Below are 144,179 nucleotides of genomic sequence, written 5' to 3' on the forward strand. Positions count from 1 at the left end.
TCACTCTCGAATCCGTGCAAGACCACTTTGTCTCATTAATCTTTCCTGGTGACTCCTTCCTTCATCCTCCATGAACTCTGGATGGTCTCCGTTGGAGCCCTGGCAACCTTTCACTGAACAGTTATTACCACGCCCATCTCCCGCCTCCACACTGAGAGCTCCTTACTGGCAACGACCAAGAATCATTCACCTTGTGTCCCAGGTCCTAGCCCAGTGCCTGGCATACAGCATTTCATAAGTATTTACTAGACGGATGACTGAAATGTATGGCCCACAAACTATTATTTCACGTAAGCCTGTAAAATGCCCTTTTGTTTTTAAAACCTTGGGACTCAAGTTGTTAACTGTGTTGTGTGATGACCATGTCACTGGTGTGTTGGCACAAATGACATGTCCCACGGTACACATACAGCAGGGAGAGGAGTCCTCCAAACCATGCAGGATGTGGCTGAACGTGGCCACAGGTGTGATTAACACTGTGCTTTTCAAGTGTTTCCAGGCCAAGAAGCAGTTGGACTACATCAAACTCTAAACCAAAGGTTTGACAGAGTCCATTCAACTAACACAGCTGGAACGTGCACTTTACGAGTTTATATGGTTAGCCAGTCAGCTGCCAATGTTCTGCTTCGGAGAATCTTACCAGTTCTGCAGCTGATCAAGGCAAGCATTGGGGGGTCCCCCGATACAGGCACTCTGCTGTCTCCGCTTCCATTCCACAAGTTCATCATTAATCAGGGCTTTCTGGGTAAGTTCGGTGGCATTCAACAACTCTATTATTTTGTGAACTACTTCCTAAAGGGAGAGAAAGAGACAAAGCAAAATAAACTCATCTTTAATCACTGAATTTTATTCTTTCATCTCAACTGGGTTGCTCTAAGTGAAATGGTTATAAAAATAATTTTGCCTCTATTCCAAACTTCAAGTCCATTATTTACAGTCTGTGACAAAAGCGACACATTATTCTGGAAAGTGAATCACTACCTTTCTCTTATTGTCAAGCATTAAATACATCTTCTGGAGTAACATCTGTTCCTGTTTCTGATCATTCTTTGCCACACCATTGGTTTCATGTTCTGTGAATTGGGAGAGACAGCAGATAAATATAAATATAAAAGAAGACAAAACCAACTGAAGCCAAGATTTACATCCATTTAGGAAAAATACGATCCAAACGCTATCTAGCGATACGTCAAAGCTTGGTTTTTCTTCAATCATTGTTGAACAAAACGGTAAAAATGGCCTAAGTACAAAAACCGGATACACTGAAACAAAGTCCTTGTTTACAGTGACTCACATAAACGGGAAACAGTACTGTCTGGTTCTTAAGGCACTGTCAGAATATTACCTAAATGAATATAAGTGACAAAATTCACAACCTCAGTTAAAAAATAATTGATACAAAGCATCTCTGTGGCTTTAAAGAGAAGCAGACAATTAGGAAATTGTGACTGAGGTTTCTTTCTCTCATACTTTTATTCAAATTCTTACTAATAATCTCTCCATTCTACCATGGTATCCTCCAAATGATTGCTAGGGTTCCAGCAGCACCCTGCTTGTTCTACACAATGCACACTTCTGGATTATTTTCAGTGGACGTCCTGTCATCATTAAAAACGAGCAACAACAAAATCCGAGCGAAACTGCTTTAAAACATGTGAAAAATGCTGAACTTCCCCTGTGGAGTATACACATGGAGCTGGAATATTTGGAGGAACTTCAGTTATTAGGGCAGGGGAACTCCACACACATATCCGTCTATGTCCATCAGTGGGCTAGGCACCGTAAGTAGAGTGAATAGCACGTAACCAGTATGTATTAACTGGGGGCGATTTTGCCCCCCAGGGATCACTTGGCAATGTTTTGGTTGTCACCACCCTGGACCACCACTGGGGATAGTTCTACTGCCACCTGGTGGGCAGAAGCCAGGGATGCTGCTAAACATCCTACAATGCACAGGACAACCCCCCAAACAGTTATCGGCCCCAAAATGTCAATAGTACTGAGGCTGAAAAACCCTGGCCTGGGTCACCAAGAAGACAAGACTAGCAATTCAGAGTCTTAAAATGTTTGGTAAATATGAAGGAGTATCTGCCTTTGTTATCTAGTGTAGGTAGAAAAAATTACAGGCAATGGACACTGCTTTAAATGTTAACTCTTACCTCTGTTCTGCAAGGTTTTACATTTAAAGTCATATTCATCCTGTAAATCTTCTAGGGTCTTGATTTCATGCTCTATACACTACAAGTAAAAACAGAAACAAGTTTTCCACCATACTTAGGACAAAGACTTTAGGAGACAGATTACTGGTACTATAGGACCCAGAAAACCATGGATGCAATCCTACTCCCTCAAAGATGGATTAGACTTGCAAAATTCTAATCACACGTATGAAATAATTTATATCTCCTTAGCTAGTATATAATAACCTTTTTATGAAAGAAAATATATAGCTATTTCTGGACTGGGCCACTTGATGTCTACTTTAATGAAGTAGACCTGGAGTCTGGCAACATGCCGTCTGAAGCACAAAGTCAAGGCCGCGCTGGTGTGACCCAGAGGCCCACAGGAGAGCCGGCCCCTCAGCAGAAAGGCCGTTTCCACAGATACGGGCCCAGGGCAAGGCTGGACTCCTCACCCTTTCCCCCAAACAGCACCCACAGTGGAAGGGAGTGAACACATACCACCAAGGGCACCACCTCCAGAAATGTCTGGGAAGTTTTATCTTAAAGTTATTGTGGATATTTTATTCTAATCAGAAATACATCAGAATTTCCTTGTTCGAGATGTTTTTGTTCCCCTTCCAAGTCTTAGAATAAAACAGGTGCTTGAGGAAGACCATGTTTATCCTAGGACTCTATGTAACCCCAGACACACCCCCATTTGAAAGGTACAGACATAAAGGGCTATTTAGAGCAGCAACAACTAGTTTACTGGGTGATAGGGCAAAGTCAACAGTTACTGCACAATCTTGCAAGGAAGGAAAAGATAAGCTCAATGTTTGCAAGTTGTAACAGGGGCCAAAAATGTCTATCTGCTCATTGGTTTCACCAATTTGTTTACTTAGGGTTTCGAACTTGAGCGAAACTTTTCTTCTCAACTACTTAAAAGCCTGAAATCAGTCACAATGCTTACACTAGAGCAATTGAAACCTTTTTTCCTCTACAAAAAGTTACACAGAAGATGTATACATTTACTAAATACTCACCATAACTTTGTCCTTCACATTTCTGACTCTGCTGTCAAGCTCCTGCTGTTTGTCTAACATTACAGTGGTCTGAATATTCCCTGCCTGAGCCTGTAATGGAAGGTACACAGTTAACAGCCATTAGTTCCTCTGTCCTATTTACCTGCTGGTTATGCTCCAAAGTCAAGTCTACCCCGTGCCCCGCCTAACTCCCGGACCTTCCAAAACCTCCTGCAGGCCTCCCACATGAGCGTGCACAAGAAAAGCTCAGTTCCCAAGGCCCCGGAAAATACTGGCGAACTGTTAACAAGCCTACAGAAAGACCAGGCTCAGTTCATGCCTAAAATAAATAGTATTTCTGGAATTTTCCATTAGTTCATACAGTTGCATGGGACCACACAGGAAGTTATTTTAGTTTCTCAAATTCCGTAGACAACATTATTCTTATTAGCCCTGTACTCATTTGTCTCAAAGCCATGCAATTCACAGTGTGGTCCCCAGACAAGCAGCATCTTACCACCCGGGAGCTTGTTGGAAATGCAGAATTTCAGGTCCTAATCTGATTACTGAATCAGAAACCCCATTTTGACAAGATTCCAGATAATGCAGAGTTATATCAAAATTGAACAGTACAGAGAAAGACAAATATCATATGATATCGCTTGTATGTAGAATCTAAAACAATGATGCAAATGAGCTTATTTACAAAACAGAAATAGACTCACAGACATAGAAAGCAAATTTATGGTTACCAGAGGGGAAAGGTCGGGGGAGGGGTAAATTAGGAGTATGGGATTAACATATATAACTATATTTAAAACAGATAACAAACAAGTACCTAAATGTATAACACAGGGAATTATACTCAATACCTTGTAATAACCTATAATGGAGAAGAATCTAAAAAAGTATGTGTATGTGTGTGTGTGTGTGTGTGTGTGTACATAACTGAATCACTTTGCTGTACACTTGAACACTTGAAACTAACACATTGTAAATCAACTATATTTAAATAAAAATTAATTTTTAAAAAACATTAAAAAATTGAACAGTACTGCCATTAAGGACTTCAATGAATATCTGCTCCTATAAAATAATAATGAATACCATCCCAGATGCAGTGGGTACAGTTAGTCTTCATCCTTGACAGCCAGAAAACAATTTGTTATTTTTATCGGGATCACATTAAAATTATGAATTAACTGAGGGAAAGCCGATATATTTATGATGTCGTTTTTAATTCTTATGCTTCTAATGGCTTCCTCTTGTCAACTGCAATACCACTAATACAATGCTAAGCAGCAGTGGAAACAGTGGACATCCTTGCCGTGGTTCTGACTTACTGATGTTTTGTCCGTGAAGTAAGATACTGCTTTAGAAGCAGGAGATGTATATTTTAATAGGTTAAGGAGGTATCCATCAACTCCTAGTTTATTGAATTTTTAAAAATCAGGGATGAGTGTTCGATTTTGTCATCCTTTTCAGCATCTTTTCGATACCCCCAGACATCCAGGACCTTCCCTCAAATCCCAGGAAGGTCTTCTTTCTCTTGCTCGCAGCTGGGCAGTCCACTAACCTCGTTCCAGGGGTTCACCGATAAGTCAGGTGTCCTCTGAGAGGCTTAAAGTGAACCTCTCCCCAGGAACTTCACATTTTTAAAAGGAGGTCAAAAGCTGACATGCCTTTGAGACCAAAGCACCCGCAGGAGATGGGGCTGATATGGGAGAGCAGAAATCACCTCCTGTGCCTCCCAGTGCTGACTCTGGGCCAAATGAGGAGAGAAATGCTTAGGTAGCAAGGTGGACAGTTCACTCTTCTGCCCATCTCTGCTCTTGACTGTCCTCCCAAGCCTATCTGAGATACAGGAGCAGCCCCTTGCATAATGCTGGTAAGATGAAAATCCCACAGGATAGTCAAAATTTCCTGCTGAAAGTCTCCCAGGGGCATGCCATACTGAAGAAGGCACACCCCTCTCAGAGGAGACAATGCAGCCGGCTTTTCCTCCTGACAGACACTTTGCTCACTAGGCTGGGTCCAGGATGAACTAGCCAGTCTGAGTTTAGAACAAATAATATGTATCTTTAAGTGCTCAGTGCAGCAAGGTGCTTTCAGCGTGACAGGGAGACAGGAACTAAATGCCCAGGGAAGCAGCAGATTCACAAGGACTGGGGCAAATGCTCAGAAAGTGCACGAAAAATGGCATTCAGTGCCACTACTTAAATTCTCTCTCCACCTCCCACCTTCCAATCTCACAGCACACTTTGTTAGCTATTCGTTAGAGAAATGCACATAGGACGCATTCCACTGAGTACTCTGGCCTTTTCCCTGTCATACTGGAATGGTCTCAGCCAGAGTAACTCATACCGTAGCGGTTTCACAACCGTCTGCCTGCTGGGTAGCTCCCACCACCCCATCAATGAAAGGCATGAATCAATGCCATGGCAACTTCAAAAAACTGCTGAACCCTAATCACCAGGACGGTCTGTATTAGGATTAGTAAAGTCATGATAAAAAAGCCTTGGTACTAGTATAACTCTGACTCATTCACTGTTTGGTTGTCTCAGATATCTAATAGGTATCTCGGTCCTATTGAAAACAAAGCTGCTGATTTTCCCATCAACCCATTCTTCTCCAAAACCTATTGTGCCCTGCAAAAGCCCTACTCCTGTCCCTTCCCTGTCTTCCCCAGCTCAGTAAACAGTATCTCTAAGAAACGCAAGTCACAAATCAGACTCACCCTCTACTCTTGGCTCTTTCTCACTCTCACATCTGATCCTTCAGTATAAGCCCCACTGGTACCACATCCAGAACATAACGGAATCTGTCCACTTCTTCCCACCTCCACTGACTACACCTCTACCTCAGGCACTTCCCCTCCGCTCCTTCAGTCTGCTGCAAGAGCCCACTGTCTTCTGCTTCCTTTCCTGCCCCAGCACCCCAGAGGTGTCCCTGACCCTGATCTAAAGAAACAACCTGACACTCCACTACTGTCCACACAGTATCCTGCTTTACTATCTTCATAGCAACAATCACTATCTGAAAAGATTTTGTTTTTGTGTTTGTCTCCCTCCCTCACTAGGATGACTTCCATTAGATTGGGGTCCTTTCAAAATCTCTACATCTGTTTTCCCCCACTTCTTGGGGCTAAAAAATCAGAGGGCTAGTCACCATTGCCCTGAAACAGGGCCTCAGTAGTACTTGTTGGATGAATGAATGCGTTTTTATTTCTTTATTATCCTTTGTGTTCAATTAGGAAAAAAGTACCTGATTGAATCTCTGGGCATTTTCCAAGATCTTTCTTTCCTCCTTCAGACAGTTACAGATGATCATAGACATCTGTATTGGGTCTTCCTGAAAACTATCCTAGAAAATGGGTTGTTAGAATAAAAATAAATTAAATTTCAGAATGTTTAAACCATTGTGTATTATACATTGAAATGAGTTTGTTCATATCCATTAAGAAACCTCACCCTAGTCAGCTCTGCCCACCACCAGTCCCTCCCATCAGGAAACTTACACAAGCCTCTTAGATAGCCTCATCCACCAGAGGGCAGACAGCAGAAGCAAGAAGAACTACAATTCTGCAGCCTGTGGAACAAAAACCACATTCACAGAAAGACAGACAAGATGAAAAGGCAGAGAGCTATGTACCAGATGAAGGAACAAGATAAAACCCCAGAAAAACAACTAAATGAAGTGGAGATAGGCAACCTTCCAGAAAAAGAATTCAGAATAATGATAGTGAAGATGATCCAGGACCTCAGAAAAAGAATGGAGGCAAAGATTGAGAAGATGCAAGAAATGTTTACCAAAGATCTAGAAGAATTAAAGAACAAACAAACAGAAAGGAACAATACAATAACTGAAATGAAAACTACACCAGAAGGAATCAATAGCAGAATAACTGAGGCAGAAGAACGCATAAGTGACCTGGAAGACAGAACGGTGGAATTCACTGCTGCAGAACAGAATAAAGAAAAAAGAATGAAAAGAAATGAAGACAGCCTAAGAGACCTCTGGGACAACATTAAATGCAACAATATTTGCATTATAGGGGTCCCAGAAGGAGAAGAGAGAGAGAAAGGACCAGAGAAAACATTTGAAGAGATTATAGCCAAAAACTTCCCTAACATGGGAAAGGAAATAGCCATCCAAGTCCAGGAAGCACAGAGAGTCCCATACAGGACAAACCCAAGGAGAAACATGCTGAGACACATAGTAATCAAGTTGGCAAAAATTAAAGACAAAGAAAAATTATTGAAAGCAGCAAGGGAAAAACAACAAATAACATACAAGGGAACTCCGATAAGGTTAACAGCTGATTTCTCAGCAGAAACTCTACAAGCCAGAAGGGAGTGGCATGATATACGTAAAGTGATGAAAGGGAAGAACCTACAACCAAGATTACTCTACCCAGCAGGGATCTCATTCAGATTCGATGGAGAAATCAAAAGCTTTACAGAGAAACAAAAGCTAAGAGAATTCAGCACCACCAAACCAGCTCTACAACAAATGCTAAAGGAACTTCTCTAAGTGGGATACAACAGAAGAAAAGGACCTACCAAAACAAACTCAAAACAATTCATAAAATGGTCATAGGAACATACATATCGATAATTACCTTAAATGTGAATGGATTAAATGCTCCAACCAAAAGACACAGGCTCGCTGGATGGATACAAAAACAAGACCCATATATATGCTGTCTACAAGAGACCCACTTCAGACCTAAGGACACATACAGACTGAAAGTGAGGGGATGGAAAAAGATATTCCATGCAAATGGAAATCAAAAGAAAGCTGGAGTAGCAATACTCATATCAGATAAAATAGACATTAAAATAAAGAATGTTACAAGAGACAAGGAAGGACACTACAAAATGATCAAAGGATCAATCCAAGAAGAAGATATAACAATTATAAATATATATGCACCCAACATAGGAGCACCTCAATACATAAGGCAACTGCTAACAGCTATAAAAGAGGAAATCAACAGTAACACAATAATAGTGGGGGATTTTAACATGTCACTTACACCAATGGACAGATCATCCAAAATGAAAATAAATAAGGAAACAGAAACTTTAAATAACACAACACACCAGATAGATTTAATTGATATTTATAGGACATTCCATCCCAAAACCGCAGATTACAGTTTGTTCTCAAGTGTGCATGGAACATTCTCCAGGATAGATTACATCTTGGGTCACAAATCAAGCCTCACTAAATTTAAGAAAACTGAAATCATATCAAGCATCTTTTCTGACCACAACGTTATGAGATTAGAAATGAATTACAGTGAAAAAAATGTAAAAAATACAAACACATGGAGGCTAAACAGTATGTTACTATATAACCAAGAGATCACTGAAGAAATCTAAGAGGAAATCAAAAAATACTTAGAGACAAATGACAATGAAAACATGACAATCCAAAACCTATGGGATGCAGCAAAAGCAGTTCTAAGAGGTAAGTTTATAGCTATACAAGCCTACCTCAGGAACAACAAACATCTCAAATAAACAATCTAACCTTACACCTAAAGGAACTAGAGAAAGAAGAAAAAACAAAACCCAAAGTTAGCAGAAGGAAAGAAATCATTAAGATCAGAGCAAAAATAAATGAAATAGAAACAAAGAAAACAATAGCAAAGATCAATAAAACTAAAAGCTGGTTCTTTGAGAAGATAAACAAAACTGATAAACCATTAGCCAGACTCATCAAGAAACAGAGGGAGAGGACTCAAATCAATAAAATTAGAAATGAAAAATGAGAACTTACAACAGACACCTCAGAAATACAAACCATCCTAAGAGACTACTACAAGCAACTCTATGCCAGTAAAATGGATAACCTGCAAGAAATGGACAAATTCTTAGAAAGGTATAACCTTCCAAGACTGAACCAAGAAGAAATAGAAAATATGAACAGACCAATCACAAGTAATGAAGTTGAAACTGTGATTAAAGATCTTCCAACAAACAAAAGTCCAGGACCAGATGGCTTCACAGATGAATTCCATCAAACATTTAGACAAGAGCTAAACCCATCCTTCTCAAACTCTTCCAAAAAACTGCAGAGGAAGGAACACTCCCAAACTCATTCTATGAGGCCACCATCACCCTGATACCAAAACCAGACAAAGATACTACAAAAAGAAAATTACAGACCAATATCACTGATGAATACAGATGCAAAAATCCTCAACAAAATACTAGCAAACAGAATCCAACAGCACAGTAAAAGGATCATACACCATGATCAAGTGGGATTTATCCCAGGGATGTAAGGATTTTTAAATATATGCAAATCAATCAGTGTGATACACCATATTAACAAACTGAAGAATAAAAAACATATGATCATCTCAATAGATGCAGAAAAAGCTTTTGACAAAATTCAACACCGATTTATGATAAAAAACTCTCCAGGGCTTCCCTGGTGGCGCAGTGGTTGAGAGTCCGCCTGCCGATGCAGGGGACACGGGTTCGTGCCCCAGTCCGGGAAGATCCCACATGCCATGGAGCGGCTGGGCCCGTGAGACATGGCCGCTGAGCCTGCACATCCGGGGCATGTGCTCCGCAACGGGAGAGGCCACAGCAGTGAGAGGCCCACGTACTGCAAAAAAACAAAAAACAAAAAAAAAAACTCTCCAGAAAGTAGGCATAGAGGGAACCGACCTCAACATAATAAAGGCCATATATGACAAACACACAGCAAACATCATTCTCAATGGTGAAAAACTGAAAGCATTTCCTCTAAGATCAGGAACAAGACAAGGAGGTCCACTCTCACCACTATTATTCAACATAGTTTTGGAAGCCCTAGCCACAGCAATCAGAGAAGAAAAAGAAATAAAAGGAATAGAAATTGGAAAAGAAGAAGTAACATTGTCACTGTTTGCAGATGACATGATACTATACATAAAGAATCGTAAAGATGCCACCAGAAAACTACTAGAGTTAATTCAATTAATTTGGTAAAGTTGCAGGATACAAAATTAATGCACAGAAATCTCTTGCATTCCTATACACTAATGATGAAAAATCTGAAGGAGAAATTAAGGAAACACTCCCATTTACCACTGCAGCAAAATGAATAAAATACCTAGGAATATACCTACCTAAGGAGACAAAAGACCTGTATGCAGAAAACTATAAGATACTGATGAAAGAAATTAAAGATGATACAAACAGATGGAAAGATATTCCATGTTCTTGGATTGGAAGAATATTGTGAAAATGACTCTACTACCCAAAGCAATCTACAGATACAATGCAATCCCTATCAAATTACCAATGGCATATTTTACAGAACTAGAACAAAAAATCTTAAAATTTGTATGGAGACACAAAAGACCCCGAATAGCTAAAGCAGTCTTGAGGGAAAAAAGCGGAGCTGGAGGAATCAGACTCCCTGACTTCAGACTATACTACAAAGCTACAGTAATGAAGATAATATGGTACTGGCACAAAAACAGAAATATAGATCAATAGAACAGGACAGAAAGCCCAGAGATAAACCCACACACCTATGGTCAACTAATCTATGACAAAGGAGGCAAGGATATACAATGGAGAAAAGACAGTCTCTTCAATAAGTGGTGTTGGGAAAACTGGACAGTTACATGTAAAAGAATGAAATTAGAACCCTCCCTAACACAATACACAAAAATAAACTCAAAATGGATTCGAGACCTAAATGTAAGACTGGACACTATAAAACTCTTAGGAAAACATAGGAAGAACACTCTTTGACATAAATCACAGCAAGATCTTTTTTGATTCACCTCCTAGAGTAATGGAAATAAAAACAAAAATAAACAAATGGGACCTAATGAAACTTAAAAGCTATTGCACAGCAAAGGAAACCATAAATAAGACGAAAAGACAACCCTCAGAATGGGAGAAAATACTTGCAAACGAATCAATGGACAAAGGATTAATCTCCAAAATATATAAACAGCTCACGCAGCTCAATATTAAAGAAATAAACAAGCCAATCCAGAAATGGGCAGAAGACCTAAATAGACATTTCTCCAAAGAAGACATACAGATGGCCAAGAAACACATGAAAAGCTGCTCAACATCACTAATTATTAGAGAAATGCAAATCAAAACTACAATGAGGTATTACCTCATACCAGTTAGAATGGGCATCATCAGAAAATCTACAAACAACAGAGGGTGTAGAGAAAAGGGAACCCTCTTGCACTGTTGATGGGAATATAAATTGATACAGTCACTATGGAGAACAGTATGTGGGTTCCTTAAAAAACTAAAAATAGAATTACCATATGATCCAGCAATCCCACTACTGGGCATATACCCAGAGAAAACCATATTACAAAAAGACACATGCACCCCAATGTTCATTGCAGCACTATTTACAATAGCCAGGTCATGGAAGCAACCTAAATGCCCATCGACAGACGAATGGATAAAGAAGATGTGGTACACATATACAATGGAACACTCAGCCAGAAAAAGAAACGAAATTGGGTCATTTGTAGAGACGTGGATGAATCTAGAGACTGTCATACAGAGTGAAGTAAGTCAGAAAGAGAAAAACAAATATCGTATATTAACGCATGCATGTGGAACCCAGAAAAATGGTACAGATGAACCGGTTTGCAGGGCAGAAGTTGAGACACAGATGTAGAGAACAAACGTATGGACACCAAGGGGGGGAAAGCTGCGGGGGGGTGGGGATGGTGGTGTGATGGATGAACTGGGTGATTGGGATTGACATGCTATTTTTGATAAAATCAAAATATTCTTTTTAAGAACTATGACAAAAGCTGCTTTAACTGTCCAATTAAGCGCAGGTACCTAAATTATTTCTTGATTAAAAAAACAAGTGGGGCTTCCCTGGTGGCGCAGTGGTTGAGAGTCCACCTGCCGATGCAGGGGACACGGGTTCGTGCCCCGGTCCGGGAAGATCCCACATGCCGTGGAGTGGCTGGGCCCGTGAGCAATGGCCGCTGAGCCTGTGGGTCTGGAGACTGTGCTCCGCAACGGGAGAGGCCACAACAGTGAGAGGCCCGCGTACAGAAAAAAAAAAAACACAAGTATTTCATAATACTTTAATTTTATTGTTCTTGGGCCCAATTATCTTGTTAGCATCCTGAGATAATGCAAATGATACAAAAATTATCCATGATATTCCTCAATTAATTTATCTGTTGGTCTCTGGTTTGAATTAGACCAAAGATATTCTTCTCAGTTTTTGTTTTCTTGTCAAGGCTAGTTTGCAAAATACCGGCAATCATGCCTCTTTATAACAGGTATTATCAAGCAAAATCTGTAGGAGAGCAAATTTCTGTAAAGTTAATCTGGCTTTCCCACTCACTGGTATTATAAAACCATATACACATTCACAGAGGGGGAAAAAAAGCTTCTAATTACCTAAGTTGAACAGTTTGGTTGTGAGGAATAAAACAAGAAAATGACAGCACTTACCTCCATTAAAACAGAAAAGTTCCATTAATACCGAAATAAAAATGGTAGCCAGGCTTAAGGGATGCTGGGAGTACTTATGAAGAACTCCCAAAACTCTGCAGCATACTCTCTCCTGCGTGCAACTCTCTTTGACTTTTTCTTTCAAGGGAGGGCAACTTCAGCAGAAGCATGGCAAGGTGGAGTCAGCTCCAATTCACCATCTCACTACAGAGCCTTAGAGACGTCAAAACTTTCAACACTTTCTGGACTTACTCTTCATCTGTATACCAAGCACTTAGACTGGACTCACCACTAAAGCTCCTTTGAGCTTTAACATGTTACTACAGCTCACTGCTCTTAAAACACTTTTTCTTCAATTTAAATATCAACGGGGCTTCCCTGGTGGCGCAGTGGTTGAGAGTCCGCCTGCCGATGCAGGGGACACAGGTTCGTGCCCCGGTCCGGGAAGACCCCACATGCCGCGGAGCGGCTGGGCCCATGAGCCATGGCCGCTGAGCCTGCGCGTCCGGAGCCTGTGCTCCGCAACGGGAGAGGCCACAACAGTAAGAGGCCCGCATACCGCAAAAAAAAAAAAAAAAAAAAAAAATCAACAGCTTTTAATAAGACAAGATCATAGCATTGAATTTCTCTCAGAATTACTTACGTCTAAGTGATACCCTTCAGCCTGAATACTCCTTATGTGTTTACAAAATGAATTGATATTTTACTTCTGCTATAAAATATTAGCTACATAACGGTAGTTTATTTATAGTGTCTGTACTTTTCTAAATACCAATGAGTGTGTGCTCAATAGTATTTGCTGAATGAAAAAAATTCTTACATAAACATGGAAACATTTCAACTTAAACGCAAAAACCATGTCATACCTGAAGATTACGCTTGCTTTTCCTTATGTTATGCTGCAACAAAAAATTATTCTCCAAAGAAAAGCGACTGTATTGATCATCCAGCTGCGACAGGAGGTCGTGAAAACGGATGGTAGCAAATGAAACATCATTGGCGGCATGCTCCCTAGGAGATACAAAATTTCGTTTAGATACTACTTTAAAACGACAAAATAAACACTGCTTTCCATGTTGAAATGACTAAAAATAATTTAAAGTGTTTTCTTGGGTTTTATTTCCTTCTTTTGAAACTGCCATTGCTATTAGCAGCAGTTTGTACAATATTTTTATTATATACAATTAGCATGAAAAATTCGGGCTTCCCTGGTGGCGCAGTGGTTGAGAGTCCGCCTGCCAATGCAGGGGATGCGGGTTCGTGCCCCGGTCCGGGAGAATCCCACATGCCGCGGAGCAGCTGGGCCCGTGAGCCATGGCCGCTGAGCCTGCGCGTCCGGAGCCTGTGCTCCGCAACGGGAGAGGCCACAACAGTGAGAGGCCCGCGTACGGCAAAAAAAAAAAAAAAAAAAAAAAAAAATTCTAGCATTCCAAGACTGTGCACCGAACTGTTAATGGCGATTATCTCTGGAGGCAAAAAATCAACAGGGGCCTTCACTTTCTACGTCAAATACTTTCAAAACATTTGAAATATTTGCAATGAGCAAACAATAAATTGTAAAATAGAACATATACCAGTTTTAAGAGATATTTCCTTAATTTTTTTTTTACTTTCTTCATACTTCTAATCAGTGTTCTACCAAAACTTGGCTTTAATTATTACTTTTAACTTACTTCTTTCTATAACCTGGATCCTAACTTGGAAATAATTGGTGTCAGCATTATCTAACTTGTGCAAAGCATTTAGAAGGATGTATAATTAAATCGACAAATACATAAAATTAATGACTAATGCATTTAGCTTTCTAGAGACACATGCCATTTTTCAAGGCAACACTCTTTTCTGAAACAGGTAATCCCAATGGCTACTGATGAGATTCATCTTCCAGTCAACGTAGTTCCAAGCCACTTAATCAACAAGTTATTTTAAAAGTGTAGAAAAACTCCTTCTTCTGTCAAGTGAGTTTTCCTTACCAGTCTTGCTTTTCTAGCCACTGTGCCAGATACTGTCTGATTTCCATGGGAAAACTGTCGTCATAGAGCTGGTGAACCTGCTCCAGGAATTTGGAGTCAAGCTGCTGAAGCTCATACCACTGGGACATCCTACAGGGAAACAGAATACAGATCACAAATGGAAGCCCACAGCGCCAAAGAAAGCCTGTCTAGCATTGTGCTTCTTCTAAATATCTTGCTTAATTAAAAACATAATTTGTCTTTGAAATATACTTTTAAAATGGTGCCTATGTTTCAAAGCCTGTTTTTTAATTGAGTTTTGGGTCAAAGTTTTTTTCTTCTCCAAAAAACACATCTTCAGGTCTTTGCTCAAATGCCAGCATCTCAAAGAAGCCTCTTCTGGCCACCTTATTTAAATTGACACCACCTCTCACCTTGGAAAACACTCTCTCTCCTCCCTGATGTATTCTTCTCTATCGCACTTACCACCATCTGACCTACCACATATTTTTTTAATTTTGATTAGTGTCTGTTTTCCCCGCATGAAGGGAAGGATTTGGGAGTGGGGGGGGGGGGTTGTTCACCGCTGTATCTTCAGAACAGTGCTGGGCATACAGTAGGTGTTCATACGCCTTTAAAATGAATCTGCACTTTTATCAAATAAATCAATGGAAAACACTACTTAGATTTGCTTTAGGACAAATCGTAAGAACTCTCCCTGAAATTGCTCTTATAAATTATAGAACATTTGTAATTTAACCCAAAGAATTTTAAATTGGTGTTTTATATTTTATGATTCACGTGATTAAAATGAATTATTTTTGATATATATCTTCTTTTTTTTTTTTGGCCACACTGCACGGCATCCAGGATCTTAGTTCCCCAACCTGGGATCAAAACCGTGAACCCTGCAGTGGAATCGAAGAGTCCTAGCTACTGGACCGCCAGGGAATTCCCAGGTTATATATCTTTTAAAAGAGATATATTTTCCTCTTTGCCTACTGCAAACAATAAGTCTGCACAAAAATTCTTAAACCTAAGTAATAATTTTTAAAGACTGAAACAACATTGTTAAATGTAATCTGAAAGGATAAAATAATACTATTTGTTTGGATAACAGCAAGTCAACTTTTACATAGCAGTTCTGAAGATTAAAAATTAAAATACCTGATTTAAGTCCGAACATCCATTAGGAAAATGAAAAGCCTCTCTTCACCATAGCGTAAATTAGGATTTACATCAGCGCACAGCTGACAACGTTCAGAGTAGATATATGTGAATCTTGTCCTACCAGCCCTGAGGAAGAGGTCTGGATTTTCAAGCAGAGCGTGGAAAAGCGTATGCATGCTTGTTGGCAAGCATATCTGTGCAGGCATGAAGTCATGTCTACTCCACAAATCTCCTTCCAAAGGAAGGTAAGGATGTGGTGAGGCTACAAAGCTAGTCACCATCACAAATACCAGTACGAATGGACCCAAGTCCACACCTTTACTACACTTGCTGTAGCAATTTGATTTTTCACTTTGAATTTATTTCACCTGAGTGGAAGACTAAATCTTTGGCGCTCTCCCTCCCTACTAGGTGTCTAATAAGGATATGCCTAAAGCAAATATGCTGGCCAGAGTGTCAACCAGCGGGGACTGCAACACCTCTTTTTAGGTGAGTGACCTCAAGTGACTCACTTCCCTCTCAACAGGGTGACTGTTTAAGACTGAACGACCTAATACAGATACAGCACCTGGCACAAAGCAGGCGATCAATAAATCCATGCCAACAAATCCAGAATCCATTCCCTCTTCTCACAAAACTTGTTACCAGCACAGGGAGTGGCAAGACCAACCCCCAGTCACCTGACTTCTTCCTCTCCAGTCCCAAGACCTCCAACCACCTTGCCTCTAACACTCTTTCCCAATCTGGCCTTCTGCTGCACATGGGTTTTGAGCACATCATTCTCTAGTTCAAAATTGCTACAGTTTGCCCATTACCAGGCTGATTTCCACTCTGACCCTATTTTCATCCATTAACAAAGCAACCCAGTCACCAAATTACCTACTTTTTTTTCTGCACTGCTCCAGCTGTCACTCACCCTTGAAAACAGCTTTTCCACATTCTGCCTCTCTAAATTCTACCAGCATTCAAAGGTAGGTACGAATAGCCCTTCTTCCATAAGCTCTCTGAGACTCACCCAGAAACAATTAAGCTTTCATTAACGTGCGCCTCATTGCATTTTGTATCTCTATTAGAGCATCAGTCCCTGTCTTCCTTAAAAAGCTCTATGATGTCTCCCCTGCAGCATGTAAGCTTCAGAGTTGCTGGGACTGTCTTTTCTTTAAACATCGTCTGCACTGTGGACAGTGTCCTGCACATATTATGTACTCAATAGTAGTCTGTTGAATTGAAATCTAGTAGATTTCAGATTAAATTAGAAAGTAAACGGCAAACCATATTATGGTCCAACAAGTTTGAGTCCTGCGTTAAACTGCAAACTGGATTGTGCTGGAGGCTCAAGTCTTATTTCTATCCCATAAAAACAAACTATCCAGCTTATACAAACAACATTTAAAGCGTAATCACACACCTGTTTTTCTTCCCCCAAACTCTTTGGTACTAGTCAGAATTTGTTTTAAAGACTAATTATATTATTTAGGGGTCTGCAGGAACTAATTATCACTTTTACATTCCAGGAGCACATTAAGCTCTTTTATCCTTAAATACAGACATATAATTAAGTTCCAAAGTCACATATTCATTCGTTTCCGTGAACATTTTACTAACCTGTCACCTTGTGCCCCAGCGAAGGGCTGGGGATTCAACACAAGCAGCAGCTACACACAGCACGTCAGATGCCAAGACTGCTGGGTTTGCATGCACAGGGTGCGAGCGTATAACGGCTCTCTGGGGGTGGCACACGGCAAATGAAAACTTTCTGCGGAGAGAAGAAAACATGACTCTGGTGAGAGAAAAATGAGGGTAAATGCAGTATTTTCGGCGGGGGAGGGGCGCAGGATTCTATTTCACAAGACATTTTTCTTTTTTACTACCAGAGCACAACTGGCTGGGGCAACCATGCCATCACCGAAAACACCACCTGGGATACGCGTTCTTTCCCGGATAACGGATATACCTGTCAGCACTTTAAAGCCCGCCCTCGCCGGGTATCCGGCAACTGGGGCCCGACGACTGCGGTCCAGGAACGTCCCACCCCGGCACCCGGAACCTCACGCCCACTCACTCTGCGCTCCGGATGCGGCAGAGGTGGGCGAGGGCGCGGCCGTGCTGCCTCTCCCGGGCGCGCCGGGTCTCCTCTGCTCTTTCTGGGGTCTGACCGGCGTCGACCCGGGTGCGACTATGTCTCTCAACAAACTCAGCGCAGCAAAGCGAAAGTACCACCGAGAGAAATGGTAGTGCCAGACGCCCCGCCTCCTTCCACTCCCGCCAATCACCGGGTTGCTGCCGCTCTCGGCCAATCGGACGCGGCTGTTCCGAGCTCGCGCCGCCTCCCCCCCAGGGCTACTGCTCTGCCAGCCCGCTGGGTCTTTCCTTAGAATTTGGGGAGGGCCTCCAACGGGAAGAGGTGAAGCTCAGCTCTGTGTTGCAAGTTGCGGGTTATGTTTACACATGTTTTAGAGAACAACTAAAAGGAAGTTATGTGTTTGCAGAGGCCCAAACTTGGAGATCCTTATATCAGCCCCAAACCTGAGAATTCGAGGCAGAGGACACAGGTGGAGACGTTGTCATTCTAGATGCTCGGCTTAGCAGCTGACCTCCATGTTGCTAAACCCAGGGGACGCTTTTCTGTCCTCACCTTACTTGACCACTCAGAAACCTGCGCAGTTGACACCACCCTTTAACACTTCTTCCTGGGCCATGATGCCGACACACTTTGCTTGCTTCTTCCTACCTCCCTGCTATCCTTTCTCCATCCTCTGCTCCTCCTCTGCCACCAAACCGTTCAATGTTAAGTGTGGTCAGTGTCCGGATCTTGGTCTACTTTACCTACAGTTCTCAGGCTGTCCTGTGATGACCTCATCCACAGCTTCAATGTCCTTCTAGATATGTAGAACTTCTACACGCGTACCCTGTCCACACGTCTCCTCTGAGCTCCACACCCACGTGTACAGCCCACACTTGACGCTCCACTTGGATGTCTGGTAAGCTCTAAAAACTAGTTGTGTTCAGAACCAACTCATCATCTTTCTCCTGAAAGCTGCCCTTTTTCTAGAACTGGTGCATGCCAGAAAACTAGGAGCCACCTTTGACATTGCCTTCTCACCCCCACCAGTCCTCAAGCCTTGTTGATGCTTCCACCTAAATATTTCTCAAGTCTCATTGCTTCTTGCCATCTCCCACACCATCCCTCCTTTTCTCTCATTTGGATCCTCGCAGTAGATTCCCCAAATGGCTGCCTCACTTCAGTTCTTAACTCCCGTTTAATCCATATTCCCTACAGCAGTTTGAGTGGTTTGTCTTTTAATTGCAAAGCAGATCATGTGTTTGCCAACCTGAAAATCCTCTGATGGCTTTTCTTATAAAATCCAAATTTCTTAATGTAACTATAAAGCCCTGGTTTCCCATCACTTTCTTTAACCCCATCTTGTGCCACTCTTTCCTTACTTCAGCATTTTTGTTCTTCCAATAAGACAAGCTCTTTCCACACACTCAGGGCCTTCTCACTGGTAGTTCTCCATCTGGAAAGCCCCTTGAGCCAATGTCCCCCTCCCCCAAGTTCTTTGCGGGCTAACTCACCTTTTATATCTTAGCTAAAATCTAAGCTTAAATGTCACTTCCCCAGGTAGGCATCCCTGAGGCCAGCCTTGACTAGATCTTCTTGGAATGCGTGCACAGAAAATCAATTGGTTCCTCTAAGTAGGTGGGACTTTAATCAAGCCTAGAATAATAAGGCAATTTTGGGTAGGAAAAGGCTCTAAATAATTTCCCAGAGGTATGCTTATATGTGTATCTATTATGGTTTTTTCCCTTCTCACATCTATATGCTCCTTCCTCTTGTCACATATTCACCCTCACAAAGCCGGTACTGATAGCAATGACCCTTGGTACCAGAGTAGCAGCCTTCTGTGAAAAAAGATGCCAGGACACCAAAAAAAGTCCTTCCCCTTCTACTAACTCCCTGTACTAAGGGCCCAGACAATGTCTGAGAAAAGCTCTACGAAAGGTAGATAATATGTTAAACATATTTTTTTCTGGTACTGTAAAATTTGCACAGAGACTAGCTTCAGTATTGACAGGGAAATTAAATTATCTTAACAGCTGCAAATAGGATGTTTTTCTTTGGCTCTCCACATTCTGATTGTCATCAAGTTCTGTGGATGCTTCCTTCCCTAATGCCTTTATCTGCCTTAGTTTTCCCATCATTGATAATACCCCACTGTAGGCCTTCATCAGTTCAGAACTGGAATGCTACAGTAGATGCCAGTTACACTACCTTTTTCTGTCCCTTCCCCCTCGACTGTATTTGCCACATTAAATTCTCTAAAACACCTTATTTATATAGTCATTCCCTGCTCAAAAGTCTTGACAACTCTCATTGCATTTATGATAAACACAAACTTTGCCTGCTAGTCTGGACCCTCTACAGAATGTCCCTAACATGTTCCAGGGTGGTGAGTTACTTCTTATAATTTTCTTTACTTTTCTTCTTCTTTTTTTTTTTTTAAATGTCTATTACGAGCAGTATTACATTCGTAGACCAAACACCATTACGAGCACCTTTTTTAGTCCTATACTTTCAGAAGAGCAGCCCAGGCCCGCCCAGGATGAGGTACACTCGGGGAGGTGCAGTCTGTCAGGCTGTTTGATAAGTTTCCAAAATAGCTGGCCCCGCGCGTGGCGGGAGGGACGCGGCTGCTCAGAAGAGCCGCCCCACGTGCTTTCGGGGAAATAGTCTGGGAGCGAGAAGAAGCAGGATTGACAAGAAACCGAAAAGCGAAAGTAGAGATGGAGGGAGCAGTACGCAGGCGCGGGCCCGGGGCTTTCCAGCTGACCGCCCGCCCAGCCGCCGGTTCCCTCCCGCAGCCTCTGCGAGGGCGGGATCCGCACGCTCGCCCGAGCCCGGCGTAGCTGGCCGGCGCCCTCCCTACGCAAGTCCGAGAATAGTGGCCCGGAACACGATGAAAGGCAGCGGCGGGGACCTGGGTGCCTCTTAACTTTGGAGGGAGGACTGGGGACGTTTTTAATTGCTTAATGTGCTGGAAACCTTTCTCATTCTCTTCCATCTTTTCTTTCTTCCCGTGGCCTGGAGACGTCCCTTTTCCCCCCTCACTTCTGTATCTACACAATCTGCACGCATGCTAACTCAGATCTCATTAGTTTTTCTAGTTCTAACCCTCACCCAGCTGGCCTGACTGCCCTTAATCCAGAGATAAGAGTGGAAGGTTGGCTGTTTCTTCAGCTGTCTTTTTCTAGATCTGCAGATGGGACTTTTCTCCTTTCTGCCGTCTTTTCGTCGCTCCCACTTCCCACCCCCAATCCCCACCTTCTCGCTCATGGTGATTATACTAGAGGGAGTGGGGAAGAAGTATAATGGAGACGAATGATTTAGTCACCGGACCATGATTTTGAAAGTTTGGCAGGACCAGAGAAAATCATTTTGGCCCCACTTGCTATGTGTGTTATTTACTGAATGGTTCTAGGAGGCATGGACAGCGTTTCTTTGGGCTCTGCTCAACCGTTCTGTAAAAGGCTCTATCTACTTAAGGTGACCTGGGGACCAACCTAAGACCTCCAGTGTGTGATGGGCCCCACCTTACTGGACCACAGCTTCTGGCCTCATGACAGTGAGCACCAGTCCCCAGGGCTGCAAGGGCACTTTACATAATTCCCAGAATGCAAAGGGGCATCTACTTTCCCGTTAGGAGAGGACAGGACGCGCTATATAATTTGCAGGCCCGGTGCAAAATGAAAACAGGAGGCCCCTTATTCAAACTTATTAAGAATTTCAAGAAGGCAAAGGCAGAGCACTAAACCAAGTGTGGAGCCTCTGACTGTTCTGCCCTTTACAGATGCACACATTGCATACCCATGAGGTCCCTAGTAGGGGAATTGGAGGGAGGGGAGAGTTCTTCTATAGAAACCTTGTTACATGTTTACTTAAAACAAATGAAAACTTAGATATAATGAAGAAATGAAGTATAACACCACTCTTTCCTAAAGCATTTGCAATAAAATCCAGAGCCTTCCACTCTCCCAGCAGAGCCCTACACCATCTGATCTTGTCTCCCTCTCCTACACATCTTGTCCCACTCTCTCCATGCTCTTCTACACTCCCCACCCTGTGGACTCTTTCTGTTCCTCAAGTACCCCCAGCTTTTACCTGCCTGGGTTCTATGCATGTGTATGTTCTTCCTTTAGGATGCTGTGTTCCCAGCTGTGGCATGGACTTGCTTCTTCTCATTCTTTAGGTCTCAGCTCAAATGTCATCTCCTCAGAGAGACCTTCAATGACCATTTCTTCCAGTTCTCTATGTCACATTTATATTCTTCATAGCACTTACTAAATCTGTCCTTTATTATGTGCTTGTCTGTTTTCATCTCTCCTCACAACAGGAGGAACTTTGTGCTGTGTTACAGCCTGTCTCATCTCAGGTTCCATGAGAGAATTAAGCCTAATGCCCGGGGCATCTGTGTATTAATTACCTTCTCTCCTGTTTATCTAGAATGGCACTATGTACCATCCTTGAGAGAACTGAGAAAATAGTCAAGCAAATCACTTTCTGTGTTTTGCGGTTCAGATAGGAAACCCCGGTTGAAAAAGGCAATGCCTGATACATAGTCTCAAAAATATTTTTGAATGAATAACCCTGGGATAAGGTATCAGAGGTCAAATCAACCATTCAGACCTCAGCACAGGCTCTAGCCTATTGAGCTAGAATTGAGGGGGAGGACGAATAAGAACAGGTGTATTCCAAAAAACTTCAGTGAGAGCACCATTCCTCCACACGCCTCCAAACTTTCCCCCATCTCCACCCTGTCTGGAGGGCCTCTAGGGTTCTTTCTATCTGCAGCAGTCAGTGAGACACCTCAGTGGATGACTGTCCAGCCTAAGTAAGAGGGAGTTGTGTGGGACTTTTACCAGGGGCGGGAGTAATAAAGGCAATGAGTTTAATCACGGGGAATTAAGGGGAAATTTCAGGAACACTTGATTCATCTGTGGGTGGACAGATGCCTGGGATGCTACGCACACATGAGAAAGCTAAATTAAAGGGAAGTTAGAGCTAACGGACAGTCTAATTCCAGAGCATTTCTATAGTGTTTGGATGTCATGAGTGAGGTGAAGTAGAGGAAACGTCTTATGGTTTTTGAGCAATAGCAAGTGTGTTTTGGTTAATCAGTTTGAAGTAAAATATCGGGGACTGTTCCACAATTTTAGAGTTTGGAGGGTTATAAAGGGAATTCTAGCCTTGTCTTGCAGGCAGATCAAGGAGCAAAGGAAAGAAAGGAACTAACTACTGTCCTGTATGTCCTTTAGTTCAAACACTAGATCATTAACTAGTATTTATTAAGAGGCAGACTGTGCTAGATTTTAGGGATATAACTGTGAACAAGGGCTTCTTTGTCCCTGTACATACAGAGGTTGCTTAGAGTCTAATGAAGACGGATGCTACGCATTTATAACCAAGGTGATAAGAGTGGTGCTGGGTAATGTAGAGGATATGGAGGAGGCATGATGTGACCTGAGCCCCACACATGTGCGTGTGTGTGTGTGTGTGTGTGTGTGTGTTGGGCAGGAAGGTTTTCCAGAGCCTGAAGGATGTGTGAATGTTATTGAGGTGAGAGGGTAGGTGGGCTGGGGTTGGAGACCTGAGAGGATACAGCAGAGGGAGGCGAGAGTGAGCATGGGCCGTGAAAGAAACTGAAAGTAGTTCAGTCTTGTGTATATTCTGGAGGAAGAGAAGCTATTGTTGGGGAGAAGTGTTGAGAAATGAGTTGAAGACTAAATAATATATGACTTTGGAAAGATCTGTTGAGAATTAGAGTCTTCATCCAGAGGTGGGATTCTTAACTATTTTTTGTGCCATGGACCCCTTTGGCAGTCTGATGAACCTATGCGCTCTTTCAAAGATTAATTTTTTTGTTGAATAAAATAAAATGCATAAGATTAAATAGGAAACCAATTACATTGAAATACAGAGATCAAAACAGTAAAACCAACTTTGTGATCGAGTAATATAAGTGCTTCTTCATTAATGGCATTAAGTAAGATCTAGCCGTGGGTCGGATGAATGCAATTTCAAAGTCATGCTTAGCATAAGCAATATTTTGAGATAAGTGTACCAACTGTAATGTGACAAAAACGTGGTGTGGTTTACGGTTTGTTACCTTTATTCCTGATTGAAGGAAACTCTAAGTTTCAGTTAGAAGTTTGTGAAAATAAAGCTTTAACTTCTGCCATTCAAACTCATGACTCTCCAGAATTCTGTCCACATACCCCAGCTGAGAAGGGCCAATCCACAGCACCACGAGCCCTTTGCAGGGAGTAAAATGATCCCATTTATTTTAAATAGAGCCTTCTGTCTACATAAGAGGCCACATGGAATAGTTTGCTGTATTTACTCTAAGGATATTGTGGAGAATGTCCTTCATCATGTTTTCCTAGTGTCCTCTTTGTGAGGACTCTGGTGGAAATGTTCTATGTCTTACAGTGGTGGTTACACAACTGTATGGGTTTGTTGGAAAAGGATGAATTTTATTATGTGTAAATTATGCTTCAATAAGCCAGACTTTTAGAAGTGCAGTCAAATCAATGTTCACGGTCAACTTGAAAAAAAGGAAAACTTGTCTGTCAGAAATTGGAATGTGTGCACAGCGAGACCAGTTTGCCCAGTTCGGACTATAATTTCCTGCTGTTGGAACACAGCACTAGGATGCTTTGACCCCTGATTCTCTTCCTGCTACTGCAGGGAGTACATGGGCCTCCTGAACCATTTGAGGTACAGAAAACTCCCTCAGCTTTGCCACAAGTATCCTCCCCGTTCCTGGTCCTTTGGGGAGCCTTCCTTGTTACCTTACGACTTTGAGGAAATCCACTGGCAGCTGCCTTCTTTCACCACTTATTCCAGATAAAGACATTGGTATTCAGTACAATTGGTCAAAGTGAGTCTTTACATTAAAAAGAATTTGAAAAGGAATTAGCAAAATGGGCATCTGTGATTGGTCTTGGATGGTTGGAGGGAGAAGTGAAAAGGTGATTAATACTTTGAAAATAAATTTCCATTTTGCTTCATTAAATGCTGCTTATTTGCTATTAGTTGGCAGAAAAAAAAATATTCTGGGGTAGGATTTGGTGGAAATGTGGTCTAAATTCCCTTCCCATCGTATTTCCATCTCAGGCAGCACACCTTATCCTGATCTACACAGGTATCCCCAAGAATCTCCTGACAAAATCCCATTACCCCCACAAAGATGGTTTCTGGAATGCAAGACTCACACCGCTGGAAATAACTCTTTACCCTGGGATCAAGAACTTGATTTTGATTTTCTGAATCTAAATAAAAAATAGCCGCTTACTGAACTCTTACTCTTACTGAGGCCTCTGCCTCTATTATAGGGAGTAAACTACAAATGTCCTTGTACTGTCTACCTCCAAATAACAAAGATGGCTGTGATCACATATAGGAAACCTTGACATTCTTCTGCCAGGCTCTATATTTACAAGCTTTTCAAAATTCTTCTGAAATAAGTGAGAGTCCATCATACTTTTAAAATTTTCCAGGGAATAAAAAGCTTTGCAGGATTTCCCTGGTGGCACAGTGGTTAAGAATCCACCTGCCAATGCAGGGGACATGGGTTCGAGCCCTGGTCCAGGAAGAACCCACATGCTGTGGAGCAACTAAGCCCGTGCACCACAACTACTGAGCCTGTACTCTAGAGCTCTCAGGCCACAACTACTGAGCCCACGTGCCTAGAGCCCGTGCTCCGCAACAAGAGAAGCCACCGCAGTGAGAAGCCCGCACACCCGGACAAAGAGCAGCCCCCGCTTGACGCAACTAGAGAAAACCCATGCGCAACGAAGACCCAACATAGCCAAAAATAAAAAAATCAAAAAAAAAAAAAAGCTTCTGCAACATTTTTTGGTATCTAAATCCAATTGTTTATGAGTATTTGCTGGGAGGAAATTACCTCCTTAAACCAAGTTTAAAATTATTGCTTCTGCTGCCAATTCATATATTTGAATTTCAAGACAATTGGGCTGATGAAGAGAAGTGGAGACTGGGAAAATGCACCTTGAGTTAGCCTGTGGTCCTACATTGAACAGACACCTTCACCCAAAGAATACTGTCAAGAGCTTGCAAAGGAGTAAGGGAATTGGCCTTGGGACAGGTGCAGAGTTTGTCCCATAGGAACAATCTAGGATCATGTGAGTGGGTATAAAAGATGAGATGGATAGGATGGAATCTCTCTAAGGGAGAAGGCAGGTTACATTAAAAGCTTTTTTTTTTTTTTCTTTGAAATCTTTTCCATCAAACATTAGCTTCTCCTTGTTTGACCTACCTGGAAGATGGGAAATGGATTAAGGAAGTTAGTGAGGAACACCTCACAGGGGACTGCCATCTCTGACTCTGCAGTCAGGGCTTACCTTGGACACCAGCCTCAGGACATTTTGTGGCTGGTCATGGCAGATGCCTCAGCATCATGACTTCCTCACCTGGCTCAGCAGCTTCTCTAGGGCCTGGAGACATGGAGAGCTCCCCAGGGCTGGGGCACTGGGAGATCCCACACTATTACTAAGGGCAGCAGCTGTTCAATGGCACCACTAAGCATTCAGTCCGGGCAAGGGAAGGATCAAAGTAGACCTGCAGCCCGTATACATGCATTGCCATTCGGTAAACCACCTCCCCTCCTGCATCACCAGGGATGGAACTTCTCATCCTAAATTCCTTTCCCCTGGCTCAGGTTGGATTCATGGGACCAGAGACTCTTAGAGCTGGAAAGGACCATAGCCCACCTAGCCTAGCCTCTTCTAGAGAGGAAGAACACACAAGCCAGGGATCAAATCACTCACCCAAGGCCAGTGTTGTTATCTTCCTCCAGGTCCTCATTTCATGAGATTTTTACCCATGTGTCTGCTTTTAGCGTGGTTTGCCTGAGGTACCACCAGGAATGACTCTGGATCTCTCTCCCTAATAGGAGAGGTGTCCCCGGCCGTGGTACCAGCAGCTGTGAATTCTGAAGTTAGGACAATGTTGACATAGCAACCAAGAGGCTTCCTAATTCACCCCTGGACACACACCGTGTGAATTGCTGCTGTTAATGCCCTGTCATTACTTCCATCTTATATCTAGTGTGATGACTCTTACTTGCTAGAACTCAGGACATTAGCTTATTAGGCTTTTCCATCAGGCCATCCTGATGGTTTCTGAGTAATGTACATGTGACTTTGTTATTTTTGACCTGTTGTGAAATCTTAACACTTAAACCTGCTAGAGCCAAAATCATAAGTAACACAAGAGAAACAGAATCAGAAATGAAACAAATACATACAAATGAGTCTTTTGTTAATATTATATTAACATTGGTTTCTTAAAGTGTTTTATCTGAAGCTTTGGTTTTTAGCATTTCAATCATGACATTCCCATTTGGGGGTGTCATACCAGTGAGAGGAAAGCTTCGAACTTAACCATTTCCTGGAAATCGGTATATACAAAGCTGAAGAAACAAGATGTGATTGTTGGCAAAGATCAGTCTTTAAACTTTTTCATTTGCTTCCTTCTTTTGAGTGTCAAGAGCTTATCGTGTCATTCAGCAGAATAGGGAGACTTCATCTAAAATTGGAAAATGAAAATGACCTTTGAGCAAACTATTGTTTTGCAAGTAAGTCACCATTTCTTAGGTAAACATTCTCTTGTCTACTAAATATATACTTTACTTCATAATCTTTCTACCAATTAACTACTAAGTACAGTACTTACAAAAGTAACTAAGGTTGATCAATCTAAAATAAAATGCAACTTTAAAATAAATAAAAACGATTTTAAGGAGGCCTATTCATCCCATAAAAACGTAATGAAGAAATGGGTATAAAATGTAGCAAAAGTCCTCTTACAACTAAATGATTTAAGGACAATTAACATTGGAATAAGTTTTTCTATCCCTGGAAATCTTCAAGAGAAGGACTAAAAACCACTTGATTTACAGCCAGACACTAATCTCTTGGAGCTCAGGGTCCCTCCAAGAATCTATTATTCTGATGTACATGCATCCTAATGTAATTGGGGTTTTGAACTGTTTGACAATATTGGGGAATAATACTAGATAGAATGCATCCTAAAGCACATAGTAGCATATAAGATTATGACTCAGTTCTCAAAAGAGTATTATTATACTGCTATTGATTGTTGTTCATATACTACTTGAAGAAGCTCCCAGGATAGGACCAATAATCAAGAAAAATTGGAATTTGTGGTGCTTGAATTGCTAAAATAAAATATTAAACTAGACTTGCATATAATGACATATAAGTATTGTCTGCTACAGTGGGGAGAGTGGTGGAGATTGGTGGGGCTGATGGTGGAAGTAGGGATGAAGTGTACTTGAGTAGGAAGATACAGAGATATTTTGCCCTTGGATGGCTTTTGATGGAAAGACCTCAAAGCAGTTCAAGTCAGTGTAGGTATCTGCTTCCAATGCCCCTAACATCAGCAACACGCAGGACCATACAGACGTACACCCCTTGTGTTATGCTCATGGATTTGTTCCAACAAATGTGTTTTCTCACTGCAGATCTTCACCCCTCGTTGATTCACACACCACCTTCGCTTCCTCAGAAATGCCCTTGACAGCAATGGAAAGAAAGGGGACATACCGCAGTTTCAATTGTTGTGGGACTCAGGTTTTCTCTCAGCACTGCGTACACACTTGGTGACATGGGAAGAAGGTCTGTTGGAGAATGTGTCTCCGTTGAATCACTTCGGCTTAAAGAGATGACAGGGTAAATATGGAAAGGGATTAAAAATAATAGCTTGTAGTGACTTACTGTGTTAGGAACTGTTAGGGCTCAGGGCAGGCCACTCCTAAATGTGCCTCAGTGGCATATCGATTATTTTGAATTAAATGACTTAAGTTACTTAAGAAAGAACCAACGCAGGAGGGACACTCTGACCCTCCTCTTTGCCTCCCTGAAAGCAGGAAATAAATCTCTTCCGTGAGAGGCGCCCTCCTTGCATCTGGAGGTGGAAGAACATCCTTCTTGCCAGAGACAGGGGATTCATTCGGGGCTGAGAAGCCTGTACAAATGAACCTTGTTACTTCTTTAATTTAATACCTCAGGCCCAAACTCTGTTTAGAGTCTTCACGACTTAAGCACCCAAAGCCTAAGTATCTTTTTCCTGTCGATTCCGCACAAATTTATTGACCTTTTGCCCAAAAAAGAATAAAAGCTGCCTGTTTTGGCCATTTCTTCAGTCATTTCTATGAGACTTCTATGCACATGACTTAAAATTTGTTCCTTTTATCCTGTTAATCTACCTTGTGTCAATTTTATTATTAGTCCAGCCATAAGAACTGGAAGGGGTAGAGGGGGAAATTTCCATCTCCCCAACAGAACTCATTTCTAGGACTTCATCTATTTGTGACACTGAGATGCCTAATTCATCATTTGAAATCAGAGCTTTCAGCCTGCTATGGAATATAAGGCATATAAAAGGGCAACTTTAGAATTCCTTCGTGATGGGCTTCGTGGTGCATCCTGAAGACTAGCTTTATGTGTTAAAGGTAATGGGACATTGAGCATTAAAATGCTTTATTCTCCGTTATATGTACCCTGCTCTACTCTTAAATTTGCAGCTTTTTTTGGATAAGTTCAGTAAGAACTATTTTACATGTGACTAAGATTACTTACATTGTTGAGATGGGGATAAATACAGAAGGGACATAACCTTTGTCTCCCCTTTCTGTTGGTCTTGAAACTGGAAAAGAAAGGTATGTTGGGGAAGAATGTTATTATTATTGATAAAATTAGAAAAAAAAGTCTAAAAAAGTATAAGTGATACTAAAAAGAAGAGATAATACAATTGTCTAGTGATTCACAAATTTTTTTAGTTGAATAGATGAAACAGCATTTTAGATGAGCATAAAATGTGCAAGAAGAGAGAAACAAACCTCTTGGCAGGCCTAACCTGACTTTGCATATTAATGCTCTAAACTGTGTGAGAAAAATTGGGAATCAACTATATTACCTGTCTTCCATGTTACATTTAAGTTTAATTATAAGGACAGATTTATTCATGGATTGGGGATTTATAGTAACGCAATTCTTTTCATTAAAACTGACACCAATCATAATCTTATAATTACACAGAGTTTTGAGGCATAGACATCAGTGTTACTAAAAGCACTGCTGCGCTGTAGTAACAGTCATGTGCAAACCTCACCTTGGAACCCCCCCCCCAGATTTCTCTGGTATACTACGTTGAACTTGTGTGTGATCCAATAGTAAGGACCAACTGTAATTCTTCAGCTGTAATTTGTTGCATTGATGTTTGTTATTTCATTCAGTCAGATGCAGAAACACTTAAAAGCCACAGGTTTTTGTGGTGGTTGTTGTCTTTTGTTTGCTTCAGAGGGGGATGAAGGAGGGTGGCAGAAAGTCACCACCTGTGAGTGACAGCTGTACGATATTCCACATGATGATGCTCATGTATTTAGTTGCTACAGATGAAATATTGTAATGGATTGTATATACTTCGATTTAAAGAAACAGAATAGTGAACTTATATTACAATTATATAGCTATTTCATGAATGTTCTTTTCATGTATTCAACAAATATTTACCAAATACCTGTTTTGGCCAGGTATCATTTTAGGCCCTTAGGGTACAACCAGAAAAGGCAGGTACGTCAAGACTTGTTATTGATAGGCTGTGAGGAAGGGTATGAAGCACAGACCCCCTTGTCCCCTCCCTGGTAAATGAACAATACTTTCTGAGTTGTGAGACTACAGTAAGTAAAAAATATAAAGCTTATCAACCCTGAGCTTCTTTTGTAAAAAACAGCCTTGCCTAAGTTTTAACAGCTTTCTAATCATTACCTCCTCTTTCTTTTCCTCTCCCCAGGCATAGAGGTGAAGTTGGTGCCACTCCTATTAGAAAGGAGAAAACCGAAACTCTACCAGTGGCTGAGAGGCTCCCATGGCCATGGTGAAGTCCGTCTACAGCTACTGATTACTAAGTGCTCTGCTAGCTGGACAGCCCCAGCTGTTCCTTTTCAGGAACTGCTGACACACCACTTCATTTCTAAGGCTTTGACCTCCACATACCTCTTAGATCTTATAACGATAAAAGTAAACATAAAGGGAAGAACTTCATTTACTTTACTCCAATCTGAGATGATTTTCCAAAATCTTAAGAAGCAAAGCAAACGGAAAGAACCTAACCTTCACATGGCTGGCAGCTGTAGTGTTTACCGAAGGCTTTGTCTTTGGGAATATCGGGATAGAGGTACTTCAGAGGGTTTTCAGGAATGTTTTCAGCCATAATAACCTTGTAGTCGCGAAGGATGTCAGCAAATGGCAGAGCAGACAACCGGCCTTTGTTGTAGGGCTCTACAGAGTGGAATCTCACTTCTCCTGGAAAAAGAGAAGACAGAGAGAATATTCAGGTTCCTGCAGGCATTCTTTGTGGCCATTCTTCCTACCCACATTATCTTCATGTCACTTGTTGTAAAACAATGCCAGCCCTTCTCTGCATGTGGACAGTACAGATCGCCACGTGATACAGGACACCCACATAGGCTGTGAGAAATTCATGCTACCCTCCTCTGAAACAACTGTAACAACTAATATTCAAGCCCACTGAACACATAAAAGACAGAACAGCAAGCCACACACTTCTGAAGATGGGAAGACCAGTAACCAAACACAATACTAATTTCACATGAATAAATAATAGTGAGCATGTACCATTTTCAGAATGGTCCACCCAGGTGAAAGTTATTCCTCCAAGGTGGCTTTCACTGAATCTTAACAAAAAGGTTCCCGGCATTTTATCCTTTAGCAAGAGTCGTTCCTTCTCTTTGCTAACAAAGCCCATGACATACCTAAAAATAGAACATGCATAGTTTTATCTGATCAAAGATTATAATTTATTGCATTTGCATTTATGGCTTTCACAAAGAACAGACCTGCATTTGTTGTGATATAATCAAAAGTCAGTAGTGCCTGAAATACTCTTATACAGATTAAAGTAAATATTAATACTCTATAAAGTGTAAGAAACTGCAACTACTTTCCACACTATGACACTAGATATGCTTAAAAAGGAAAGAAAAGAAAAAGGGACTACTATAAATAATGCAGTTATGAACACTGGGGTGATGTGTCTTTTCAAATTAGAGTTTTTATCTTTTCTGGATATATGCCCAGGAGTGGGATTGCTGGATCATATGGTAACTCTTTTTTTTTTAAAGAACCTCTGTACTGTTCTCCATAGTGGCTGCACCAATTTACATTCCTACCAGTAGTGTACAAGGGTTCCCGTTTCTCCACACCCTCTCCAGCATTTATTATTAATGTTCATAGCAGCCCTATTTACAACAGGCAAGGTATGGAAGCAACCTAAGTGTCCATCAACTGATAACTGGCTTAAGAAGATGTAGTATATATACACAATGGAAGCTGAGCCATAAAAAAGAATGAAATATTGCCATTTGCAGCAACATAGATGGACCTAGAGGATATCATACTAAGTGAAGTCAGACAGAGAAAGACAAATATTATATGATATCACTAATATGTGGAATCTAAAAAATAATACGAATGAATTTATTTACAAAACAGAAACAGACTCTCAGACATAGAAAACAAACTAATGGTTACCAAAGGGGAATGGGGGTTGCAGGGAAGGATAAATTAGGATTTATGTTGGGATTAACATATACACACTACTGTATATAAAATAGATAACCAACAAGAACCTACTGTATAGCACAGGAAACTATACACAATGCTTTTTAATAACCTATAAGGTAAAAGGATCTAAAAAGGAATATATATATATACACATATATATGTATATGTATGTATAACTGAATCACTGTGCTGTACACCTGAAACTAACACAATATTGTAAATCAACTATACTTCAATGTTTTTAAAAAGGGAAAAAAATTGACAGCATAAAAATAAGAACCTAATGAGTTCATATAGAAAATATAGGCTGTAACTCACCCATCAATCCAAAGGGGAAGAATGTGTTTCTTAATTAGGTCTAATATTGCTTCAAGCCATGTCCAAAAGGTAAATGATTTACCAGGTAAGTGCTCCTATTGGAATAAACAAACATGTTAGGACAATGATTATTTCAATAGTAATGTTAGTATGGTAATTCAAGTTCCTTTTTTCAATGAAATGTTTCCTTTAAATGAAAAAACAGTTTCGAGTTTCTTCTTAAAATAACCTTATCCAGGAAATCCTCGAAATCCCAAATTATAATATGGAGGCTTAAAAAGGAATACTAAAAAAAAATCTAAATGATGCTACCCCTCCCCCTGTTTGTACCTTGCAGAACTTGGCCCACGTGAGATGACCATCACTGTAGCTAGACTGGACTAAAATGAAAGAAAAGAATGAGATTTTTATTAAACAATTAGACTCCTCAATTTGGTGCTCAATTTAGATCTCCCCCCCACCACTGCTAAGCATTTCCTAAGCACGTGTTATGGGTTTACAGTGTATTTAATGCTAGAAACAGTAAAAATAAAAGATATCATGAAATTTTTTTATCTAGGAAAGAATTCTTTTCAATGGAGGAGCTAAAGATAGCCTTAGGAAGTGGGTGGGTGTCTAGAACAAGACCTCCATGAATGGATAGGATATAAAGTGTCAGAGGAGAAGGAAGAGGCCACTCCAGTAGCAAGAATAATGTAGGATGAGGTGTAGTGGATATGAACACAGCTTATATAGGAGAAAGTAAGTGCAGCCTAATGTTGGTAAATAAACATTATAAAATAAATTTGTGAAAGCCAGAATGCCAGAAGTCTTGAATACTGTCATGAAAAGAATGAACTAGAGATCCACTTGGCAATAAGGAACCACTGACTGTTTTTTTTGTTTTTTTTTTTTCCACTGACTGTTTTGATCCAGGACAATGAAAAAAGAGGTTCTATCTAAAATTTAAGGAAATTATGAGAAAAATTTGATGAAGACCCAAAAGGATATGGCTGCTATTTATACTGTATATATTTAAAAGATTTATTCACTCAGTAACAAATACTTATTGAATGCCTACTCTTGTGGTTTATGAATTAAATAAGGATCAAAAAGGATATTTACATTAAGTAAATTTTGTAATATTTCCAATTTATTTAAACACTAATTGATCGGATAGTAAGTACAAGGGTGACCCAGCATCACTCGTAAGTCAAATTTAACCAAATCACACACGATTCTACTACTGCTGCTCAAATTCATCTTTGGCTCTACTTTAACTAGAAATGTAGACAAATTCCATTTTAACTCTTTTCTTGGTGCCAAATGTGTTCACCCCGTACTTGTCAAAATATACACGTCTTTTAAAATTCTTTTATAAAAAGCTTACACTGTAGTCACTACATGGAGCACCAGTGGCTATTTTGCAAACTTTAGAAATATCAGTCAAAACTGAAATTTTCTCGATATGAAGAATTAAGTATTACCTGGATAGTTTTTAAATTTATAATAAATTTCCTGATCCTGGGATCAGCTGTTTTCCAGTTGGTTAATGACCATTGCAATATTAATATGAAGATCAAGGCACCATTAAGGCTTCACAGTACATTCAGTGGAAATGGCATAAGAACACCCTGGAGGCTGGAGTGTGGAGTGGAAAGGAAGGGGCTTTAGAACTGGACAGCCCTGGCCTGCATCTTGGCTCTAGTATGTACTAGCTGTGGCAAGTCACTTAACCTCTGAACTTAAGTATCCCCATGTATAAAATGGATAGAATGAAGAATTATCCTCAATATTCTGCCTTAAGGAAATTTTGTGAGAAAGATACTATAGCATTTAGCCCTATGCCCAGCGATGTAGTAGGCACTCAATAAATTGTGATGATCATTATTATTATTAATAGTAATCTCACCCTCATTCTTTAAAACGGTTGAGTACCAAAAACAGGGGCAAGTCCTCCACATCTACCAGATCTTACCTGTAAGTTTTTCAACCAGCATATTGAGTTGATCTGAGTTCAGGCCACGGCCAACATATGATGAAAACTGCCAGCTCATCACTTCCAGGAGTTGACTCAAAGTGGCAGACGGAGGGTTATTAAAGAAAACCAAGTTCTGAAACAGAGTTGTAGTGATGATTATATGTATTAATCACATTGAACCCACTGTAGTTCAACTAATAGGATTCCTGATTTAAACTCCTTAGGCCAGCCTCAGTTAATAATACAGAACTATTGTCTCATCTCTGTTGTGCTTTTATAGTAAGACTGATTTTGCCTTTTCCTAAAGAGTCCCTTGTTCTTTGAGTCTAATATAATATATGGCTCTATCTTATCCTTGAAAGAATCACTGTGTAGCTCTTTAACTTTCCCTAGACTATAGTCTATCAACCAACTCATACAAGTACTGAACACTGTTCAACAAGTTAGACAAATACTCTCTTCTGAAATAATATTAATCTTAAACAAAACCTATATCATGTTATTTAATTGGTTTATCATGGATTGGTACAAGTTACACCTTGACCAGACAAAGCATCCCAAAGCACAAAGACAGTTAAGTCCCAGGCTAAGGAAGGGGACCCTACAATATGAATCATAATTAACCTGGGACTCCTGTTTTATGGATAGGACTGTAGTCTTTTCTTATTTTGCTCTAGACAAGAGGATCTTTGGTATGATCAACTGCAAGTAAGATTGTTTGTACCAGAAAATGGGTCAACAGTGGTGGAACAGAAGACTTCACCTCAGATTACTGGAAAGCAGAAGGTGTGAAAGCCGAGAAAGATGTTTTAAGAAAGGAAGGGTGGGGGGAGGAATTAAGAAATCCATTGCAGTATGGGGAGAAGGCCTTTGGCGAACCTGAACTAAGCTGGGCAGCAAGAAAAGGAACCAATTCAAGAGACTTCAGAAGGTGGCAATAAAAGAGGACACAGCATCCAAGAAGGAGTGAGAAATAGGTAGGAGAGGAATGGAGAGAAAGAATTTCTAGAGGGGCAGTTTTCCTTGAACCTAAGGATTATGTCTGGACAAATGACCAAAAAGCATAGAACATAATCAAGGTCTAGGAGCTTAGGTTTTGAAGCAGAATAGAGTTAGGAAGAGAAACCAGAGTTACTTGTTCTGCTGAACTCTGTATGTAGGCTGTGCATTTATGTGTTAGGAGGTGTATATGAAATACATCTCCAGATTCCTCATCCAAGACTAGAGCAGAATCTGAGACAGTTAGTGTGACAACTTTGGTGGCTTTCTTATAGAAGAAGGATGCTGAAGAAAGCTAAGTGTAGCAGCACAGCACTCTGAGGCTGGAGGACAGAGGAGTATCCTATCTTCCTTCCTACATCCTGGAATTGGATGAAAAGCTCCAAATGTGTAGCTCCTAATGGGTAATGACATTAAATCTCAGAAGTGTTAGCTGTTCTTGGCTTTACAGACCAGGTAACTTTTCTAGTGAGTTCTGTTCTCACTGCAGGCTGAGAGGAAGTAAGGCACAGGGCACTCTGTACAGCGTTCCTTTCTGCAGTTAATCTCCCTCAGATGCCAGGGCACCAGAGGATGAGAAGGATCAGGGCTGAGTCATTTTCCATGCTGTTTCCTTATTAGGCACATTAAAACAAAAGCGAAGGAACTTGGAGCTGACTCATCATGACTATTCCTATTGCTAGGACCTGAGGTAAAAGAATTCTTCCCTTTGGAAGAAACACTTACTTTGAATCAAGAAGAAATATTTACATCTGACCTATTTTCTCTAGACCTTGGTGGTTTCCAGGACAACACACTGGGGTTTTGTAAGAGGGAGCAAGGGGAAATGCTGACTCATCTTTTTTGCCACACCCTTCCTTGGCCTTCTGTTAAGAAGAGCTTCTATTCTGTGCTTGCTTTGAAACTTGAGGCCAATTTTTCTTCCATATCTTAAATAACCACCAGATGGCATTAAAACCAAATTTGAGCCTAGAATGGATTAAATCTATAATCAACTTGAAAATTTGTATAGTGTCGTTAGGCGAGATTGATGAATATTCTAGTCACTTATTTGAAACCAATTCTCTACCTTTGTGGAAGAGCCTGTGTGGATAAGGTGTGGCCAGAAGTAGTTGAGGAGGTAAACACAACAGTCAGACATCAAATTCTGGAGAGAGGAATCTCCCCAGAGCCTAGTTAACAGAGCCACAGGATGGCCCTAGAACTCTCTGTGATGTACAGAGTTGGGAGCTGACCAGACTGTCAGAAATAAAGAATACCTGTCTGTCACTTCTGCTAGCCAGAACTCTCTCAGGGTCCAAGTACATCAGAACATATTACTTTAAATATGACATGAGGGAGGAATCATACAACTGAATATATTGGAATTTTGGAATAAACAACCCACAAAGACATGCCAAAATTTACACACACACACACACACACACACACACACATCTTTTGGGGCAGATGGGTTTTGTTAACAATAAAACAAATCAAATAGAATTAAAGGAGGAGAAACAGGAATAGAGAGAGACTATACCTGGGAATCATTGGTTGACACATTGTACCAAATGATGGATGCCCAAGCGTTAGGTAACTGACTGACATTGGAAATCATCACCACAGGTAATGAGCAGGTCTGGTTAAAAAGAAAAATAGCACAGTTATTACAGGTAGTAGTACCTTACACTGATTTTACACTTGGCCCTCTTCCCTAAAGGGTCATCTCAAGCCAACCCCACTCCTCCAAGGCAGTGGTGTCTATACTGCCTTGGTCACTAAAATGATTCATGAAGGCACTGGAACCTTCTGAGCATATATGAGTCAAGGTACAAGGAGGAAAGGATATATACAAATAGGAATCCTTTCAGAGTGCTTGGTCAGTCAGCTCCAATATCTTCCTTGACATTGTGGAGGTATTTTTACTTTCTTATGTCATGTACTGCCTAAAATGTAACTAATTAGAGCTTGTATTGACTTAGCAAATTTCCTCTTAATAAATTACATTAAGAATCTAATTTAAAACTTATCTCTGGAATGGATTAATATATTCAAATTATGATCTAACATCTAATTAATGCCAGTATCAGATATGGGAGTTTTAATTGTAGAAGATGGAGAGGCAAGCGATCTTGGAAAACAAAGCATTATGGGAGATAGAGCTGCCTCATCTGTTGTCATGGCACCCAACTTAGTACTTTCGTGCTGAAGTTTTCAACCTTATGGAATAAACAGGCTTCACAGACTAGTCTGGGACTCTAACCAACTTACATTAGCCCCTTCCCATTAACGGAGGTTAGGTTGCTTGTAGACAGTGAAATACCCACCTGAGGAACTTAATAGCTCATGGAAACAGACATTTAAGGAAAAGAGATGAGGAAAGAATCCATGGAAAATTTTATAAACATGTTTACATTCGTTAAGATAAAAGAGCAAAGGCAGAACTCTAAAAAAAACATATCCTACAAATAGGACCATATTCAATCATGTGAAATTGTGTTTGTTCATTCATGCACTCATTCATTTATTCAACAAATGTTGAGCATCTATTATGTGCTAGGCATTGTGCTAGGCACAGGTAATGGAGGGATAAAGGTGTAATGTCCTGCCTTCAAGAGCTCATTGTCAATCATGTTCAACTTAATCCCCAGTTTCCTTATTCCTTCTTTGAGTTCAATAGTAACAGTTATAAGAGGATCAAAACAATGTACCGTTAATGTTCCTATCATTGGTCTTTGCTCATTATACTATAAAAACCTTTCTTCTGAGGGATTTTTACGTACGCATTAAAATTTTGAAAATATATCATACATGACATGGTTCAAGTATACTTATTTCTCTTTAGGCTTTCCTCTGAGTATCCATGACTCAGGGAATCCCAGAAAACAAACAAACAGACAAAAAAACAGTCTGGGCAACAAATTATTCAATAAGTCTTGAATTATAATGACTGTGAGATTTTATCATTTATATTTAACCAGAAAAATATACGTTGACGAATCAGTGAATATTTGACATACTGATTTCCTAAATTAAAACAAAAATGATGAATAAGGAATGTACTAAAACCTAGAAAATACTGAGCTTTCATCTTCAAATGATGACCAATTCCTGAAAATGTTATTAGTAGATAGTAGATATTCCTTGAAATACCTACCTCCAAATCTATGGTGAGGCCGTAGAGGCAGATCTGTGTCTCAAATGTTATGGAATGAAGCTCCTCAGTCACCATGTGACAGCCCTAAGGGCAGAAAGAAATTGCTGTCTTACAAATACATAGTTGTTATCTATTATTAGGCATGCTTTTATAAACATTAGTAAATTCTTAAAGTAAATACCCTCAAACACCTCCTATTATGGAACATTCCTTCTTATTATTTAAAAGGTTATTTAAAGTATATACAGAGTTTGAGAAATCTTCATTTCCACAAACAGAATGATTTTAAGTCTCCAAAACAATATAATTTCTAGTTTTTACAATTCCAGTATATTTTCATCAGTTGAATTCAGATAAGTTTTTCCTTATTTTTAATTTTGGAAGTTAGTCCTTTTGACTTACCAACCATTAATAAAAGCAAGCCATATGTGTATAGCTATAAAAGAAACAAGTCAATGTCATAATGGATTTGTTTTTTTTAAAAAGCAAGATTTCCTTCTGGTTAAACATGGCAGGTGTAAAACGAGTTCTTTCCCCAGCTCCTTCCAGAAACTCCAGTAAAGTAATAGCTAGGGTTTTACTTACTTTCCAGGAAAATAAAGCTGTAATCTAGGTCTCAAAATGAGAGGTGGGGGAGTGTGGAGCGAGGGTGGCAGTAGGGGTAGTGTGTCTCAGAACCTGGGGTTGGAAACACTGGGCCCCCTGAGTCCGGAGTGAGGGCTGAACAGGAGGAGCAGTTACTAGCCCCAGCCCTTGCAACGAGGTTCCCAACATTCCCCGACACTGGTGGGAGACAGGAAGTTTACTCTCTGGAGCGGATGTATCAGAGGAACTAGAGAGGCTCTCTGCATTTTGGATACAAGGCCAAGATGAGGGCAGGGTGAGGTACTGTGCGGGAGGATCCTGTCAAATCTAGGGGAAGCCCATGCCCCTGTCTCTGCTTGACACCTCCAGGAGAGATATCCGGGAGGTAACCAGACCAAGGGAGAAACAACTTACAGATACTGCCTTTAGGGACCCCCCAGTGAGACAGCCAGGTCCTAATAATCACTCTTACGTCTAAATCCCTACCATGCACACAGAACTTCCGGTTTTTTAGTGCTCTTAAACAGTAAACCAATGGTCATCCAGCATTTGACAAAGCCTCTCACATGAAATGCAGATACAAAAATCAACAACCAAGAACTCAGAAAAAAAGAGAGAATGCAAAAAGCAAACGAAAAGTTTAAAAAAACTATACTAAAAAATATTATAATAAAAAAAGTATATCAGGCTCAGTTTTATACATTAGCTCAACAAATAAATGGCATAGGAAAGGGGCAAATCAACCACTGTAATGGGTGAACATTGCTTGGATACTGATTTGCACAAACCAGCTGTAAGAAGATCTTTTCAAGATAGTGGAGAAATTTGAACAAATAATGGAGTTTTATTAAGGAAAGATTTTAAGTAAATGCTATTTTCGTTTTTTTGGTGATAAGTGTATTGTGGTTAGGTTTTTTTAAAAATGTTATCTTCTAGATAAGAGATACCTACCAAAATATCAATGAGTAAGATGCTATACTATCTGGAATTTAAGTACTCCAGGAAAAATATGTGTGTTTATGGGGAAAATAGATTAACTAAGAGAAAATGTTAATTATTGTTGAAGCTGGGTGATGTAAAAATGAAGGTTCATTGTATTTCTCTATATACTTTAGTATATAGTTGTATATACATATATGTTTTATTCATTAAAAAGTTCTTAAAGATGTTTAAAAGACTTCAGATGTTACATCCTTACAGATGTAAGGATGTAACATCCATGAAAGGAGGATAGTATACTACCAAAAGGAACATTCAGAAAAGAATGATGAACAATTAAAAATATAATAAGACAAATAGACAAAACAACAGAAGAGCTGAAAGTAGGGCTGAGGAAATGTCCCAGAAAGTAAAACCAAAAAAACAAAAAAAAAACCCAAAGAAATAAAAAATAGGATAGAAAAGATAACAAATAAAGAATCAACAAACTCAAAACAACAAACAGAAGTTCCAGAAAGAGAACAGAGGAAATGGAGTAGAGGAACTATCAAAGGCATAACCCAATGGTAACTCTTACACATTCTGATGGGAGTTGGTACAGTCACTTTTTGAGAATAATGTCTCAATACCTAGTAAAGTAGGAGATGCACTCACTCCCCAGGATGATGGTGAGAGTAAGTTTATAAAAACCAGAAAACAAAAAAACAAAACACGATTGTGCAACAGGATCAGAGGGCAATCAGCCCAGATTGGAGCAAGAGATGGAGGGTTCCCAGAGGGATGTTGCCAAAAAGAAAGAAAAAGACAGAAATTCAGATGGACCTGTATGACTATATTTTAAGGACCTTTCAAGTTCTGAAGGAAAGTTTGGGGCTACATTAGTAACAGGTACATAAAATAAATTGATTAAATAAAAAATCTGAGGCAACTAATAAATCCAGGGAAAACTAAAATAATACAAGAATGGAAATATAATCATACTATGTTATACGGTTCAGCTGTTAACAATTTTTATATAATCATAGTAATGTAAACATTGAATATATTAACTAACCAAAACACATTATATGATAATATTGTGAAGATGGGTGAAATTAATATGCATGAAGAGCTGGTATAAGAGAGCCATAGCTTAATTTAAAATGGGTAACCATCAAGGTACTACTGTATAGCGCAGCAAACTCTGCTCAATATTATGTAACAACCTAAATGGGAAAAGAATTTGAGAAGGAATAGATACATTTATATGTATAACTGAATCACTTTGCTGTACACCTGAAACTAACACAACATTGTTAATCAACTATTCTCCAATGTAAAATAAAAAGCTTAAAAAGAGAGAGAGAGCCACAGCTTAATCTTTTATAGAAATAATTCAGGAGTTAAGTGTATAAAATAAAAAAATCAGGAAGTATCAGTATGATATTAGCATGATATTTATAGCTCAAAAAATGGTCATCTCTGTGGAGTGGGTTTGGAGCGGGAAGGAGTGGGACAGAAATTGCTGTTTTTCTATGATGAAATCTGATAGCAACTTGCTATGTGCCCAGGACAAGCAGTACTGTCATCATCTAAAAGCTTGTTAGAAAAACAGGATTTCTGGCCTCATCCCAGGCCTACTGAACCAGATTCTGCATTTTAACAAAAACCCCGGGTGGAATTTATGAGGCAGTTATTCTCAATGCGATGTATCCACATTGTGTTTCATCTCAAAAGGGATGTGGAAAATTTACAGATGATACAGAAAGCCAAAACGATTTTAAAAACAAGCCCTGGGGGAACATATGAACAGAAGTGGAATTATCTAGGTTAGGAAAGTCAGGGTGGGGTTGGGGGTGGCTGAGTCAGCCCTGAGGGAAAGGGACATCTACCGCTGAATATATGTTGATAATAAGCTGGAATCCATCGGTATTAAATTTCAAAAAATAAAAATAGTTCTAATATGATGATATGAATAACAACTACATGGGGGAAGACTTTGGTGACAATGAGGCACATTAAAATAGAATTTGTTCCTGAGAAGGAAATAGAAAATTAAAAACTCCTCTCTCCCTTGGGTTAGATCATTGTGGTACCTTATACTGCCTGGAGTAACCTAGACTGACCTGGTGAGATTGCTTCTTACTGGATTAGTAGAAAGTTATGATCCTGAAAATTCCTCTTGAAAATTCCCTTAGACCACCCCTAAAATTACTCCAAACACACCAAACAGCCAGCCCCCTCCCCTGACATCCCCTTACATGTTGAAATAAGTAAATTGCTCTTCCTTTGATTGAGCATGACGTGAAGTAGTTGGCTATGTTCAGGCACCAAGGTGAACAAAAACCACATTTTTTTAAACAACAGAAAATCCCACTGCCCTATGGGGAGGAAGTGTTTACGCTATGCAAAGCACTGAGACAAATGAAGAATCCACAAGTCCACGTTCACTAACGGGGTGGGGGGTGGGGGGTGCTCACATTCTCACTGAGTTCAGTGGCGGACAGGACACAAGCCTGGGCAGCACATTTAGAAGCCTGAGGCAAGCACGCAGATGCAGACCACATACCGTGTGTCTAACTATTTAGCTGTTACAAAGCAAGTGATCAAACTGTTAAAATATGGTCTCGTCTCCTGCCTTGACAGCTAAGCTTTCACCTGACCTAACTGGCCAGGTTTTAACTCCTCAAAGTGCCACAAACATGCTGGCCTGGGGAGAGTGTGGCCATCCTGGACCGTGGCCCATCCCCCTCCCTTCTACCTCTGTGAGGGGCTTACTTTGACTAGTGTGGCCCCTAGGTCTCTCCTTGTGCCTAGAAATGTTTGCATTGATGGTGTCATCTGTGCTTGAAAGAGCATACCTGGGGAAGAGGTCTGTACAAGCCCTGGAAGTGGGCTTGAGGTCTTTTGGGCTGGGAATTCTGCAGCCCTAGGCTCTGGGTGAGCACATTGCCTCGACCGCTCAGACATCTTTCTCTGTAGGGAAGGGCCACCGCTGGAGGGCAGCCAAAGGGAGCCTTCTGAGTGCTTATCCCTCTCCCATTCTAGCCTCTATAGTTTAATTTATATGATTAAATGTGTACATATATATATGATAAGATAATTCATTATGGATAATTCCCTCAGATATTTGGGTTATGGCAGTTGTGTGCTCACTGTCCAAATGGCAGGACTCCACAGACAGAGCAATGACACACGGGGTTGTCCATTAACTTTGGAAGAAGACTTTGTACGTTAAATATTACTTTATTAAACTGTAATGTGGGTGGTGAGAGGTTTTCTCAGTGATTCAAACTAATTTCTAATGTTTACTTAAAACCCCTGATGCAACTGTGAGGCACATTTAGAATGAAATCCAACAAGGAAGCTGATGGACAATACACATGACTGGAGACGAGCAGTTCTGACAGAAGAGAGTGTCATTAATTTTCAAAGCTTGAATGCCATCAATCACAGTCTTTATTATTTTGTTTTTTTATTTTTATTTTTTTTTGCGGTACGCAGGCCTCTCACTGTTGTGGCCTCTCCTGTTGCGGAGCACAGGCTCCGGATGCACAGGCTGAGTGGCCATGGCTCACGGGCCCAGCCGCTCCGCGGCATGTGGGATCTTCCCGGACCGGGACACGAACCCATGTCCCCCGCATCGGCAGGCGGACTCTCAACCACTGTGCCACCAGGGAAGCCCAGTCTTTATTATTTTATCAGTGCAGTCTAAGCCAGAGACACTATTCAATCTCGCGTTTCCAGAGTCCATTCCTTACACACTGACTGGCAAAATGTCATAGATAAGATGTACTATTAATGTCTGTATTAAAAGCCATTTTAACCATCTGAGATGGTTAGAGATTTAAAATATCCATATTTATGATATTTATATTATATGACATTGATATTATAACTGGATTGACTGTATTGTACCCACTGGATAATCTGCTAAGAAACTAGAAAACTGGCTGAACAACCTGACCAGGGCTCCACCTGGTAAAAAATACACAAACTGATGAAAGGTAGGTATAGATGTCACCATATTCTTTTGTTACCTCTGCTCAGTGTCTAACAGCACACCCTGAAAACCTAGAATATGCTAACAAGTGGCTATGGCTTTTGGATTTTGACTTGAAAGACAACCTCTGTTAAGAAAATGTGACTGGGATAAGGATGATTTTCATCTAAATTTCTTGCTCGTCTTTTTTTATTTTTTGGTATTTTTTAAATTGAAGTATAGTTAATTTACAATGTTGTGTTAGTTTCTGGTGTATAGCAAAGTGATCCAGTAATACATATATATACATATTCTCTTTCATATTCTTTTCCATTATGGTTTATTACAAGATATTGAATACAGTTTCCTATGCTATACAGTAGGACCTTATTGTTTATCTTGCTCGTCTCTTAACAAGCCATACTCTATGATAATGCCGCACATGGAAGACTATGTGGAATAGAAAACAACTGCAATAATCCATTTGCTTAATGAGTATTTGTTGAGTCCCTATCATGTGGAGACCACTGGCCTAGATGCTGGGAAACAGTAAGAGGGGAAATAATGGTACAGTCACATGAGAGACAGCCCTTAATCACAGAATCATAGGAAACGAATGTAAAGTGACAACAAATTCTCAGCCCATAATGTAAGGGGATTGTATGGAGGGTGTTGCAGAAAAAGTCTACGTTTTTAGTGTTATTCTGGTACCAACGTTTGTCTTAAGAAAGCATTGCAACTACTTAAACTAGTTCAGAAGGAAATCAACTTCCTGTGAAAATGCTCAAGATAGTTGGAGTGTGAGTGGTGGCTCTGTGTTTGAGAACACTGAACCTTGAAAGAACATTTGTCTGGCTATTTTGTTAAACAAAACTCAAGTCACCCAGGCTTTACTAATAGCTTCTTTGTGTTTCATGACTTTCCACCACATAAACAAAATTACTTAACACCTCAGTCTGTGACTAAAACTGTCATTTATCAGTTAAAGCCTACTGACAGAGCAAACTCGAGACACTGCAATTCCAGCCTCCCTATTCAAACAATTTCTGCACTTCAACAATCACTCTCTAGCTGGCTCTAAGGACCTCTGGGAAAGGTTGCTTCCTGGGAATCTGTAGATAGCATGTCTACAGATTCCTCATTTCAAAGCAGATTCTCAAAATCAAGTTCATTTTGAAAAAAATGACCCTACCCTCTGTTGTACTTCTGAGGATTACAGAATCTCATTCAAAGGAACTTAGAGGTTGACTAGTCCAACAGTTTTCAAATCTTTTTTAACCCTGGAGCATGTTCTTAAAAGTAAATTTCCCACCTGGGTCCCAATCTGTAAAATATTTAAAATAGAGCTGACTGATTGAAACAGGGGTGAGGGACCCAGAGCTCCACCCTTCACCAGCCCCCAACCAAGGAGGTGGCACCATTGTTCTCCCTGGCCTTCTGGGGACAGCATGAGTCTAGGGCAACGTCAACATCCTCCCTTCACCCAATGCTACAGCCAGGCGCCCATGCACATCCTGACAGGTCACCTCTTCCTAGCTAATCTCAGAGTCAAACAGACATGGGGTGCTGCAATTCTAAGGAGGTTTGGATTGGCAATCCTGGGCAAACTGTCATGGTGTGTCCGTGATCATTTAATGAGTATTCAGTCTAAGCTCTCACAACCACAAACATAGAACTGAGGGACCCTAAGCTGTGGGGTGTGGTGATGTGGTGGGCAGCAGGTAGACGTGCAGTCCTATAAAAGGGGCCTATATATGGGGTGGTCTGAGGTTGCATGGACCTGGAGCCAGAAAGCCATGCTCACTGGCCCTTGAAAGGGAATGTTTCCAGCAGAGCACCTAGCAGGTGGGCAGAAGAGGAAGGATAAGGATTTGTGGTTTATCCTAGGCCAGGTACCACCTTTAGAGCCATTTCCCCACCTGCTCTTTATAGAGGGGGCAGCCTGGAGGGCTGATCAGGAAGCCCATGGCAGACATCCGCACAGCACACGGCAATTGACTCTCACACACGCCATCTCGTGTGGTCCTCACAACAGCCCTATGACATGCAGGTTAACATGCAACTTTATAGTTAAGGAGTTAGTGAGGTAAAACAGCTAGCACAAGGTCAGCTGCCTGTAAGAGGCAGAGCTGTGGGCAGTGCTGTTTCCACCACCGCATCGATGCACGCAGGAGATAAGGGAGAAGTCAACGTTTTCTCAGGAAGCATTAGTTTAAATTCCTTCTACCCTTCGTAAGGATTCCGGTGCGAGGTAGCTATGTGATTTCTGAGCAGGTGGGTAAAGTGAGGACAACGACAGCAGCAGCTGGAACAGAGAGGAAAGGATGAGATGCTGTTCACAAACCTGCAAAGATCTCCCTTATCGGTGCTTTGTGACCACCTAGAGGGGTGGGAATGGGAGGGCGGGAGGGAGGGAGACGCAAGAGGGAAGAGATATTGGGACATATGTATATATATATAGAACTGATTCACTTTGTTATACAGCAGAAACTAACACACCATTGTAAAGCAATTATACTCCAATAAAGATGTAAAAAACATTCAAGCAGATTGAGCTGCCAGACCATAACAAATTTCTCCCACAAGTTATTTGCCTCATGTATTTCATTTAAAGAAAAATTAGGTAATACTAGGCAACAATAAAAGTACAGAAGCATAAAATTATATATCGTTTAAATTTTCTTTTCAAAGAATCAGAAAAATAAATTTCATACCATAAACCTAAAAAAAAAAAAAAAAAAGGAAAAAAAAGATCTCCCTTATAGGGATCTCAGCAAATGGCGGGCTGGGATGAGATAAAGGGGCAGCAGGGGTCAAAGAGGAGGGCCAACTAGGGCAGCCTCTCCAAGGGAAAGTTTCATGACTACAGAGGGAGCACAGCACAGCGGCCAAGAGCATGGACATGGGAGCCAGACTGCTATGGTTTGAATCATCTTAGCTGCACCACTCTGTGCCTCAGTTTCCCTAGCCAAAATAAGTATGACACTAACGGTATCTACTTCATAGGCTTCTGCAAGAGCTACGTAAATCAATGCCAGTGAAGCTCTTAGACAGTGCCCGATATATAGTAAATGCCGCACGAGGATTTGTCAAATAAGTTCTTATCAGGCTGTGAACTCCTGCTTCAGGTGCCCACAGATAAGCGATAAGCGACAGCTACTGTCTGAAATTCAAAAATGAGGTTATAACATCCTAGCTTCCTGTTCTCCCTAAAGTTTGGTTACTTCAATCCCTGGCCCCATTAATTTATGAAGCCCATTTTATCATCAGATCTTCCCCCACTCTTTCCTGACTTTCCTTTCGTCACCCCTAATGCCTAGCCAAGCCCCTGATACCCCAGGCTCATCGTTCTGAGTCCACATCATATATTGTGTGACTTTTCAATTGTTCCTGTAGCCCGTAAAATAGCATTCAAGTCTATGGTTTGTTTTAAATGTACGTAGGAGTCATATTAAAATTTTGTCAACAGGGGGAGCTCAAAGAATAGCTTAAAATAAAATTATCCAGCTCCAGCAAACATGGAAAAAAAAGAAAAGGAAGAAATAAAATCATTCTGATATAACCATATGATTTTGTTATTAATCAGAAAATGAGAGGAAATAAATTCAAAGAGAGATAAGTAGGCCGTTGTTTCTCTATAGTAGAAGATGATTTACTTAGATTTCTGTCTCTAGAGAAATCCAAGTAAAGATTTCGATTTTACATTCACAAAGATGACAAGGTACTAAAGAGTTCAGGGATTTAGATTTATTCCCATTTGATTTGTTTTCCTTAAGAAGAGTTTAGAAGCATTGTGCTCAGTCTATTCAGACTTAGTAAATACTATTCAGGGAGGTCACTGCATGAAATATTGTTTGCAACTCTGGCCAAAATTCCAGGGATAATCATGAAATGGGCTTTTCTTTATAACGAGCTAATGTTTCAACTAGGAAGTTTGGAAAACCTTTATGGATTTCTATCAGGTGAGAAGAATAACTCCTACTTGTTTGGTTTATTAGAATATCCTTAAACTCAAAAGCTTTGCTCCTCTGATATCTGGGCTGAGAAACCTGTCTGATGCTCTGCCCTAAGCCAAGGTTCTACCCTGGGAGGAAAGCTTAGCTCATCCTCGGTGAGGCTGTGATATTTGGCAAATCATATCTTTAAGATACGATTAAGGGAATGAAGAATTCTTGGAAGGGAAAATGTAGAGCATAAAACCTGTTGTGATGGACCTTTGTGGTTTTGTGGAGTGCGCTAGATTGACTGCAGTTGAAGGCTGGATTTATAAAGTGCCTTTTTTCTTCCAAGTAATTCAAAGGGATTTTTCATAGGAGCTGTGACTATAAAGCCAGGAGATTGGATCCATGCCAACCGTACTAGAAACAAGCCTCACTGCTTTATAACTGCATTATGTAGGTGGTCTTACATATGCAGTTTCTCTGAGCAGGGAGCACTGGGAATTACTACCCTGATCTCTTAGAGGGAAAAAATGCAATATTTTTCCATCAGATCATTTGCCAAGGATCACATTTTTGGTCACTGTCAGAATGGACTCAAACCCAGGTTTTCTAATTCCAAATATGTAGGGCATAAACATATGCCCTAGTATCTAGGTCAACTAAATAGCTGATTCCCAAAGCCACTTCCAATCCAGGATTTGACCACTCTATTATTTATCGACTCAAACTTGAACACTTGGGCTGCACCAGTTTGTTCTTTTAATCAATTCATCTAGTGAAATGCCAACTTTAATACAAGAACAAAGTCATTGATACCATAAAGTAATAGAACTGTTTTTCACTTGTGATTTTCACATACTGGGTCATGATGTTCAAGACTTACCTCTTATCTGTGGAAAATGAGTGATTTTAAGATATTTTATAATAAAGGACTGACTAAAGAAATTATAGCAATATAATGCAACCACTTTAAATCATGTTCTCCAAGAGTATTTAAGTTTATGGAAAGCTGTTCACCTCACATTGCTATGTGATAAAAAAAAAAAGCAGGTTATGAAACAATGTGTATATATACTTTCAAAGTATAAAAGTCTAGATAAAAGATAAAAGTCTAGAATGATGTGAACCAAAATATTAATAGTCATTTTCTTAGGAGGGTGTTACATGCATTTTCTATTTTAATAACAAAATTTCTTATACTGTCTGCAATTTATTGAGCTTTACATGTATAACTAGAGAAACATGAATTTGACTTTATATAAAAATATAAAGGGCAGTTTAAGAGCTTTGTAAAAATAAGACATTATAGGATTATAACCTAGAAAGATTCTTTTGGAGAAAATATTTCCTACCTCATTTCCTTTGTTTCCAGTACTAGACTTCAATTCCTTTGGTTGCTTTGTAAAAGAAAACAGCAGTATTTAGATGGAGAAGCATTATCAGCTAAATATCAAGTTGGGGTTTTCTTGGCCCATAATTCTGACTTCTAGAACAGTAACCGAGATGTTTTCTAACTCACTGAAACCTGATGTGACATAGCTGCCCGGATTCAACAGAAAGGAGCTTCCTGTTTCATCTCAAGGTATGCCACTTTAGGAACTGTCGCTGAGATAAGGGAGCAAGCTGGCATAAGACTGTATTTTTCAGTCACATTTTGGAAAGAGGAAATCATGCTGGGATGTTTTAGAATCTATTCAGCACTCCTTTGTACCTGACAAGTATCATCTGAGCTCAGCCGTGATGATTCTCAAAACCTACGAAATCAAGTCTAACACACAGGCCTGGGGAAATAGACAATGGGGCAGCGTGCCACATGGCACAGTGGGCTACTAAATGCCATGAGAGCAGGAGATACAAAAATGTTCATGACATAGATTACTTAATGGGAAAAAAAGGACAGAAAACAAGTTAGTGTGTACAATCTGATCCCACTTAACAAAAAGAATATATATATATATATGAATGAAAATGTAAAAATAAGTATGTTATGTCAAGGTGTTGGGATCATAGGTGGTTTTTAATTTTTTCTCTGATTTTCTATATTTACTTTTGTATTAAAAAGTGATTAAAGTATTATGTAAAAGATAATATACGTGAAAATGCTTAGCAACTAGAAAAGCACCATGAAAACTAACGTTTTGTTATTTTATATATTATCTCTGCTGGAATAGAGACCCATCACTTTTTGGTTTGTTCCTTGTCCTTCCTTTTCCAAGTGACTCTTTTGGGAGACAGAAGGGCCTCTTACAGCTTCACTTATTAGCAAACATTGGCCATTATTGAAAGTTCCTTGAAAATAGGAATTGAACTTAAGCAAAAAGAGTTCTAGTTATAAGGATGTATATGTCATCACTCCTCATTACATTTTATTGATTTAGCAGTGTCATATAGAGAGATTCAGTTACAAAGAAATGTACTCTTCAATACTGAAGACTAAACAAAAACAAAATAAAAAATGAAAACCAGCATAAATTTATGTATGCAGATATCTTTCTGTTACCAGAAATTTTATCTTTAAGGAAGCAGACTTTTAGAGACTGCTTCAGTGGTGCCCCAACATTCAGGTGAGGTGCCTCCCAAATGCTGATAAACCAGAGGAGCAACATGTTCTGGCAAGACAAGCGGGGTCTTTGGGAATCTAAGAACTATGCAAAGAATTAGAAAGAAAGCAGGAAGAGAACTCTAGGTTAGGAGGAAGTGGTAAGAGCAAGAAGTAACAGGATGAGGCTGGGTCAGAAGCTTTCTAGAGATGCCAAGGCAAATTGCAACTCACACCCAGAAACATCATATTTCCCCAAGCTAATCCTCCTAAAATGAAAGAGCCTTTAGCCAGACATGTCATTATTGGTATCATTTGGGAGATTTAAAAAATGAAACCAGGGATGCCTATCGACTGTAAGACAGATTGTCTCTGTCAGTATTACCAAAATATTTTAACTAATTAAGACATATATTTAGGTACAACATCACCGTTGTTGAGAACTCACACCTTCAGAGTTAAGGTTCAGAGTTCTTTTTACCATTTAAAATTCTTCAATGATGGCATTTTTATTTCTCAATATGGCCCTTAATTCGCATAAGAAACACTAAAGAACAAAACACATTAAATTATAAAGCCTATTAGTTTAAATGTGTCTGATTTGGAGAAGAAAAAATGCTTGCGTAATTTTACTGCCAAACTCACCAAATGCCGAAATTCTACAGAGAGACTCCCACTGGAAGATTCTTCAATGGACATGGCTTTGACGTGAGTTCCACAAAGCACAAATCTTCGATTGCTAGAGAGAAAATCTTGGCTATTTACATGGTCTCAGGTAAAATATATTTATGAGAACAGCCGAAAATTCTAAAGTAAATGTCTTACCTTAGAGTTGAAACATTCCTGTAAAACCAAGAAGATTCTTTAAAATGAGTTATTTAATAGATCTAATAACAATTTTTCTATGACACTTTAGGGGATAGTATATAAAATTTCATTTCAAGTCTTTACAGTAAAATTTTTAAAATAAGTCTTCCTTGGCGTTCTGTTAAATGTTTGAACTTCAAAGTCAAATATTTGAAGTACATTGATATGTAACGTTAGAGAAGTAAATTTAAAAGTTTAAAATTATTCTATAAAATAAGGACAGTTGTTTTTAAAAAGTCTTACATTTTCATGTTTCAAAATGAAATTAGAAACTTACTTGTCAATCGATGCTTTCACCTTTACCTGATAGTTTAGTTCTGGTAATTTTATCAGTAGTCTGGAAAGACACATAAATAAAGAATTAAAGATAAAAATTTTAATGGCTAAAAGCCTTTTTATATTTAAAGATTTAAATATATTTACAGTAAGTACATATAAATCAAACTCACATTATTTCCAGTCATATGTTAGTGTGTTTTTAAAATGTCCAATTCCTCTTTACTTAGCCATGTTACTAATATTGACATCAGCCACTTAATATAACACATACTTGGAAAGTGTTTCCGTATTATTTCAGTTGATGTGTGTTGGATAACACATTGGCTAGGTCAGAAAAATAGCTATTTGGGTTAAATGTATAAAAAAAAATTTTGCAAGTCTATTAATGTGGCTCCATTTTATTCTCATATTATAAAAAAATTGTAAGCTTAGTAAGACTAAATGTTTTGATAAGTGTTTTATGGTAAAATACTGATAAAGACTAGGACTCTGGTAGAATAAGGAAAATTCCACTTCAAATGCATTTGCAGTCTTTAAAGACACTATATTTAAGTAACAGCAAAAATGTTCATAACTAAAAAAGACCTAACTTCAAACAAACAAATGATCAAAGGTCAGAATAACAATTCCTTTAATTCCTTCTTGTGTCAGCCTTCCTTCACTCCTTAGCTTTTCCCAACTCTTCCGAGCTATACCCTCTGACATACCATCTCTGCAGGTTCAGTTCAGTTTCAGAGACATTCATTCAGTCACTCACTCACTCATTCATTTATGCACTCATCCCAAACCTTGTTCATTCACTCAGCATGTATTGAACTCCTCATATAGACCCTGTACAGCCCCAGGCACTGGGAAACTGGCATAGTGAAGATTAGGGAAGGAGGAGAGTAGACATGGCTATACATCAAAGGAAGAAGTCTAGCCAAAGAGCTGGAATATAGAGAATTGTAATAAGCAACTGAATGGCATTAGAGAAATACAGTCATAGATAACAGACAGCCCAAACAAAACAAAAATAATGTAGCAAAGGTTCCTTAAAAATCCTGCCAGGATTGGTTTCAGAGCTTGGGATATAATAAGTGTACAGCTGTTGGTAGTGAGGGGTGAAGAGGTCATATGAAGTAAGACAAGATGTTTTTCCCCTCTGCATTCCTCTCTATCCTATTTCAGGAAGGATCTCATTCACTGTAGGATGCTGACGACAAAAGGGAGTCCCATGTCACCCCCTTCCTTTGAAACAGGAGGATGGAATGCTATGGTAGAGAGGGGTTTTAGGGAAAATCTTGAATACTAAGGATCATCTATCAAGACAGTGGAGGACAGTGTACAGAGAAGAAGGATGGGGTCCGAACAGTTAGATGGAAGAGGAAGGCAGAACACCTAAGCCAGGGACTAATGGTCTGTGCCTCTGGCAATCAGTTCAAACACCACGCCATTCAGGGACCTCTTCCACTCAGAACTCTTTGCTGAGCAGTCCCTAATCATCTTCCCCTTCGTCCCACAGAGCATCTTAGACTGAACATAACATCTATGGGGGTGTCTCAAGGAAAAGCAGCATATATACCACCCTTCTATTTCCTTTTAGTGTTACAATTTTCTGGGCTACATAGAGATGTGGGGATGAGGAAGGAACACCTGAAAATCATAAAATTTTAAAAAGGAACCTGGTCTCTGCCTTTTTTTGTTGTTTCTTAAAGTCTTGGTGCAAATTCACACAAAGGAAATGATTAAGAATTTCAAGATGGGTTTCTGAAATGCAAACGAAAGACAAATGCCTTCTTTTTAAAAATGAAGTTCCTAGGTGATAGATGTCAACTAAACTTATTGTAGTAATCATCTTGCAGCTTATGTATGTCAAGTCATTATGCTTAAACTTATACAGTGTTGTATGTCAATTATATCTCAATAAAATGAAACTAAACTAAACTTAAAATGGGGTTCAATAGTGATCTGTGATCAGGGATGCTATCTTGGGATCCTAAATCACCATCTATCATGGCATCACCACCTCTAGTACTAGTCTGGAATTTCAGCTTTCCAGAGGTGACCTAGTGATTAGAAATGTAAAGCTTTGGGACTCAAGAGATTGAGGCATGATGAAAATCTTTGAAAGTTTGAAGTCAAACTCATTATTTTAAGAGTGTCATTAGGGAAAACTGTATGCTTTAGTTTGCTCATGCAAATGAAAAGGATCAGATACATAGATAAAGTGGCAACAACATAATCATTTCTCTTTAAATCAGGTACATAATAAGGATGTACTGAAAATCGTGGTGTTGAGATTTTTCATGGACCATCCAATAAGCTAGTTGCTGGGTGATCACAGGTGAAGAACGTTCCACTATATTTCCTGGATAGGATATTCAAACCCTTCCATAATCTGTCTCCAATCTATCTACTCAATTCTCTCTCTCCCTGCTCCCCACGCTTACAAAACAGACCCAGGAAGTCATTATTTCTATAGTCTCACTCTCCCACGCCCCTGCTCTTCCCTCAAGGTCCTTCCTCAGTGACCACAAGGCATTCTCCAGGCTCCCCAGTTTTCTCTCAAGTCAGCCTTTTGAGCAATTAATCCCATGTTGTCCGATATTGTGATTTCATGCTAATAACTCTCATGTCCTCATCTTCGTTGTTCTAATCTTTACAAGCAGGGCTCTCACCTTAACATTTCTGTGGGTACTTACCATAGCTGAGTGCTGGGTATGCAGGAGGTGCTCAGTAAAGAATAATTGAATGAAAGACACAATGAGAGCAACTAGCCTTAATCACACAGTGGCTATGGCATCATAAATATGAAATGATAGAATACATTCTGCCTACCTTAGCTTCACAGTAAACTGAATGAGAGTTTTAAGTACCATCGGCCTCTGAGGGTGGGTTGGCATGCATGGCTGTCGTTCAACCACAAATGAGCTGGGTTCAAAGGAAATAAAGCGCGTCATTTGAAAACACTGGAAACATTGACAGGCTGAAAACCACAGAGTAACAGGATGCTGTCCTCTTATAAAATCCAAACTTTCTACACTTAGAAGGCATTCAAACCCTTGTTAAGCTCAAATCTTTCTAAGACTTCTCATAAATAAATACCAGGAGATGGGAAATACCTAAAGACTGTCCCTAAGTAACAACAGTAAATAACTCTTGATTGTTATAATTGGGTCAAGAATAAAAGCCCCAGTCTATTTTTATCATACTAAACATCAAGTAGAAAGTTAATTTCATGCCATTTTTGAGCTAGACATTAGGATTTCTGGTACATACTAGTATTTTTTTTTTCCCTTTAGATGAGCTTATAAACATAAACATGTTCTCCACCCTTCATTTCTTGGATACGTACTTGAGAAGAAATCCTTGACATCTTCTTTTCTAAAAGATGAAAAATGAACTTTGGGTGGGTGATGTGGTGGCTCATGAAAAACCGAGTTAGGTGGCGGGAGAAGTGTTGATGAATAAACAGTGAAGAGTAGAAATGTTTCTGGAACTGTCTGGAGCTTTATTCACTGCACCCTGAGGCTCACTGTTTAACACTTCCCTCCCACTCCTTCACCTGAACACCAAAACCCAGCCAGGGTGTCCTCCCAACTCCACAGGACTGAGGCTCCCAAGAGGCCTTTAAATGGATAACATTTGACTTACTCCTTTTTTTTTTTTTTTAATTGAAGTATAGTTGATGTACAATGTTGTTTTAGTTTCAGGTGTATAGCAAAGTGTTGACTTACTTCTTAAAAAGGGTGCAGATCAAGAAGGTGACTCTTTCTAGCAGATGTGTTCTTTGCAGTGGGATGGGATCCCCTTCATATGTCATTTTGGTAGACTGCTCCTCTAATTTCTCCAACTGCCTTCTGAGTTGGAACAGACTTTCTGCCAACAGTGTAAAGCTATCGAACAGCAAATGAAAAACACAGATAGTTTTCCACTTAACAATCCACCATTTTAACTATTAACCATATTTAGCAAATATTACTAAATAATTATTAAATTAATTAAATTAGTCACTTAATTCCATTAAAGGTTAGTGACAGTTTTTATTTTAATGTTTATTTTCCTAACCCAGCTTTTTGCTAAAATGCATGATAGATGTTAACTGTTTTCAATGTTTTAAAATTTTTACCTTCAGTTATAGATAAGAAATCATTTAGGAAATTTTGTCAATGTCTGGAACGAAATCCCTTTTAATTATCCTTTTTAAAAAGTCTGTTAAACACATATATTTAAAAAATATTGCACTCACTAAAGACAGCAAATTTAAAACTTTAAAAATACATGATATGAAGAATGTTATGTGTAAGAATACTGAAGAAAAGAACAGTATGACCCCCCCATATATATTTTTTACAGGTCCTAAGTATTAGCCAAAAAATTATCAGTGGATCTTCCTGGAGAAAGGTATCTGCTTAGAGTTTTACCTTGGATCTTACCTTAGAAACAGAGGTGGCAGCTTGGGCTGGAAGTCTGGGAAGGAGGGAGATTGAAAGGCACACAGAAGAGGCCTCCAACTAAGAGGAGGCAGAAGTCTCATGAGACTTGCTAAGTCCATGTGCCCTGACAGCATCTCTTTCTACTGAAAGTTTATTCCCCACATAACATTGTAGAAAGAACTGCAAACTCCCTACTGAATTTGGTATGAGCACCATTATCTGCTATGCTCCCTTTGTTGTTTATCTTGTTTTCACAACAACAGAGTACAGTGAGGTTAGAGAATCAAAGTATCTCCCCAAGGAAAATCAATAAATTTAAAAAAGAGCCCAGTTACTTTTCCTGAGAAGTAGGCCTGGCAGTGCAGACCTTTTAGTGCAAGTGTGCCCAGTTACTGTGCTTTTTCATTGTATTGGATTGTACCCTTGGAAAGCAATTTTAGATTTCAACTGAAAATTTTCCTTCTTTTTCATTATATTTTCTAATTGTTCTTTCACTCACATAGTTTTCTTTTACATTGATGAAGGGGAAAACCAAAAAACATTTTTTTAATACAAAGGATAATATCTGTACATAATTGCATGTATGCATGTGTACACAGGCAGGGGATGCCATGTTGTATTAGCCATTTGAGATTTTTTCATTTAAATACAAAAATAAATCACTTTGTTGAAAACACAAAACTAATATTTAACTCTGACACCTTAAGATACACATTTTAAAAATGAGATACAGTGTTTGAAGCCAGGGCTTCTCATGCCCTTCAAGAAAGTGTATTTATTGCTGATTTGAAAAAGTTCATTTGAGTCTTTTAAGATTGATATATTAGATAAGAAAATAAGCAATTCTTATGCATTCTATAGATTTCTATAGATGCTTTATTTTTCTCCCCAAAGGGATGGAAATTAAGAACACTCAGACAATTACATCCATTTGTTTTCAACGGTAGAGTTCCAGCTGCTAATAAGCCATCAATAAGCTGAATGAATTGACATTTGCGTCTAAGCCTGTATCCTCTGGCTAAGCGACACTGTTGTGTACTTCCTGTGGTTTTCACTAGAAACTAAATTCAGTTCATATTACCAGTTTTGGAGCTGGTCGAGCCCATTGTGGAGTGGACCTCCGATGCAGGCGACTTGTTGCCGCCTCTTCCAGTCTTGCAGCTCCTCCACCAGGGTGCTGTTCATTAACAAGTCTGTCTCATTCACTATTTGTGTCATCTTACTGAGGGCTTCCTGAAGACAAAAGTGACTAATGAGAAGATTCTTATGACACACAACCAAAGTTACTCATAATTTAACCTATAAAATAATTTGTCTGACCTGGGAGATAAAGCCTTGGTTAAAATTTTGACCAAATATTTTACCAAATACTACCTTCCATCTGCCATAGCACTGCCTTTTCAAATAATTAAATTATTGCAATTCAATAATGTCATGAAGAAAGAAGCATGACCATAGTTAACACTCTCATAATAGCACATAATACTCTCATACTATCATTTACTATAAGTAGGTTGAATTTGTAACTCCTGTGACAATACTGAATCCTGTAGTCATAAAAGCCATATATCTGCTTCTTAAAAAGCCATTTATAAATTGAACTTATATTCTTATAATTATGTTTATGCATTTATTTTTAAATGTACTGACTAGAATTTAAGCCTTTCTGTGTTAGTTTTTAGTACCACTTTATCTGGGTTTGGGGAAGCATAGTGGGAAAATATAACTTTCAAAGGCCTAGGGATTAGAAGATGTGAATTTCTACCCTGGCTTTGCCACAGCTATGTGAATTTGGACAAGCCATTTATCTTTGTTGGGACTTGATCTTCTTCTCTATACAGTCAGGTGAATGGACTGAATTATTTCTAAGATTCCCCCTTTCCTTAAAATCTTATTCAAAGTAGAATAAGATGGCATGCATAAAATGTATAGCATAGATTTATTATGCATAAAAGCATTAAGTTAATCTTGGGTTAAATATTTACATATTTAAAATCTGATACATAACTGTTTAAGTTTATAATTAATTTAGGGTGAAAATAAATTTTACATGTATTTGTGCTTACACAAATTCCTGCACAAAAAGATGAAGCCAAACTTTTAGAAATAAACTATTGATTTCAGTGACTGGTTAAATTTCAATGTGTCTATTTTCAAGGAGAGGTAGAATTGAGAGATATTTCTCCTCTTTCAAAATATTTTATTGAGCCAGAAAATATTCTTCCTCTCCTTGGGAAGAGGTTAGATTGAACATGTTCAGGTCTCAATGGACTCTCCTGAAACCTACAGAATTATTTAGCACAATGTCATTTTTCAGAATAGAAACTGGGACACTTATTTCTGTAACAAAGTTTTAGTAGTCGTCAAGTAATAGTTTAATTATACATGTGCAGTAGAACCCATCCCAGCATATTAAGTATAGCAACTAAAACAGTCATGTCTGAAATAGTGGCAAAAAAAAACTGGGTAAAATGTTCACCTTGAAATTAATGGTAGCTACAGTACATGTACCACATAAGCAGGATAAATAGACTCTAGAAGGGTTCTGCTTTGTAAACTTAGGTGAAGAAGCATGGCAAACAGTATGATACTCTTCCTAGAAACACTGCCTTTTATTCATTCAGCATAAATGGAACTGATAAAATCAAAGAGCTTAATTTCAGAGCTTAATCTAGTAGGACTAGATGTAGAAAAAGGAGAAAAATAGGCAAAAGGCCCAATTAAAGTTCTTCACTAGCCTTTCTTTTGAAGTCCAGGCTGTTCAGCATTTCCTGCAGAGTCAAAACTTCCTGATTCATTAGGGCGCTGTTCTTGTCACCCTGATCTGTGAAGGAAAAGAGATCAGACTTAGAGTCCTCTCCAAGGTGAATCTCTTTGTCCTGAAAGCCAAAGCCAGCTGTAACCTGCCATCCTAAGAGAGGAGAATATAAATGTTTTTATAACGGATTCTTTATTAGATCATCTCTACATTTATAATGACCTTGGTTGGTTGGGATGTGTAAGAAAGAAAAGGGGCCCTTCTTTGTGCCTATGATTAAATCATATTTGACCCCTCCTGATGCCTTTACTCAATCTCCTGGAAGAGTTGCCGTTTTATAGTACATAGTCTCATTAACTAATAAAGACTAAATCCATTGCTTTCTCTTTTTCTTTGCAAAACAGGCTAGCCTCACAGTAAAACCAGAAGAAGTGGGAAAGAGTTGCAAATTAAGAAAAATCTCTGACTGAACAAAACCCAAAATGATTTATCCTCTTAAATGACAGATGTACAATAAACATCGTATTATTTAATTTGAACTAAAACTTTATTGGTATATAGTAAGTGACTGCTTATACCAACTGCTCATCTCTATAATAAATGAAGTTTTGGAATGCTGATCTGAATTGTGTTATTGTGAAAAGAAGCCCCCAAACAATGCTGTGGCAAAGTCCTCAACAAAATAGCACTGATTTCCAAGAAGTCATTTCTGGTTGTATTAATTCACAAATTCACGAATTCCTAGATCCCATATGTAGCAAAATCCTGCTGATATGGCATTTTATCATTTCAAAACTTCACTAGCTAATACTTTCCAGTCTTCACCAGCAAAGATATAACTTGTTTCCCATGTATCTTTCATTTCCCTTAAAACATTTCCTTTCACTTATAATCAACAAAATATTTGTTGATTAATAATCATTTTTATTCTTCATAATGCTTATGAAGCACTGTAAGATACTAAAGTAACTCTAATTGTAATATACTAAGTTCAAAATAATTTTACTGTTTTAATGTAAAACAGTATATTTTAATGTATATTCTATTTCATAAAATTCATGGTTCACATATGAAATTTAGGCTGAGGCTGCTTTCAATGAATTGTAATGCTTGATTAAATGTGCAGTTGTTCTAAACCTTTTAAGAATCATGGACCCCTTTGATAAGCTGATGAAACCTGTGCTTGTGTCATTTCTTCCAAAGGAAAAAACATTGTACATACAATTATTAACATATTCAATAACATTTCATGGGAGTCAAGACATCCTGAAGGTGCCAGAAGGACATGTCACATCTCACTTATGCCAGGAAAAACGAATATCCTCTCTTTTAAATCTTATATGGAAAGTTAACAAAGAATTTGATCACAATCACCCATACTACTTCCTTCCAGATAAATTTTTTTTTTTTTTTTTTTTTTTGCGGTCCGCGGGCCTCTCACCGCTGTGGCCTCTCCCATTGCAGAGCACAGGCTCCGCAGGCACAGGCTCAGCGGCCATGGCCCACGGGCCCAGCCGCTCCGCGGCATGTGGGATCCTCCCGGACCGGGGCACAAACCTGCGTCCCCTGCATCGGCAGGCGGACAACCGCTGCGCCACCAGGGAAGCCCCCAGATAAATTTTAAGCTAACATTTCAGTAGTTAAGGATGATTCTGTAAATCATTTGTACAAAGAATTTATATCTAATGTGTTTTTCAAAATTATTTTAGAATTACAAAAGAGTTACAAAAATAGTACAGAGTTCCCATATATCCTTCATCCAGCTTCTTCTAGTGTCTTAGATAAGCATAGTACAATGTTCAAAGCCAGAAGATTAACACTGGCACAATCCTATTAACTAATTTAGAACTAATGAGAATTTCTCCAATTGTCCCACTAATTGCAACACACTCTAAATGTTATTACTTGTAAATCTTAGATTTTATAAATTTTATCATTCTTTCCTTATATTTCTTAAAAAACATCAAATTGTAAACAACCTCAATATTTAACCACAATGAAATAGTCAAATAAATTTCAGTGTCCTTACATTTTGGTATTTACACAATTATTGATATTATATTTTGAAGATTTTTTTATATGAGGAAATACATAAAATAAAACTTTAGCTTAAAATGCTATACAAAAAACTATGTACAAGATGATTTCAATTTTTTCGTAAATAAATAGATATGTATGTATTTGAACGTGCAGGAAAAAGGCTGGAAGAAAATATACTAACATTTTGACAGTGTTTATATCTAGATAGCAGAATTTTGTGTGGTTTTTAATTTTGTAATACTTTTTTCTACTTTCTAAATTTCCTACAGAGTCACATTTCTACTTTTAATTTTTAAAAATTATATTAAAAGACTCACCTAGAGATAATATTAGTAATTTCCTGATCATATTAGACAATTATTATTACTTTTCTTAGTTGTGATAATGATATTTTGATTCTATAGGAGAATGTTCTTACTTTTTGGAGATGCATCCTGAAATAGGGGTGATTTCTCATGAGCTTTATAATTTACTTTGAATCATGGGTAAAAAGATATATTTATATGGAGAGAAAAGGAGGAAGCAAAATAAATTAACTTCTCCTGCACACTCTCTTCAAAAAAAGGGATCAATTTATCAACTCTGCAGCAAAGACGAAACCCTAGTCACATTGCCTTTATGTCCCTATGTGGAATTATAGACAAAACAAAAACTTACCCATTGTCTGAATTGTTTTATACCTGTAGTCAAATTCATCTTGCAGATCTTCTAAATATTTGGTGTCTTGTTCTGTCATCTTTTTACAAAGAAAACATACTCTGTTGTTACAATTAAGCACATCAATGCAACAACATCATCCATCATCAGTATTTCAAAATACACAGTTTGGTGCTTGCAATCCCCAGTAATAGCCCAGACTAACTATACAGAATCTACATTTCTAAAGAGTTAATGCCCATGAACGTTGAATAGCACTAGAAGAACCAGACTGAAGTTGCTCTTCCATTTTCTCTTCCTGAGTGTTTGCAAATTTCAGCATCTTGCCTCTCATTTCTCAGTTAATTCCAAATGATGCAACTACTATCTTTTTTATCGGAGAGTATGGATACTTTTTTCATTTTAGCTCCATACAACTCTGTATTAATGTACCAACTATCTTTTTGCTTAAAATCTCCATTCTCAAATGATATAGTTTATGACAATTGAGTCTAAATTTTTTTCCTCTCTACCTCTTAGAAAAAAAATATCTGTGGCTCCTCTGTGTCTCCTGTTCATTTCTGTCTTTGAGATTTTTACTTTTACTCTTCTCCAAACCTGGTGACGTTTTTCTGCTCAGATATAACGGTGTCAAGATCTGAGCTAAAGGCTTTTCATATAGTATTATCTCACGTAGTCCTCACAACAATCCTGTTACAGTGGTTATCCTCACTTTTACAGATGAAGAAGCAGAGGTTTAGAGGTGTGAAGCAGCTTACTCGCCTAAGGTCACATGGCTTCTCACTGATGGAGTCTGGTGTGGAAACCCTAATTTCCGGTAAATTGAAGTTAAAAGCTTCCCACAAATAAATTTTTTCTAATATGAACGTAGTGTGTGAGAGATATTTATCTTATAACAAATTACCCTATGATTTCTGTACGCACTAACTTTGGGCACACAAGAGAAAGATGCATAGTATGGTGACAACAGCTAGACTTTCCTGGTGTCTGTAAGAGATCACTCACCTGCACACTATTTCTAATGGCAGCCACTTTGTGCTCCACATTCCTCTGTCTTTCTGAAACTGAAGAACTTTGTAAGGATTTCTCCAGAGGTCCCTGGAAAAACAATGTCTTGAAATTTCGATGATGTTGATAAAACAGGTTTATGAAGAATGTAGTATATGTAATATACTTTGAACTGAGGTATGGATGAGTATGATATGAAATACTCTACAGCCATTAAAAAACATGCTGTAGAAAAATATTTAATGACATACAAGTAGTGTTAAATTGTTAAGAAATAGAGCAAATTATAAGACACCATATGTTTGTGATCTCTGTTGCTTGTATATGTATATATATTTATACTTATTTATTTACAAAAATCTGGATATATGTATAGACATGTAAACTCAAGTACATGTGACTTGAAGCACACACATCCCAAAATATTATCATGTGCTATCTTTGAGCAGTAAAATTACAGATGATTTTATGGTTAAATTTTTTTCCCCTAATTTTCTATAACAGACCCATATTGCTTTTGAAATTCTATAAAATGAATACATGTAATTTAAAAATTAGTATAGTGAAACTACATTAAGTTGGACTTAAATTCAGAATTAGGGATGTTGAATCTGTCAGGATGAGATTTATTTTTACATTGGAACAAAGGGAGTTTGCTAAAGAATATGTAAAAATGTTAGGATGGTTAAATAGAAAGGCTAACCAGCTACTCCAAGCCCCATTTCTTTTTTTTTTCATATTAAGTATGATTTTATAACTTTATTTTTCATTCTGTAACACATTGTAAACAGCTTTCTGTGTGATTAAATATATATGAAAATCATGATTTTTAACAGCTTTATTCATTATGTTTGAAGCTGTAAGGTCAGTGGAATGTTGTGAAATGTTTCTGTTGGCTGCACAGAAGGACAATATTGTTTCCTTCTTTTCAAAGAACTTTTTAACAGTAATGTGTTCATCTGAGGATCCTAAATTCCTTTTCTAAATTCTAAGAGTAGCTTTCTCTTTGATTTACTCTCATGTGTGACATTCTGCACATCCTTCCCACCACCTGAGTTCAGGTTTCCTGGTGTCCAGCCCCATCCTTCTCCTTTGCCCTTTACCAAACTTCAAAGGCAAGTCTGGAGATGTCAAGGCTCTCCCATTTTGCTCACCACCAACTACAGTAAAGTCCAAACTCTGGTGCTAACCACTTTGGGCTCCAAATGTGATCTAGCTTCATTTATGCTTTACTTTCCCTAGTGGGGGAGAAGCCTCTATGTCCCAGGCAGGTAAATGAAGAAGCAACCCTTTCTCTTCCCCCTTATTCTCCCCACTTCACCCCAAAGGAGAGGATGGTTTATAGCAGGGGTCCCCAACGCCAGGGCCGCGGACCACTACCAGTCTGCGCCGTTAGGAACTGCAAGCCCCATTTCTTGGCCACTCTAATAATCTGGCATTAAGTTCCATAGATATAACGTTTACGTAGATATCTAGAGTTGAGTTAGAATGTCAGTAAACCCTTCACCTTACAGTTGGATGGGGACGTATGGTTAGAAAGGATGATGACTTGACTAAGATCTATAGCAAATCAGTGGCAGAATCTCAAGTGGAACCCAGGTCCTTGACTGTCAATCAAGTGTTTTTTCAACTACATCACATTCTTCAGATGGGTAAAGCCTTTGTAAAATTCACTCTCATTTTGGCCCCCATTATTTGTATTTGTGTGTGTGTATGTGTGTATCTCCCTATATTTGTCTACTGGTTCAAAATTTACAAACTAGTGTTTCTTTTGTGGTAGTATGTAGCACTAGCAGATTATTTGTGGAATGATTTTGATGAGCATCTATTCAAATAAATGTTTCTAATTTGCCTGATACCTGACATATGAAGAGAACAACAACAACACACACACACAGACAAAATGACTAGAGATAAGAGGGCTACGAAAAAGGACAGCTCAGAATATATATGAGAATATCATATATTAGTAACAGCATCTCAATGTTCACCCAAAAAGCACTGAATCAAACTATATTTACTTTAGAAACTCACTAACTTTAGATTTTAAATTAAATAAAGGTGATACCATTCTTCTTTATCATCTAAAAAATAAGAGTAAGTTGTTAAAGCTTCATACTTCTCTAAAAACAACCATAACCTGACAGCAACTAAATCTGAGAATTTTTAATAGTTGAAAAAAGATACCTTTCTTGGATCTTCAAAAATAAATACACTAGTGTGATTTACTAACTTATAGAGTGTGACATGTAGAAAGTTGATTATTCAACTTTCTTTTTCCTTTTCAAAAGGATTAACTGAAAAAGTATTCCCAGGGACTTCATATTCCTCTACTTATCTTTGATGGGGGCTCTGAGTTCATTCAGCATAGTGGGATAAAATATAATCTAAAATATTATTGGCAAGGCAAAGCACACTGAAACAATAAACAAGCAAATATTTATGGAGTTTCTGTAAGACAAAATTCCTGCTCGTGGAGTAGTTTGGACTTGTCGGGTAGGAAATTGGGAACTACTGAAGGGTTTGCACAAGATCAATCCCTGAGGATAAACATGCTGAGAGAAACAGAGCCTAAATGGTAGTTAGAAATTCAGCCCGGAGGTGGTTACTCTATTCCTCAACTGATATAGTAAGACCACGGACCAGAGTGTGAGCAGTGGAAACAGAAAAGGATGTATAGATAGGATTCCAGAAACAAACTCTGGAAAGACTTGGTAGTTATCTCAATAAGGAGGCAGAGAAAAGGAACTATTCAAAGATAATCCCAAGACCTTGATTCCAAGTGACTGGAAGGATGACGGGACCATCAACATAGGTAGAAGAAGATGGCTGGAAAGAAGACTAGAATTTCTGTTTCAGAAAAATTGAGTTCCAGGTGATAAGATTACAATGGAAGAAAATGTTACCTGAACAGGCATGTTGGCTGCAGCCAATATTCTCCTCTCTTCCCTTAAACAATTTGAAATAACCACAGACACATGCATCGGATTTCCATGAAATTTTCCCTGAAAATAAGTGAAAAACAACACAAAATCTTCAATATATACATCACTATTTGCAAATCAAAAATAATCTCCAAATAAATATGTGAAATTATTTGGGATTTGTTTCAACAACCTATTCTATTATAAAGCCACAGAAACTAATATTGTGAACGTAGATGCCTATGCAGCATATTGCTCTGTCTCTAAAAGTTATTTTTAATAATTAAAAATAGTTCTTGAGCACCTCTGTAGGAAAGACCCTGAACACACACTCAGGAGGATCAATTTACTTTGGGCTTAGGATAAGTTTTACAAGAGTTACTTCTTTGTAAATTATTATGAACTAGGGTGGTCCCAGCTGTTCATTTGTTAACTCTGTACTACATGGTGTGCCTAACGCATTTCTTTTGGTCCCTGTTTGGTGCTCTTCATGTCAATTAGCTCATAACTATATTGGCATGCTAGAGAGAAACTCTATCACACACATTTTAGCAACAATATTTTTATGACATCTAAGTATATACATTTTTTTATTACCGATGCTAATGGTTCAGATATTGTAAACTGGCAACCTGTGGGTCTAATTCAGCCATAAGGTATGTTGTGTAAGTTGAAATATTGTAATCCCTTCAGGGGAACATGTACTACCCATAGTTTCCATAGTATCCAGCACTGAGTGACCTAGGCACTCATTTATTTTACCTGCCAGGCACCTATAGGTTTTCTTGGTTTGCAGGATTAATTTGAAAAACACCATCATTTTAGTCAGTAGTGTTAAACTTCTTTGTTACTAGACCCTTCCATGGCAGGATTAACAGGAAACACAATAAATGTAGACAAATGCCTTTATTTAGTTTCCCTCTGCCCTCCTGTCTGAAGGAGGTGCTACTTATCCATGAAATGGCCAAAGGGCAATAGCAGAAAAGATAAAAGTGGAAAATTAATAATCAAAAGTAGATTATACAGACTGGTAAACCAAAGGGTCTTTCTTGGAAAGAAATGAGGTTATTGGTTGTAAACATTTTTAAGGCCTTGACCATGGCCACAATTTTATTAGATGATGCATTCTAATTAGCATTTCTATTTGTAAAACCAGGGTGAACACCAAGTATCTGGTTTCCTGCTTTTCCATATTCTATAGCTTTTAAAACATTTTTCCCCTTTAAATGAGAACACTCCAAAAGAAAAAAACAAAAATGAATTGACAGAAACTCTTAAAGAAATTAAAATTATCCTATTCATTAAGCAGGGATACCAAATTTCTGATTCCTGCATGCTGACAATTTCAGATTCTCCCTAGTTTGAATTTGTTCTTGTTTTTAAAATTTCCCATTGATTTGTTTTCCCATATACCTTCCATTTAACTCACCAAGAAAAGCTATGTTTGCTCATTTTGCCTTTATTTTTAAAATATTCCACTGATGAAAATAAAGGGTTTCTCCCAGGGCTAATTTGGAGACTATTTATGTAACGTTGAAAGCTTTTCCTATCCAAGATCAGGAGTTCCTCTAAGATCCCAAGAATCACCATTATTTGTCTTTGTTTTTCTCACTGTTACAGGAGTTCTTCATTGTTGATTATCCAGATCCTATCTTTCAGCATTTCTCAGCTCCTTTGTCTATACTTTTTCATTTTTCTTTCCTGCTTGAATTTCTTCTACCTTCCCTTTCAGATTTGGTTTCCCCCTATGTCTTGTGAGGTTAAATTATTCATTTTTTCTCCTTTGTTAAGAGTAAAGAATCACTATTGTTTTTATCCAGGCTATTTTTTCACTTACTTTTTGCATTTTTCCTAACTTAGCTCTCACTTAAATGTATGAGATGAAAACATCTTATGGAAAATTGACCGCTATAGATTCAAAAACCAAAGTAGCACTTTTTTTAATGATGAGGCTTTTTAAATTTATTTCTTATTGAAGTATAGTTGATTTACAATGTTGTGTTAGTTTCAGGTGTACAGCAAAGTGATTCAGCCATATATGTATAATTCTTTTCCATTATAGGTTATTACAAAATATTGAATATAGTTCCCTGTACTATACAGTAGGTCCTTGTTGTTTATCTATTTTATAGATAGTAGTGTGTATCTGTTAATCCCAGACTTCTAGTTTATCAACCCCCCTCCACTTTCCCTTTTGGTAACCATAAGTTTGTTTTCTATGTCTGTGAGTCTCAAATTAGCATTTAAAATTTTCGTTATCAAAGATGTAGTTATGTTCACCTTTCAGTAGTTACCATGTATATGGACCAGGGACACCCCCCCCCCAAAAAAAGCACAAACAGAAAAACAGAAATAACAAAAGAAAACCCACCCCTAAGTGTGTGTTGGTGGGAGGAAGGACGGAAGAGAAATTGCCCTTTTTCTAGCGTGAGTCTGTCTCTCTTATGTGTAGGTACTGCAAATATCTTCTACTCTGTGGCTCTCTTTTCACTATCTCTTAGTGTCAATAAATAGAAGTTTTTAATTTTAGTGAAGTCAAATTTAGTAACTCTTCTGTTTATGGTTAGTGCTTTTTATGACTTAAGAAATCTTTCCCTAATCTACAGCCATGGAGGTTTATTCCTACATATATATATATATATATATATATATATATATATATATATAAAGCCGTTAGAATTTTGCCCTTAATTGTAGTTCACTTGGAGCTTCTTAATAATGAGAGGTCCCTTTCACTTTTTTCTATATGAATATCAGTTCCAACAATATTTATTGAACATTCTGTTCTTTTACCACTGCTCTGCTGGGCCAACTGTCATAACTCAAGTGCCCATATATGGATGGTTTGCTTCTGACTCCATCCCGTCTTATGGTTCTATCTGCTTTATCAACAGACCATCTTAATTACTAGAGTTGTATAATAAGTTTTTTGACGTCAAGTAGAATAGCTTTTCTTTGCATTTTTCACATAAATTTTGGAATCACCTTGTCAAGCTACAAACACACACACACACACACACAAGTTGAGAATTTGAATGGCACTAAATCTTTAGATACTTGGCATCTTTGTGTTCTAATCTATTTATTTAAGTCTTCTTTAATGTCTCTCTATTAAGCAATATAATTTTCCACAGAGATCTTATACATTTTTTGCTAGGTTTATTTCTATGTAGCTGGTATTTTTCATAATGGATAGTATCTTTCTTTCCTAATTGTTTTCACTGGTATGTAGAAATATATTTGGCTTTTATATATTGACTTTAAATCCATCAACTTTCCTAAACTCTTAATAATTCTAATAATGTACTTGTAATATCTATTACCAAGTCTAAAAATTCATCTGTAGATTGTTTTGGATTTTCTGCAAATACAAATCACATCTTGTATGAGTATTGATAATATTTTTTCCCCTTTTCATTTATCTAATATCAGTCAGAACTTCACCCTCATACTATGATTTATTTAGAAATGTATTGGTTAATTTCCAAAGATAGGGATTTTCTATTATCCTTTTTATTGATTGTTATGATTTTAAAATTCTGATCAGAATAGATGTTCTGAATGACTTCAGTCACTTAAAATTTATTGAAACTTGCTTTGTGGCCCAGCATATGGACTTTTTGTAAATATTCCATGTGAGCTTGTAAAAAATGTGAATTCTGCAGTTGTTGGGTGCAAATGTCTTATACAAGTTATACAAGTTTATTAACCCAACTTTGTTAATTGTTTTGTTCAAAATATCCTTGCTGATTTTTTTGCCTCATTAATTTTATCAAATATTGAGAGGCATGTTAAAATCTAGTTTGTGAATTTTTCTTCTTGTGGTTCTTTCATACACATTCAGACTTGTTATGTATTACTAGTGACTCAATCTTTCAATACTATGAACCGACCTTTATTGTTAAGAATGCTTTTTGCCTTGAAACAAAAATATAAACTATGACATAATACTTATTATCACTAGAATTTTTATTTCATCCTACTGAAAGAATTCTTGATTTACTTAAACATATAGATATTTAATATCACATATTCACATCATACCTATATAAAAGAGTAAATATACATGAAATAAATTGGTTATGTATTCATAAAACTTCTTTGCATATTTACAATTCAACTTTTCTGAATCTCTTTTCAAATTAGATTCATTGGCGTTCATGTTTTTTCCCATAAAATAATGTCCTCTGGGCCACCAGGAAAGTCAGTGATGCAGCATCTCTTTAAATGTGCACCACTATTACCTACATTCTGTGAGTTTCGATGCTGGCACCTCCTTGATCTTACCAGAAGTTTTCAACAGAAAGTTTTCAGACAAGAACCAGGACTCACTCACATTCCTTCTGCAAATGGTCTTGAAATGATTTGATGACTGAAGCATTGAGGGTTGTAGTGGCCTAGTCATGCCATCATGATTCACAACCATTATACTTTTACATGAAATGATTAGGCAACTGTTCAGATACATGTCCATGAAGTCACTGAGAACTAGACTATATAGCAGGTTCCTAGATGTCTGTTCCAGAAGATGTCTAACCAATACTCTATCAGCTCAACCACCACCTGTACTCTTTTGGTTCACTCCTAATAACATCTTTGAAGAAGTTCTTATTCGTAGACATTGTTTACAGTTTAAATTAAATATGGTGGTACCTTCAGCAGTTGTCAGTTAGGCATAAGATTACAGTGATACACTGCTTTTCACAATCCAAACTCGTACTCTTGATCCTTTTAAAGATCCTTTTGGGGAACCCTCTTACACTTTTGGTGGGAATATAAATTGGTATAGCCACTATGGATAACAGTATGGAGGTTACGGTTAGGGTTAGGGTTAGGGTTAAAAAACCCTAAAAAACCTTAAAAAACTAAAAATAGAGCTATCATATGACCCAGCAATCTCACTCCTAGGCATATATCTGGAGAAAACCATAATTTGAAAGGGTGCATGCACCCTAATGTTCACCGCAGCGCTATTTACAATAGCCAGGACATGGAAGCAACCTAAATGTCCATCAGTACAGGAACAGATAAAGAAGATGTGGTGCATATATACAATGGAATATTACTCAGCCATAAAAAGGAATGAAACAGTGGCATTGGCAGAGATGTGGATAGACCTAGAGACTGTCATACAGAGTGAGATAAGTGAGAAAGAGAAAAATAAGTATTGTATAATATTGTTTATATGTACAATCTAGAAAAATGGTACAAATGACCTTATTTGCAAAGCAGAAATAGAGTCACAGATGTAGAGAACAAACTTATGATTACCAAGGGGGGAAGGGGAGGGTGGGATGAAGTAGAAGATTGGGATTGACATATATACACTACTATGTATAAAATAGATAACTAATGAGAACCTATTATAGCACCGGGAACTCTACTCAATGATCGGCGGTGACCTAAATGGGAAGGAAATCTGAAAAAGAGTGGATATATGTATACGTATAACTGATCTGCTTTGCTGTACAGCAGAAACTAACACAACACTGTAAAGCAACTATATTCCAATTTAAAAAAATAATAAAATTTAAAAAATATCCTTTTGCATTGACAGTGCAATTTTGTCTTGTCAAAGAAAACCACCCCCAATTCCCAGCATTACCTATTTGATTAAACACATATTTTAATTTTTCCTCAATGGCATCATGCTGGAAGTTAAGTGAATTCTGTTCAAAATCAGCAGGAAGTTTCTGATAAATGGATATTGTACATCTTAATGATAATCCTGTGCAATGCATGATTCATTTACTCCAGCCTGCTATTGTGCTGAGATTTTATTCATCTATTGTGAGGAATTTGCTGATTTCTCTTGTCACTGTTGCTGTGGGTATGATAGGCAATCCTTTTGCATGAGTCTCAATAATAAAATATAATACAGCTTCTACTAGTGGACATCTTCCTTCCTTTCTTACATCCTGCTGTTTTCTAAGAAAATATGGAATTTAGGACCATCCATCCAGTGACTATTAACTTGCTTAACAAATATCAAATTATGCCCTGCTGATTTGTTCCTGTCCCATTCTGCATACATGAAAACTATTTGTTTCAGTCCTAAATCACAGTATTATACTGACGACACTTAAACAGCAATTAAATTCAATGTGTTGTACCAACTGTGCACATAATTCAACTGAAGTGACAACAACATGAATAGCTATGACCCAATTTTACATCACAGGAAAAGGCAATGCCATTGTGATTGCTACCTGACAATAGCAATTAAGAGATGCTATCAAATATAAGATGCGTTTTGATTTCAGAGATGATAAAATGCAGAAAAAAGGTGTCTTAGAATCAACAAATGTGCTATTTTATGATTTTTTCTGCTTTATGCTAAATTCCTTGGCTTTCCTTCAAATTCTACTACCTTCCATCTAATTTCTAAATTTGACTTGGCACTAAAGAATGACTAGTTCATCTACTTTTTTCCCCCCAGGTGGTCCAAGGAGTACCAGAGTCAGAGGTAAAGGAAGTGATAAGGCTGCTCAAAATAACCTCCTCCGTTCAGGTGGCACAAAATTTGAGATTTCACAACTAGACTTTCACTCTTTTGAGTTTCTTCCCCCAGGATCCCCTTTAGAATGCAAAGATGTGAGGGAGAGTTAACACTACATTTAATTAATTTCCTCTGCATTGTTAAGGATTTATCAGATGTGCTCTCTGGCTGCAGGGACCTGGCACCTGCAGGTTGAGAGTAATGGGTCCCAGGGCAAATAAAAGTTTCAGGAGAGCCTTGAAAGAGGAAGGCAACAGTAACCAAAGGGGAAGTAGGATTCTGAAGAAATATGTAGCCAAAAACTGTCTGAGCCTAGATTTCTCTAGAAGTTAACCCTGAGACAAAGATTCCAGTGCAAGAAATATAAATGGGAGTTCATCCCAAAACACACAGTTATGGGAGTGGGTAAGTGAGAGGAGGGAGAGAAGGCATCCAGTAAAGGGTGTGTTATCCAGCCATTGGCTAAGATTGGCTGGGAATCCTGGGAATAGGGTAGAACATGTGCCTTAGGGTTATCTACCCAAGGCCTTTGGGAACTGGAGTATTTTTACATCAGCTCTTGTCGTTATTAGCTCTAAAGCAAAAAGACACAGATGCTGGCATTTTTAAGTCCACCTGATTGAACTAAAATGATAAGGTCCAAGGGATATGGGCAGGGCAGTCTGCTATTCCAGCTCTCCTCCTAACCTCAATTTGAGAATTTTTTTTTTTTTTTTTTTTTTTGCGGTACATGGGCCTCTCACTGTTGTGGCCTCTCCCGTTGCGGAGCACAGGCTCCGGACGTGCAGGCTCAGCGGCCATGGCTCACAGGCCTAGCAGCTCCGTGGCATGTGGGATCTTCCCGGACCGGGGCACGAACCCGTGTCCCCTACATCGGCAGGTGGACTCTCAACCACTGCGCCACCAGCGAAGCCCGAGAAATTTTTGACTTCTCATTTTTTAAACTACCTACAACCATACTACACTCAAATGTTGATATTTCTTCTTTTATGGTACCTCTGAGATATGAAGCAGTTGTCTCCAATTACAGAGTAAAATGTTTCCATTCACGTTTTTATTGGCAATCTGCAATCCACTGCACACTTCTGGTTGCCAGCTCACTCTCTCCCCTTTTATCATCCCAAGTACTGCTGTTAAATCATGTTTAGCCTTGCTCCTTACCAGTGTCAAACACACTGGCCATGACAACACGCTCTCAGCTTCAGCCTCTTATTGTTTCCTTCCCTTTGTTCTGAGCACACGATTTTTCTTAATGGCTTCTTCCTAAGATTTCCTCACTAGAATCATAAGGATATGTCTACGGTGAAAAAAAAAACTACTAAATTGAAGAAGAGCTAATCCAGTTGTCTTAAGACTGATTTATTTGTAGAATGGTCAGTCTAATAGATTTAAAAAGCAATTTTCTTTCATGATAATTAAAATAATAATAAGGTACCACTCCACATCTATTAGGTTAAAATTCAAAATGCTGACCTCACCAAATGCTGGTGAGGATATGGTGCAACAGGAACTATTAAATGGTACAGCCACTTTGGAAGACAGTTTGGCATTTTCTCACAAAGCTAAAAATACTCTTATCATACAAACCAGCAAACATGCTCCTAGGTATTTACCCAAATGAATTAAAAGCTTATGTTCACATTAAAATCAGCATACAAATATTTATAGCAACCTTATTCATAATCATCAAAACTTGGAAGCAACCAAGATGTCCTTGAATGGGTGAATGGATAAGCAAACTGTGTAGATTTCTATGACGCAGTATTATTCAGTGATAAAAAAGAAATGAGCTGTCAAGCTACACAAAGACATGGAGGAAACTTGAAAACATATTGCTACGGGAATACTGTAAGGCAAAACTATGGAGACAGTAAAAAGATCAGTGGCTGCCAGAGGTTTGAGGGGAAGGATGGAGGGCTGAGTGGAGCACAGGGGATTTTCAGGGCAGTGAAACTATTCTGTATGCTACTGTGATGGTGGATACATGACATTAGGCATTTGTTAGAACTCAAAGAACTGTGTAACACAAAGAATGAACCCTAATGTAAACTATGAACTTTAACAATAATGTATTATTGGTTCATCAATTATAACAAATGTACAACACTAATAATTCAAGATGTTAATAATAGGGGAAAGTCTCTGCCAGGGGTTGGGGGGAGAGGCTAAGGGAGTATATGGGAACTCTCCGTACTTTCCACTCAATTATTCTGTAAACTGAGACAGCTCTAAAAAAAAAAAAAAAAAATTAAGCCTATTTTTAAAAATTGTCATTCTGAAGTCACAGTTCTCACATATCTTTGTGCTATTCCTTTTGCCAGGAATGAACAAATTCAAATAACTAGAGTTGCCTGCCTCTCTCGTTCAGTTAGTTTTAAATTCTCTCATTACCACAAAGATTTTCTTGATAAAAGAGAAGTGAGGTATAGATTCTCCATGGATACAAATAATTAATGCCCCATTTCTATTTATGCTAATAATAATACATCCATCTTAAAACAAACTAACTAAAAATTAACTGCAGGTATAGTTTGTCTTGGTCTATTTTTTAAATTAAAAGAAAATACTTCTTAGGGGCTTCCCTGGTGGCGCAGTTGTTGAGAGTCCGCCTGCCGATGCAGGGGACACGGGTTCGTGCCCCGGTCCGGGAAGATCCCACATGCTGCGGAATGGCTGGGCCCGTGAGCCATGGCCGCTGAGCCTGCGCGTCCGGAGCCTGTGCTCCGCAACGGGAGAGGCCACAACAGCGAGAGGCCCGCGTACCGCAAAAAAAAAAAAAAAAAAAAAAAAAAAAAAAAAAAAAAAGGAGAGTCGGAACTTAGTTAGATCATTATGATGACTAAAATTCAATGCTTTTGGGGAACTCAGAGTCTTGTAATTTAGAAAAATGAATTGCTTAATTCGAAATGACAGGAAGAGAACAAGGTAGATGCTAACAAACTCTACCTATCATTTATATGTTTGAACATAACAATAACAGAACCTGTCATTTACTGACTACCTATTATATGCTTTATATATATTTTATATATAAAAGCTGACAATAGCCTGCAAGGTACATATTAGGAAGCCCAGAGGTCATGTCATTTGTGAAAAGTCACAGAATTCAGAAGCTAAGGTGAAGGAGCTCTTCAAAAACAAGATTTATCTCATTCCACAAACTATGACCTTCCCAAATCACTACTGCTTTATAAAAAATGCATTCCTTGTTTATTTAGCTGGACCCCTACAGCCACAGGTGCATTTAACTTTATTTTCCCTGGAAATTATCTTTATAGTATTTCCTATGATAAATCTGTTCAAGGATTAACCTTTCTTTATGGAACCTCAAGATAGTTGCAGTGGTTAAACAAACCAACAGAAAATTACCTTGTGTTTGATTGTAAAATTATTAAATCACTTTTCCTGAGATGACTTAGGTCCTAATAACCTCTGGCAGTTATACTTGCTATTTGTAGGGGCAATCTGACATGGCCCCTGAGTGTCCCTGTGTGATCTTGCTGGTATGCCAAGAATACAAAGCCCTGACCACTCATCACTCGTCTCATTTTTCGGGGTTGTATTTGCAGCAAGCAACCTTAAGTGATGAGCTAATGTCTCCCCCCAGCTAAAGAGCAGGCTTGCTTCCCCTAGCTATAAAAGCAGTGAATTCCTCAAGCTAATTGTTCCTCTCCTGTTACACAACCCACTGAGTGTGCTGGATCTGTGTCACCCCTGTAGGACCTGGGGGACATGGGAAACCAATGCAAATGGGCATGAAGCTCTGACTACTACTTTTGCTGTGAATAATAAAGTCTTTGCCACTGATCCGGAAGTCTCATGTTTTATCTGGCACCCATGGAACAATAACAAGCTCATTTGCTAGTTTGAGAGGAAGGTAAAATTCTAGATCTTGCACATGTCTCGATACCAATTTGTATCATAAAACTTATCACATAGCATTTCCATTATTTATTTCTATGTCTTATTCCCCATCTATACTCAGCATCTTTCAAAATCAGGAACTGGTCTTCTTCAAGATGGAACTTGAAGTAGCTGTCACCTTATAGGAACCTCATAAATGCTTGTTGAATAATCAAATGAGAAGATAAATAAATTACAATAATTCCTTCCTAACTGAGAAAAAATAGAAAAAGCATATTATTCAATCGCAGTGTTGGTAAAGATGCTGTCTTTAAATCCTTCTCGAGTTTTTATTAGTCACCTAACCCTAGTAGCCAGGAAGATATAAAAGAGTCTTGAGATTAGTTGGAAGAGGACAGCAAGGTATGAAATATTCCTGGAGATGGCAACTTTGCTTCTCAAAGACCTGATGGTGTCCTCACCCTGGTTGACCACTGTCACTGGTAGTGAGGCTGCCTTTGGGAGATGTGAACAGCGGGGATGATGCTCTGAGTCTCCTGCTCTCTGTATGGTAAGACACATCCTTTACTGATAGTAAAAGAATCAATGTCCTTTGCTTATGTCTAGTAGGATCCTTCAGTCACCCTTTCACCCTTGCTCTCATGATAACAAGGATACATCACCATTATAATCGAAGAATATTTAGACGAGAGTATAAAGACAAGAAAATGGAATCCTAAATGTAAATATTGATAAAGAAGGTATACACACATCTCTCTTGTTGAGGATGTAAGTGTATATCTAGAAAAAACAAGAGACTAATAAAAAATTCTAGAATGAATAAAAAAGATGACACTTTTTTTCTAGACTGGCAATAATCATCTCAGACTGACAATGGGGATAATGTTGCATTCAAAATAGTAAGGAAAGTATTTTTAAAACTTAGGAATAAATTTAACAAGAAAGGTACACATTTTACATCAATTAAACTAGGGTCATACTAAAGACTTTAAACAAGATCTGAGATGGCATAAATTAAAAACACAACATAGAATAAGCATAACAGAATTTTAGGATGTGGGACTTTATCCTAAAAATGTTAATTATCCCAAAATGAATACATATATTTAATGCAATTGAAGTTAGACTTCCAAGAGTTGCTTTTGGAGGACTTGGATTGAAAGAAAGAGGCAATAAAGTTCATATGAAAGAAATGTTGCACAACAGTTAAGAAAATTACAAAAGCTAATTAATTTTTCAGTGCTTAAAATACATCAGGGAATTTTCCAAGTGTTCTATGTTTTATTTCATTTAATCTTCACAGCAACTGTTTGTGATCAGTACTATCATCTGATTTTACAGATAGGTATGCTGAGATAGAAAGATGTGAAGCAACTTGAAGCCAAGATTCAATTTGACTACAGAGTGTGTGCTTTCAACCAATTAGCCACAAGGTCATTGTCTCCAAGTTAAGGGGAGGAGGACTTGCCATACAAGATCCTGAAATATACTGCAAAGTGTAGTATATTTATTTATAAGGTATAAATATATTATATAACTTACATTATAATCAATAGTTTTGACATATAACTAGACTAGCGGAGCATAACAGAGGGTGGTGGAGAATTATTACATGAGAAAATTAACATGCAAAAAGATGGCATTTCAGTTCAGTTGGGAAAAAATGATTATTTAAAGAATCTTGCTAGTATAATTGTCTATCAATCCAGAAGAAAAAGTTGGATCTCTATAGAAAGAATTCTATGTAGATGAAAGACAATTTTTAAAGAAAAGTTAGAATAAAATTCAGGAAAACATGTATAATTTAAGAGTTGGGAGACGTTTAACCAAGGCTAGATTCCTCGAAACTATACAAAAATGTGGATTTTTCACCACATTTAAAGACTTTTTTGTATGGAAAAGGTGTCATAAAGCCAAAAGACTTATGATAGATTGAGGTAAATATTAGTAACTCATATGAAAGAGTTATTTACCATAAAAAATATTTTTAAAGTAACATTTTAATATATAAAGAACCCTTCGAAATTGTTGAGAGAGCTCAATAGAAGAAAGTGAATGGGGAATTGACAAAGTGCACATCCGAGTAACCAATAAATGTGAAAAAGAATGCCCAGCCTTACATGTAGTCAGAGAAAAGCAAAGTAAAAAGAGATACTATTTCCTAACAATCAGGTAGGCAAAAATGAAAAGGAATGAAAATACCTGCTATTAATGGAGTTATGGGAAAGAGGGTCTTCATACACTTTGCTGATGGAAATGTGAATTTTACAACCTATTTGGAAAGCAATCTTGACAATACCTATTAAAATTTAAAATACTTATATCAATACCTTTGACTAGTAAATACATTTCTAGGAATCTATCCCATAAAAATAAGAGCGCTAGCCCATATGAACACACCCACAAGGTTGTTTGTTACAACAGTATGGTAGAGAAAACTGGAATTAAAGTGCTTTCTCCACTAATGGGAATGGCTCAATAAATTATGGTACATCCACTCCATGGACCATTTGCTACCATTAACATCCAGAGATTTCTGTGATATAAAGTTTGGAAAGCAGAGAAATTAACAAAACTTCTCATTTACAAAATTCCGTAAAAACACACACAATAGGGACTTCCTGGTGGCGCAGTGGTTAAGAATCCACCTCCGATGCAGGGGACATGGGTTCGAGCCCTGGTCTGGGAAGATCCCACATGCCGCGGAGCAACTAAGCCTGTGAGCCACAACAACTGAGCCTGCGCTCAAGAGCCCGTGAGCTACAACTACTGAGCCCACACACCACAACTACTGAAGCCTGCATGCCTAGAGCCTGTGCTCCGTGACAAGCCACCGCAATGAGAAGCCTGCACACCGCAACGAACAGTAGCCCCCTCTCCCCACAACTAGAGAAAGCCCGCGCACAGCAACGAAGACTCAACGCAGCCAAAAATAACATAAATAAAAAACAAACACACACAATATGCATGGGGATAAATTATACATGTTCCCATTTTATTTATAAATCAGATCTAGGTATGGAAGAGTGCCCATTGATTGTTAACACTGATGCCTTTGGGGGTGACGGTGTGGATGGAGGTAAGGGAAAAAGAAAGGAAAAAAAGTTTGTAATAAAAAAGCAGCATGTTTTATGTCTAATTTATGGTAAATTATATGTGAGTGTGCAGTAAAAACATGAAAAGATAGAGACAAAAATGATAATGGTGGTTATTTTATTTTGGTGGAATTTTAGGGGATTTTTAGTTTCTTCTTAGACTTTTCACTATTGTTTGAATTTTTACAAAGATTTGTGTTATTTAAGCAATTGGGGGAAAACTAGAAAGCTATTTTCATCCTATCAAAAAAGACCATAGTACATATATTAGAACATATTAGTCTCTTCCAATTGTATCATTGACTCTCTTTGATCTTGAAATTTTAACAGTTTCTGACATTTTTTTATTATAAAATGTGTTTATTGAAATTATTTTCCTATGTATTGAATGCTTTAAGAGCTGCAAATGAAAAGATTTGATAATAAAGCAGTTTCATTTTTAATTCAAATAAAAAGACCATAGTAAAAACTTTTTTGATTAATTTACATATTGTGCAAAAATTAGAACTCCTAAATCTAGAAGTGGAAAAATCATTCCAACCGGAAGAAATAAAACCATTCTCTGAAGATCATCGACATTTACGAAGCAATTCTCAAAGTGTTCCTGTACATTTTCCATTGAACAGAAATCTGAAATCTATTTGAATTGTAGTGGAGGTATTAATACCATTCAGCTACTGAGAGAAATGGAAACTGAAGGGTTGCTAATAGCTCATGAAAATGGAAAGTGAGTGCCCAAATGACCTATTACTCAACTGTGACCATGGGGCTAGGTCTCAGAGCTAGTTCTAAAACTGGGAATCCTAATGTTGGTTTACAGATACGCAGCGTGACACTTCAAAGTGGTCTTCAGGCTTAAAATGCAAGTCACACTAACATGTTTATATTTAAAGGGACATTTTCTCTCAAGGCCACGCTAGAAAAGACGCTAACCATGTGAAATTCATCCCTCAGGTGCCTGAGCCTTTTAAGATGACCAGCTCTGGCGTTCAGGGCTATTTGTACTGTCAGCTTCAATCAAAATGTATTCGTCTCCTTCCCACACTTCTTGCTCATATAGAGCCTATAATCAAATGTAGTTGCCTCTTTCTCCTATCATCTTGGATGAAAAATCCTATTAAGCTGTAAGGGTTTATACAATATACATGAGTTTATATATATTTTATTACCTGAGGGCCTGGACCACTTGCCATGCTGAGCCAGGCCTTTGTGGAGACATGGTTTACACAGAAGTCACCGGAAAGTCCTCAGGATTTGAGGTTAGAGTCAGGGTTTTACCCCAGCCCTGCCATTAACTATGACATTAAAAAGAAAAAGCCACTTTACGTCTCTGAGCTTTGATTTCCTCCCCTATAAAATCTGTACCCTGCCTTTCTCTCTTAAGTTGTGAGAATCAAGTGGGATGTTCGTAAGATCAGAGTCAATCATTAAGCAAAGGTCAATTATGTTTTGCTTAGATTGCAGAAGCAAAAATATCCTCTGAAGAGAAATTTTTAAATGCAAAAATCACTAATAAAAGACACCCATAATCACAAGATCTGGAGATAACTGATGTTAACATTTAATGTGCCCATTTAGTTTATTTTCTCCATGTGCAAATGTACACATATTTACAGACATTAAAAAAAATAAAATTTAGAGCACACTTTATATATTATTATATATCTGCTTTTCCATTTAATTGATAATTAAATCACAATGTTATTAAAACATCTACAATATCATTTTTAATAGCTGTTGAATGGTTAATTTAGCCTTACTCTGATTTACTGAATAAATTCTCCACTGTTGGCATTTAGATTATTTATAAATTTTCACCATTAAAATGCTGTGATATTATATATTCTTGATTAAACCAACCTCATTAAATTATAGTATTTAGATCTTGTTCATTTATGGTTTTGCCTACTTGATATGTCAGAAACTAAGAAAAGTTTATTAAAGTGTCCCACTACTACTTGCTTTCTCTTTCTTTTTTATTTTATTTTTTTAAATCTATTTATTTATTTTTAGCTGCATTGGGTCTTTGCTGCTGTGTGCGGGCTTTCTCTAGTTGTGGGGAGAGGGGGCTACTCTTCGTTGTGGTGCACGGGCTTCTCATCACAGTGGCTTCTCTTGTTGCAGAGCACAGGCTCTAGGGCGCGCAGGCTTCAGTAGTTGTAGCTCACGGGCTCTAGAGCGCAGGCTCAGTAGTTGTGGTACACTGGCTTAGTTGTTCCACGGCATGTGGGATCTTCCCAGACAAGGGCTCGAACCCGTGTCCCCTGCATTGGCAGGAAGATTCTTAACCACTGTGCCACCAGGGAAGCCCTCTCATTTCTTCTTGTACTTGTAATTTTTACTTTATATTTTGATTCAATATGTTTGGTGCATATTGATCTGTGAAAGTTATACTTTCATTTGAAATTGTCTCTGATAATAATACAATATTTGTCCTGATTATTGCTTCTGAACTGGAATTTTGAACTGGAATTTGACATTGTCTAACAACCTCAGAGCCACCATGAGGGTTAAATGAGATGTTACATGTCCTGAGCACTAAATAAATGTCAGCTATTATATCTCATTTCTATTTTATTATTGTTATTATAACAATATATAGTGACCATACTTTCTTTTTCTCTCCATTTGCCTGATATACCTTTGCCCAACCTTTTACTTTTAGCTTTTCTTATACCTCATTTTAGGGGTTGTTTGTAAATAGCATGTCACTGAATTTTCTGTTTTGATTCTAAGTGAGAATCTTCTTATTTTTAAGAAGAGAGCTCAATCCACTTGCTTTCACTGCCATATTTAATATGTTTGGTTTTACTTTGTCACCAGTTTTCTCTTTCCTTTACCTGTCTTTTGCTATATAGTCTATACATCTTTTCTGTCACTCTCTCCACTATTTTGGAAGATATAAATACAGTTTTACATACTTATAGCAATTATCATTGAATTTATCAAAACTGTTTTTTGCACCCAATAGTTCACAGCTTAGTTTTCACCACAGTCACCTGGTGGATAACCTCACATTCACCACATACTCCTCTGTGCACCGCCACATTAATAGAATGGGCTGTGGATTATGTACAATTCCCAGTTGCACCATCTCTAATTCTGCCATTTTCTCTTGCACCAGTCACAAGATGCCATGGCTGTATGACACTGCCATTGAAGCCTCATTTTAAGTATCTGGAGTAAAAGTTAAGCTTTGAAATTCCCACGTCAAAATAAGGAATTTAGCATACTTTCCATGTCTAAGTCGTTTCTTTGTCATCCCAAGAAAGTATTCTTCTAGAATATATTTTCAATTGTTATGTTTGTTCCATTTGTTTTGGTCTCTTCACCAATTATACGTGTGTTGGCCCTTCTGTCTCTGATTTCCATATTCCATTTTCCTTCACTTCACTACATTGGGTGCTTCAAGCGTACATCCCACATCACTTATTTATTCTCCATAGTATCAATTCTATCCTTTCCTGTGTCCAACATGGATTTAATCCTGTTTCTCTTTTTCCCTCTTAAAATCACTTCCTATCTTAGTTATCATCTCCCTCTTTTCATATTATCTGTTTGAAATTTTCATTTAAACCTATTTGCCTCTTTTAGATTTCTGTTCCTATTTTATTCAGATGATTTCCAAAAAACTCTTCATATTTTGGAGTAGATCATTTTCAGAAGTGTGCTGGTTTTTCAATACATCAATTTGAGCTTGCCAGTCTTTTGTTATCAGGATTTTTTCATAAGTCCTGGGCATGTATCTTTAGGCAATGTTTCAATGGATGAATGTGGGGTTGATTTTCCTGATTTAGTTTTATTTGTCTCATACTGGTATAGATTTCACTCATGTTCTGGTATTTAACTGTCCAGTCATTTTAGGTTTTAATGTTGTATGTATGTCTTTTTTTCCTCTTATGTATTTTATCTAAAAGCTTGGAGAGATTTTTATATACAATTGTAAATTTGAAGTCTTTGTTACCAAAGTCAAAGGTATGATTTCCAAGCACTATGGTAGACTGAAAAAGACATCTTTAGGGATGTGCTAAAATTTAATCTCTTTTCAGAGTTCCTAATAGCAAAACTAGAAAGCCCTATTTCTCTTGCTCATAGGGTTGGTTCTATTCAAGCTGAAGCATAATTTGATTTTTAAAAAATGGCTGTCACTATTTTTACCATATTAGTCTCACTGAGATGCTAATATGTCTTTAATGTCTATTAATCTCTATTTTAACATGAAGGAAGTTTCACAGACTTTGGGGAATCTGTAGTTTTTCCCTAGTTTGCCTATGTTTTTCATCACCCCAGCCTTTCAAATATATGTAATTTCATTTGTACATTTCTGATAGCAAATGAGGTTTGAGACTATGAGTAATGGGTTGCTAAGCTTTCTAGGTATCAGAGCCTCTGTGATAGCTTTTTGATGTAATATAGTAAAGAAACAACCATATAATCTCCATTTTGTGAAAAAGTGTATGCATCCATCTATAATACATTTTAAATGATAAGAAAAAATATATTAAAGTATCAACCATGGTAGAAATCTGGATGGTAGAATTATGGATAATTATCTTCTTTTTGCCTTTATTTTCCAAATTTCCTATAATTAATATGCATTACTTATATAATCAAAGAAAAACCCACTCTGTTCTAACTGAACAAAGCGTTAATGATGAAGGAATTAAACCAATGAATTATGTTTTTCCCATGTTCAGTTCCAACTAACATTTGTTTTCTGGGAAAGGACAAAAGTAGATTGTGGATACAAAATTGTAGAATTAGTGGTCATTTCTCATTCAGTTACCAAAAACAAACAAACAAACAAAAAGACATTCACAGTAGGCACATGTGAAGAAGATTTTGCCATACAGACTAATGCTGTGTTTTCCAGATGTGAGGATTTCGTGGACCAGAAAATAGTAGAAGTTTTGGTGACTGATATAAAGTTGTCAACTTTTTATTCTGCTTAAATAAGTATATAAGGAAAGCTCCACAAACATTTCCATGCATATCATCATCATTTAAAAAAAACAGAACATTCCTATCCCAAATGACTGGAAAGGATACACAATGTTATAGAATTTTTTTAAAAAATCCTTTAAAAGGAATAAATTTGGCTTTGCAAATTTTCTTATTTTGCTGCTGACTGGTGAAAATTTTATTAAGGATGGGCCCTGGCTGGTGCTTGATGCCCCCTGGACTAAGACTTGGTTCTTCTGGTGATTGGACAGAGAAGTCCCAAAGGCCCATCTTACCTGGCTCCATAGAGACAGAGTAACTGTTGGTATAGAAGCAGATGTTTGAGAAGGAAAGGAAAAATCAGACTTGGTATTATTTTTATGGAGAAGATCCAATGCTTTGTCAGTTCATCACAAGTTCTACTGATAAAAAATATATAAAATACATATTTAAACCCCCATATAGCATAGCACAGAGAGATCAGCTCAATGCTTTGTGACCACCTAGAGGGGTGGGATAGGGAGGGTGGGAGGGAGGCTCACGAGGGAGGGGACATGGGGATATATGTATACATATAACTGATTCACTTTGTTGTACAGCAGAAACTAACGCAACATTGTAAAGCAATTATACTCCAATAAAGGTATAAAAAAATATAAATCCCCATATAATAAATGATAGGTTGTAGGAAAATAGATTTCAAAACCTAACATTGTGATGGATAACTAGTTGGAATTCAAACCTTCTCACCGCCTCTACCACGACCATCCTTGTTCAACCTGGCTAAACATGGAAGCCAGAGTGATCTTGTTAAAATCTAAGTTGGATCATGCCACTGCTCTACCAAAACCTTCCAGTGGTTTCTCATTTCAAAATAAAAGCCACAGTCTTTACACTGTCCTAGTCAAGCCAAAGTCATGAGTTCATGGCACGAATATCATGCATCATATTCATGCTGACATCTTACTTTAAAAAGGGGATGGTCCCTACAGCTGCCGACACCTCTCTTCTAGTTGATTATGAATACACTGGATTGTTTAAAATAACAATCTTTGTCTTTCAGATTATAAATATAATCCATATCTACTGTATAAAATATATAAAACACAAGAAAATTATACATAAAAAATTAAAATCATGCCTAATTTTACTCACTAAAGATAAGCATCGGTAACTCTTTTTTTTTTTTTTTTTTTTTTGCTGTACGCGGGCCTCTCACTGTTGTGGCCTCTCCCGTTGAGGAGCACAGGCTCTGGACGCGCAGGCTCAGCGACCATGGCTCACAGGCCCAAGTCGCTCCGCGGTATGTGGGATCTTCCCGGACCGGGGCACAAACCCGTGTCCCCTGCATCGGCAGGCGGACTCTCAACCACTGCGCCACCGGGGAAGCCCCCATCGGTAACATTTTTATGTAATTTACTTCCAGGTTTTTAAAATTATTTTTTCCTAATATGTATATATAGTATGATATAAACTGAGATGAAAGTTTGTATTCCATAGTTTTCACTTAGTAAATAACACATCAAGATAATTTTTCCATGGCATTAAACAGCCTTCAAAAACATGATGCTAAATAAATGTGTGTCACTGAATTATTTGGCTAGGCCACAGTTATGGAACGAGTTCCCTGTTATGAACATTCAGGTTGTTCCTGATTTTTAAATATAGTATTTGCTATCCTTGCTAACACATATGAACGGAAAATAGCTAACCCTTAACTTCTGGAGTGGGATAGTGTTAGCATCAGCCTAGAGGCTTATGATAGCCTAAGACTATGGGTGTATCACTGGGATTTGCTGTGAGGACTGCAGGACAGTGAGCAGGAGAAAGATCCCCGGTCAGCTTTTCTGTTACTGAGGAATTCTGGTCAGGTCATTATGACCTCAATTGAATCATCAGTAACATTAAGAGTTGGATTAAATGGTGTTAGAATTCCAGCTCCCCTAATTTTTGTTTTGTTATTAATGGGTCTCAAGCCAAAAATAATTAGCCATCCATTAGAACACAGATATTACAAAAGAACTTGTAACCCTGGGGGTCTCATTTGTACTTTCGTGGCTTTGCTGGCAAACAGATCACTCGGTACTGGGAACTTTCCAACTTGGCAAAGCAGGAGACAAGTCAAAACACAGGCCTAATTCTGTTTAAGTTTCACGGTTTAGTGGCTGCGTAGGAAAAAAATAAAAATGTGTCCAATTTAAGGAGCTTTCGGAAAAATAAAATGTGTGTGATTCATCAAATCATTTTAGTTAAAGCAAACATACATCCTTTAGGGGTAGAGCAAGACTGCATCCCTGTGACGGCATATGTCTATGCCCAGCATTAGAATGAGGCCAGATCCCATTAGGAATATTACAGTATGTGGAGAAACCTCAGTTTTATGAGAGAGCATTCCTGGAATCCTCTAGGTAAAGTAAACTACACAAGGATGTTGCTATCTGAAGAGGTGACATGTTTAGTGTTTGGTGATATAACTAGTGTGTCAGTCAAGTGATATTGCATTTGATACTGATCTGCTGATCTGCATAGCTGCTGAATTCAAGTACTTCTACACACTTAACATCAGCAGAAACTTGTGATTGCACGGAATAAATATAGGTTTCTTTTTTTAATGCAGTGTCCAGGGAGGTTAGTAAGATGAAAAGTGCTTAAAAGTTTCAGAGATTAGCCTTCTTGTTCTGTGAGATCTATGGTGTGATAGTCATCCTTTTATCCCCAAGGTCAAACCTAGTGTGATGACCTCTGTATGTACTGCAAGCATGTTTATGAGCTGAAATTCTCCAAATCATCCTTATTTCTTTTTTGTAATTGTCCTGTTACCAGTCTTAAAGAAACATATCATTTACACTCAGTTCTAGATATGGTAATATTTATAAAATAACACGTATTGAGGGCTTTTTGAGTACCAGGCACCATGCTAAGCTCTCTACATGAATTATGTCATCTAGTCCATAACAGCCCTATGATAATGGGCATAGCACTACTGCTCTCCCCACTTGATAGGGAAGATAAGGAGAGTGAGGTGCAGAGGGATTCAGTAACTTGTCAAAGGTCACATAGCTAGTAAATCAGAACCAGGAGTCAACCCGGGTGGTCTGATTCATGAATGCATGCGCACTTAAACATTATGCTATTGTTTTTAAATTGTTTCCACTTTTTAGTTTTAATGTGTGTGTGTGTGTGTTTTAACATCTTTATTGGAGTATAATTGCTTTACAATGTTGTGTTAGTTTCTTCTGTATAACAAAGTGAATCAGCTATACGTACATATATCCCCATATCTCCTCCCTCTTGTGTCTCCCTCCCACCCTCCCTATCCCACCCCACTAGGCGGTCACAAAGCACCGAGCTGATCTCGCTGTGCTATGTGGCTGCTTCCCACTAGCTATCTATTTTACATTTGGTAGTATATATATGTCAATGCCACTCTCTCACTGTGTCCCAGCTTACCCTTCCACCTCCCCGTGTCCTCGAGTCCATTCTCTACGTCTGCGTCTTTATTCCTGTCCTGCCCCTAGGTTCTTCAGAACCATTTTTTTTTTTTTTTAGATTCCATATACATGTGTTAGCAGGTCAGTGAGTATGGCTTCGGTTTACCCAGGCTAAGTGGAAATATTCAAGGTATAATTCTTTGTTTTTCATTGTTTCAATCTGGATTATTATTACCCCTTCCTGCTGTTTTAATGTCTGGTCACAGAAAGAGAATCTCAATGATAGCTCTAGTTTTTCATCAAGTATTTATTATGTGGGGAAGTCCCAAATTTTCTATAGGGCCCCAATTTCTATAGAATGTTTCTTACTTGATCAGTGCCCACATTTTACAAAGAGAGGTAGTTTCTATGATCTCTGAAAACTATTATGTAATTTATGAAGCATACCAAGGATGAAATAAAGAGATTATCCATTGTTTAACTTATGGAGATGTAACAGGAAAAAAAAGGGAACTTATTTATATATAAATGTAATGATAGTTACAGTATTGCTCTAGATGAATATTCTTTTGGAAACAGATACTTTTTCACTTACATGCAGTGATGCTCTGAGAAACAGATTCAGAAACTGATTTTGGCATGTTCAGGACAAATAAGTCAAATATGAAATGAAGTGGAGGAGGCGGTAGGGGAAGAAGAAAAGGGACAGATGAAATATTGCTTATTTCACTTCAATTTATGCATACAAGTTATACGAAGCTAAGCAGATGCATTTTTCTTACTTAGAAAAGGAAACCTTTTGGTCAGCATCAGCAAAACAGGGGTGGTGAATAGGTTAAAAGGAGAAAACAAGTTTGTGCCCTGGGACCATGATTCTGTGGTTGGACCTGACAGGTTTAAACCAGCCAAAAGGTCACAGCCAAAACAAGTGCTATTCACTAATGGAAACTCCCCTAAAACTCTGGGTACATGCCCTTAAAAAATTTGATAGAGATTCACTAACAAAATAGCTTTTCTTAATTGAATTTTCCATGTCTACTAAACTACCTGAAAATTAAAACTGCATGCGTGACAAATCTTTTTCCATTTGGCAAAAACAGAAACCTCTTGGTTTCTAATGGAAAATTGCAAAATATTAGCTTTATTTACTTTCCTATTTATCAAAGAGACTCTCCACCTATCTGAATGGTTTCAGATACTGACAAGTATTAGCAAACAGCCGTGTGTTTCTGCTCCTGAGAAAAGCAGCGTTTTTAGATGCTTGTTGAGCAGCGGTGCGCTGGGTGTGCATTAAGCACTTTCGCTGATTTCCTGTGGTTCTCACACACACCTTAGGAGGCAGATGGATTTATCCCCATTTTACAGATACCAGAACAGAGGCAGAAAGGAAACTCTATTCGTTCTGATGAAAATTCAGCTTTTCAGAGAAACTTATAAAATATGATGAAATATTTTTAAAGAGAAGGAGGGAAGCCAGAAGGATGTTTTCCATTTGTATAGCTAAGAGGAGGAGGCCTCCTTCAGGCATTCATGCAACAAAGATCTATTGAACACTGTGCTAAGTCCTGTGTTCAGTTTGTCTGTCCTCAATTTGCTTGCATTTGTCTGTCCTCTTCTAAGCAGTTCGGTAGGATAGATGCCATGAATCACTAGTTCACAAATGGGGGAAATGAGCATTCTCAAAGTGAAGTGGCTTCCTTGGAGTCATTGACCTTGTTAGAGGCCGGCTTGAAATTCAGACCAAATTTTCCTGCCCCTCCAGAAGTCTTTCTATAATAGTGGAGGGAGAAAGTTACACAGGTTAGCCATTTTTCTTTAAGTTTTACATTGCATTGAATTTCTCTGATTCCAGTGGTTTCAAAAATGTTTTTGAGAACATTTTATTTCTCATGTCCCACTCTATCCCTCCAAACAACCCCACTGTTGGTTTTATGTGGTCATTTAGAGTTCAACCCTGGCTTTCTTTTTTGGAGCAGGAACGAATACAGAGGATGGAGGCTCAGAACACACAGAACAAACCACTGGTGGAAAAAGGCCTAACTGCAGACCCAGAAACACTGTCTAAGCAAACCTATTGACGTTGGCAACAAGTCTGTCATTTTCTCTTTCTCACTCAACATGCCCAAGTTTCTAAGCATTTAAAGTCTCATAAGGGTCTCTTGATTGTCTGCCTGGAAACTAATATTTGCACTTCGCACAATGGCAAGGTACTTGGTTTATTAATCACTGGCTTTGAGGGTGTGCCAACACTCCAGCTATGCTAAACGGCCCTTGATAAGCTGTTACATTTCCCAGGTGGCCTCATGCACAAAGAAAGACCACAATTAGCAAACCCCTGGTTTCCAATCTGAGCTGTCACCTCCCACCCAAGATCCAACAACCGACAGCACAATCTACAAGGCCCCGCAGCAAATGCCAACCACACAATGGCCTCAGTTCCCCCAGAGAGACACTGCTTCATGCCTTTCATGGGAACAGGCCGCAGAACAATCTCTCCCATTCTTCAGTCTGCACAACCATGGATTTGGTTTGATGCCCAGTGCTAGGATAAAAAGGTCCCCTTCAGGCCTTCATTCAACAAATATTCCAGCACCAGCTATGTGCCTGCCTCTGTGATACATGTTGGGAAGCAAGTATATGAAAAGTGCTAAAACAGGAATGGTAAAAGGAGTCCTTAAGTCTTAAGTTCCCTGGGAGCCTAAGGAAGTCTCTAGGAAAAAGGACTCGGGAAGGGCAGGGAGAGGAAATACCATTTATAAATATCTTCCATGTGTCATAGGCTCTCAAACGCCTTCTTACTTAAAGCCCAGTGCAGCCCTTCAAGAGAGCTATTGTTCTTGTTTTACAAACAGGGAAACTGAGGAGAAGGGAAGCCAGATCCCAGCCTAAGATCCATGGGTCTTTCTACTATATCATCTGGAGCCAGGTGTCATGTTGATTTCAATCTGCAACTCTGAAAAAAGAGTCATTAGTCTTTCTTTAAAGTGTTTTTTCATGGTATAAGTGTATCTAAAGTGGGAAAATGTATTGGTCACTTACAACTATATCACCAAAGAAAAGAAGTATGAATTTCAACTGATACAATTGAAGCACTGTATCATGGAGTGAGTTTCCATAGTTTATAGCACCAAATTGGATTAATTTAATTGTAAACATAATATTTCAAATGTAGAACTTTATATAGAGAATACAAAAATATAGATTTTATATGCATGCCTGTGAGGGTAAAATTTCAAAATTAACATGGCTTTGAAAGACCAGAGTGATATTACATCTGGGAGACAAATCTTATCCATCCTCTGTTCTCTTCTCTCTTAACTCCCTATCTCATTCTTTTTCAGTTTAGACATCTACTTAATGTTTCAGGGAAACATGATACTAAGTATTAAAAGAAATATAAATTAAGGGGAACGGACTCTCACCACGTTTAAGAATCTGATGTGATTTTTTACTTCTTGCACATTCTTCTATACTTCTTGCAGGGTATAGGGAATTATTAAAAATGATCATAAACAAACTTGTTACAGTACATACATACAATGGAGTACTACTCAGCCACAAAAAGTAATAAACTCAAAATAATTACGCTGAGTTAAAGATGCCAGTTAAAAGGACAGTACAAGGTGTGGTTCTATTGATATAAAAACTCGAGAAAATGCAAACTAATCTTTAGTAAGCAAAAGGAGATCAGTGGTTGCCTGTGGAAGGGACCCAGGGCAGGCAGGCATAGAAGGGAGGACCCAAGGAAGCTTTTAGAGGTGATGCGTATGTTCATTATCTTGATTGTGGTAATGGCTTCATGGGTGGATACTTGTGTCAGAACTTCTCAAATTGTACACTTTAAATATGTGTCTACTGTACATCATTATATCTCAATAACTTATTGAAATTATCATAAACTATATTTTTTCAGAGAAATATAAAGAAAAAACTGGGGAAAGTACCTACATGTGTATAATATTTTGGACACAGGCTCTAGATTCAGAAAAACTGAGATTGTATCTTAGTTCTCTCACCTCCTAGCTGTGTGACCTTTCTAAGCCTTAGTTCTCTCACCTGTAAAGTGGGGGAAATAACAGTAGCTACCTCACAGAGTTGTTGTGAGGATTAAATGAGCTAATGAAATTAGACACTGGAGTATACTAAGCATGTGCCATTATTCATGCACATGTATGAATATGTACGCCTATGTGTATGCATGTACATATTTCATACAAGCAGATATTGTGGCACAATCTATGTATAATATAGGATAGTGATGAACCCTAAAGCAGCAATGAATCAATCTATGAAAAAGGAAACTTTTGTTATTATTATTTTACCAAACATCATCTTAGTTTTAACAGCAATGTGAGGTAAGTCCTAATATTACCCACATTCTGCAGGTAAGAAAACTGAAACAGAAGGAGGGTAAGTCATCCAGCTAACGAGTGGAACACAGACACTCTGACTTCAGGTCTAGGGCTCTTTGGACAAACCATAGGAAGAAAATTTAAGGTCATTTCTCAAAAGTAGTTAATAAGTATTCTGTGACTCAGATTAAATAGACAATTTGTAGTCCTATGTCTATATATACGTATTTGGAGAGCAAATATTGAGTTGGTCAAAAAGTTTGTTTGGGTTTTTCCATAAGATGTTGCAGAAAAACCCGAATGAACTTTTTGGCCAATCCTATATTAAGGAAAAGGATTTTCTGCCCTGCACCCCATGCCAATTCACTGTGCTCCATCACGTGAAGGGCATCCCCACAGTCCTCCATTGCTCTGATCCATCTTCCCATGACAAGTGCATGGGCCAAGGGTGCCCACAAATTGCCTGGTCCAGGTTCCTATGTCTCCTCACATTTCTTTCCTACCTCTGTGCCTTTGCATACATAGTTTTGTCCACCTGTGACACCTGCTCACACCTCTGACTATAAAGATTCTGCCAGTGCTTGCAGACATTACTGATGCCACTTATTCATTCATTCATTCCACAAATTTGTATTGAACAACAATTACCGCCAGGCACTGATCTGGGTGCTGAGAAAACCACACCAAAGAAGCATCACCTCCTCCATATTCCCATTCTTTGGATCTGACCCTCACTCTTAGTGCCTATATTGTAGTCGTTCCTTTAACCGTGAGAGCTATGGCAGGTGCATGGTACAGGGCTTGAGACATGGGAGACAAACTCTTATTCAAAATTGATTAATTTAAGAGAAGGGAAAGTGTTGAAATGATATAATAAAAACGTTTGATGTAAATAATGCTCAGAAACTCACACAAGGTAGCCAAACTTGAACAAGGCTGAAGTGGTTTAAGAAACTCTAGGAAACTTTTGGCCTCTCAGGGAGATGTAGGAAGGCAACTAGGTGCCACCAGGGCCAACTTTCACCACCTTTTGTCACTTGAAAGAGGGATTAAATAGGTTAAAGGTAAAATTTAGAGAGTGCTTCAAGTGGGAGTTTCAGCAAAAGGACCAGGGAAATAGTATCAAGGAAAAATAATTACAGAAAGCAGTATAATGAAAATCTGTGGAAATTTTAAATTTTTTTAAAAGCAGCTTTTTCACAGAGGAAGTTCTCCCCAAGAGCAGCAGAGAATGTTGTATGAACGTTATAGGTTTTTAAAATAGAGAAAGTGATTTATATAGAGAAAATGTTTTCATATGTATTTTTTGCCTCTCTCTCTTCTGCTCAAAACTACCACAGACAGGAGACTCCCCTAGAGTTTATGGTTGATCAAATCTGATGTTTAAAATACACTGTTTCTTAAGAAAGCTGTGGTCTGAGCAAAGTGTGATATACAGGAAGCTGCTGTTAGAATTTAGTCTGGGCCACAATTGTTTTACAATGTAGGTAGCTTTTTAGACTTAGTTAGAGCAACTGAATTGTCATAGAGACAGGAGAATAATTATCAATGAAATTAATGAAAAACCTCAAGGCTTAAGTGTTGCTGTATGCAATGCTAAGCTGCTACTAGCGTTTTTAAAGCTGAACAAGACATAAAACTTAAAAAAGATTTATAGCCTGAAGTCTTATCAAAGTCATGATAATGAGACCACATATCAAGACAATGTTCCTTTCTCTAAAAATAAACCAAAACAACAACAACAACAACAAAAGAAAAACCCGTTTTGCTGGTTATTTGTTGCATAGATGTTCATTATTTCTAAGGTCCTTTCCATATCTAAAATGTTATTTTTCTAGGATGCTTATACATATAGTGTAATAAACAGATAATGTAGTGTTCTCTCTGTATAGTATAGATAGTGGGAAAAGCAAAAGAAGAAACAATATGTCAAAAAAGAAGCATTTAAGAATAGTTTCTCTCTTACTGTTCTATTCTCACCTCCTCCACAAAGTGCAACAGGAAGTCACAGTTCTCAGTTGCATAATTTGTGTTTTCCATCCTCTGTGTATTTTTCAGCTGAGCATTTATTAGAAATATGAAGTCACTTCTAGTGAGAACACCATCATGACACAACCTATAACATGTGACGTCACCTTCATCGCAATCAAAGCACTGAGGCTCTCCTACCAAAATATCTCACCTGCCATAGGGTCAGTGCTGTTGATCGTGCCCCTTGAGGGGTAGAGAGATTAGAGGATTCCTTTGAGGGGGAGACAGCAAATATGAAAATGGAAGAGGACAGAGGTCTGCTTCCAATTCAATTTAGCAGCCAACCAGTGTTTTGTTGGGTCAGGGGAAGATATAGTCCTGCTTTCAATGGCAACATTTCATATTTCTTGGTTTCTGTGTTGTCATCATTGATTGCTACCATTAGTTTTTGGTTCTCAAAACTAGTTTGTGTGCTCAAAAGTTAAATTTGTTGATATTTCCCTCTATATTCCACATTTTTTTTTGACAAGCATGGAAGTGCATTACTTTTATAAACAGAAAAAAAAATGTTATCTGTTTTTCAATTCCACCAACACTTATGGAACATCTGCTATGTGCCAGAGATTGTGCTATGTAATAGGGAAAGTTGAATAAAATATAATTCTACCACCAGGTCAATTCGTCAAAAACCAGTTCACTAAAAGCCCATTTGCCAAAGTGATTCCTGGCTGTTTGCTCCCAAAAACTCACAATCTAATAGAAAACAGATATGTAAACAGCCATGACATGTCTGCTTTATCAATGGTGTGAACAAAGTTGCTGTTCAAAGCCCAGAGAAGAAAATAATTTTTCTTTGGGGTTAGAGATCAATCCAATGAGAAAGTGTGATTTGATCTGTACTCTTAAGGAGGAGCTGGATTTAATCCGTATTGTGTCCTTTAGTTTTTCTTCATGAAGTCAAGCAGGATGATGGAAAGGGTATGTTTTTCAAAGGCTAGTTTGAACTCTAGGCTTTGGTCCAAACTAAGCACAAGGAGGGGTCTTCCTTTTACTTATGTACTTTCACCTTGTGTTTATAAGAATTCTTTTTTTTTTAATGGAAAGGCATTTTATTTTAAATATAGCAGTGTGTACATGTCAATTCCAAACTCTCAATCTACCCCTCCCCCACCCCTCCCCCCCACCTGTAACTGTAAATTCATTCTCTAAACCTGTGAGTCTGTTTCTGTTTTGTAAATAAGTTCATTTGCATCATTTTTTTAGAAGTATTTGAACACAGCCTTCTCACTCACACAGCCTCACTGAAGCAAAAAGAGCAACTCCATTCTCCCAGCTCCATAATTTCTTAGTTAAGCATATACAGGCCTGAAATTGGATGGGCTGGTAAGTCCTGACCTCAGTAATACACCTCAACTGCTCCTGAAGTAGTTGTGCACACACTGGGCTCTCCCTTCTAGCTGGTGGTCATGTCTTGCCTCACGCTGTCAGGTTCATAAACAATGCCAACCCCAGAGGACAAGAAACTGGATGTGTCTCAGCTGAGGAAGGGTCAGGGCTCATAGGCAGATAGGAAATTAAAGAAAAGAAAAGCATTAGGACTCGGCACTTCACTACTGTGGGCCTGGGTTGGATCCCTGGTCGGGGGACTAATATACCACAAGCCATGTGGCGAGGCCAAAAAAAAAAAAAAAAGTTAAAAAAAAAACAAAGAAAACCAAAACAGCTGTTGTGCCCTAGGACAACTTAATGTGACTTGCAATAAAGCAACCTAGGCAGTCTCACACCAGGACACACAGCTTCATAACAGGGGTCCTCTCTTTTCCCCCAGCCTAGCACATCTGTGCAGGTCATAGCCTGTCAACCATACTTCAAGACCTTGAAAGCTCTACTGTTTTGAAAACATCTGCATTGGTCTTGTGCTTAATGCTACTTTATCAGACTCCCCAAAAGCCTATGCAGCATTTTTATTGTGTCTCATTAGGGTCCTTATTCATCTGCACACAATTGGACAGAATGATGCCCCCGCTGTAGCAAAATTGCAATAGCTTACAGCTCCATGTTTCCAATGAGGATCGTGGGCTACATTTAAGTATTTGGGGGTCCAGCCTGGTCCTTGGAAATAATGACTCCCTACCAATGCACAGAGAAGAATTCCTTAATAGATTAGGTATCATCTTACATACTTTATACCAGGACTATAGTAATCAATATATATCAATTCTTGGGGGTCCAAAAATGTACTCTGATTCTACATATTAGGTCCTTTGTTGTTTTCAAGCAGGGCTACGTGAAAAGGCCAGATAAGATTGTGTCTATTATATAGTAGTGCTTAATTCTTGCAGGAGTAAGGGATTAGTCAAATGGGATTAATGAACCTATGGTCATGGAACCTATGGTTCAAATGAACCTTATGATCATGAGAAAAACTTTGAATGATGTTGAATTGTCAGAAAAACTGCATTTACTTGGAATGTGCTCTGCTTATAACATGAAATACTTTGGGTAAAGGTCATGACTGACAGATGGAAATCTTGATGGCTCCTTCCATTGTTTCCAGTTCCCAACATGAGACAAACATCACATGTACCCTTTGTCCACTGATGTCGACAAGAGGGAAACAGTTTGATAATGCAATGCTTTTAGACCTACCATCTGGTAACCCCCTTCTCTACAGGATCCTACTGGCCACTACACTCCAACCTGGACTCATGCCCTGGTCAGCTGGTCTTGTTGGTATACAATTTACTTTGCAATATAAAGTTTAGATAAAGAAGAATCAGTTTAGTCATAATAAAAAAAATAGCCTAATGAAAGTTGAGAAATGTTAAAAGTTGAGAAATGTTATTTCAGGTTAGAAAGAAATAACCCTGAGTACCATAGAAAATTATCTTCTAATAAAATAACTGTAGATTTACAAAAAAATTAGAAGAAATAACCTAAAAGAATTAGAAAAGCTTTTTTTTAAACACAACGCATTCAATTAAGACAAAGGTGGCATATTTTGGGAATGGTCCATAACGGTTAACTTTCTTGGCTAAAGCAGAACATCACTAAAGCCTAGCCACAGATTCAGCTCCAATGTAATTACTTGCAATGACTTAAATTTTCCACCTGCTCTGGTAGATTATACACACCATGAAGTCAATACCCCCAACATCAGCCATGCTCCTGACAGACAACTTCCTCAATGCATATACTTGTTGGATGAATGAATGAATGAATAAAAGTAAACTTACTCAAACGTCTCACAAATGACAATGGATTTGAGGGAGATACTAAATAAATCCTTGGGAATCCATCATTTCCACTAGAAAAGCAACTCATTTATCCCTTCCATGTAAAGTGGCAAAAAATAATAAGATACATTATATGTGCTATCTACACACGATTTTATTTTTGCATTGCCTTGGGCAAGGTGTCTCAACCTTGGCTCCACATTATAATCAACTGAGGAGCTTTAAAAAATCCCAGTTGAAACAGAATCTCTGGGATGGAGCTGAGCATGGCTAATTTTTAAATGTGTTTCTGATGATTCTAATAAGCAGGCAATGTTGAGAATACTGACTGAGAGGCACTCTTTCCCAAACTTGTCTGATCATAAGAATCACCTGGGTTGCTCAGTCCACAATACCGCCCAGTCCCGAGTGGTATCAAGGGTTTTTAATCTTTGCCAGTTTGGAAGATATTGTAAAAAGTGACCTCTATTTTGTTTTGACAGAGAAGCACTCGTTTCCAATTCTTTAAGGCTGCCTGACTTCAATTTTCATCTTCTATAGAGATGCCATTGCTTCTAATTTAGTGTCAACACAAAAGTAATTTATTGCAGGATTATTTTCCAGGCTATCCTGGGGCATTTCTTCTTGTCCTGAAGTAATACTTCTACAACTTTCATTAGACTATATCTTTATTACTGTAAGTCGATTCTCATCTATCTAAAGTAATTGCAGCATGTGATTAAGTGTCAGGATGAGTTGTTCAGACACTAAGGGCTGGGGGAGTGCAGAGGAGGGAGAAATCAATGCGGATTTTAATGACATGGAGATAGGTCTTGGGCTGGTGAATGAATGCTGGGAGGAAAGGGGAATTGGGTCCTGGGCAGAGGGCCTGGCAAATCATGAGCAAAGCATCTATTCTAGGGATATGAAATACCCATAAACTAAATCCACCACTGCTCATTTCTTCTTCTGTTGCTTCTGCCTGGGATGCATCTCTCCTTTGTAAACTCTCTGAATCCTACCCCTCCTCTTCATAGTCCCAAACCACATCTTCAACCTGTTCGATCAGAATTGGAAGCGGGGGCTAGAAATCTACATTTTTAACAAGTTCCCCAAGGGATGTTTATAACGAAATGCTAACTTAGGGTGATGAATCTCTCTACAAAATTTAAGAGGAAGACAGATGGGACAGAATGTCTCCGAAAGAGAACCAGACGCAACAAACGAGCGCTTCTGTCGAAATCAATCAGAGGTACCATTTTTCATTATTCAAACTGGCAAAGATGAAAACACTTTGCACCACTCAGTGTTGATGGTGGAATGAGCTTTTACACGCTGCTGGTGGTAATGTGAATTGGTACATTACTAAAGGACAATTTGGCAATTCTTATCAAGAGCCTTGACATTTTTCATACCCTTTGACATAGTAATTCCACTTTTAGAAATTTATCCTAAGGCTGTGGTCTCCACCTTGGCAATTTATCAGAATCCCTTGTGAAGCTTTTATGAACTACATTTCTGGGCCCCACTCCCTGGAGATTCTGATTCTGTAGATTTGGGGCAAGGTCTGGGAACATGGGTTTTGAAAATACTGTTGTCATTTGGGCTTTTTTTTTTAATTTCAGGTAATAAAAAAGTTAAAATTGCTGAAAGTTAAAAAAGTTTTAAAAAAGTTAAAAAAAGTTTAAAAAGTTAAAAAAGTTTAAAAAGTTAAAATCCTTCCCCATCCTCCACTTCCTCCCCTCACTCCCTGTGGGTAATCACAGAGAACATGTTGTTCTGCATTTTTTCACTCTATAACATATATTATAGTTATTATTCTATTTCAGTATATTCAAATCTAATATTTTAATAGCTGTTTATGGATGTAAATAATTCAATTTATTTAACCATTGAGATCATTTAAAGATGGACATCTGAGATCATTTTCACATTTTGTTATTATAAATAACAAAACAAAAAACATCATTGTATGGATATCCTTCTTTTTACCTGTGTGAGAATTTCTGTAGGATAAACATCCAGAAATGGAATTCATGAGTTGCACTAAACTTTGATATTGACAAACTGCTTTCCAAAATGGTTTTACTAAACGTGGCAGACATACCTACCTGTCCCCTCAAATTCCTGCTTCCTCTGTGATAGGATGCAGTAAGTCCTTTGAGGTGGAAAGCGGCAGCCCATTCAGAGATTACACTGCCTAGCATTCCTTGCATGGTGTGGAAGGCTTGTAACTAGTTCTTGCTAATGGGATGCATACATAGTGTGTCATTACTAGGCCAAGGAATCTTAGATGTGGCTGTGACTTCATGCTCTTTCTCTAGCTCCTGTCTATCTCCAAAGACATCCCTTTGCGATAGCCAAGCCACACTGTGGAAGAAACTTGGATCCCTGAATTGCAATGAAAAGGAAAGCCACCCACTTTATCTACAGAGTAACCAATATTAAACTGTTATGTGCATGATAAATAAAATCCTATTGTCTGATAGTTTATTTAGTACAGTAACTAGTGTTATTCTCATTAATATCAGTTTACACTCATGTCAATAGTGGGTATATTAAAAATAACAACTCTATAAGCGATTTTGATGCATAGAGTTAAAACCCACCATTCTAACAGAATAATCATAAATATTAATGAAATTTTGACAATAGGTATGTGTTCTTCACTTGTTTATATTGGTAAAAAACAGGAACAAGTAATAAATGTCCAATTAGTAGGTGAATACAAATGATGCTGAAAAAGAATATTTAATGGCATGGAATGCCATTCCATGGTTGGTTGGTGGCCTCTCCCGGCAGGGCTCGTGCCCTGGTCCGGAAAGATCCCACATGCCACGGAGCAGCTGGGCCCGTGAGCCATGGCTGCTGAGCCTGCGCGCCCGGAGCCTGCACTCCGCAACGGGAGAGGCCACAACAGTGAGAGGCCTGCGTACCGCAAAAAAAAAAAAAAAAAAGAAAGAAAGAAAAAAAAAATCCATGTGATGAAACCAATATTCGATCAACAAATGTCGGTGAAGTAGGTACTTAGTATACCTACTAAGCAAATTATATGAGCCCTACTTTAAGAAATCCGAACTATCATTTGGAATTTAAAAACATGTGCACTATAGACAAAGTAATTGTTTCACAAAGAAGGAAAGGACAAATTGTTATAGACAAGTAATAAACTGTGAGAAAAAACTTAATAAGGAGGGAGTGCAATCTAGGTTTGGTTAAGATGAAGGCTTGGGTGAATATGCACAAAATGATCCATGAAGAAAGTTTCAGGTGGGTGGGATCTTGAGTTGATCACTCTGGACTTCTAGTTTAGTGCGATGTGCACAGGACAAGGATTGTGATGCACACCATCTACCTCCTGTTGGCTGTCCCAGATTATACAGCAAACAAAATCTTGACAGCTAACTCACATTTCATCTTAGATGGCATGACATGCAGGTCTCTTAGCCTTTGAAATATGAGCACTGTGATATTGGCATCAGGTAATTTTCTCAGAGGAAAACAAATTTTGGGGGTGTGTGCTGAGGACTTGGGGAAATAACTGTGGCCTGAAAATGACACACTGGCTGCCACCCATGTGCAGAAAATGACCTGAAAGATTGAACCCTCCATTCAGCTCTTTCAGAGTTAACACCGAGTGGCCACACCAGGCTCTGTTCAGGTTGGAGGTTGAGGTGGCGTCTCTTGCATGTGGTGCACAGAGAGGAAGGAAGAGGAGTGAACTGAGAAAGCAGCATGAATTAGAGGATACAATCTGGCAGATTCAGAGCTGCTCAGCAGTTAAAGGAACTTTTTTCTCCCCCATATTGCAAAATAGTGTCTCCTATTCTTCACTTTGTCATGTAAAAAATCTCATATCATGGGCCTCCCTGGTGGCGCAGTGGTTGAGAGTCCGCCTGCCGATGCAGGGGACGCGGGTTCGTGCCCCGGTCTGGGAAGATCCCACCTGCCGCGGAGCGGCTGGGCCCGTGAGCCATGGCCGCTGAGCCTGCGCGTCCGGAGCTTGTGCTCCGCAACGGGAGAGGCCACAACAGTGAGAGGCCCGCATACCACACACACACAAAAATCTCATATCACCTGATACTCAGAACCAACAATAGGATTTTTACAGACAGGACAGGAAGGAACCACTGTTTGCCCAACTTCTGAGGAGCTTTCAACTCCAACATTTATTTTTGTTCAGGCAAATCCAAACAACTCTGAGAAAGAGGCCATGGGGGTACAGAGAATAGAACATGCTAGGTGTGGGTTGCCCCTGCCCACTCCCCCTCACACACAGAGTCTAAAACTCTCACTAATAGACTCATTACCCTGGTGGGTGAAAAATGCTCTGTAGGTGGTGGGGTTACTAACCACAATCTTAACACCAAAACCCTGAACTCAGCCTTCTAACAGATGGAGTTTTTTTCTACTTTCAGACAAGTTTGCTGTTGCCTGTTTCCCCTTACTTCCCTAACAGTAATCTGTGAGGGATAGCCATAGAAGTTCCCATCAGTTAAAAACTAAAATGCAGGTGGTGTGAATTTTTTAGACTGTAAGCTTCATGATTTCCTCCAATTGTATTCCTAGTGCTTAAGATGTGACTGATAACATAAGAACTTATTAAATATTTGTTGACTAGATAATAAGATTGGTTACGTGATATTTACAAAAGACTCAGTATAAAGTGACAGACAAGGTATGAAAATGAAGAGATGGACTTATGTGCCTATTAGCAAATGGTAACAAAAAGAAAGCCACACAGTAAAATGCAAACTTAATAAATGGGTCAAAAAGGATATTTTACATTGATTTTTTTAAAAGTTGCATTCACCAATATTATCTTGTACTTATGCTCCTCACAACATAGTAACAAATACACAAAGCAAAAACTTCTAGAAGCTTAGGAGAGTTGATAAACCCACAGTGATAGAAAAAGATTGACTTCAGTATGTTGCTTTAAAAAAATCAAAGGAGGGGCTTCCCTGGTGGCGCAGCGGTTGAGAGTCCGCCTGCCAATGCAGGGGACACGGGTTCGTGCCCCGGTCCGGGAGGATCCCACGTGCCGCGGAGCGGCTGGATCCGTGAGCCATGGCATCTGGGCCTGCGTGTCCGGAGCCTGTGCTCCGCAACGGGAGAGGCCACAACAGTGAGAGGCCCGCGTACCGCAAAAAAAAAAAAAAAAAAAAAAAAAATCAATGGAATTTTCTAACAGATCTCCCTGATTATTCCTTGACTAACTACAATTCATTTGTCAAAGTAAGCTTAAAAAACAGAAATCAGTTCATGTCACACCTCTGCTCAAACCTCTCAATGGTTTCCCATCACACTCAGTATAAGACTCAGATTCCTGACCAAGGCCCACAAGCTTCTATACAAGACAGCCCAGCTCACCTCTTTGATCTCATCACTTTGTTATTTCATGTTTTAGATACATCCTTGAAAAAACTACAGTTTGTCTTAGAATTGCTAAGTTTTGTCCACATAATGGATATTATTTTCTGATATCTTATTGGGTGCTTTCAATCTTTCATGCACTCTATTTTCACTTTTTGTAGTGATACTTTTGAAATTTTAGCATGTGCGCTTAACATCTGTATCTGATTCCCTTTCGTAGCTCCTTCTGTGAGCATATCTTTGTAGTGAACTTTTAATTTTGTATAATAATTGAGCTGGGTATAGAAGTCTAAGTTGATGGGTATCGTATTCCAGCTCGGTGAAGAGTTTATTCCACTCGTCTCTCACTTAATACTGTTTTAAATTTGGCTTTCAGTTTATCTCTCATTTTTACATAGGTAATAGATTTGGATTCCTTTGCTACTTTTTGGACCTTTTCTTCCTCTCTGGTGTCCTGCAGTTTCTTTTTATTTATGATGCTTGGGGCCTGTATTTCTAGAATCTAAGAATATATGACAGCCACAAGGTCAGCTCCTACTCACAGTTCTGTTTTACAGTTAAAAATTTTTTTTGGTTCTATAACTTAAAATTTAGATGAGTGGTTACTGCAGGTGGGGAGAGAGCAGAGTGGAGATGGGGGTGGGGGCACAGGAGGCTACAAAGATACTGATAGCAACTGAGTATAAAATGTCAATAGCAGCTTGCCCTACTATCTGCATATATATATGTGTATATATATATATATATATATATATATATATACACACACACACATATATTTATATATGTATGTTAGGAATGATGTTCATGAAATATTAATATGGTTATATCTGGGGAGTAGATTTTGGATTATTTCATATTTTCTTTGCATATTTTTGTATTGCTTCAATTTTTAAAGTTATGAATATGCACCATTTTAATTTTTTTAGTCATTCTGAGGGAGAAAGAGAGAGAAGGGTTGTTAGAGGCTGAATATTTGTGTCTCCCCAATTCATATGTTGAAATCCTAACCCCTGATGTGATGGTATTAGGAGGTGGAGCCTCTTATAAGTGATTAGGTCATAAGGCTCTTGAATGGGATTAGTGTTCTTTTAAAAGAGAACCTAGAGAGCTTCCCTGTGAGGTTACAGGGAAAAGACAGCCATCTATGAACCAGAAAGCTGAATCAGACATTGAATGTGCCAGCACTTTGACCTTGGGCTTCCCATCCAGAACTGTGAAAAATAAATGTCTTTTATTTAAAATCCACCCAATCAATTGTACTTTTGTTATAGCATCCGGAACAGACTAAGACACAGACAGGAAGACGAATAAGGAAAATAGATTTTCACTAGAAAGTCCAAGAACAAAGATCCAGCAATCAAGCTCCAAGGTATTTACCCAAATATATTGAAAACTCGTACGCACACAAAAACCTACACATAAGTGTTAATATCAGCTTTGTTTATAAATCCCCAACACGGATAAACAAGCTGTACTACTGCCATAAAAAGGAATATCATTCAGCGATAAAAAGAGCTATCACGCTACAAAAAGACACGGAGGAAACTTAAAAGCATATTACTAAGTGAGGAAAGCCAATCTGAAAAGTTTACATACTGTATGATTTCAACTATATGACATTCTGGAAAAGCTAAAACTATAGAGTAAAAAGATTAGTGGTTGCCAGGAGTTAGGGAGTGGGGGAGGGACGGACAAATGAATTGGTGGAGTAGAGAACATTTTTAGGGCAGTGAAACTGAAATGGTGGATACATGACATAACGCATTGTCAAAACCTATAGACTTGTACAACACAAAGAGTAAGCCCTAATGCAATCTTGGACTTTAAGTTAATAATAATGTACCACAATAGGTTCATCAGCTGAAACAAATGTACAAAACCAGTGCCAGATAACAATATGGGAAACTGGGGAGAGGCAGGTGGAGAGGGAGAATATGGGAGCTTTCTGTACTTTCTGCTCAATTTTTCTGTGAACCTAAAGCTGCTCTAAAAAAATAAAGTCTATTGTTTTTTTTTTAAAAAGTCCTAAGAACAGGGTGAAGCATTCTTGAAATATCTGGGACAGATATTTATTTTTAGCAAACCCTAATACAGTCCTTACCACATGCTTTACAATTTTTTTTAATGCTCCTAACATCCCTGTGGAGTAGGTACCATTGTGATTCCACTCACACCGCTGAGGAAACTGAGGCGAGAGAGTGTAAACATCTTGCCCTGAGCCACACAGCAAGGAAGTCACAGAGCCAGGATTCAACCCAACATAGTCCTTGCTCCTGGCCTTCACCTGAGGCTACCTCCCGTTAGAGGGACTAAGGCGACCTGGACATTAGTGTTCACTGCTTCCACCTCGGAGATTGCCTTGACTCTTGGTTCAATGGTTTTGTTTGTCTTTTATAACAAGCCATTCCAAATTCTTATCAGAAATAGGTGGGATATAAATAGTAAATTAAAATATTGAAACTGGAGATCCCAGTTGCTCTGTCAAGACCTAAAATAAATTTACCTTATACCTGCTTAGCTCCCCTGATACAATACTGTTTGCTCTTTTACGCTATAATAGTTATGATGGATTGTATTTAAAATGCCAGAGGATGAAAATGTCCAAACCAGGTAAGAACAGTGTCACTATTCTTTCAGCAGGAGGTGTTTTTTTTCTTTTGAGGGGAGGGGGATCTTGTTTTATCAAAAAGACTTGTCTTAACATAATTGGCAATGTTCTGAATCAATATAAATACCCAATAAGTATAGTTTATAAATCAAAGGAAAGAACAAATGTTTTTGTCCATTCAAAATATCCTAACCAGGGAATTCCCTGGCGGTCCAGTGGTTAGGACTCTGAGCTTCCACTGCAGGGGGCACGGGTTCAATTCCTGGTCGGGGAACTAAGATCCCACAAGCCTCACAGCACGGCCAAAAATAAATAAATAAAAATAAATACAAAATATCCTAACCAATCAAACTGTTTTGGGAGTCTCTAGTTCGTAGTAGAACCATGCTGGGTACTGGAGGGAAGAGGAAGGTCACAAAAGGAACTCAGACTTTTAACTTCAAAGAGCTTGTGACCTGCTTAGACACATCTAGCACAGATGAGATACTGCTTATCTTGCAGCCCATGCTCCGTGAGGAATGAGAATAAGGGGTAAAGCACCGGTGAAGGCTCCCTTACTGCTCTGGGACCTCCATAGCTCCTCTAGGGATGAATGGGAGCTGGACTGGAGGAAGAGAGATGGCAGAGCATTCCTGGCCATGAGACTGTCATGGACAAAGGCCCAGAGTCATTCAAGAGTGAGCTGGTTGTGCTCAGGAACAAGGAGTAGATCTATTTTTCTGGGGCAGGAATGTTGAGGAGCTTGGGGCAGTTTATTGGAAAAGGTCGACAGAGACAAGATGCTGGAAGGCCCATGACCTAAGCAGAGACATTTGTGCTTGAGCTGAAATGTGACTGGGAATTACCGCCGGTTCTTAGGCTCCCTCACAATCTTATCTCCACTCAGAAAAATGATGGGCTGGACACTTACCCTTGATTTACAGAGAAGATCCTGCTACTTTCCCTATCAACAAAAACGTCTGTATTTTGAAAGCCTATTTTTTTTTTGCCAAAATAAAAGCTTCAGTCTTTCTTACAATCCCAAAAGGTAGATAATAATCATCCTCATTTACATGAAAAGATATAGGAATTTAGAAAAATTAAGTGACTTGCCCAAGGCCACATTTTGAGAATCAGAATTTCCAAAGACCATGCACCACCTATTTTACCCACCCATGTCCCTCTAGCAAAGACCAAGGGCCAGCAACCTTTCCTATAAATGGCCAGATAACTATGCTTAATACAGACATACATGCGCACGCGCGCACACACACACACACAATACACATATACACATTTTTATTTTAGGCTTTGGAGCCATACAGTCTCTGTCACAACTACTCAACGGTACCACTGCAGTGCAAAAGCAGCCGGAGTCAATACGTGACTGACTAACCAAGCTGCCTTCCACTAAAATACAGAAATTTGAATTTCCTATAATTTTCATGCCACTTATTTATTTTACTTTTATTCTTTTTCAACCACTTAATGTAAAAGCCATTCTCAGTCGTGGACCGTACAAGAACAGGCAGCGACCACATTTGACTTGCGGGTAGCAGTATGCCAAACCCCTGTTTTAGGTTTATTGATTAGAGCACTAACTAACGAAGCCAAGGTTAAATGTCTTACCTCTGGAACAGATAGTTTGCTTTACACTGTGAAAAATCCCGTTTTGTTGGCAACAAGTTCATTTCCTACCCCCAGCCAAGTGTCTTGCAAATTTGTAGGGGATTACAAGGGCAAATGTAACAGTAAAACAGCAATGAAAAAAATCCAATCCAAACAACAATAAAACAATAACAACAATTAAAAACAACAATCCAAACAACAATAAAAAATTAATACCTATGTCCCTCTCACAAGTGTTAGTAACATCAAGCACATTTCTATTATAGTCTAGGAAAATTTTTGTAAAAATGCATTAATTGTAAGTTTGAGATTCTAAAGAAGCCTCACTGAGAAACGACATATGTATATTTCATGTTCTCTAATACGTTGTATAGGCACTCAGTAAATATTAGAGCTGTCCATGTTCAGAGTTTGTTTCATAAGCATCTCTGGGTTTAGGTCATTATTAGTCTGCCCTTAATTCTTTAGATCTCTGTTTCACTTACTTCATTCATTCATCCCTTTAATCAATGAATATTACACACCTACTATATATCCAGCTGTGTGGTGGGCACTGGGAATTCAAAGCTGAATATAACGTCCTTGCCTCAAGTAACCCACAATTTGAGGGAGAAGAAAAACTTAGAAATAACACTAATGTAGAATATACTAAATGCTATGGTACAGATGTGTTGGAGGTGTTATGGGAACACAGAGAGATGGGCTCTGCCTGGGTGAACTTTTGGAATAGGAAGCTACAGGGCACCACAGAATGCTTTTGAAGGGGGTGAAGTCTGAGCCAAATCTGGAAGGACACATACAACCATAATGCCTCCACCTATGAATGAGAACGATACCAACTCTAAATTGTTACATAAGAGACAAAGGCAAGGGAGGATGGAGAGATAGCCGTGAACCTAGCATCTTTCAAATCCCTGTTCCACATTCTCAATTTGATCATACCTAGTAAGCAGTCACATGTAAATCACATACCCTCCCACTTGTAGTGTATTTTAGATTCAAAAGTTGGTGCAAAACAAACATTGGGTAATGAAATAAAATTGAGCACAAAATTTAAAATAGTAAGAGAATTCAGCTTTTTCCCTCTTAAATCTGGTTTGGAACTAAGATGAGGCTACATTTTTGTTTTTGCTAAATTTAGGACTTGTAAATCCAAATATTTTTAAAAAGTAGAATGAATTCTCACCTGAAGGACTTTCCTAATTCTTTTTAGGTTGTGTATTAAAAGCAGATTTTTCTCTTTGGAAACGCGACCTAACTGTTCATCCAGTTGTATTAACAAGTTTTGAAGAAGAATTGTTGCCATGGATTCATTGTTAGATGCTGCCTCCCTAAAAAACAAAAGTGCTATTACACAGCAGGAAGCACCTTAGTAAAATGTCTACTTTTTTTTTAACCATAATCATTTTAAAGTGATAAATATACCCCGCAGTGATAAGCATTTACTAGTTTTTAAAAATTAAATTGTACACATGAAAGTATATTCAACATCACTAATCATTAGGGAAATGCAAATCAAACCATAAGATACCACTTCACACCTATTAGGATGGCTATTATTGAAAACACAAAATAAGTTTTGGTGAGGATATAAAACTGGAACCCTTATATATTGCTGGTGGCAATGGAAAATGGTACAGCCACTGTATAAGACAGTATGGAGATTCCTCAAATTAAAAACACAAAATTATATACAATTTCACTTCTGGGTAGATACTTAAAAGAATTGAAAGCAGGGACTTGAGTAGATACTTGACATCAACATTTATATCAGCTTTATTCACAATAGCTGAAAGGTGGAAACAACTCAGATGTCCACTGAAGGATGGATGAATAAATAAAATGTAGTAGATACATACAATAGAATATTATTCAGTCTTAAAAAGGAAGGAAATTCTGATACACGCTGCTCATATGAATGAACCTTGAAAGAATGTGCTAAGTAAAATGTCAGTCACAAAATAACGAATGTTGTGTGATTACACTTGTATGAAGTACCTGGACTAGTTGAATTCAGAGACAGAAAACAGAGTAATGGTTGCCAGGGGCCGGGGTGGAGAGAATGAGGAATTATTATTTAATAAGTACACAGTTTCAGTTTGGGAAGATGAAAAAGTTCTGGAGATGGATGCAAAACAGTGTGAATATACTTAATGCCACTAAACTGTATACCTAACAAATGGTTAAAATGGTAAATTTTATGTTATGTATATTTTATCAAAAGAAAAATTTTAAGACAACTATTTAAAGCAAAATATGTTTTTAATTGTACAAGGTGAATAGAGCTTTAAAAAACGTTTGTAAAACATGTTAAGAAAAATATTTATATTGAGTCTATGATAGAGAATTGATATAAACAAGAGATTTACTTCTTGTCTTTTTAATACTTAGAAATCGTTGGAGTTTAGCTTATTAAAAAACAAAGCACTAGAACCATTTTTTCATCTACAGTGGATGAAACCAGAAAGGACAATGATTCTCCTCCGTTAAGGAAGCTTTCCAAATCCTCAAGGAAAGTTCTTTACCTGATAAGAATGTATCAACTGAATCAAAAGTGGACCATAGAATAAATCCACGTGGATAGAGCATAAAGCATTTGTGCATCAACCTCTAGGGAAAATACAATAATGTTTGATCCTACCAGTCTTGATTTTCAATCCACTGGGCCAACAGATGCCGAATTTCCATAGGAAAGTTGTCATCATAGAATTGATCAACTTGCTCCAAAAATTTTATTTCTAACTGTTGGACTTGATTCCACTGAGTCATGCTACAAAGAAGAGGGAAAATTAGAGTTTAAAAATAATGTTAATTAATAACTACGGTACACGTTTTCTTTTTTTCTTGGATTTCGGACAAAGACAATGTTGTCCATCAAGTAACCGGAGAAAAAAATTTCTCTTATAGAGTTTTAGGCAGAAACTTGCTGAGGTAGAATCCAGGGCCTAAGCATTTTAAAGCCTAGTTATTCAGAAGCCAGGTAGGGGCTAAATCCACTTCAGTTTTAGTCAGAAACTGGGTGAGGCAGAATCCAGGGCCTAAGCATTTTAAAGCCTAGTTATTCAGAAGAGGGGGGCTTCCGGGAAGATGGCGGAAGAGTAAGACGTGGAGATCACCTTCCTCCCCACAGATACACCAGAAATACATCTACACGTGGAACAGCTCCTACAGAACACCTACTGAATGCTGGCAGAAGACCTCAGACCTCCCAAAAGGCAAGAAACCCCCCACGTACCTGGGTAGGGCAAAAGAAAAAAGAATAAACAGAGACAAAAGAATAGGGACAGGACCCGCACCAGTGGGAGGGAGCTGTGAAGGAGGAAAAGTTTCCACACACTAGGAAGCCCTTCGCGGGTGGAGACTGCGGGTGGCGGAGGGGAAAAGCTTCGGAGCCACGGAGGAGAGCACAGCAACAGGGGTGCGGAGGGCAAAGCGGAGAGATTCCCGCACAGAGGATCAGGGCCGACCGGCACTCACCAGCCTGAGAGGCTTGTCTGCTCACCCGCCGGGGCGGGCGGGGCTGGGAGCTGAGGCTCGGGCTTCGGTCGGAGCACAGGGAGAGGATTGGGGTTGGCGGCGTGAACACAGCCTGCAGGGGGTTAGTGCGCCACGGCTAGCCGGGAGGGAGTCCGGGGAAAAGTCTGCACCTGCCAAAGAGGCAAGAGACTTTTTCTTGCCTCTTTGTTTCCTGGTGCTTGAGGAGAGGGGATTAAGAGCGCTGCTTAAAGGAGCTCCAGAGACGGGCGCGAGCCGCGGCTAAAAGTGCGGACCCCAGAGACTGGCGGGAGATGCTAAGGCTGCTACTGCCGCCACCAAGAAGCCTGTGTGCGAGCACAGGTCACTCTCCACACCCCCCTTCCGGGGAGCCTGTGCAGCCCGCCACTGCCGGGGTCCCGGGATCCAGGGACTCCTCCGGGAGAACGCACGGCGCGCCTCAGGCTGGTGCAACGTCACGCCGGCCTCTGCCGCCACAAGCTCGCCCCGCACTCCGTGCCCCTCCCACCCCCCCGGCCTGAGTGAGCCAGAGACCCCGAATCAGCGGCTCCTTTAACCCCGTCCTGTCTGAGCGAAGAACAGACGCCCTCCAGCGACCTACACGCAGAGGCGGGGCCAAATCCAAAGCTGAGCCCCTGGGAGCTGTGAGAACAAAGAAGAGAAAGGGAAATCTCTCCAGCAGCCTCAGGAGCAGCGGATTAAAGCTCCACAATCAACTTGATGTCTGTGGAATATATGAATAGACAACGAATCATCCCAAATTGAGGAGGTGGGCTTTGAGAGCAAGATCTATGATTTTTTTCCCCTTTTCCTCTTTTTGTGAGTGTGTATGTGTATGCATCTGTGTGAGATTTTGTCTGTATAGCTTTGCTTCCACCATTTGTCCTAGGGTGCTATCCGTCCATTTTTTTCTTAATAGTTATTTTTTTATTTTAATAACTTTATTTTATCTTACTTTATTTTATTTTACCTTATCTTCTTTCTTTCTTTCTTTTTTTCCTTCCTTCCCTCCTTCCTTCCTTTGTTCCTCCCTCCCTCCCTTCTTTCTTTCTTTCTTTCTTTCTACTTCTACTAATTCTTTCTTTCTACTTTTTCTCCCTTTTATTCTGAGCCGTGTGGATAAGCGGCTCTTGGTGCTGCAGTCAGGAGTCAGTGCTGTGCCTCTGAGGTGGGAGAGCCAACTTCAGGACATTGGTCCACAAGAGACCTCCCAGTTCCACATAATATCAAACGGTGAAGATCCCCCAGAGATCTCCATCTCAACACCAGCACCCAGCTTCACTCAAGGACCAGCAAGCTACAGTGCTGGACATCCTATGCCAAACAACTAGCAAGACAGGAACACAACCCCACCCATTAGCAGAGAGGCTGCCTAAAATCATAATAAGTCCACAGACAAGCCAAAACACACCACCAGACGTGGACCTGCCCACCAGAAAGATAAGATTCAGCCTCATCCACCAGAACACAGGCACTAGTCCCCTCCACCAGGAAGCCTACACAACCCACTGAACCAACCTTAGCCACTGGGGACAGACACCAAAAACAATGGGAACTACGAACCTGCAGCCTGCAAAAAGGAGACCCCAAACACAGTAAGATAAGCAAAATGAGAAGACAGAAAAACATACAGCAGATGAAGGAGCAAGATAAAAACACACCAGACCTAACAAATGAAGAGGAAATAGGCAGTCTACCTGAAAAAGAATTCAGAATAATGATAGTAAAGATGATCCAAAATCTTGGAAACAGAATAGACAAAATGCAAGAAACATTTAACAAGGACTTAGAAGAACTAAAGATGAAACAAACAACGATGAACAACACAATAAATGAAATGAAAAATACTCTAGATGGGATCAATAGCAGAGTAACTGAGGCAGAAGAACGGATAAGTGACCTGGAAGATAAAATAGTGGAAATAACTACTGCAGAACAGAATAAAGAAAAAAGAATGAAAAGAACTGAGAACAGTCTCAGAGACTTCTGGGACAACATTAAACACACCAACATTCAAATTATAGGGGTTCCAGAGGAAGAAGAGAAAAAGAAAGGGACTGTGAAAATATTTGAAGAGATTATAGTTGAAAACTTCCCTAATATGGGAAAGGAAATAGTTATTCAAGTCCAGGAAGCACAGAGAGTCCCATATACGATAAATCCAAGGAGAAATACGCTAAGACACATATTACTCAAACTGTCAAAAATTAAATACAAAGAAAGCATATTAAAAGCAGCAAGGGAACAACAACAAATAACACACAATGGAATCCCCATAAGGTTAACAGCTGATCTTTCAGCAGAAACTCTGCAAGCCAGAAGGGAGTGGCAGGACATATTTAAAGTGATGAAGGAGAAAAACCTGCAACCAAGATTACTCTATCCAGCAAGGATCTCATTCAGATTTGATGGAGAAATTAAAACCTTTACGGACAAGCAAAAGCTGAGAGAGTTCAGCACCACCAAACCAGCTTTACAACAACTGCTAAATGGACTTCTCTAGGCAAGAAACACAAGATAAGGAAAAGATCTACAATAACAAACCCAAAACAATTAAGAAAATGGGAACAGGAACATACATATCGATAATTACCTTAAATGTAAATGGACTAAATGCTCCCACCAAAAGACACAGATTGGCTGAATGGATACAAAAACAAGACCCATATATTTGCTGTCTAAAAGAGACCCACTTCAGACCTAGAGACACATACAGACTGAAAGTAAGGGGATGGAAAAAGATATTTCATGCAAATGGAAACCAAAAGAAAGCTGGAGTAGCAATTCTCATATCAGACAAAATAGACTTTAAAATAAAGAATGTTATAAGAGACAAGGAAGGACACTACATAATGATCAAGGGATCGATCCAAGAAGAAGATATAACTATTGTAAATATTTATGCACCCAACATAGGAGTCCCTCAATACATAAGGCAAATACTAACAGCCATAAAAGGGGAAATCGACAGTAACACATTCATAGTAGGGGACTTTAACACCCCACTTTCACCAATGGACAGATCATCCAAAATGAAAATAAATAAGGAAACACAAGCTTTAAATGATACATTAAACAAGATGGACTTAATTGATATTTATAGGACATTCCATCCAAAAACAACAGAATACACGTTTTTCTCAAGTGCTCATGGAACATTCTCCAGGATAGATCATATCTTGGGTCACAAGTCAAGCCTTGGTAAATTTAAGAAAATTGAAATTGTTTCAAGTATCTTTTCCGACCACAACGCTATGAGACTAGATATCAATGACAGGAAAAGATCTGTAAAAAATACAAACACATGGAGGCTAAATAATACACTATTTAATAACGAAGTGATCACTGAAGAAATCAAAGAGGAAATCAAAAATACCTAGAAACAAATGACAATGGAGACACGACGACCCAAAATCTATGGGACGCAGTAAAAGCAGTTCTAAGAGTGAAATTTATAGCAATATAATCCTACCTTAAGAAACAGGAAACATCTCGAATAAACAACCTAACCTTGCACCTAAAGCAATTAGAAAGAACAAAAAAAACCCCAAAGTTAGCAGAAGGAAAGAAATCATAAAAATCAGATCAGAAATAAATGATAAAGAAATGAAGGAAACGATAGCAAAGATCAATAAAACTAAAAGCTGGTTCTTTGAGAAGATAAATAAAATTGATAAACCATTAACCAGACTCATCAAGAAAAAAAGGGAGAAGACTCAAATCAATAGAATTAGAAATGAAAAAGGAGAAGTAACAACTGACACTGCAGAAATACAAAAGATCATGAGAGATTACTACAAGCAATTCTATGCCAATAAAATGGACAACCTGGAAGAAATGGACAAATTCTTAGAAATGCACAACCTGCCAAGACTGAATCAGGAAGAAATAGAAAATATGAACAGACCAATCACAAGCACTGAAATTGAAACTGTGATTAAAAATCTTCCAACAAACAAAAGCCCAGGACCAGATAGCTTCACAGGAGAATTCTATCAAACATTTAGAGAAGAGCTAACACCTATCCTTCTCAAACTCTTCCAAAATATAGCAGAGGGAGGAACACTCCCAAACTCATTCTACGAGGCCACCATCACCTTGATACCAAAACCAGACAAGGATGTCACAAAGAAAGAAAACTACAGGCCAATATCACTGATGAACATAGATGCAAAAATCCTCAACAAAATACTAGCAAACAGAATCCAACAGCACATTAAAAGGATCATACACCATGATCAAGTGGGGTTTATTCCAGGAATGCAAGGATTCTTCAATATACGCAAAACAATCAATGTGATAAACCATATTAACAAATTGAAGGAGAAAAAGCATATGATCATCTCAATAGATGCAGAGAAAGCTTTCGACAAAATTCAACACCAATTTATGATGAAAACCCTCCAGAAAGTAGGCATAGAGGGAACTTTCCTCAACATAATAAAGGCCATATATGACAAACCCACAGCCAACATCATCCTCAATGGTGAAAAACTGAAAGCATTTCCACTAAGATCAGGAACAAGACAAGGTTGCCCACTCTCACCACTCTTATTCAACATAGTTTTGGAAGTTTTAGCCACAGCAATCAGAGAAGAAAAGGAAATAAAGGGAATGCAAATCAGAAAAGAAGAAGTAAAGCTGTCACTGTTTGCAGATGACATGATACTATACATAGAGAATCCTAAAGATGCTACCAGAAAACTACTAGAGCTAATCAATGAATTTGGTAAAGTAGCAGGATACAAAATTAATGCATAGAAATCTCTGGCATTCCTATACACTAATGATGAAAAATCTGAAAGTGAAATCAAGAAAACACTCCCATTTACCATTGCAATAAAAAGAATAAAATATCTAGGAATAAACCTACCTAAGGAGACAAAAGACCTGTATGCAGAAAATTATAAGACACTGATGAAAGAAATTAAAGACGATACAAATAGATGGAGAGATATACCATGTTCTTGGATTGGAAGAATCAACATTGTGAAAATGACTCTACTACCCAAAGCAATCTACAGATTCAATGCAATCCCTATCAAACTACCACTGGTATTTTTCACAGAACTAGAACAAAAAATTTCACAATTTGTATGGAAACAAAAAAGACCCCAAATAGCCAAAGCAATCTTGAGTATGAAAAACGGAGCTGGAGGAATCAGGCTCCCTGACTTCAGACTATACTACACAGCTACAGTAATCAAGACAGTATGGTACTGGCACAAAAACAGAAAGATAGATCAATGGAACAGGATAGAAAGCCCAGAGATAAATCCACGCACATATGGTCACCTTATCTTTGATAAAGGAGGCAGGAATGTACAGTGGAGAAAGGACAGCACCTCTTCAATAAGTGGTGCTGGGAAAACTGGACAGGTACATGTAAAAATATGAGATTAGATCACTCCCTAACACCATACACAAAAATAAGCTCATAATGGATTAAAGGCCTAAATGTAAGGCCAGAAACTATCAAACTCTTAGAGGAAAACATAGGCAGAACACTCTATGACATAAATCACAGCAAGATCCTTTCTGACCCACCTCCCAGAGAAATGGAAATAAAAACAAAAATAAACAAATGGGACCTAATGAAACTTCAAAGCTTTTGCACAGCAAAGGAAACCATAAATAAGACCAAAAGACAACCCTCAGAATGGGAGAAAATATTTGCAAATGAAGCAACTGACAAAGGATTAATCTCCAAAATTTATAAGCAGCTCATGCAGCTCAATAACAAAAAAACAAACAACCCAATCCAAAAATGGGCAGAAGACCTAAATAGACATTTCTCCAAAGAAGATATACAGACTGCCAACGAACACATGAAAGAATGCTCAACTTCATTAATCATTAGAGAAATGCAAATCAAAACTACAATGAGATATCATCTCACACCAGTCAGAATGGCCATCCTCAAAAAATCTAGAAACAATAAATGCTGGAGAGGGTGTGGAGAAAAGGGAACCATCTTGCACTGTTGGTGGGAATGTAAATTGATACAGTCACTGTGGAGAACAGTATGGAGGTTCCTTAAAAAACTACAAATAGAACTACCATATGACCCAGCAATCCCACTACTGGGCATATACCCTGAGAAAACCATAATTCAAAAAGAGTCGTGTACCAAAATGTTCATTGCAGCTCTATTTACAATAGCCCGGAGATGGAAACAACCTAAGTGTCCATCATCGGATGAATGGATAAAGAAGATGTGGCACATATATACAATGGAATATTACTCAGCCATAAAAAGAAACGAAATTGAGCTATTTGTAATGAGGTGGATAGACCTAGAGTCTGTCATACAGAGAGAAGTAAGTCAGAAAGAGAAAGACAAATACCGTATGCTAACACATATATATGGAATTTAAGAAAAAAAAATGTCATGAAGAACCTAGGAGTAAGACAGGAATAAAGACACAGACCTACTAGAGAATGGACTTGAGGATATGGGGAGGGGGAAGGGTAAGCTGTGACAAAGTGAGAGAGAGGCATGGACATATATACACTACCAAACGTAAAATGGATAGCTAGTGGGAGGCAGCCACATAGCACAGGGAGATCAGCTTGGTGCTTTGTGACCGCCTGGAGGGGTGGGATAGGGTGGGTTGGAGGGAGGGAGACGCAAGAGGGAAGAGATATGGGAACATATGTATATGTATAACTGATTCACTTTGTTATAAAGCAGAAACTAACACACCATTGTAAAGCAATTATACTCCAATAAAGATGTAAAAAAAAAATTCTCTTATAGTCACCCAATTAAAGAAAACAGAAATGCTAAAACATTTTCAATCCGAAGATAATGTAATTCTGAGCTTTTTCCTACGTCATCACTAGTGAAGGAAACAGGATTCTTTCTCAGCCCCCAAGCCACGTCCTTCTTTGTTCTAACAGAAACTCTGGTTCTGCCTTCTCTAGAAAGCTTTCACTCCCACTCAACACCCCTCACCCTACCCCACACCTGTGTACACAGATTTGGATTCTCAACAAGCTCCTTCCCTATCTCTTGCTGCCTCTACACTATTAGGCTTTGAGCAACTTGAAGGCAAATAACATACTCAACTATACGTCCTAAGAGCCTCTTAAGGCTTTATGTGTGAGGAACACCCAATAAAAGCTTCTTTTATATAAAACTGCCTAATCCTTTTTTCTTTATTTCAGATTTGTCTGGCTTCTGGAGTCAGCCTTATGTTCCAAGTCTTCTAGTCTAATTCAGACTTATCTTTATGAAGAGTTTCATGTATACGCTTTCGTGGGCTCTAAATTTTTCAGTTCAAAATACCTCTGGACAAATAAATACTTTTCTTTCTCTCTGTAATGATCCGCTATGGCTAGGCAAAGCTTTTAAAGTCTACTTTTAATTAGTCTCTGATGTGCATCAGACAGTAGTTAAACCCTCAAGATACTTAAGAAGAAACCACACTTGATACATAGTTAGCAGCCTGTCATAAAACGAAAGTATGTGTTTCCCCAACATAACCCTACTCTGTCCAGTTTAGAAGCTTTAGACATATTTCTTAACTCAGGGAAATTAATATGACATCTCTCCTTGAAATTACCGTATTTTACTTTTTTCAAAGTCAAATTTTTTATTGTTTTGTCAGTAATTCTAGATTAAACTGAAAAAACTTTTATGTGATCAATCACGATAGTATTTCAACCTATCTTGTAGGTAAGTTAAGATTTACTTTTGCCTACAGAACATCATGATAATAAATTTCATATATTTCATATACATATTCCTCAGGTTTCAAATGGAACCATTTGGGGGCACCTTTTCCCTGATCTAAATGTATTAGAAAAAGATTATTGCCAATGTTTTGCTTAAAGAAAGCAACCGGAAAAAGAAATGTTTCACTTTCCTCTCACTTTATACTTACACATAAAATCCTAGGTGTGTTGTAAGTGCTTATTAAGAGAAGAATGAGTGGCACTCCTGATGCTATGAATAGCACAGGTGGATAGTATTACCCCAGCTTTAAAATGTAAAATATCTGAGGGACACATAGGCGAAACGACTCTTGCCCAAGATGCATAGCTCCTCAGGATCAACCTGAGGTCTCCTGACACCAGACATGGTCGTCTTTCTAGACGCTGGGTGTAACCATATTCCACCCAAAATTGGAACATTTGTTCCCATGTTACTATTGCCATTGCCCTGCTCTATCAATTTATTCTAGTTAATGACAAGAGAACAGGTGCTGAAAATAGCCTTATAATTGTAATTGCTACTATTGTTAAACCCTTGGTATGATTTGGACGAAAATCTGTTTTCTAACTAACAATTAACTGGACTGAACCCATCCTGAAGTTAGAGAGATCACTCCTAGGACCTGAGTCCATCCTCCAGAGAGCTGAACTCAAGGCTGAAAAGGGAAAAGATAGGTTCACAGTCTTAGGACATTCTTTTCTGTTGCAGCTTCTAGAAATGCCTTTAAAGGATTCTAAAAACTTCTTTCACTCTCTTCGGGCTAATTCTCCCATCCCAAGAAAACTATGGAGCATTTCTTTTGAAAACTGAGTGCCTGCCTAGTCTCTTTGAATGCCTGGTCCTAGAAGATCCCTATAAATGGGCATTTTGTCCCACCGCCTGGCAGCTAATGGTGCCGCTTTAGTTGTGCGGTGAGCCGCAGCATGCAAAGGAGGAGACCTGCCCTAAAATATCACTGCTCTCCTCAAAGCCTCAATCACTAGCTACCTCAGCTGCGGGGCCGTCTGCTGAAACCGAGGCACGCAATCTAATGTCAGACATTACAGTTGAGAGAAGTCGGCTAAGAAAGTGAAGGGGGCGCCCACTCCGCCCTTCGCAAGGACACACCTCCGCAGCAGCCACAACGGTCCCACCCACCGTTCACATTCTCGGGGGCAGAGCGCCCGAGTCTCCCCGAGAGACCCGCCACGGCGCACCTTTGAATCGTGGAGTCGATCGCTTCTCTTTAAAACTACCCATCCTCAGCTAGGTTAACGTGAAGTAACTGTCAAAACAGCAAGGGAACAGCTAAGGCTCCGCAGCGTCCTGCAGAAGCATTTCCTGGCCTGCGCTGCTCTGGAGAAGCAACGCCAAGGTGTGGTCTGCCTCCTTACCTGGCTCTCTCAGCCCGGGTCCCAGGCGGTGCTCAAGTCCAAAGTCCGAATCGCCCTTCAAGTTCCCCAGAACCCAGCCGCTGACACCATCGTCAGTAGGGGATTTGCATTTCTCCTCCCACTTGAGGCTTTCCTGTGCGTCAGCGTTAAGAGTCTCTGGGACTTTACTTGGGTCGTTCCCACCCACTCTCTCTTCTAGAAAAGCTGAAGACCAGAAACAGTCTTGCTGAAGCCGCTTCGCAGGGCGCCCTTTCCGCATCCCCATCAATCACTCCGGCTACTGCCTGTGGCCCGTGGGTGTCAGGAGGAGGGGCGTGGGAGGGGGGTCACACACAGTCATTTTCTTCTGGTTTCCCCGGACCATCGGAGACCCCCTGCAGACTTACTTGCCTGGAGCTAAATTCCTGGCTTCCCAGCCTCCTCCTTACAGACTCCACTCATCTTGGTAAGAGCCAGCCCCTGGGATGAAAGGGGTACCTTGCCAGGATGAAAACAGCAAATCGAAGACTTCACTGTGCCCGGATTCCAGCAGGGTCTGCTCGCCAGAAGGAGGACAACCTCACCCAAAGGTTTGGGCCGTCTCCTGTGCAGGTGGACTCCTGCCCTTACTAGCCCAGTATCCTCCTTCCCTCCCCACACCTGGGGCCCTTCTCCCATTGTGACTTGGGCTGGTCCTAGAATCACAGAGCTGGAGGGAGCCTTGGCTTCGTCTGGTTCTGATTCCTCTTTCGTATCTGAAAAGACTGAGGCCCAGAGAGGTGACCAGAGTGACTCAATGAGTTAGCTGCAGAGGCTGGATAAGAGTCTGGGGCTTTCAACTCCCTCCTTAGTGCTCTTTTCGTTTCATCTCTTCGGAGCAGATGTTAACATCCTGACACGCAGTAAGAGTTCTACAAAAGTTCAGAAAAATAAAGGAAGATAGACAAAAGGAGGTAGAAAGAATGACTCAGTCTGCTTATGCACATGCCTAGAGCCATCTGCCAAGGTCAAAGGCCTTGCTTCGCCATCCTCGGGACCAGCATCGCACAGGATTCTCCTCCTCTTTCAGGAGACGTTATTATCATGTGATTAAATTGACTACCCCTCTCCCTCACTCACAAAAAATAAGTCAATCAACCCCAAAGTCACACATCTAAATTCAAAGTCATCCCTCTAAATTCACTGGTCAGGTAGAGATGGTCCTGGCTGCTCGCTCTCACTGGACGGTTTCCAGGGGCTCATGCTTGATCTGCCCCCACCTGAAGAAAGTGCCTCATCTGAGCTGTTCCGTAAGCTACGGGGCAAAGCCTGGGTTTCTTCTGGGGAAGAGGTCACTGCCTATGGGAAAAAGTCCAGATTCAAGGCACTCAAAGTTCTGTACAACTTGGTCCTAATGTCTCCTGGAAACTTCCCCCCACGCCCCCAACGAAAGCCTATGATCTGAGGAAGACCAGTCTTCTCTGCTCCCTAGGTGAACCTCTCATATTTCAGTATTGATGCTCCCTTCAGCTGCAGTTTCTTCCCCCAACTTGTCTACTTATTGAAATCCTCTCCTTCTCAGTGATTTCACTGATGACCCCAACCCATAAGCAACTTTTCCCTGCTCTGAAATCTCATCGTACTTCCCGTCCAAACTAGTGCAGTCCAAGAGAAAAAAAATGCAAGCCACGTATGTTTGTTTCTAATAGCCACATTAAAAATACAGAATATTAACATTTCAGCATATAATCAATATAAAAAGTTATTAATGAGAGAGAGCATTCCATAGATTAACAACAAGGTCCTACTGTATAGCACAGGGAACTATATTCAATATTCTATAATAAACCATAATAGGAAAGAATATGAAAAAGAATATATATATATACATGTATAACTGAATCACTTTGCTGTACACCAGAAATGAACACAGCATTGTAAATAAACTATACTTCAATTTAAAAAACTTATTTCATACTAAATCTGTGATGTCTGGTGTGTATTTGGCAGTTCAAGGATATCTCAGTTAGGACCAGCCACATTTCAAGTGCTTAGTAACCATATGTGGCTAGTGGCTACCATACTGGACAGTGGAGACCTAGCCCACTCACGTAACACTTTTCATTTCCTGCCTTATAGTATTAGTCATAGTGGTTTTGCAGGTCTTTATCATCATTATATTCAACTGTTGAGTGACTGCTGTAGGAAGCAGAGAGTTTGTTCCCTTCTTCCTTTTAAGGACCTCACCTTGGGACACTCCTAGCAGTTCTCAAACTTTTTGGTCTCAAGATACCTTTATACTCTTAAAAATTGTTGACAAGCCCAAAGAATTTTTGTGTATTTCTATTCTGTATTCATTTTTTAATGTATTGTACTTAAACTTAAATCTGAGAAAAATTAAAACATCTGTTCATCGAAAATTATAGTCATAAACCCATTATGTGCTAAACATTTTAAAAATGGAAAACAAGCGTATTCTCCAACATAGACACAAAAAAACAGAAGAGTAGCATTGATTTACATTTAAAAAAATCTCTTTGATGTCTGCTTTGAGAGAAGACAGCTGGATTCTTATATCTGCTTCTACATATAATTTATTGCCAAATATTGTTTTGGTTGAAGTATTTGAAGAAAGTCTGGACTCACACAGATATATAATCGGAAAAGGGAAGAGCATTTTAGCAGCCTGTTCAGATAATGTAGATATTCTTCTTTGATACCACACCAAAACTCAAAAAGTGGTAGTTCCTTAAGAGTTAGTTGTACTGTGGAATGTGAAACCATATCACAGAACTTTATATATACTGTTACATTAAAATCCGTTGGTATACCTTGTATTTTGAATTGAACTCTTACCCACTAATAATTTTGTAATATCACACACTGTCCATTTGGAAAATATTGGCTCACTGAATTATGCAGCTCTTCCAGATGCTGACATACTTCATCATACAATATCAGAAAATCACATTAGTTAATATCACCACTGATCTCATTAGAAAAGTATTTTAAGTATTTGAAAGCTGTTAAACTCATGATGACAGATACAAGCTTCCCAAATTCTAGTTTTTGCTTAAAAGCTCCCATTTTGTTATTGGCAACAGATATTGCCAATTGTTTTCCTTGAAGTGACAGTCTCACTTTGTTTGTTTTCAGGAAAATGTCTTCCAAATTCCCATGTCCATATAGCCATAGTTTGTCAGTCATTCTTTCAAGTAGAAGTGGGCGGGACAGTGGGCGGGCAACTCAAACAGTCACACAAGTGCTTTTCCTTGAAATGACCATCATATATTAATATGTGTATGTGCCATTTCATCACACAGAATATTAAGAGACATGCATTCAAGGTCTGAGATCTAATACAATTAATACGTTTTCCTGCTTCACTGAAAATTCTTAACTCAGACTGGCATTTAGAAAAATTTAAGTGTGTGGTAGTGAAGAATGCAATGAGTACTAGGATAATTTGGCACCATTGCCTTGGTTCATGCTAAGGCATCAACGTTACCCATCATTGCTTTGGTGCCATCAGTGCAAATGTCAACAGAGTGAAAAGGCAAAACAGTATTATTATAAGAATAGCTTTACCCTGGCGGACGCCCTGAAAAGACCTGGGGGACTATCCTCAGGGGTCCTTAGACAACACTTTCAGAACGCCTGTTCCATCCACCACACCATCTCCTGTCCACAGTAGTCAGTCACCCAGAGGTATAGATCATGAGGGAATCTCCACCCAAATGGACACTTTTTCGTGGTTAAAACATATGCTTAACCTCTGTTTCCTCTCCTATTTCATGAACTAAGCCAGGCTTCTAAGAAAAGGTATCTCTACATCCACTTTGCTTCTCTTTCTTAGAATCAAGTCTAAAAAGCTAGGTTCCCAATTTTTTGACCCTACACTGACCTTGGCCTCATCAGTGCCTCAGAGCCAGAAAACAAACAAAACAAAACAAAACAAAAACCCCCAAAATGAAACCAAACAAAAAAACCCCAAAACCAAAAATATCCCCCAAAAGAATCCAAAGCAAAACAAACAAAAACACTCTAAAGTGCAATCCCCATAAGGTTTCCCAAGCTCAAAGGCCTTCAGAGATTTCTCTCTCACCTTTATTTACTTATTTATTTATTTAAGGAAAGTAAAGTTTTATTAACAAAATAGTTCTGGAACAGTTGAACAAATGCATGAGGAAAATTAACTTTGAACCCTACCTTATGTCTCATAAAATTTAATTCAGGCTAAATCATAGAACTGTTCTTAAAAGCTAAAATTATAAAGATTCTAGAAGAAAACATAGAAGACTATCTTTGTGACTTAGGGTAGGCAAATGTTTCTTAGAAAGGACATAAAAACACTAAAACTAACAGGAAAAAAGCCAACAACTTGTATTTCATGAAAAAAATTTAAAGTCTTGTATATGTATAACTGAATCACCTTGCTGTACACCTGAAACTAACACATTGTTAATCAACTGTACTCCAATATAAAATAAAAAGTTAAAAAAAAAGATTACCTATGGGCTTCCCTGGTGGCACAGTGGTTGGGAGTCTGCCTGCCGATGCAGGGGACACAGGTTCGCGCCCCGGTCCAGGATGATCCCACATGCCACGGAGCGGCTGGGCCCGTGAGCCATGACCGCTGGGCCTGGGCGTCCGGAGGAGCCTGTGCTCCGCAACACGGGAGAGGCCACGATAGTGAGAGGCCCGCGTACCGCAAAAAAAAAAAAAAAAAAGATTACCTAGAAAAAATGTCATTGTTAAGAAAATATTCCCTGTACATATATCTGACAACTACAACTATCCAGAATATACAAATTGAGAACAAGGTTGAATTATCAGACCAACAGCTTCCGTGAGAGCCTACTAAATTTAGATGGAAGTAGGTACGGTTGACAGTCCTGTGGCACCCTGGCCCTGGCCCTAAGGCCCCAGGGATCTCTCTCCCCTTTAAATGGTCCCCTCATTGCCCTCGTTATAAGCCCTACCGCTAATTTTTTTTTTGCCTCATTTTAAGAAGGAAATACCAGATTATAGATTTTCAGAAAAATAGATTCTAGTTCTGATTTTGCCACTTTCTAGCAGTACCAAGCTGGTTAAGCTACCTAACCTCTGAGTCCCAAACTCCCTGTAAAAATGGGGATATTATAGCTCACACGAAATTGCTGGGAAGATTCAAAGATCTAATGTCAGGAATGAGATAAGGAAAAATGCTCAGCAGCTATTGCTAATAGAGTAATAAATATAACCATGTTGTAAGAAACTTTGGAGGTCACTAGGTTAACCCTCCATCTTCCCTTCCCCATCGTTGTCCAGATGGGGTTTCAAATGGAGATGAGATGAAGAGAGTTAAAGTGAGATAAGCAGGTTCACACCTGTAAATTGGAGGCAGAGAGGATTCAGTCAGTTCTTCTGACTGCTTCTTCTGCTGTGCTAAGTAGAGCTGCTTTTTGGAGGCAGTGAGGCTGGAAGAGAAGGTATCATTCTCTCTGCCGCAGGGTGTAAGCCAGCTCCACGTTCTCCCAATTCTTATACAAAGAATATAAACATTTGTTTGTTTTGTTTTTATTTTTGTGGTGGCACCTTACCTCTCCTGTCCAAGCTTCCTCTCTTGTGTGTCCCAAGGGAACTGGAGTGAGTTAGAGTTGGATGCTGGACTGACAGAACGCGTTATCAATACATACAGAAATATACACTGGATTCCGAGGTAGCTGGTATCAAATGAGTGGTACAGCAGGATTATTGGGACAAGGCAGTCTGGTGTGGGTCTTAGTAGCTCATCTGTGTATAGGTCACTCAAGCTCCACCAAAACAATGTCTTGTACAGGGGCTTACTACCTATCTTAAGTTAGAGTTCTCAAGTCCAGTTCCCAATGACAGTGCTCCCTCTACTGCCCATTAGGCAGCATTGCAACTTACAAATGGGCCTTTGTAATAGCACTTTCCCATAATAGCACTTTTTCAGCTTTAACTCCAAGGCGGGCAAGGTGCTGAGAACTCCACATGCATTGTTTTACCTAATCCTCACAATACACGCCAGGACTAAGTATCATTCTTATCTCCAAGACAGACAAGGAGACCTGGCTTAATGAAGCTAGAGGATTTGGTCAATGTTAATCAGATGGTAAGGGGCAGATTTAGGATTCAAACACAGGCCTATCTGACTCCAGAAACAGCACTTGAAAGCATTCAGCTTTACTAAAAATCTTATCTACTCTGATAATAAAAGGAAGAAATTGCTCAGAGAGCTATGGAAGAGGTAAATTTAAGGATCTAAAAACAAATTCCAAAATAGAGAGGCTCATTACCTAGTCCATTGGTTAGAGATGATGCATGTACTCTGATTCTCCAGCGTTTCTGTGGAGCATATGGACAATTAGCCATGCATTTAAAAGTCCTTGATGTATCATGATGGTAGACACATTGCCAACAGAGTTCCAAAACATTTAGCAAATGACGTGTTTCTACAGCATCTTGTTTATACTGTACATGAGGTGACTGTTTCTGCTGAGCCACAAATTAGAAAATGAAGTTTGACAGCAGGCTAGGTTGTTTTTTTCTTTTAACATTTTTTCTTTTAATTTCTTTCATGTTGTATCTATTTTATTTATTTATTTTTGGCTGCATTGAGTCTTCGTTTCTGCGTGTGGGCTTTCTGTAGTTGTGGTGAGCAGGGGCTACTCTGTTGTGGGGTGCGGGCTTCTCATTGTGGTGGCTTCTGTTGTGGAGCATGGGCTCCAGGTGCACAGGGCTTCAGTAGTTGTGGCACACGGGCTCAGTAGTTGTGGCTTGCTGGCTCTAGAGCACAGGCTCAGTAGTTGTGGCACACAGGCTTAGTTGCTCTGCGACATGTGGGATCTTCCCGGACCAGGGCTCAAACCCGTGTCCCCTGCATTGGCAGGCGGATTCTTAATCACTGCTCCACCAGGGAAGCTCCAGGCTAGGATATTTGAATGTAGACTCTTCAAAAAAAAAAAAAAAATTCTGCTTGTGTGGCCAGTTAAATAGCCCTTAACCACCCTATTCTATTTTGTGTATTTTTCATATACAATTCTTTCTCTGGACAGAATATTTAGGGGGTCAGGACTAAATGTTATTTTTCTTTGTGTTTCAGTATCCAGCTCAGTGCCTGGCATAGAGTAGGTATTCAAGGAATGTTTACTGAACAGAGAGAAGAGCTAATGAAGGGCTCTATTATCATAGTCTGTCCTGAGAAGGGCTCTTTCTGATGACTTTTCTTGTCAAGTCCCTTAATTCCTACCACGGTTTTCACTACACTTGAAAAGTATAATAATATCTCACATTTATACATTTATTAATAGTTATATAAATTAATATAATGATTTAATGTACATCAATTCTATCTGAACACCAAGTTGAAGAGGGAAGAGGAGGTTACCTTTCAATTTCTCTCTCTCTCATTCTCTCATTCAGATATTTTGGGGAGAGCATGATCTTTACTTAGGAAAAGACTGGTTAAGGTGTTTTGGGTGGTAGGAAAAAGTGAAAAAAACAGCTAAAGGACTCCACTTAAAGACATAAATAGAAATTGGGAGAATGAAGCAGATAGGAGAGAAAAAAAGAAAGAAAAGGAAAGAGGAAGATACAGGAAGATAGAGGAAGTTGAAGATGGAGAAAGAATGGGAGAGAAAACAAAACATGGCACAAAACTTGCCTCAAAATGGGGGCCAGTGGAAAGTTTTGAGTAGTGGGGTCTAATGACCCATGTCTAATAATCTATATCAAGTTATTTTTTGTCTCTGTTGCCCACCTCCTTCATCCCTTCCAGGCTTCATGAATGACCAACATGGTTTTTGTTATGGTACTATTGAAGGAAATGAAAAGAGTATTTTTTAAAGTGTGGCATATCTTTCCATTTATTTAAGCCTTTGATTTCTTTCATTAGTGTTTTGTATATAAATCCTATACATTTTCGTTAGATTTATGCCAAATTGCTTCTTTTTTGGTGTGATTATAAATGGTTTTTTAAAAAATTCACTTCTACTTGTTCATTGCAATTAACTTTAGTATATTGACATTGCATTCTGTGACCTTGCTAAACTTTTCTAATCAAACTTATAAGCTTTTGCAAAGCAAAGGAAACCATAAACAAAATGAAAAGACAACCTACAGACTGGGAGAAAACATTTGCCAGCAATGCGACCTACGAGAGCTTAATTTCCAAAATATACAAACAGCTCATACAACTCAATAACAACAAAAGAAACAACCCAATCAAAAAAGTGGCAGAAGACCTAAATAGACATTTCTCCAAAGAAGACTTACAGAGGGCCAACAGGGCACATGAAAAGATGCTCGTCATTACTAACTATTAGAGAAATGCAAATCAAAACTATAATTGGGTATCCCCTTACACAGGTCAGAACAGCCATCATTAAAAAGTCTAAAAATAATAAGTGCTGGAGATGGTGTGGAGAAAAGGGAACCCTCCGACACTGTTGGTGGGAATGTAAGTTGGTACAGCCACTATGGAAAACTATGCAGAGTTTCCTTAAAAAACTAAAAATAAAGTTACCGTATGATCCAGCAATCCCACTCTTGGACATATACCCAGAGAAAACCATAATTCAAAAAGACACATGCACCCCTATATTCATTGCAGCATCATTTACAATGGCCAAGACATGGAGACAACCTAAATGTCCTTCGACAGATGAATGGATAAAGAAGGCATGGTACATATATACAGTGGAATACTACTCTGCCATAAAAAGAATGAAATAATGCCACTTGCAGCAACATCGATGGACCTAGAGATTATCATACTAAGTGAAGTAAGTCAGCAGAGAAAGACAAATATTATATATCACTTACATGTGGAATCTAAAAAATAGTACAAATGAATTTATTTACAAAACAGAAACAGACTCAGACATAGAAAACAAATTTATGGTTACCAAAGGGGAAGGGGGAGAGGGATTAATTGGGAGCATGGGATTAACAGATGCACACTACAATCTATCAAATAGATAAACAACAAGGATTTACTGTATAGCACAGGGAACTATACTCAGTATCTTGTACTAAATTATAATGGAAATATATATTTTTATATAATATTTATTTATATATAAAATATATATTTTAAAAATTCTTTTGGTTATATATATATATATCCAAATCACTTTACTATATACCTGAAACTAACACAATATTAGAAATCAACTATACTTCAATTAAAAAACTGTATCCATTTTAATTAAATTGTTATATTTATAGACATAAAGTTGTTCATGTTCCCTTTTTGCTCTTTTTAACATCTGTAGAATCTGTAGTAAAGTCACCTCTCTCAGTCCTGATACCAGTAATTTCTTTCTTTTTTCCAAGACAATCTGACTAGAAGATTATCAATTTTATTGATCATCTCAAAGAACAAGCTTTTGGTTTCATTGGTTTCTCTTTTTTGTTATTTTATTAATCCCTGCTCTTGCTTTTATTATTTCCATTCTTCTGCGTACTTTGGTTTCAATTTGCTTTTTTCACGTGTCTTAAGGTGGATGCTTAGATCATTGATTGGACCTTTCTTTTCTAATATAAGCATGTACATATTTCCCCTTTACCACTGCTTTAGCTACATCCCACAAATTTTGATATACTGTATTTTAATTTTCATTCATTCTGTTGAAAATACTTTCTAATTTTCCTTATGATTCTTTCTTTGACATATGGGTTTTTTTAAAGAAGTGTGTCATTTAATTTCCAAATATGTGGAGATTTTCCAGATATCTTTCTGTTATCTGTTTTGAATTTATTTCCATTGTGGTTAGAGATTATACTTTTTAATTATTTGAATTATTTTAACTTTATTGATTCTTGTTTTATAGCACAGAATATGGTTTATCTTGGTCAATATTTAGGATGGTGGTCTCTTGCTGTTGAGTAGAGTGTTCTATTAACATCAATTAGGCCAAGTTGGTTGATAGTATTGTTCAAGTCTTCTACATCATTTCTGATTTTCTACCTATTTATTCAAACTATTATTATCAGAGGAGTATTGAAATCTTCAGCTATAATTCTGCATTTGTATATTTCTCCTTCCAGCTCTGTTCTGTCTTTTGTTTCATGTATTTAGAAGCGCTACTATTAAGTGATAAGCATTTAGGATTATTTTGTCTTCTTGATGCTTTCCCCCTTTATCATTATGAAATCCCTCTTTATCCATGATAATGGTTTTTGCTCTGAAGTCTATTTATCTTATATTTATATAGCCATTTTCTTTGATTCATGTTAGCATGGCATATTATTTCCCTAATATTTTACTTTTAATTAATTTATTTATTTATATTTGAAGCTGGTTTCTTGTGGGAAGCCTATAACTGGATCTTGCTTTTTTATCCAGTTTGCCAATTTCTGCCTTTGTCGTGTATTATGGGCTTGTTCCATTCTGGCTGTTGGGAATATGAACTATGCCTAGCCCTGTGTGAACTCCAGAAATTGTCCCACCCTCTCCTTTCTAGTGGTTTTCCCCCCAACTTTGGGTAGTTCCTTCACACGCAGGTAGTGATCAGTACTCAGCTGAAGAATCAAGGGGAGCCTTCTGCAGTCTCCTTTCTGGTGCTCTGTCCTGTAGATTCTAGCCAGCTTGGCCTCCCCAAGCTCTCAACTTCAGCAAGCCTGCCAGGCTCTGTTTGAGTTCCCTCTTACTGTGCAGCAGCCTGGAAACTTTTTCCAAAAAGTAAGCTAGGGCAATCATAAAAATTGCCTCATTTCTTCACTTCTCTCAGGGATCATTCTCTTGCACTGCCTGTTCACCAATGTCTGAAAACCATTGTTTCATATATTTTTCAGTTTTTTCAAAGTTGTTTAAGGCAGGAGGGTAAATCCACTCCTGGAAGATTTGCCAGATGTAGCAAAACTCAGCAAGGCAAGACTCAGTTAAATCTGAATATCAGACCAACAACAAATACTTTTTATCATAACCCACACTTATAGTATAATTATATCTGAAATTCAAATTTAATGGGGCTTCTTGGATTTTATCTGGCAACCTTAATCCCTATTAATTCATCATGTCCAAAGCAGAAGTCCCCATAGACTCTTTTAGGTGCTGGAGCTGTATACTTGTTTGGAAATCCACTCCCTTCTGTGTGAAATATTTACCAAACTCCTACACTGTGCTCATCAGAATGAGAATGATTGAGGGAGAGATCTCCAGGAGGAGATATCAGATTGACAGAGAAGACAAAATAAGCATATATGAGACTAATCAATTCTCAGTTGACCTAAAATACTCGGCATGAATGCCACAGGAATTCAGAAGAGTTAAAGACCAAAACGGACTGAAATAGAAAATCCAGGAGACATGGTTAGCAAGAAAAAGTGAAGGATGAAAGAACTGTATTCAGGCCTGGGAGGGACAGTGATGCTCAGCCTGCCTGAAGATGTAAGACGCTGATGCAGGACTTAGATTGGTATCCTTCTGGACAACAGAGAAAATAACCTGAACAAAAAGACGCTATGGAAGAGCCATCGTAAACAAAGTTAGCTGGTACCAGGGCCTCTGAGAATAGTTGTTCAGTTTGTTCACTGCACAAGGGGAACCGGGTGGGAGGATAGGTGAGGACTGAAATCTACACTGTTTTAATTTCCAAGATATAAGTCTCAGTGCTGGGGCTCATCTAGTCAGAGGAAAGGATGCTTTTTCTAATTGTAAGGTTGTTGTGGGCATCTGAGGCTCCGGGTGGGAGCTCTGGTACCTTCCTTCTAAGTAGTCACAGTATAATTACCTCCGGACATCTGACCGAGATGGTTCAGTGTGAGAGCCACTATGGGGAGAGGTAGGTGGAGATGTTTGAAGGTGCATCGTCTCTGAACCATGAGCGTTTCTTTCCTGGGCTACTAGGAAAAAAAGAGTGCAAAGGGAAAGCATGAAATTTCGTATTATGGTTGGAGGGAACAGAGTAGTTTAGTGAGATGGAGCTGATGGGGCTGTGGATGAATATTTTGATAGGACCCTTCGGGAGTTCAACACAGCCCCAATGGTCTGTATATGAACAGAAGGGCAACCAATGAAGAATGGCCCTGCGGGTGGGAGAGAGATGGATTGGCGATTTGGGGTTAGCAGATGCAAACCATTATATATAGAATGGATAAACAGAGTCCTACTGTATAGCACAGGGAACTATAATCAATATCCTGTGAGAAACTGCAATGGAAAAGAATTTTTAAAAAGAATGTATATATACGTATAACTGAATCACTTTGTTGTACAGCAGAAATTAACACAACACTGTAAATCAATGTACTTCAATTAAAAAAAAAAGGAATGGCCACCATAAATCTGGTGCTGTGAACTCAAAGGCCTCCTGGGCCAGGAAGATAATGGGCTTGTGGAGAACCTTTCTAACATATACCTGAAAATCTTTTTTCTCTGGAAAGTCTTTCAGGAGAAGCTGCAAATTCGGATTTTTAAGGAAAAATCTCTTGCATTTCAACTGTTGGCATAATTCAAAAAAGTGTAAGCCCGCCCCCTGCACACACAGGTACACCTCACAATACACAGTGTGGACTTACACTGTTCTAACCAAATAACACACATCTGCAGGCGTGAATGCTACTAGTGTGCCTTCTCAGTTTTAAAGCAGTATTTCCAAGCCCTGATCATTCTACACACAGTTATATTACCTCCTGCGGGTTCCCCCAAAAAGAAAGAGAAAGGGAAGAGGGAGGAAGAGGAGAACCAAGGCAAATACTACCCAGTTTGGCAAGATGGATGAATGTGAGTATTTTGGAAGACATGAACCCAAACAGCTCCTTTCTCTCCCCTCTCATTCATCAGCTTGATCTTAAAAGATTGAAGCGGGCTTCCCTGGTGGCGCAGTGGTTGAGGGTCCGCCTGCCGATGCAGGGGACACGGGTTTGTGCCCCGGTCCGGGAGGATCCGACATACCGCGGAGCAGCTGGGCCCGTGAGCTATGGACACTGGACCTGCGCGTCTGGAGCCTGTGCTCCGCAACGGGAGAGGCCGCGGCAGTGAGAGGCCCGCGTACCACAAAAACAAACAAACAAACCGAAGAAACGAAGAGACGGGACTTCCCTGTTGGCCCAGTGGTTAAGAATCTGCCTGTCAATGGGGGGTATACGGGTTCGTGCCCCGGTCCAGGAAGGTGCCACATGCTGCGGAGCGGCTGGGTCTGTGAGCCATGGCCGCAGGGCCTGCGCGTCCGGAAAAATAGATTAAAGCAAACAGATGCAGACTTAACTGGTTGGGTCTATAGTTTTGTATTTAGTTTCGCCCCCCAAATTTCAGACTAGTATCCCTCTCTGGAGATCTGGAGATTATGAGAGTTGTTATAACAAATCTTTATAGAAAAAAACCTGTATCCCATCTTCACCAGCTTGGAATTCCTTGCTACCAGCAAAAAAAGAAAGAAAGAAAAATTCTCTAAAGCAAATAACCACCTGTAACAAATATCTGATTTCTGAAAAACTGTCACGAGAAGGGAATAGCATTTTTTTTTCTTCCATATGTAGAAATTACCAACGGCTGTGCCGTCCAAAACCAATATAAACTAAAGGAAACTAAATTAGATGTCTCCACAGATGGTGAACCTCCGTCTGTAGCTACACTGGGTGTGAAAATAATGAACTAAATCTTAAAAATGAAGAATTGCTACCTTTTTTCTCTTAAGAAATGTTTGACTTTGCAAATCACCGCTGCTGAGCTGCAATAAATGTATATCTTGTCTGTTTGGCTACTGCCTGCATTGATCTGTCTGTGTCAACTACCGAGTTCCTTCCTAGTTTTATGTTATTTTAGAACAAGGGAGGTGGGGAGTCCGAGGCACAATTAAGAACACAGTCTTTAACGGAAAAGTGCTATTTTAAGGACAGCCAATCCTATTACCTAAATCTTTCCAGTTGGTCAAGTTGTAAAGGTTTTCTCTTCCCTAGCCAGTTTGAAGGCTAGAACATTAAAGAAACACCAGAGGGCACTATTCTCACAGGGAAACCAACTCACAGAGCGACTAAAGATGGAGGCTTCTTCTGAATTTATCTATAACAGTTCCTTTCACATTTAAACGAGACAAGTATTATTCTCTAGGCTTTTGTCATCTGTGACTGAATAACGGCCTTGTCCCTGAGACATCACAGGGTTTACAGAATTGATAAACTAGACCCACCAGCTTGCTCTACGGCAAGTGTATTGGATAGTACTTTACACCAGGACGGATGTGTAGGGGAGCAGCGGTGATGTGAACAATAATACTTAGGTCAACGAATGGTGGGGCTTTTTTCTTGGCTCGACTTTACCTGAATACCTGAATGGTGACACTGTCAGGTTCATGCCTAGGTGAGATCTGAGCCAGGAATTTGGTCAATTTAGATAAAAATCATTGTTTGCACTTTATTTACTTGGGTTTTTCAAATTTACCCAGAGCGGTACTGCCAAGAGATCAGGAATCTCTTGCCTTTCCATAACATTCACCACGTCACCCACCAAAGAACACGTTATCTAAGTAAATATGGTGTACTTGCTATGCAAATTCACCTTCAAGACAAATTCTTTGGCTGTCCTTTCCAGAAAAGGTGTTACTTTTAAGTTCTCTCTTTATGGAAATTCTAGAGCCACTACTGCTTATTTGTTGGTTCACTGGTTTTTCCAGAGAACTTTCCCTAATAATCCAATTCCCTTGTCATATAAAGGCAAGGCCTCTGCATTCACTTCCTCATTGGCTACAAGGGGCAGAAAAATCCACAGGGAAATTTGGGTGGTAGTCATCTTTATCAAGTGTTGCTATGACATCAAAGATTAATTAATAAAAATAATGTTCATTCTCATCAATACTAAGATCCCTGGTAATGTACAAAAGAGCTAGCTAGCTACTCAAACTCCCTTTTAGATGGCGTTCAGTCTGTAGATTCAGGGCAGAGAAGCTTGTCATGTTTGGCCGTATCGGCAGCAGCCAGTTAACCAGATGTAACATGAAACTCTGACATGATTGCATAGTGGTAACTTGTACTATAAGTGTATTGTCCTCTCTCTCACACTCTGTAATACTGCCCCATTGTAAACAAGACGTCTGGCTTAACTGGGAGATCCTCTAAAAAATATTTAAACTAAAACAGAAGCTGACATCATAGGGGAAGGCTGTATTCCCTGTGTTTGTATTTCTAACTTCCTATGCCATTCCCAGAGAAAGCCTCTCTGGGTTGCTTAATAATGATAACAATGGATTACATACAGTGGTTGGCAAAAGGAGAAAAAATGATTAGATCATCCAGGCAACTCATCTTTCCAGCCAAGGGCAGAATCCCCAGATAGGGAATCTAACACTTTATTTAAGGCAAAGGGCCAAGTAGTAAGAGCTACACTGACTTCGTTGTGCTGTCTTCTCTGGCAATACTGACAGAGCACCAAATCTGTTTTAGTTGGCTGTGCTCATGCTCTACTTAATTCCTTAAATGGGAGCTTCCAACACAGTCCTGCTCTTTTCTTTGGAGATAACCAGTGGAGTAAATGGTATCTGGTGAAATGTAATTAACTCTTGTAAATGATGCCTGCGCAAAACTCAAGGTCAGGTTACTGCAGAGAACACCTTTACAGGACAAGGCCAATGAGGGGGAAAGTCCTCGAGGGCCCTCGCGTCTAGAGAGGCTTTCACCTTTGCTGTGTACTGTATTGTGTAAACTCTGGCTCAGAAAGGGCCATTGTTTCCGGCTTATTTATTCACCTGATTGAATGTATTCAATAGCACAGCTGAAATGCTTGATTTCTCATCCCTAGGCTTTGCTCTTTTTATGAACTGGAGAGTCTATCTTGTTCCTGAGTGTATTTTCTTCTTACAATCAAATGTTGAATACATATATGGCTAATTCAAATTCTCAAAGTGCATTTTATAATATCTGGAGATGGGAGGCTAGGCCTATCCAGATGGGCTGTCAGATTCCTACTCCAATTTGGTCTTTGTTGTGAAGAACGCAGTAATCTCAAGCCAACAATGCTTTATTCCTCAGAATCACCCATGTTTTCAGACTCATGGTGGGACCCAGGATGGCCAGTCAGGGCACTCCATCTCTCTGACTCTCTCTCTTCAGGATCATGAATGGTAAGGACCATGTAAGCCTGGAACTCTCAGTGGCCTCCTCTCCTGTCTATGGAAGGTGTTACTCAACAAAGCCAACATATGTCTCTGGATCTAGTTGTATCTAAAGTTCTGGACCTTTGGACTTCCTGGCTAACCTAGAAAATGAATACTCCTTTTATTCCCTTAAGCAACTTGGAGTTGAATTTCTATTAGAAGCAATGTGATTGATAGAATATCAAAATAGTACCACACTATGGACTAGAAATAGGACAGAGAGCCCCAGAAAGAGAACAAGAGACTGATGGTAGATTGTTTATAAAGAAGCTGTCTTCAGACTTACAGGGAGTATGACTTACTTCACAGTGAACACGCTGAATTGGTTGAAGTTTTGCCGAGTTACATCTGTTATGCTTTAACATTTCATGGAGGACTGAGGAAGTGACCGCACGCTGGGAAAAGAGCCAACATAAAACGATTGTGTAATAAAAGGGAAAAAGGTTTAGTTCTAAAAATTAAAGACCTGTAAGCTCAACTTTTATAGCAAGGGAAAAAATTGCCACAGTGAATAATGTGACTAGAATAAGATACTGACTTTACATGAACTACATTTTCCCCAGACCAATCTAGTATTTTAATCTATTGACAAATAATAGGTAAATTATAGGTGTGTGTCAGAGCTGGGACCAGTGGTGCAGAGTACACAGCCAAGCTGAGAAGCCATGACAAGGCTGGGTCTCCAGGTGGGAGTAAGGGGGGCTGGAGACCACAGCTAGGGACATACTTTGTACCAGGGTATAAAACCAAGGGGATTGAGCTAATCTAAGATGTTGTGCCTTTTTCTGTTCCTTAAAAAACTGAATTTCCAACCACAGACCAACGAGGACGGTTTTGTTCCTTTGAGACACTTTGCCCATCATTCAAAGAGCTGTCAGTGGATGACTGCTTTGTGCAGTACTATTTATTTATTCATCCTTCATTCATTTATTCATTCATTCATTCACTCATTCACGAAACACTTATTAAATGCCTTGTTTTTGCAAGGCACCTTATGAGGTGTAAAGAAAATAAAAATTATGAACAGCTCGTTAAGTTTTTCCCCAATGGGAACAGCTGCATTGGGGAGCATTTTGATTATGATCTAATCAGTACTGACTTTTCTATTTAAAAAAATTATCAAAGTAATTGTAAAGTGGCCAAGAATAACAACTAAGGTGTAACTAAGTCCTTAAGTACTTTTAAGATTTGGTGTAAACTAGGACAAGAATTCAAAAAAACCAGTTCTTAAAACAGCTTTTTAAATTATGACTTTGCTTCATTTTGACTTTTTAAACTTACGGTGTAGAGTGTCATTCCAGCCTTGTCTATAGATCCTAGATTTCTGTCTTTTTTTCTTACTGTTTTATAGTTTCTATGTATTGCAAACCAGTGCCCTGCTCTTACCAACTAAAAGTGCTGTTTTATCTGCAACTTTGTTTCTGTCATGGTCAGAAGTAAAAGAAACATAAAACAAAACATATGGAAAAAAGATTATTTCAGTCTTTTCACTGTTTGCTTCTATTTTTACTTTCCTTGAAATTAGTAAAATGTTTTTCTCGAAAGCATGTTTCTACGTCACTCCCACTTTCTGTGGCTTTCCATTATTGTACATGTTCTTTTGTAAAATAGCTCATTAAATAAGCTTCATTTAAAAATCTCTGACAAGCTTCTATGTCTTAAATGAACTCTCACTTTTCACTTATGAACTTAATGTAAAACACCCAGTTTGAATAGATTTTAGGCATTTACTAAATAATTTTCTTATACCTGTATACAGATGTCTCTACAAGATGAGTCAGTGGGTGGTTTATTTATTCATTATTAATTCAGTAAGTTACCGAGAACCAGCACTGAACAATGACCTGTAATAGGTTAAAGCCAAGTGAGACACCAACCTGTAAAAGACTCGTCCCTACCATCAAATTTGATCCCAATTGCTGAAAGAGACAAATCATAGTATTGAACATAAATACCTCAGTACAAGGTGACCTGTGATTCATATTAGGTCATTTGAACAAACTAAGGAAGACTGAGTGGAGAAGAAGGACCCTAGTTGGGTTTAGGATCCTTGATAAGGACTGGGAGATGTTGTAAGTGATGAGAAAGGTGTCAGTAAAGGCCAAGTAGACAGGAAAATACAGTGAGTTTGGGGAAGGAGCAGATGCTTCATACTGGCAAACAGAAGTGGGTAAAGCTAGCGAGCAGTGAAAGAGCCGTGGTGTTTTGAGTGTCAAGCTTATGAGTTTGGAGTATTTCTAGGGCCCAGTTGGCCTCCCCTGACTTCTCAGCCACTCCAAGCCATCCTCAAAATGGTTGCCAAAGTGATCTTTTTATAAGATGCAGTTAACTTATAACCCCTCTGTTGAAGATTTCTCAGTGGATTTTAGAGGGGTGTGGTTCCATAAGCCCACTCAAGTATGGGCATCTATGACACTATTCACAGCTCAGCACCAAGACTTAAGTAACCTTATGATAAAAATAATTTTGTAAATACTGAATTTCACACAATTTTTTACTTAAAAGGAGTTGTGTGCATTACCCAAGTAGGGGAAATAGTATTATCTCATTTAGTCTTAAAAATCATCCCTGCAAGATAGTTATTATTATTATAGGTGAGGAGAACCAATACTGAATAATGAACTGTAATAGGTTAAAGCCAGGGGAGATATCAACTTAGATTAGACTCATCAGGAGAGTCACAGTGATCAAGTAATTTATGCAAGGTCAAACAGCAGTAAAGTGGCCAAGTTGAGATTTTAACCCAGCTCTGTTTGATGCCAATTCCTCTGCACACGCAGATTCAAAAGTCATCTTCAGAGACGGCAGAGTAGAATTTGTGAATGACAGTTCCAAGACATAGAAGCAGAGAAGTACAAGGACCTAGACTCATCTGCAATACCTATTTCCAGGCTGCATCACTTCAAAAGAAAATTACAGATTATTAAAGCAAGGAATTGTATTCGATGACTTTTCATATCTTTTCTCACCCCCTTAAGTTCTTCATCATCATCTATTACCAGATATCCATTTCTCCCTAAACACTTCAATTTCAAGAGCTAGGCTGAAACAGTGAGGAGCTCTTTCACATTTTGAAGAAAATGTCTTTTACAGTGATAGGTGCCTATTTCCCCAAACACTGAAAGCAAACTTCAAATGCCACTCCCACTGCTGCCTCTTTCAAAAACGAATAACAGCAACAAAACTCAATAAAATTTGCCTCTAGCCTGCTTGAAGTTTAAGCCAGATCTGCGTTTGGTTTCCCGGGACAAAGTGGGAGATGCGGTTAGCTAAGTTACAAGCCCTTCACAGCTCTGAAGAACAATGGGACAGGGATCTTCAAGATAAAAACCATCCATTTGGGTAGAAAACAGCTCCAGCTGGTGATTGGTTACTAACTAGGCATTCTGCTTCTAACATGCTTTGGACAAACGCAGGAACCCCACCAGGTGTGAATGGAAAGATGTTTTCCCTTGCAGGACCAAAAAGAATGGCATCTGATGGTATTAGGGTCACCGTGATTCTGGACACCATCAAAAGCCAGGGTTTTTAGGGGTTCTCTTTTTTATAGCTTCACAGGGAGCCCTTCTCTTTCCCAGGAATCCTCTCCAGAGAGAGAGGCTGTGGAGAATTTTCCTGAATGTAATGAATGTCAGCACATTCCCAGCTAGACCACGCGTTTCATTCTTATCAAATGAAACTGACCTCTCTGCCCCAGCTTGTTCTCCTTGTTCATCACTATGATTAATTTCGAGTTCTCAGTGATGCAGGTTTCTAGATGAATTGCACAGGCCACTTCAGATGGCAAATATGTACCTCTAGCATCCCCTCGCCCTTATGGAGGTCATGCACTAGCTTAGAAGAATGAGGATTTTAAAAATAGTTGGCTTACACTCAAATCTGCATCCTACGAAATGCTCTGCCCAGACTAGCCTCTATCCTTCCAATTGGCAGAGATCTGTCCCTTCCTACTCATTTTCCATCTAATACCAAGTGACTCAAGTGGGAGTCATGACCAAAATGAAAATGTTTAGCACATAATTCAAGATTTTAAAGTATTTTTTCAGCCAATGGAAGCAAACAGGATTCATGAGAGGTCTTGAATTGACATTCAGTAGGCCCCTGAACCATGCTTAGCCACTAGAGACTTTCAAGTTAATTGCCCTGATACATGTTACTGAGCTTCCTCTAGTGAACAAACGTCTTTTTCCTTTTGCCATCACCGTCAAAGGGAAAAAAGTATATAAAAAAAAAAAACTGGTCAGAATAGCTCTTTGAGGGACTTCCCTGGTGGTCCAATGGGTAAGACGCTGTGCTCCCAATGCAGGGGCCAGGGTTTAATCCCTGGATGGGGAACTATATCCCGCACGCATGCCATAACTAAGAGGTCCGCATGCTGCAGCGGAGATCCCACGTGCTGCAACTAAGACCCGGCGCAGCTAAAATAAATGAATAAATATTAAAAAAAAAAAAAAAGAAAAGCAATTGCTCTTTGCATGTACATTTCCACATCAGAATGATTGTTTCAACATTGATTGAACTCATATTTCTGCCCCCCAAGCTTAGTTAGAGGTTTTAAGTGGTTCAGGTCATGGAGAATGAGTTAATTCACATTTCCATCTTCTCCCTTTTCAAGATTAAGTCTTCCTATTGGGGCATTTTCTTAGGATTCAAAATAAAAAGGAAAGAAATTGTTCTTTTGTACATCTAGGTAGTCCAAATACCCACATGGACAAAGGGCTTCTTCTCCCCACCTGCTTTTCTTTGCTTCCCAGAGCTGTCATCTCCAGAAACTTTGGGGAAAGTCTCTTTGGAGCATCCAGAGGATCTGTGTATGTAAATGCAGGTGAATACAAGACACTGCAATGCAGGAGCAGAGTCTGGGGGTATAGAATCATACACACAGCTGCCTCTGCACACAGCAATGCCCTGGCTCTCAAATTACTGCTCGCTGATTACTACAATCCCCCAGACACAGTGATAACACCTCACAAGTGCCTTCTGGGAAATCGGAGACAAACAAAAGAGCCCTTCTCTTTGAGGAGCTCACGGGCTAATGGGGAAGGGAGGAGATTTCGAATAAGCTAACACTGCCTGGAGAAGGTGAAAGGCAACACTGAGGCGAATTTTGAGCTAGGTTTTGAAGGCTGAGTAGAAGCTTGCCAAAAACAAAAGAGAGGGCCAAGGGAACCGCGTTTACAAGGGCGAGGGCCCAGGCAGCTGTGAGATCTGGAGGGAGTAGACGTTGCAGACGAGGCAAAGCAGGTTGGACCAGATCAGGAAGGCCTGTCGTCTCATAAACCAGAGGATAAGGTGGTGTGATTAGCAACAGAGTTGGGGATAGACTGGGGTAGGAGGATTCCAGAGGGAGAGACGAGATGTGAGGCTTTTGCCCTTAGTCTTAGCAAGTGCTAACGGAGGCTGGGACTAGGGTAGTGACAGCAGGATAAGAGAAAACAAAAAGCCACATTTCAAACACATTTTTCGAGATGGAAATGACAAGATTGGATGTGGCTGAGGAGCGAGAATTTCATAGAGGTTTGGGGAACTAGGTTAATGGTGGCAGTTCTAAAAGAAGTTTCTCTTTCTCCCTCTCTCTCTCTCTCACTGCCTGTTTCTCTCTCTCATTCTCTTTCTCTGCCTCTGTCCTTTCTGTTTTTCTCTGTGACTCTCTGTCTCTGTGTCTCTTGCTCTCTCGCTTGGTTAGCTTCTGCCTACACATCAGCTCCATTGTCCTCTCTCTAAGGACCAACTTCACCATCCACATATGCTCTCCTCCCTGTCACCTCCTATGACGAGTGCCTTTGACTTTCCATAACCCTTGTTCAATCCCATGAAATTCTGTCCCTTTCCAATCCAAGCTCATTTTAAAATTCCTTTCATGTTTCTTTATTCAAATTTCCAGTAAGATCTAATTATGCAAGGTCTTCTTTCTGTGCTAGTTGAGAGAGTCATTTATCCTGGATGCCTCTCAGAACCAGTTGAGGGCTTTTAAAAAACGTCCATGCATGGGTCCATCCTGGACCTACTGACTCAGGATCTTTGGGGATGGAAAACACAGCATGTGTATTTGTTTTAAAATTCCAGTGGTGATGGGGCTTCCCTGGTGGCGCAGTGGTTGGGAGTCCGCCTGCCGATGCAGGGCACGCAGGTTCGTGCCCCGGTCCGGGAGGATCCCACATGCTGCGGAGCGGCTGGGCCCGTGAGCCATGGCCGCTGAGCCTGCGCGTCCGGAGCCTGTGCTCCACAACAGGAGAGGCCACAGCAGTGAGAGGCCCGTGTACCGCAAAAAAAAAAAAAAATTCCGGTGGTGATACTGATGCACAAATAGGACTGAAACTACTGCCATAGGTGACAAGTCATACGTTGTAGTTCATGGCGAAGACCTTGGGTCGGGTGCTCCTAATTAGTACAGTTTCATCTGAGGAGGGGAAAGATAGGTGGAGAGGAGCAGGGTGTACAAAACATGACCACCCCAGGGATCTGAGTAGCGAGATCCTCTTACAACAGGCTATGGTCATAGAGGCACCATGAGATGTGTTTGCTACAATAGTCTCGTGAAGGCTAAAATGTTAAAGTATACATTTACAGGGCCTTCTCATGGGTTCCATGGTAGATTGCAGAGGAGGCTGCCTCTCATCTAGATGGGAAGAGTAAGGGGAAAGCTTCTTGGCGAGGTGACACCTGAGCTGAACCTTGGGGGAGCATTAATGATCAGTCTGGTGAAGAAGATGAGAAACAGGACCACAGGCAGATGAGAACAGCATATTCAAAGCACAGAAGGAGATTTGGGGGCAGGATGGCATGATGAGTTCACACTTCAGGCGTCTTCTGCCACCCTTTCCCAAATAAGAAAACTCTTTAATTTCTTTATTCTGAAAGTGATTTAAGCGTCTGCCAGAACTTGAAAGGATGTTCAAGCCAGAATAAGGTGAACTGTAAGGGGATGGTGAGAGGTGAGACTGGAGAGGTATGCAGAGGCTTGGTCGTGAAGTTTCATGGTCAGTTTATTAGAATAGTAGTTACCGTTTATTAAGCAACTACATGCCAGGCACTTTATGTGCATTATTTCATTTAACCCTCACAGAACCCAGAAAGTCAGCATTATTATACTCATGTTATACACAAGGAAACAGAGGCTCACATAGCTTAAGTTTACTGGTCACAGTAAGAAAGGTAGAAAATGGCAGCGCTAGATTTTGAACCTAATCGTTCAAGTTCTCAGCCTTAACATCTTTTTAAAAAAGGCAGGAGGGTGGGGGAATGCTATATTTGGAAATGAAAAAAAAAGAAAAAAAAATTTATGTGGCTTAAGATATTGCATGTTGGGGTCATTTTGGCACTCAAGTGCTTTAAAGTATTCATAATCATATCTGTAGAGGTAAATGTTAAATATTTTGTATCCTATATTTTTGTTTTCAAACATTTTAGCAATAAAAATAATATTTTAATTAAACAGAACCTGGTGTGGATGCCCAGAATGTAAAGTACGTGAAAGAGGAGTATCTCAGGGTGTGTCTTGGAGGTGGGAGGTTGACCAGGTGTCAGCATCCTCCGGTCTCTCCTCTCAACCATTTTCCCAAAACGCAGGAACTCTGGGCTTCCCTGGTGACGCAGTGGTTGAGAGTCCGCCTGCCGATGCAGGGGACACAGGTTCGTGCCCCGGTCCGGGAAGATCCCACATGCCGCGGAGCAGCTGGGCCCGTGAGCCATGGCTGCTGAGCCTGCGCGTCCAGAGCCTGTGCTCCACAATGGGAGAGGCCACAACAGTGAGAGGCCCTTGTACCGCAAAAAAAAAAAAAAAAAAAACCTCAGGAACTCTATGGTTCTAGTCTACAGCCCCCAATAATTTTTAGAATCCTAAACATTTGTCTACATACCGCTCAAGCAGATGAATCCAGGAAACAGACAAATGCCATGTGTAGGTGACAGAGGTGTATCTTTGCCAAGGTGGCATGCTGTGGCCATGAGGAGGGCCCTGGCCCCCGGTGGACCCACTCCTGTGCTGTCATGGGTGCCCCTATGTCCTAGAGGAGGGCAGAACCAATCACAGACCTGGTTTAATGCCCACCACCAGGGCAGCTGCCTCCTGACGGAGGTCCTGACTTTGGTCCTCGGGGCCACAGAAGCAAACAGGGAGATTATACCTTATTTTGGATGTGAGATTGCCAAAACTGTTCTTGGTAAAATTCCCAATTAGTCATATCAAATGGTAAAGTCACCCAGGGGTAATGCCCCATCTCGGGTTCTCTTTGCTTGTTTTGGGATTCTTTCCCAGGCAGAGGCAGAAAGCACCATGAAGTAATTCACACCTGTCCGAACATAAATTATTTTATTGTCAGCACAAACCACCCTTAAATCCCTGCTGCTCTTGGGAAGCAAGGAAGGTTTTAGCACAGCACACTATGGTGACCAGTGGCCTGGTTTGCTGGGATGGGAGAGTCTCTGAGGAAGTGGGATTTTTAGTACTAAAGCCGAGGGCGTCCTAGGAAAACCAAAACGAATTGCTCACCTTACCACAACCCAACACATCACAAAACTTTAGGGTGTTAACTGGCCACACTTAGGACCCGATGTCTTGGAGTTCACAGAGCACGAATCACTTTCATGTATTTTAAACGTACTACTTAACAACTAAGTCAAAGCATTGATGTTGCAAACTCAACAAATACACTCATTGTCTCAATGCAAAGAAACAACTTTATAATCCAATTAAATATGCTTGAATATTCACTTACTGCTTGTAATGGTTAATTTTATATGTCCACTTGGTTAGGTCATGGTACCCAGGTATTTGGTC

The 144,179-nt window shown here is 39.0% G+C and overlaps 2 protein-coding genes across 4 annotated transcripts in view; both read right to left on the bottom strand.

The window, feature by feature from the left end:
- STAT1 (signal transducer and activator of transcription 1) overlaps positions 1-17,980 on the bottom strand; it is a 42,551-nt gene extending 24,571 nt beyond the window's left edge. Inside the window, exons 1-9 of one of the 3 annotated variants that reach the window (XM_082841856.1) lie at positions 17,836-17,980; positions 17,386-17,529; positions 14,625-14,753; positions 13,518-13,662; positions 6,449-6,547; positions 3,206-3,295; positions 2,160-2,238; positions 982-1,073; positions 641-792 (exon numbers count right to left, since the gene is read on the bottom strand). In XM_082841856.1, coding sequence (XP_082697982.1) covers positions 641-792; positions 982-1,073; positions 2,160-2,238; positions 3,206-3,295; positions 6,449-6,547; positions 13,518-13,662; positions 14,625-14,752 — 785 coding nt within the window. In that variant the 5' untranslated portion in view covers position 14,753; positions 17,386-17,529; positions 17,836-17,980. The other 2 variants (XM_082841854.1, XM_082841855.1) reach the window with 2 other exon arrangements.
- A 9,374-nt stretch (positions 17,981-27,354) lies between these two features.
- On the bottom strand, positions 27,355-109,526 carry STAT4 (signal transducer and activator of transcription 4; the record flags this gene model as incomplete). Its single annotated transcript, XM_082840669.1, has 22 exons — positions 27,355-27,381; positions 28,422-28,530; positions 29,457-29,523; positions 30,990-31,181; positions 31,515-31,651; positions 32,781-32,875; positions 33,111-33,160; positions 34,738-34,873; positions 37,262-37,360; positions 38,879-38,962; positions 49,657-49,701; positions 51,489-51,600; positions 51,988-52,047; positions 54,810-54,902; positions 55,709-55,867; positions 57,489-57,640; positions 59,146-59,231; positions 61,863-61,941; positions 62,868-62,960; positions 65,777-65,875; positions 107,944-108,088; positions 109,399-109,526. The coding sequence occupies 22 exons, from the start codon at positions 109,524-109,526 to the stop codon at positions 27,355-27,357; spliced, it is 2,247 nt and encodes a 748-aa protein (XP_082696795.1).
- Positions 109,527-144,179: the final 34,653 nt, after the last annotated feature.

Source organism: Leucopleurus acutus, assembly GCF_964270905.1.
Source record: "Leucopleurus acutus genome assembly, chromosome: 6".
In the NCBI taxonomy this organism is placed as follows: Eukaryota; Metazoa; Chordata; class Mammalia; order Artiodactyla; family Delphinidae; genus Leucopleurus; species Leucopleurus acutus.